This window comes from Biomphalaria glabrata, chromosome 2, assembly GCF_947242115.1.
Source record: "Biomphalaria glabrata chromosome 2, xgBioGlab47.1, whole genome shotgun sequence".
NCBI classification, from domain to species: Eukaryota; Metazoa; Mollusca; class Gastropoda; family Planorbidae; genus Biomphalaria; species Biomphalaria glabrata.
In genome coordinates this window covers 18,284,759-18,428,937 of record NC_074712.1, presented here as the reverse complement: position 1 = coordinate 18,428,937, position 144,179 = coordinate 18,284,759, and the positions used below count along the sequence as shown (strand labels likewise).

The 144,179-nt window shown below is 34.5% G+C and overlaps 4 protein-coding genes and 1 long non-coding RNA gene across 17 annotated transcripts in view; 2 read left to right on the top strand and 3 right to left on the bottom strand.

The window, feature by feature from the left end:
- LOC106063106 (glutamate receptor ionotropic, NMDA 2B-like) overlaps positions 1-55,230 on the bottom strand; it is a 123,028-nt gene extending 67,798 nt beyond the window's left edge. Inside the window, exons 1-4 of one of the 3 annotated variants that reach the window (XM_056019549.1) lie at positions 54,837-55,230; positions 15,780-17,179; positions 12,910-13,086; positions 2,641-2,811 (exon numbers count right to left, since the gene is read on the bottom strand). In XM_056019549.1, coding sequence (XP_055875524.1) covers positions 2,641-2,811; positions 12,910-13,086; positions 15,780-16,958 — 1,527 coding nt within the window. In that variant the 5' untranslated portion in view covers positions 16,959-17,179; positions 54,837-55,230. Of the gene's footprint in view, positions 1-2,640; positions 2,812-12,909; positions 13,087-15,779; positions 17,180-54,243; positions 54,598-54,836 lie in introns of those variants that run through there. The other 2 variants (XM_056019552.1, XM_056019550.1) reach the window with 2 other exon arrangements.
- A 2,114-nt stretch (positions 55,231-57,344) lies between these two features.
- Positions 57,345-71,359, top strand: LOC129924513 (uncharacterized). The gene is made up of 2 exons (XR_008776462.1): positions 57,345-57,443; positions 69,189-71,359. It is a non-coding gene; the product is annotated as an uncharacterized LOC129924513 (long non-coding RNA).
- LOC106056244 (nephrocystin-4-like) lies at positions 63,124-110,650 on the bottom strand. 6 transcript variants are annotated; one of them, XM_056019543.1, is made up of 28 exons: positions 102,184-102,510; positions 99,754-100,214; positions 98,420-98,548; positions 97,130-97,314; positions 96,952-97,010; positions 96,029-96,175; positions 95,175-95,353; positions 94,191-94,351; positions 93,268-93,406; positions 92,529-92,759; positions 91,885-92,036; positions 90,343-90,444; positions 89,485-89,692; positions 88,849-88,931; positions 88,436-88,624; positions 87,475-87,576; positions 86,515-86,629; positions 86,040-86,183; positions 85,238-85,445; positions 84,222-84,323; positions 83,344-83,573; positions 78,152-78,378; positions 77,261-77,453; positions 75,051-75,125; positions 72,379-72,535; positions 71,457-71,572; positions 69,326-69,492; positions 63,124-67,573 (listed from the first exon to the last, which is right to left on the bottom strand). In XM_056019543.1, exons 2-28 carry the CDS (start codon positions 99,928-99,930, stop codon positions 67,045-67,047), a joined length of 4,506 nt encoding a protein of 1,501 aa, XP_055875518.1. In that variant the 5' UTR covers positions 99,931-100,214; positions 102,184-102,510; the 3' UTR covers positions 63,124-67,044. The 6 variants fall into 6 exon arrangements, with proteins under 6 accessions (XP_055875518.1, XP_055875520.1, XP_055875519.1 ...); XM_056019545.1 differs by having other exon boundaries at positions 102,271-102,510; XM_056019544.1 differs by having other exon boundaries at positions 102,311-102,510.
- A 1,781-nt stretch (positions 110,651-112,431) lies between these two features.
- LOC106056245 (intraflagellar transport protein 140 homolog) lies at positions 112,432-133,064 on the top strand. 2 transcript variants are annotated; one of them, XM_013212875.2, is made up of 31 exons: positions 112,432-112,540; positions 113,580-113,801; positions 114,202-114,423; positions 115,022-115,149; positions 115,577-115,722; positions 118,121-118,296; positions 118,488-118,576; positions 118,913-119,162; positions 119,773-119,865; positions 120,317-120,427; positions 120,599-120,677; positions 120,928-121,019; positions 121,247-121,374; positions 121,515-121,632; positions 122,404-122,558; positions 123,086-123,254; positions 123,489-123,620; positions 124,815-125,035; positions 125,138-125,318; positions 125,453-125,536; positions 125,631-125,737; positions 125,867-125,962; positions 126,137-126,269; positions 126,457-126,600; positions 126,884-127,012; positions 127,661-127,843; positions 128,470-128,667; positions 128,839-129,051; positions 129,569-129,735; positions 130,133-130,274; positions 131,654-133,064. In XM_013212875.2, the coding sequence occupies exons 2-31, from the start codon at positions 113,655-113,657 to the stop codon at positions 131,891-131,893; spliced, it is 4,473 nt and encodes a 1,490-aa protein (XP_013068329.2). In that variant the 5' UTR covers positions 112,432-112,540; positions 113,580-113,654; the 3' UTR covers positions 131,894-133,064. The 2 variants fall into 2 exon arrangements, with proteins under 2 accessions (XP_013068329.2, XP_055875516.1); XM_056019541.1 differs by lacking the exon at positions 112,432-112,540 and adding an exon at positions 112,624-112,769.
- A 103-nt stretch (positions 133,065-133,167) lies between these two features.
- LOC106056246 (progestin and adipoQ receptor family member 3-like) lies at positions 133,168-143,972 on the bottom strand. Of its 5 annotated transcripts, none has more exons than XM_056019536.1 (9): positions 143,720-143,972; positions 143,346-143,524; positions 141,160-141,196; positions 140,530-140,820; positions 139,998-140,160; positions 139,227-139,379; positions 138,278-138,475; positions 136,358-136,448; positions 133,168-135,256 (listed from the first exon to the last, which is right to left on the bottom strand). In XM_056019536.1, exons 4-9 carry the CDS (start codon positions 140,799-140,801, stop codon positions 135,129-135,131), a joined length of 1,005 nt encoding a protein of 334 aa, XP_055875511.1. In that variant the 5' UTR covers positions 140,802-140,820; positions 141,160-141,196; positions 143,346-143,524; positions 143,720-143,972; the 3' UTR covers positions 133,168-135,128. The 5 variants fall into 5 exon arrangements, with proteins under 5 accessions (XP_055875511.1, XP_055875513.1, XP_055875514.1 ...); XM_056019538.1 differs by lacking the exon at positions 143,346-143,524 and adding an exon at positions 142,871-142,968 and having other exon boundaries at positions 143,843-143,968; XM_056019539.1 differs by lacking the exon at positions 143,346-143,524.
- Positions 143,973-144,179: the final 207 nt, after the last annotated feature.

Sequence of the window (144,179 nt, the reverse complement as noted above, 5' to 3'; positions counted from 1 at the left end):
TATATACATGTCTTATGCATTTTAATGTTCCAATGTATACATTATTGTTTGAAAATGTTTGCACTTTATGTTAGATGAAATTATGTTGCATTTAGTATTATTGACATTAATTTGTTGATTATGCATTTTAAATTTGATCGGTTGGTAGATGTGATTTTGTGAATGGTTCATAGTGTAATGTGGATACTTTGGTAAAAAGTATAATTGGTAATTTTTCTTCTAAGTTGTTATGTTTGGAAGAGTGATGTTAATGCGGATGAATGTTCCCTAGCTGGATGTGCTTACCTTGTAGCTGCAATGATATCTTCTTACTTTTCTTTCAGTTTGAGGTACGGAAACTGGTCCATACTTTGTAAGAACCAGTTTGGGGGGAGAGGGGGAATGTCGGTGCGTAGATCATGGCATTCTAGCACCAATGTGTATTAAGTGCACTATTTGTGAACGCACTTTCTTTTTGTTGCCTTGCTTGTAAGTTGATGGAGTGTTTTTGTTCTGCTGGTGTAACGTTTGTTGAGATTCTTCTGTGTTCCCCTGTTTAGGGTGAGTATCTAAGGCATAACTGCGTTTCGCAGTTGTTTCGATGCCATAGTGATAGTCTACTAGACCTTTTTAGTTTGTCTTTACTTTGTCTTTACAGGGAGTTAGTTTGGGATTGGAAGTCTACGCTGGTGACTAAAGACAGCAGTGTGTTGTGTTGTGGTTTCGAACATTAATGTGTACGTTCTGGGACAGCAAGGGGTATAATTATTATTTAATTAATAAATTCACAGTATTTTAAAATGTTCCAAATTCAATGTCATTACTCCATTAGTTTGTCATCATACTTATATTTATATCATTAAATATTTACATTGTTACCAGTGAGTCATTTATTTATTGTAAGCACGAAGGTGCCTGGTTGAATGTCAGGGGCCCGGGCAAACGAGCTAAGGCCTTAACATAACCCTGACATACAGCACTTTTGGTGTGGTTGCTTACAAATGAATGGATGAGTACAGCACTTTGGTGTGGTGACTTACAACTGAATGGATGAGTACAGCACTTTGGTGTGGTTGCTTACAACTGAATGGATGAGTACAGCACTTTTATGTGGTTGCTTACAACTGAATGGATGAGTACAGCACTTTGGTGTGGTTGCTTACAACTGAATGGATGAGTACAGCACTTTGGTGTGGTTGCTTACAACTGAATGGATGAGTACAGCACTTTGGTGTGGTTACTTACAACTGACTGGATGAGTACAGCACTTTGGTGTGATTGCTTACAACTGAATGGATGAGTACAGCACTTTGGAGTGGTTACTTACAACTGAATGGATGAGTACGGCACTTTAGGTGTGGTTGCTTACAACTGAATGGATGAGTACAGCACTTTGGTGTGGTACTTACAACTGAATGGATGAGTACAGCACTTTGGTGTGGTTGCTTACAACTGAATGGATGAGTACAGCACTTTGGTGTGATTGCTTACAACTGAATGGATGAGTACAGCACTTTGGTGTGGTGACTTACAACTGAATGGATGAGTACAGCACTTTGGTGTGGTTGCTTACAACTGAATGGATGAGTACAGCACTTTGGTGTGATTGCTTACAACTGAATGGATGAGTACAGCACTTTGGTTTGGTGACTTACAACTGAATGGATGAGTACAGCACTTTGGTTTGGTGACTTACAACTGAATGGATGAGTACAGCACTTTTGGTGTGGTTGCTTACAACTGAATGGATGAGTACAGCACTTTGGTGTGGTTACTTACAACTGAATGGATGAGTACAGCACTTTGGTGTGGTTACTTACAACTGAATGGATGAGTAAAGCACTTTTGGTGTGGTTGCTTACAACTGAATGGATGAGTACAGCACTTTGGTGTGGTTACTTACAACTGAATGGATGAGTACAGCACTTTGGTGTGGTTACTTACAACTGAATGGATGAGTACAGCACTTTGGTGTGGTTACTTACAACTGAATGGATGTATGAGTAAAGGAAAATGAATGAGAGAGAGAGAGAGAGAGACAGAGAGAGAGAGAGAGAGAGAGAGAGAGAGAGAGAGAGAAAGAATTAGGGTCCATGTCTAATTAGCTTAAGCGGACATCCTTTTATTTAACGCCTGTCCGTTTACTTTGTTAATTCAGACTTTTACTGACCCTTCTTACTGACCTAGCTGATTGACTATGTTACTAGACCATAATGATTGTTCCAGCTAATGGGCCACACTGATTGACCCTGCTGATTGATCTAGATGACTGACCCTTCTTACTGACCTAACTGATTGACTATGTTACTAGACCATAATGATTGTTTCAGCTAATGGGCCACACTGATTGAACCTGCTGATTGATCTAGATGACTGACCCTTCTTACTGACCTAGCTGATTGACTATGTTACTAGACCATAATGATTGTTCCAGCTAATGGGCCACACTGATTGACCCTGCTGATTGATCTAGATGACTGACCCTTCTCATTGACCTTGCTGATTGACCACACTGAATGACCCTTCTGATCAACCACATATTGATCCTGCTGAGTGAGCTCCATGATTGACTCTCCTTATTCACCATTGACCTTGCTTATCAACATCACTAATTGACTAACTGAATGACCCCCGCGGATACACCTTGTTAATGGATCATACCTTATCAGTGGTTCCAATATACTCGGGTCCCCAGCTGATGACAGGCATGTCAAGAGTGGATAGCAGATTAGACACGTACTGTGCACTGGACCAGCTCCTGGAGTGGTAGAAGGGGTTGACCAGATGAAACACGGCCGTGGTATTAGACACAAGGATGTCGTTGCAGAAAGCCTGGGGATATTTTTGTTTAAAGTTGATACATTCCCATATACATTCACATATTCACAAGATATTAGTAGGAAATGATCTTTATTTATTTATATATATTTCGAGAACAAATAAGTCTCCTATTATTCATCTTAAAAAGAAACACACAAAATGTCATTGACAGGGTCAACATTTAGGATCTATTTTAAAAAGTGAACACATGTTTCTTTCGGCTTTAGAGATTCAGTATTCATCCACTTATTATGTTAGGACAGGGGTCGGCAACCTGCGGCTAGCGAGCCACATGCGGCTCTTTCGATGCTAAGCCGCGGCTCTTTAGTTCCATACTCAGATATTATTTGTTTTGTCGAAAAAAAATTGAATCGATTTACTAAAATTAGACACCGATTCAATCTCTCAGCCACTTGTTCAGCCACTTGTTCAGCCACTTGTGCTCTTTCACCGCACACCCCTCCTCATGTCTTCAAATCTAACATATTTGCAGGTGGAAGAACTCAACTTTCTTCTGCGACATAAAAGACACGGCACAAGTTGGCTTTCTGTCAGGTATATGTTTTTCCAAGGATTGCTAGCGCTCTCGTGACAAACTAGAGAAGAAGATTTAGCGAATGCCTTGCAAATATGCCTTAAAGACAATAAGACCGATTTAATAAACTCGTTTTAATAGCACCTGTTGGAGCCAGAAGTATGACAGGAAAAAATAAAAGAGAATCTGCGAGTCTCCACGTATTTCAAGAAGTGCTGGTCGATAGCACTCTACCATCGTCAGTTTAAAGAATTCTTAAACGAAATGGAGACTCAGTATTCCGACCTTCTTCTTCCCAATAAAGTGCGATGGCTATCTACATGTATGGTGTTGAAACTTTCAGCTTTGTGCTTGAATGAAATAAATACATTCCTAAATGAGGATGGTATTATTAACCCTGAATTAGAGAACGACAAATGGTTGCTAAAATGTTACTTTATGATGAATATATCAGGAAAAGTAAATGAGATCAATCTAAAACTACAAGAAAATGAAAACCCAGCCGATGTTTTGGTAGAAGATAAGAGCGGTGGCTGAGCAGAAAAGAGCTTTGCTTCCGAACCGGAGTCCCGAGTTAGAATCGTGATGAAGACTGGGATTTTTAATCTCTGGATATTTTTAGCGCTTCTAAATCCACCCAGCTTTAAAAATAATTACCTGACATTAGTTGGGGAAAGTAAATGTGGTTGGTCGTTGTGCTGACACCCTCGTTAACCATGGGCCACAGAAAGAGATGACCTTTACATCATCTGCCCTATAGATCGCAAGGTCTGAAAGGGGAACTTTACTTATTCAGAGCGGTAAATGACTTCATTTTCACTTTCTAAAGCAATATCGCGATAAAACCAGTGCAACTGTTGACAGAAATAAATTTATCACAGTTATTTAAAAAAAATTACAGATGAATTCGCTGAGAGATTTGAGCATTTCAAAACCATCAAAACCATTCTAGCATTCATAGTAAATATACTCAACACAAATAGTAACGAAATCCATATTGAGCCATTTGGAATTGATACTGGACTTTAAAAAGTAAAGCTTTCTGGAGTAAATAATTTACAGATTTGAAAAGCAAGTTGGAAGAGTTGGAGGTCCAGAAATGTATGTACGTAACGCAACAAAAGTGGACAGCTTTCAAAGAATTGCCGCGAGATGAGGCACTTATTTTCGACGCATGGAATTGTCTTCCAGATTACTACAGTGAAGTGAAAGGGTTGGCATTTGGAGTACTAACTATATTCGGATCGACATATTCATGCGAGCAAGCGTTCTCTTGCAAGAATAGCCAACTAACAATTAAAAATCTACAGTCGTGTTTGAAACTAAAAACAACAAGTGTTGAGACAAATGTAATCCAACCTTTCTACAACCAAAGCAATCGCTCCCATTAAATTTGTTTGCTCAATTGTTTTGCTATTGAAGTACAAGTTAGGGTTGTATGTAAATGTTTAATTCTTTTAATTTATTTACACTCTTAATAAGTAATTATGTAATAATCCCATACATATATTGTCTAATTTAGTGTGAACAAATACTAGTCATATAGAAATAAGTAGATTTTTTTCTCTTGTGAATAAATAAATTCGTTTTAATTCATCAAAGAACTTTATTTATGCGAGTACTATTTATAGTTGGCAAGAAAAATTTTGTGGCTCTTTAAAAACTTTGAAATTTAGTAAATTGTAATTTTTGGCTCTTCCGACTCAAAAGGTAGCCGACCCTGTGTTAGAATAAGGTCGGTTTTCTATTTTTTTTTTTTTTTTTTTCTTTTTTTTTTTTTCGGTCGGTTTTCTATGGCGATGTATAGAATGTTTGTATGTTGATAGCGGTGGGGAGTAACTAGATTCACCCAATTACACGGAGTTTAATTGTTCTAAATATAGTTGCTATTTATTTTGGGATGGGGGGGGGTGTTTTTTTTTAAAAATTATCTATTTATCTAGATGAATAGAATAAATTAGTAAAAAAAATGCATAAAACCTAAAGTTTGAGCTATAGCAAAAATAATCGAATAAAACCTCAGAGGAAAAATAAAAACATATAGCACAGTCCCCATTTGTAATTCGATACTTCAGGGCTAAATGAAAATTACAAAAGTACTCTCCCTTTTAAGAGCCATTTCAGCAGGAAATAACATTCCTGAAGTAGACAGGAATGACATTTAAAAACAAAAAACTCTTTGAATAAAATCTTGTTAAATAAAATCTACAAATGTGTTGGACCAAAAAAAAAAATACTCGAATGTCTGTCAATGTGAGAAATCGCTTTAAAAAATTGCTTTTAAAAATTGCTTTTAAATATATGTACACATATTTTATTGACAGATATTTTATGAAATAACCCAACTTTAAGTTTCGAAAGAATTAGATCTATTTTATCACCGATCGTATGTCCTAAATGAGTCTTTCACATTTATATTTGTTATCAAATCTTTCATTGGTCTAAATTAAACATTTATATTTGTTATCAAATCTTTCATTGGTCTAAATGAAACGACAACAACGACTGAATGTGTAATAATATTTTTTTTTAATAATGAAAGGTAAACACAGTAATGTCAGGCCGTCTGCTTCTCACCGGAGTGGTGCCACCAATTCGTTGTAACAAGGACATCAAAGAAACTAGATCATTAAGTCTAGAGTGTTTTGAAAAATTTAAAACAAACATTATTTTTATTAAACTTTTAGTTGTTGTAAATATTGACATTAACCAGATACGTGCACTGCGCAAAACAGCAGGGTTTCTGTCCAGGGCTTTTGCTAGAGAGGATTTGAACCTCTCCAACCCTCGTTCAACTGGAGTTTCATGATGATGATGGTGATGATGATGATGATGATAAAATAGATAGATGAATAGACCAGCTGGCTGAAGTGGAGCACAGGAGTGTCGTCATTCTACGTTACAAAGTGCTTTCTTTTCAGCTGGAAAATGTTCAATTTCCGGATCAACTTAACCTAATGACACGATTATAGGGAAGCTTTGACGTGCACATTAATTGTGTACATTTTCGATTTTTCTTTTCTTTCTTGGAGATGTTCAAACTAAAGGCTATCCACAGTAATCTGTTAGATGTTTACACATTCGATTTTCAACTTGAATCTATAGGTCTAAATAGTTTGACAAAAATGTTTGTGTGATTTTAAAACTTCATAGTCTATTTCCAGATGCTGTATACCTGTTACACCAACAAGCTTGTTCTTTATGGATTGGCCTAAATGAAATTCTCTAATAGAATCTTTTATATTAAAAAAAAAGTTTGATTTGGGTTTGATACTGACTTTCTTACCTAATTTGCATTGCGGAAGGAACGGCTCGAGGAAGTTGAGTATTTATTATAATAATATTTTAGAGCTATAGAAAGTAATTCTAATTCATCAGAAAGTATCTGAAGTAGGTTGCGGTCTCTTCTTGTGATGCAGACCCTATTCTTTTGTGTAGTGTGAGTTGTGTACGAATAGAGACCTTTAGCACTCTTATGTGTTCTTAGGCTGTGGTGCTTCTTAGGCTGTGGTGCTTCTTAGGCTGTGGTCCTTCTTAGGCTGTGGTGCTTAGTCTACTCTGCTCACTAGCGGATTTAGAACTTTGGAGTGGGGGGGGGGGGCGATTTTTTTCCAAACCCTAACCCTAACGCCTAGTAAACCCTAACCCTATGCATAAACGTGAGTACAGCATATATCTATATAAATAAATAAAATAATTTTCTCAACTTTCTGCGAAGAAAAAGAACAGTCATGTTGAGCCCTTTTTTATTGATAACTTGGGGGTCTGTGGGAGCACTGTAAGCCTCCTCAGTGGGGTTCGGAGCGAAACCCCGACGCCAAAATCGTTTTCTTACATTCTTCCCTGCAGAAACGCATTTTCTTGACATTTATAGCTCATTATTCATCAGTGAGTTTCGAGACGAAGCCCCGACGCTAAAAGCGTTTTCTTGCATTCTTTACTGGAGAAAGGCATTCTCTTGACTTCTACAGTTCATTATTCATCCTATTAGAAAATGACCTTTTCAATCATGTTTTACTTAAAATAAATATTCTAATATGAATTAGAAAGGCCCTTACTACATTGCAAATACAACGATTTGAAGATAGCCTCATATTTAGATTAAGGACTTGAAGATCGCCGCCGAAAAAAAAAAGAAAAATAGGATTTTTTTAAAAAAAGCTCATTTGTAAGTGATACATTTTGTTCAATAGGCATTTTTGTAACTTTGTTTAGTAACAGAACTAAAATTCAAAGCTCTAACTAAACATTTCGGAAGTGGGAGGAGAAGTTAAGTGGACCAATTAGATTCTACTCTAAATTTGTTAGCATTTTTAGGATTGAAGCATAAATTATGAGCTATAGTCCGAAATTTATTTAACTAGAAAAATAGCAGATTGAGTAAAGGTTAGAAAAAAGCGACTAGGAAAAGAATATTTGGGTTCAGAACTCATCTCAATCGTTACTCTTATACTGAAAATTTTCGTCTGAATTCTAAATTTTCCCAAGCAAAGTCTTTCTTTTAAAAATTACGATAAATTCATTTGAAATTACATAAACATCATGTTTTCGTCTGGAAAGGGGAGGAGCGGTAGAGTGAAAACGGTTAATCCTCGCTCCTTTTTATAATTTCTGCTTATGGTTGCATTTGGCATTAAAGAATAGGGGGTGGTGCGACTCGATATAAGAATATTTAATTTGTAGCATATATAAATTATATTAGTTCCTTTTTTTTTATTATGTAATTTCTTAACTAAAATACAAAATTAAACAAGATTACAAAGAGAGTTTGTGTTACACAAACTCAGAGGCGGCCCCCGTCGAAGTCGGATCCCTGTCGGATCTGCATATTCGCAAATAATATTCAAGAGGTGATTTAATTTTGATGTAAAATGTTTTACACGTTTCGGATGTTCCTTCAGAGTTGAAGATAATTACTTCCTAGTCCAAACCTCCCGCAGGACGACGGGGGATGGGAGCGGGCAGGGTTTGAACCCTGGGCCATCCATAAATCTGAACGACAGACAGTGCGCAAACCGCACGACCAGGCAGCCATCCGATGGTCAAAAGTAATAATGTTTCAAAGATTCATTTGCCGTAAATTTAAATTTAAATTTAATAAAAAAATAGTAGATTAGTTTTAGTATATTAAAACATTACAATATTGATCAAAACCTTTGGAAATGAAAATCTACACTTTTTTTTTACACTTTAAGTTTAGAAATTGTTTTTGCGTTTTGTCTGTCAGTCGGTCTGTCCGTTATCTTGATATAAAAAAAAACAACTAAAAGTTATTAAAAATTGATTAACCTTTATTTTACGTTTCAAAACATCGCAATAATTTTTAGGTATGAACACAATTGAAAAAGTTATATAATAGATTGTTCCGGATGTTTGTATAAATAGTAAAAGAAAAAGAGAATTTCAGATAAATGTTATACCGTTAATTAAATTTTTTGGATGGTCTCGTATAAAAATTAGATGTACTACAGCCACGTGGAGAGATTTTCATACCTTACTTTGGTGTTTGGATTCTGTTTTCCTTAAAAATCGGAACATAATATTAACGATAATTAGATTTTTTAATGTTTTAGGTAGAAAGTTAAATGTACTGTAACAGAGTAGTGAGTTAAAATATTTTTCATAAAAATCCGTAAAAACATTATTTCGTAAATGAGAAGATTATTTGTTTATTAATTAGAAGAGGGAGTTCAAACAATTATTTGGCGTTAGTAGATTTTTAAATAAATTCGGAAATTTCTGGCGACGATTTGTAAGAAACAAAATCCGGAACTTTCTTTATCGATTACAAAACTTCTATGTTATGTTTTACAAGAAAATTAAATGTCTAAAAAGTAATTTTCAGTAATCAATTCTAGTAAATTGCTTTTTTTAAAAGCCTTATGCGATTTCAAACAATCATTAGGCATAATTCATGTTTTATAAAACAATATCCGGAACATTTTTACACTTAATGAAATATAAGTCAGTATAGAGATTTTGATTTAGCATTAATATGCTATTTACATAAAAAACGGAACAACATATTATTGATAATGTGTTTTTGCAACGTTTAAGCATGGAAATTGAATGTAATATAAGTTAGAAGAGCAAACAAACATTTGTTGGCGTTGATTAGTTTTGCACAAAAAAATCCGGAACAATCAATTTTAGATACTTAAAACTATTGAGATGTTATGGGAGGAACATTAAAGGGTAAATCAGATTTTCAATAGCTTTTAGAGTTCTAGTTTTTTAAATCTAATCGTGACGGACAGACCGACCAACAGACAAAACGCACAAAAATAAGCTTCTTTTATTCGGATGGGGGCACTAAACAAAAAATAAATAAAATCTGATTTTTAAAAAAAGTTTAAGGAATTGGTTTAGCACCTGATCATGTTGCGACGTTACGCTACTGCACGAAAATCGCTGCATAAAAAGTCCATTTAAAAAAATGTGCGTGATATTTACATACAAAGTGCATTATTAGCCTTTATAAACAAACAGAAATGTTTTCTTTTAATTTTAGCAGCTAGTTGACCAGAAAAAACGTCTTTAACTATTATTTGTATTTGTTGTAAACATTTCCTGTACATTTTAAAAATATATTTGACTTAGTGATACTGAAAATACACAAAAATTGTCCATCTTTGTTAGCATATTGTAACATTGCCTCCCTTACATTTACGTAATTGTTTTAGAATTGGTGTATTTTTATGAAAAAAACGCTTGCATAATTAATTTTATAAATTAAACGGTTTGCTTTTAGAAAACCAAAAGTAGCCGTTGCACCTAAACTTTTCAAGCCGGATTTAATGATGAAATAATGTTTTTCATATCTCTTCTAGTTTTCGAGATCTGAGTGTGACAGACGGACAGACGGACAGACGGACAGACGGACATTTTGCACAAACCTAATAGCGGCTTTTTCCCCTTACGGGGGCCGCTAAAAAGTACTAGTTTGTCCGATGGGCGGAAGGAGATTGCATGTATCGCCCCTCCCACCTGGTACAACCCTTTTTCATTTTATATTTAAATGATAAACTTTGAGATTAGAGTGTTGTACGACATAATATACAAATGGTTTCACATATCAATACGTAGTTTATATTATATAGATATTCAACTAATTTTGTTCACAAACTATGATTTCTCCATAAAAATAGGACCGCCCCCCCCCCACTCAAAAACAAGAAGAGATTATATTTTAATTCAACTAATTTTGTTCACAAACTATGATTTCGCCATAAAAGTAAGACAGCCCCCCCCCACACTCAAAGGGTTTAGGTGGGAAGGGCAGTAGAGGTATTCGCCCCCCCCCCCCTCCCACTTAATCGGCCAACAGGGGAAGGACATAATATAAAGATCGGTTAAAACACCAATAACACGTTTTAATCTTATAGATATTCAATTGATTCTGTTAACAAGCTGTGATTTCTACAAATTAATTGGACCGCCCCCCCCCCGGTCAAAAGTTTGGGGGGGGGGGGCGGGGACTGATGCCATCGCTCCCTCCCGACCCCCCCTAATCGGCCAACATACTAGAGGGGGGGGGCGAATAAATGTAAAAATAGGTTGAAATATAAATAATTAGCATATATTATTAACATAAGTAATAAATTCGTATACAAATTATGTGAATTCTATACCCCCTGGATCCGCCAGTGACTCTGCTAGTCATGTGTGTGGTACTTAGTCCACTCTGCTAGTCATGTGTGTGGTACTTAGTCCACTCTGCTAGTCATGTGTGTGGTAATTAGTCTACTCTGCTAGTCATGTGTGTGGTACTTAGTCTACTCTGCTAGTCATGTGTGTGGTACTTAGTCCACTCTGCTAGTCATGTGTGTGGTACTTAGTCTACTCTGCTAGTCATGTGTGTGGTACTTAGTCCACTCTGCTAGTCATGTGTGTGGTACTTAGTCTACTCTGCTAGTCATGTGTGTTGTACTTAGTCTACTCTGCTAGTCATGTGTGTTGTACTTAGTCTACTCTGCTAGTCATGTGTGTGGTACTTAGTCTACTCTGCTAGTCATGTGTGTGGTACTTAGTCTACTCTGCTAGTCATGTGTGTGGTACTTAGTCCACTCTGCTAGTCATGTGTGTGGTACTTAGTCTACTCTGCTAGTCATGTGTGTGGTACTTAGTCTACTCTGCTAGTCATGTGTGTGGTACTTAGTCCACTCTGCTAGTCATGTGTGTGGTACTTAGTCTACTCTGCTAGTCATGTGGTATCTGTTCTGACTGTCGTTACGATGGGCCCTAGATTAAATTCATTCAGCTGCCATGCCCTGGGGTCCTGCAAGACTAAATCAACGTCCGCAATGTATCAAACAAACAAAACCAATTCCTGGTTACCTCCCCTACCTACACATAGACACAGAGAAATAAGTGTACCCAATATTTAACTTTTGCTCTACCAATTAGGCAGCCCATTCATGGCAGCCTTTCTTTGAAATGTATTTAAATAAATTAACCCTGTTGTGTAACCATGAATAAAATTACTAATCTGTGCTGTACACTTATCGCATCGATTGGAATGGAAATAGACATATATGAAAGAAAATAAAAGCTTTTAGATATTTAAGTGGAGACCCCTACACTATTTCAAGATCTGTAATTGGAGATCCCTACACTATTTCAAGATCTGTAAGTGGAGATCCCTACACTATTTCAAGATCTGTAATTGGAGATCCCTACACTATTTCAAGATCTGTAAGTGGAGACCCCTACACTATTTCAAGATCTGTAATTGGAGATCCCTACACTATTTCAAGATCTGTAAGTGGAGATCCCTACACTATTTCAAGATCTGTAAGTGGAGACCCCTACACTATTTCAAGATCTGTAAGTGGAGATCCCTACACTATTTCAAGATCTGTAAGTGGAGACCCCTACACTATTTCAAGATCTGTAAGTGGAGATCCCTACACTATTTCAAAAGCGTGTCAAAGTTACGAAGAAAAAAATGCAGTACTTGTAAATTAAATCTCATTTTTTTTCTTTTAAATAGAATGATTGTTTTGTCAAACAAAACTTCTTGTTTTTAGTTTTCGGAGACTAACTTAAGGATGATGTACAGTCTGCACTGCCATGATTACGTCCCCTGACTTTAGTATGGAAAAAATTGATCAAAATTCAAACTTATTTTACCCCTTTTTTTAAAAAACATTTCTATGTTTTGAGGGAGGAGGGTAAATGTCATGCATATGGTTATATGAGGCCCATAGAATCTAAGAAAACATCACCAAAAGTATGTATGATCACATCACATTTACAGTGTAATAGAGCATCATCTGTAGAATGTAATATAACATCACCTATAGAATGTAATATAACATCACCTGTGGAATGTAATATAACATCACCTGTGGAATGTAATATAACATCACCTGTGGAATGTAATATAACATCACCTATAGAATGTAATATAACATCACCTATAGAATGTAATATAACATCACCTGTGGAATGTAATATAACATCACCTATAGAATGTAATATAACATCACCTGTGGAATGTAATATAACATCACCTGTAACATCACGTTTTGAGTGCAAAATATCATCCACTATAGAATAGGATATAGCATCACCTGTAGAATGTCCCTTGGACTGCCATCTTTGAGCTTGACAAAATTTCCCGAGGGCTTGACGTAGGTTCGCAAGAGTTTGAACTCTAAGGTGCCTAGCGCCTTGGCCAGGGCAGATTGCAATTCTTTTTCGTAGCCTCTGTCTGTGCTAACATGAACCACAAAACTGAGAGAGACACGCTGTAAACAGAACAGAACATTAGTCAGTGACAAAATAAATAGACACGGGGGTAGACAAGCAAATATATACGGGACTAGACTGTATAATTTATGCGATATTAGTACAATAGGAGAGTATGGAATATAGCGTTGGGCAGTTGGACAACACTTTTGAGAGAGATAATGTTAATATAGTGAATATATCGCATACATATTTAACTTTTTCAACCAGCGGTACTATATTAGCTATTATAGAAGTTCTTCAACCAGCGTACTATATTAGCTATTATAGAAGTTCTTCAACCAGCGTACTATATTAGCTATTATAGAAGTACTTTAAGGAATAAATATTTGAACACGAAAGTTATCTGTCACAAATAGTATTCATAGTATGACAATACAATATTACATTTACTCTTACTTAATCATTATTGTCTCAGGTGAGGGAGCGAAACCTGAACTACTGGCCGAATTGCACAGTCCACAGCAGCCCTTTCAAAACTTAAAATAATATGGAAAGACAAAGGCATAGGCTTCGGCACTAAAATCAGACTGATGCGCTCCCTGGTCATGTCCACATTTTTATATGCTTGTGAGTTTTGGGTGCTGACTGCAGAGCTAGAGAGGAGGATCCTAGCGATGGAATTGATTAGCCTGATCGCATTTGAATGCATTTAATATTTTTTTTAATGCACGACTTGAATTCGAATTCGATGGTTCAAGTCTCCTCAAGCCAGTGCTTATGAAAATAGAAGTTTGTATAGTTATTTTATTGGTAGTTTTAGCTATTTTATTGTTAGTTTCAAATTATCTAATTGTTAGTTTCAAATTATCTAATTGTTAGTCTCAAATTATCTAATTTTTAGTTTCCAATTATCTAATTGTTAGTTTTAAATTATCTAATTTTTAGTTTCAAATTATCTAATTGTTAGTTTTCAATTATCTAATTGTTAGTTTCCAATTATCTAATTGTTAGTTTCCTATTATCTAATAGTTAGTTTCCAATTATCTAATTATTAGTTTCAAATTATCTAAACGTTAGTTTCCAATTATCTAATCGTTAGTTTCAAAATAAAGAAAAGGACTTGTACAAATACAATACAACTTATAGAACTTAAGAAAAGGACTTATACAATAGAATTTAAAGAAAAGGACTTCTACAACTGAACTTAAAGAAAAGGACTTATATTGAATAGAGATAATCGAAAGGGATCTTTAGGAGTGCAAAAGTCAGAAAAATACTTTATTTTAAAAAATATTCGTGAAAGTGGAATACAAGCGAAATATTTTTTTAAAATTATTAAAAAAAAAAAAAAAACTTTATCTAAGGGGGAGAAACACTTAAAACTGTATCACTCAGTCATGGAGGAATAATTTCCTTTATTCGATATCAAGCAAAACAATATATTGACAAAATTTGATTGAATGATTTGTTGATTTTTAATAGATTCGTGTTTTGTTAGTTACAATGAAATAATTGTTCAACATTTCAACATCTTATCTTATCTTATATAATACACACGTTACTTCAAAAAAGAAGATGATGATCCGAGATTTGTTTGTGGATGATGTTATGCTATGAACACACACACATTTGAGATTTGAATACAAAGCTGTACAGTCATTAAACGCACAAGAACTACTGTTCTTCCTTGAACGCGTGACTTGAAAGTGATTTGAAATGAAATTTGAATTTCTTATTGATCGAATTAGCAAAATAATTAATTCCAACTTTAATTTAAAATAAATACAAAAACTTTTTATTTGGAAAATGAACATTTAAAAAAAATATGTATCTTTTTTTAATTCATGTGAAATCAATTACAATCTTGTTTCATTGTTTTGTTTTGTTTTAAAGTTTAGACTCAAAAGATAGGACAGACAGAGAGACAAACAAAGAATGAGTGAAAAAGAGAAAGAGGGAATGATAAAGAAAGATAGAAAACATAGAGAACAAAGAGAAAAAAGACAGCGAGACAGAGACATACAAAAAGACAGCATAGTGAAAAAAAAGACAGCGAGACAGAGACATAAAAAAGACAGCATAGAGAAAAAAAAAACAGCGAAACAGAGACATAAAAAAGACAGCATAGAGAAAAAAAAAACAGCGAAACAGAGACATAAAAAAGACAGCATAGAGAAAAAAGACAGTGAGACAGAGACATACAAAAGACAGCATAGAGAAAAAAGACAGCGAGACAGAGACATACAAAAGACAGCATAGAGAAAAAAGACAGTGAGACAGAGACATAAAAAAGAAAGAAAGAGACACAAGGAAAGAGATTTTTACAAAATGCTTACATGAGTGGGACAAAATAAGAAAAAAAGAGTAAGAGATAAAAAGCGAAATAAAGAAAGTGAGAGAAAGGGAGGCCAAAAAGAGAGAGAGAGAGGAACTGAGAGAGAGAGGAACTGAGAGAGAGAAAAAAAGTGAAGGCGAGAAAGAAAGAAAATTTGGAAAAGAGAAAGAGAGAGAGGAAAAAAAGAGCCTAAAAGAGAAAGAAATTCAGGCAGGTCGGTTGGAGGAGAGGACATTTTTTTTACTTTATCGTTTTTATACTTTATTATTATTATCGATAGTATTATCTTACTATGGCGACTGTTTATGAGGAAGTTTTGTTTGTGTTTTAATAGGTTTTACCAAGGTTTCAAACACGGGACGCTAATCTCTACATAACGCCCCACACTGGCCTACATACTTTCAAAATATTTACCTGCGGTTCCAAGTAGTCTCGATACAGATCATCATCGTAGTACGCATACCTATCACGTGGTACTGGGACGTCGTTGTCCGATTTCTTATTAGCTTTGACATGCCTCCTGACCTGTGACCTCTTGGTTTCATGTTTGCTTAACCGTAAACTCCGCCGTGCCCTCTTTCTTGCTGATGTATCGCCTGACGGAGCAGAGAGGAGAGGATACGGACTGACATTTATAGAGTCATGTCTGAGAGTTTCAGGGCCGGACACTGGTATCCGTTTTGACCGTAAATCTTGTTTGTGTGAGAGGCGTCTATTTTTAGTTTTAATAGTCTTTCTGAGAGGCATGGGGACGCCATGATTAACGAGGCTGTGATTTGATATAGGAGAAAGCTTGTTGACTTGACTGAACCTATATCGGAGATTATCCATCAAGTATTTGGTATACAATTGTGAACTTATGACCTCGGAAGTACTCGCAGTCTGGACGACTCTTAGTGGAAGATGTACACGAGTTTTGCCCCTTGGTAAGGTCACCCGGCGAAGTGATTTTTCAACTTCCGACAATGATGACCAATGATGGTGGTAGCGTCGAATGAGGTTGATGGGATGGTATTGGGTTGTAGTCGAGTTGAACGGAATGGAACCTACATTCATAGATCCAAGTAGCTGCCCCATGAAGAAAGTCCAAGCCGAATCGTTGCTTGCTTGCTTAGCCGAAGACAGTATATCCATTAAGCTTATCTTCCTTGACTCATTTGCATTTCTACCGTGCGCGCTGACGTCCTGAATCGTCCGGGGCAATAATTTAAATAGAGTCCTGATGAGCTCCCCATAAATCGTGGTATCGGGATTGGAGAGATGTTGATGGGGCTGCTGAGTATTGTTTTGATGCGTTGCGACGTGTAATCTATCCAATCGAGATGTCTCGCGGATGTTAGGTTTATGCGGGTGGCCTAGATGCTGAAGGCCGCGATGTGATTTTACAATGTGTTCACTTAAGCCGCTGGTGTCAGAAGTGAAATAATCGAACAGAAGAAAGTCCAGACGTCGTAGAAGATAGAGATACGAGCTTTGTGTCCGGTAAGTCGAAGGCGTGGATTTGACAGGGAGCCATTGGAGCAGCGCAAGTAGCACCCAACCCAACGTAAGTGCGTGACACGGTATTATCATGACCTTGAACGCTGGTGACATGCTGATGAGCCGTGGAATACATTTAGAGAGACATTACATGTGAATTATAAAGTTAAAAGTTAATGATAAAGTGGCCGCTTAGATCTATATGCATACACAACGAATTTTAAAGTAGGTTCGCTGTTGTTTGGTTCACAACTGTAGACATTGTGACACATAGCAGTGGTTCTTAAGTTGAGTAGGCGGACACCTTGGAGTACTTGATGCACTGGTTGAGGATGCTGGAAAGAAAAAGAATAGGAATGGTAGACCAATGCTTCCAAAGAAAAAAAAACTTGTAGGAAATATAGTTTGTTTTAATGTTTAGGTGGGGAAGAGGGGGAGAAGAAATTAACCTTTCACCTTTAGAAAAACCTGGAAGAAAAATATTCAGTAACTCTTACAGAAGCTTTTAATGACATAGACAAGTAGTGCGACATAAGGGTCATATGAATTTCTAAAAAAAATATGTCACGGACCACATCAACAGTCACGGACTGCATCATACGTCACGGGCCACATCACCGCACAGGTCTTAGAGTCCCACAAACTGATCATTAGCGGCTTTTCAAGGAGCCTGATAGTACCAGATATGGTCCGCTGGCCGTAGTTTGACTATCATTGCCATGGAAATAGAACAAGACCCGACAGTTTTCTAATACATATTGAACCCCCCCCCCCCCACCACCACCACCACCACCACCACTCCCCACCTAAACAAAAAAAAAAGGCTCGGGCCAACATAGGAAAACAAACAAAATAGAAAAAAAAACTTTTTTCAAAAAGTAAAGCTTATATTAATGTGTATCAAATAGTTCAGTTTAGTCATGAAATTGAATTTGTAATAGATCTACACTAACAATAATTAATCTGTGCGATTAGATATATTTTTTTTTCACCAATTGTTTTTGTTTAGAGCAATTTCATTCTTTTAGCGTTCTCAATACGCTATGACCCTATCACTTTCTCAATACGCTATGACCCTATCACTTTCTCAATACGCTATGACCCTATCACTTTCTCAATACGCTATGACCCTATCATTTGTCTGGACCAGTTGGATAGAGGGAGAAAAAACAAGGAATCTGGATGATCCCTTTTACATTTTTTTTAAAGAGAACCGCCTGAATTCCTTCTCTGGCTTCTCAAGCCAACGCGGTAACCACTCTGCTAGCGAAGAGTCTAGGAACATAGACGATTGTCTAGTTATTTATTGTTTCTATTTCATGTTTGTCTTAAATAAGACTGAGACGGAGCCGTATATAAAGGGAACTAATTCAGCTTAAACTACCACTTCAGTCAAGTACTATTTCTCTTGTTTGAGATACCAAAGTAATTTATTACCAATAGTTAATTAACTAATTGTTTAATTTTTTTTGTATTGATTCTTGTAAAAGAATTAACTTTGCAAAATTTCAGCTAGATCCGAGATTGGGTGTCGGAAAAATAACGTGTACAAACTTTTGGCCAGACTCACAGACAGACAGACAGAGTGAGTTGATATGAGCTTTGTAAAAATGGCCGTATAGAGCTTCCAGTACTGTAAAATCTTCAAAAAATTGTCCCCAGCTTTTAAACAAAAAATTTACTGATATTGACTTTTTTTCTTTCTTTTGTTATTACTAACTATTTACTATTTTCACTAGTCTAGGGTTAGGTGAAGGTTACAGGAAGTAGACCTATCAGTTTCAAGCAGCCCCTTGGTTTTAAACGAAGTCAAATCTAGGTTTCCATATCGTCTCTGGTAGTTCAGTCGTAGTAAGCAAACCTAGAGAACTGCTTAATGAGATGGCCTGTTAAAGATGTATGTCTGCTCCAGTAACCTAATATCTTCCTGTAGTAGTAAGCAAAACTAGAGAACTGCTTAATGAGATGGCCTGTTAAAGATGTATGTCTGCTCCAGTAACCTAATATCTTCCTGTAGTAGTAAGCAAAACTAGAGAACTGCTTAATGAGATGGCCTGTTAAAGATGTATGTCTGCTCCAGTAACCTAATATCTTCCTGTAGTAGTAAGCAAAACTAGAGAACTGCTTAATGAGATGGCCTGTTAAAGATGTATGTCTGCTCCAGTAACCTAATATCTTCCTGTAGTAGTAAGCAAAACTAGAGAACTGGTTAATGAGATGGCCTGTTAAAGATGTATGTCTGCTCCAGTAACCTAATATCTTCCTGTAGTAGTAAGCAAAACTAGAGAACTGCTTAATGAGATGGCCTGTTAAAGATGTATGTCTGCTCCAGTAACCTAATATCTTCCTGTAGTAGTAAGCAAATCTAGAGAACTGCTTAATGAGATGGCCTGTTAAAGATGTATGTCTGCTCCAGTAACCTAATATCTTCCTGTAGTAGTAAGCAAATCTAGAGAACTGGTTAATGAGATGGTTAATGAGATGGCCTGTTATTTGTCTTTGTGTCTAAGTCTTCAGTAAGTAAGTCAAGGCTATGGGCAAGATTTGTTTTAAAAAGGTGGAGAACTATTGACAGACGGAGTCATGGTCAGTGTCCACTAAGTAAGAGTAAATTCAGGTCAGTACTGGAGGGGGGGGAGAAGATTTGACGGCCAGGAAATGACCCACTCTGTGTATAGCTGGAAAGACCAGACGAAGAAAAGAAAATTGCTCGTTATCTGGGCGGAAGCTGAACTAGCCACGCCTCTGAAGCAATTAGTTTGCTAGATCGGTCAGTGGATATCTCGTTCCATGACATTGGAAGGCTGACATGCTCAAATGAAAACACAAACTTTCACGTAGCTTTTTATTTTGTTTAGAAAGTGGCCGAAAGTAAGTAAACGGTACAAGTACACAAGTGTTCAATGTGTGTTACTGGATAGGAAAGTCGCTAGGAAATAGGAAAATAAATAAATAAGTTACACAAAGAATATAGTCGTAAAAGAAAGCAAGAAACCCCCCCCCCCTCAACTGTGTCACGTACGTTGCAGAGGCGTCATTCAGGGAGGGAATTTAAAGTTGGCGTACTTTTAGCATTGCGAAAATGAGAACGAGATTGCAGGTCAAATGAACTCTTGAAAACTACAACAGAAATATTACAAGTGAACTAAACAAGATTGAATGTTTACCTTTAGTAAATCACTAAATTTAGAAAGCCTTCAGTTGAGAAGACTGAAAAGTAAAGTAGCAAATATACATAAAACACTGTACCATAATCTTCAAATACAAAAACAAAATCTAATAAAAATACTCTGAAAGACTCAAAGATAAAGATACATTACTCTTTCCATATGCTAGGACAAATGTGTACCTATGCCCCTTCTTCCCTAGTGCTATTAGAGCATGGAATGGGTTGCCTGAGCTAGCCAGGAAAACCAGTGACTTGGCAGAATTTAAGTCATTGGTTAACATGCATGACTAGATGCATGACGCGTAGGATGTAATCATCTTCTTTTTTGAAGTACGACTGTATTTTATAAGATAAGATAAATAATTGCACAAGTATGACTAGTCCGCTGGCCGAATCAGACAAATTGTACGTTCAAGCATCTGACGGTGTTGCGGTTCGATACCCGAATTGAATCAAATATTTTTTAATAAAATTACTTTATTATATTTTAAGTTTAATATATCACACATTTTCTTTATAAAAAAATATAGTTTTTTTTATCTTTTTTCTTTTAACAATACCTCAAGTCAGAACTTCATAGAAAAGGAACACGGAACCAGGAACCTGGAATCTGAGACGCTGATCTCAAAAAGAACTCTAAAGATGTTCCTATAAATGAAAAAAAACAACATATCGCTACTAGCACATGGGAAAAACTCTAGTTTGGCCGCTATAATTTTTCAAAGTATAAAAGAAATTGATTTAAATGTGGCTACAAAATGGAGAAAAAAAAACATGGCGTAGTCAGCCGTAGTGTATCGATAACTAAGTTGTGTATTAAATTTAAAGTAGCTTAAAGTTTATTGACAGATTATCTTAGCTTTGCTTCTATATTTAAGTACATGTAATACAAATTACGTTAAGAGTTTAGGTCTTAAATAGTCGAACTCTTTGCAGTCAAAGATCTAAGATCACATAAAAACATTTTCTCACTAGAATTGAAGATCTATAATTAAAACAAAAACGTCTGCACTACATAAGATAAGAACTAATGATGTTCAGTCTTGAGCCAAGACCCAAGACGTTAAAAGATTAGAAGTTTCCTCAAATCAAAAGACATTTTAAACGAAGTGCCAGACAGGTGAAACGAAATCAAAAAGACCAAAAAAGAAATGTCTTTATAAGAGCTGGACCTGACTATCCTTCTCAGGCTCAAGAATAGCAGTGGACCATGATACATGTCATGAAATGTGTATGGTGTTAACATTAAAATCTTATACACATGAAAGAGAAAGAAAATGCGTCTGATCACATTACAGTGAAAAGTAACTATTATTTGTTATTTTTGTTTACAAAGATTCTATCAAGTCACTCTGTCGGTCTGTCTGTCTGTCTGTCTGGTACAAATCTTGTACACGTTATTTCTTCCACGTCCCAGTCTCGGACCAAGTTGAAACTTTGCATAATTATTCATTTGTTTATGACAGCACATAAATCCATCTAGAAATTAACCAATCAGTAAAGTAATTGGTGGTAAGTAATAATTTTGTTTTGTAAAGAAAAAAGAATATAAATATTACAGATATTAAAAGATATATAACAGTAATTGTGCAGCTCTTTCCCTCATATAAAGCAATATATATTAATTTAAATTATTTTTATAAGTAAACAAGAATCCTTATCTTTTGCTAAATTACATATTACTCTTGTAGGCTACCAAAATACAAAAAAAAGTACATATGTACTACTATCATCAAGATAAATCAGATCTCTGAAAGCTATCTATCTAGCAGAGACTGTAACAGCAAGGACCTAAGCTACATCTACAACTAATAGCTCTTGCTGAGGTATAGCAATAAAAAAAATAGAAGTTATGGGTTTTCACAATCCATAAATAAACCCAGCTGACTACAGAACAGAATCTTAAGCTGATGAGGGAATTGAGTGTTTTCTGAGACCTCAAGCTGACAAGTAAGATTAAAAAAAAAAGTGGTCGCTACTCTCTCTGACAGCTGTTGGTACTTATTGGTGTAATTGTCAAGACCCAGGTCATAAAACGTCCGCAAAGTTATTGATTGTGGAGGTATAAGAATTGTAGTTGTATGGATATATTGTAAACAGACCGGGTAACACTCATTACAGTGACCCCGGGGGGGAGGCTAGACTAGAACCTAACTCGTACTTAGATCTACCGATACCTCAGCGTATGCAAGATATTAATAAGATATGCTTCATGGACTTGTGAAGCTTGCAGGGTTGTTTTTATTTCATTAAAGATTAGGATTAGTTTGAGTATATATCACATTGTTATCATATGCATTATAACATCGCTAAAAAAATCTTTGTAAGTTTGTAATAAAAAGAATGGACGGGCTCTGCCATTAGAAAAGATTATATCCAAAGATTATATCCAAATCCAACAGACTAAGGTATAGGTGAAGGTACATTTTGTAATGATATAAAGAAGAAAAAAAAAAGCTGAACACTGATAATCTGAATAAATTCACAGCACTATTTTTATAGCACTAGTGCAATATACCCAAGCACTTTAAAAGTAATTTGAAGAAAGCAAATGAATCATTCAAGCACTATCATTAGTATGTGGGCGAAACAAAAAAAGAAACTATTATCTTTACATTGTAACAGGATTGAATAAACTAAGACTAAAATAAGTTGTGACTTGACCATGAAGGCCACTTAACTGTTTGACACCAAGTAGCCAACGTTGACCTGTTACAAACAAGGTCAAGGTGACGTCCAATTTTTAATAACGCTTTTAGTTTTTGAGATTTAAACGTGACAGACTGAGTGCACCAACTTGTGCGTTATGCCCTACAGGAGCTACTTTCAAAAGACTCCAAACAACTTACAGACGGCCCTACAGGAGCTACTTTCAAAAGACTCCAAACAACTTACAGACGGCCCTACAGGAGCTACTTTCAAAAGACTCCAAACAACTTACAGACGGCCCTACAGGAGCTACTTTCAAAAGACTCCAAACAACTTACAGACGGCCCTACAGACAAACTATTTTTAGAATGACGACTCAAATTGTAAGATCGCATGCACCCACTCAACTCTGTTGCCTAGACTCCAGGGGGCGACCATTGTCTATCATTGTAAAGAACTTGGTTAGTTTCTCAGACTGAATCAACAGACCAGAAGATCTAATAAGATGTCATGTACATTATAAGAGACCTTTTTTTTTATTTGTGTGTGTGTGTATGTGTGTTGTGTCGGTTCTGGTTGTTGTGCAACGTATGCAAGTGCGTAAACTTTTTTTTTTAGTTTCACTTGATGGTCTTTGTATAAACCAGTCACCAAATGGCATTTCCAATTTGGTTAAGTACATACTTGTCTTATTTTCCTGGAATGTCTGTACACACAATAGTCAATGAGTTCGTTATTCTTTACTTTGTATCATACTAGCTTATTTCTTTTTACTAAGCTGTCTGTCTATCTATCCATCAGTCTGTCTGGCAAAAAGCTTGTACGCGTTATTTCTCCCACTCATTCTCAGATCAAGTTGAAACTTAGCACGATTATTCAATGGCTTAGACAAGACATAAAACAATTAGTAAATTTACTACTGGTAATTAACTATTTTGTTTGATACCAAAAAGGGAAACTAATCCTTCAGTATTCACAGATACGGTTAGATATGTAGGGTTCCGTCCCTTCAGATAATTTAACACTTTATTTCTCCCACACCCATTCTCGAATCAAGTTGAAACTTTAAACACTTATATACTGTACCTAACAAAACATGAATCAACTTAAAAAATTAACCTATTAGTCAATTTATTATTGGTAAATAATAGTAATAATATTAATAATTTAATTTATATATATAGCGCTGTTAACAAACAAAATGCGCTGTGATAATATCACAAACACAAACACTAGAGTTAAAATGGCCAAGAAAAAAAAAGTCTAAAACAAATGGGTGTAAATGTTTTCCTTCGGTTTAGTGTTGTCAGTCTGATTATTGATCCTCATTTCAATCATTTTGTCTGATATAAAATAAGTGATATGACTCATACATTATTGAGAGATATAGTTGTAGGCTTTTTTCATTTTTTTTAAAGGATTTATAATTTGATTATTTGTTCTCTCTTTGCTTCCTCTCTCTCTCTCTCTCTCTCTCTCTCTCTCTCTCTCTCTCATAAAATGGTGGCAAATCCATAAATAGAAAGCTTTTTCTGGTGTATCCGGAGTAGAGAAAACGGAAGTATTGATAGACTTACACTAAAGTAAAGTTCCCCTTTCAGATCTTGCGATCTCTAAGACAGATGATGTTTAGGTTATCTGTTTCTTTGGCCAACGGTTAACGAGCAGGGTGTCATGTGGCAAGCATAACGACCAACTGCCTTTACGTTCCCCAGCTAAAGTCAGGTACCCATTAGAGTTGGGTGGACTCGAAATCCCGAAATTCAAAATCCCAGTCTTCACCGTGATTCGAACCCAAGACCTCACTCAGACACTGTGCCCCATTGATAGAGCACACATGTTTAAAACCAATAAATAATTTTGTGTTCACTTTTTTTAAGCTCTGTGGAATCAAATTAAGATGTACATTTGTCAGCAAAGAGCAGACTACTGTAAATAACTTTTATTGTAAAACTCTCCAATGTAAATATCGTCATAAGCTCTAGATTGTATATTCATGCAATGGGCCTCATTCAACAAAACGAACGGTCCTGTGATAATATTGATAAAAAAAGTATAAAATCTGTCACGTGATAATATTGATAAAACAAGGAAAAAAAATCTGTCACTTGATAATATTGCTAAAACAAGGGAAAAATCTGTCACGTGATAATATTGCTAAAACAAGGGAAAAATCTGTCACGTGATAATATTGCTAAAACAAGGAAAAAATCTGTCACGTGATAATATTGCTAAAACAACGAAAAAAATCTGTCAAGTGATAACCATTGTTGATTAAAATTAGATCGTTAATTTGTATAGAAGAGATAGGGAATCACGTGACTCAATGTTTTTAATTTACGATTGATGAATGAGATCCATTAAGTAAGGTCTTTACTAACAAAATGTAAATTCAAACTCAATATTGTCCAACTCCACAGTTTGCTTCTTTTCCTAGTTTTGCAAATTTTCTTTTTAATGAACAAACAAGAGAGTTGAGCTGAAATGTTCCGAGCCTAGAGCTGGGATGTTGGAGGCAGTTGTATATCGCATCACTTGCAGAGAGGTTAACCGAAAGAGGAAGCTTGCAACAAGATTCAGACTGTCACTTGGAGCTCAAGGAATCCACCTGTCTCTAAATGGATCAAACAAGGTGAAGCTCAGGCTCAGACCTTTACAATTTTTTGGAATGCATCTTTTTTACAAAGCTTCTCTCAGCTCACTCTTTCTGTGTGTCTGGTTCAAATCTTGTACACGTTATTTCTCCCATGTCTCAGATCAAGTTGAACCTTTGCACAAATATTCATTGTCGATGATAACAAAGGAATCAATCAAAATATTAACCAATGAGTTAATTATTTGGTGGTGATTAACTTACTTTGATTTATATAGAAAAGGGGAGCTAAATCTTGCAGTATTGAAACCATATGACAGTAATTGTTTGGTTCTTTCACTTATATATGTTTTTCTTTTTTTCTAGTATTTGTTTTTTAAATGTTGCTTGTTATGTCTCAAATCCTAAGACTTACAGACTACTGAGAAACAGTTTTAGACCTACCGAGTTAGGAGAGACCAAAGAAACAAAGAAAAAGTTGTTTGGAAAACTGAAACAAATAATATTAACATCGTCAAGGACACTCTACTAGGAGATACACATCATAGTTCACCTTTCATAATACGACGGTTAGTGACCGGGAAGTGTTGGATTTCCGAAAACGTCGGATTGCCAAAGTATGGCTGTACTTATCTTACTTATTACAGACGTTATTTCAAAAAAAAAAGATAATTACGTCTAACGCATTTAATGTTTCAATCTAGTCATGCATGTTAAAATCAATTACTTAAATACTGCTAGGTCGTTGGTTTTCCTGGCTGATTCAGGCAACCAATCCATTCTCTAATGGCAGTAGGGAAGAAGAAGCACTTATACGAATTTGTTCTAGCGTATGGAATAAGAAGTTAACATGTAATAGGATATTCTCTCTGACTTTTAAGGGTATAGAATTAACAATGAACGACACAGAAAAATGTTTTGATCTAAAAAAAAAAAAAGTACAAATCATTATTTCAGCCTAAATATACTGTACTAAATTATAATGTAAACCTAAATACATTCTAAACAATATACGTACTGCAGAATACATTAATTAGATGAACTCTGTTAGACACTTAGTTTAGAGACGTACCATAGTTGACGGACTTTGAATGCGACATTTAGTGACGTCACGGTTAAGTGGATTCTAGTTTATCTATGGTATTATTAGTCAGTTGGTGTTAGGACATCAAGATGATAACATCTTATTACGGACAGAGACTGTGGCCTTTGTGCATTAAACTTTATTCAAAGACCTAAAGGTTTGAACTTAGTCCTTACATCGTGTTCATGTGTAGGTCCTGTGCCCTAGTAGTTTAAACACATCTAATACACCCTTACATGAAACCCAGACATCTCCAGAGTAATCAGTCCAAGTCAGACAACCAACAACAACAACAAGATCAAGGCCAATCACAGGTTAACTTCTCGGACACACCGGATACAGTGATTCGCCCTAAACAAGGGTCAATTGTTTCTATAACAAGAGTCAATTGTTTCTATAACAAGAGTCAATTGTTTCTATAACAAGAGTCAATAGTTTCTATAACAAGAGTCAATTGTTTCTATAACAAGAGTCAATTGTTTCTATAACAAGAGTCAATTGTTTCTATAACAAGAGTCAATTGTTTCTATAACAAGAGTCAATTGTTTCTATAACAAGAGTCAATTGTTTCTATAACAAGAGTCAATTATTTCTATAACAAGAGTCAATTGTTTCTATGTTTTCTTCCATTTGTTTGAAATATTACTTTGGCTTCAGAAAGTTTGTTTACAGGTTTGTGAGGCAAGTTGGTCGAATGCTTTAAATGCTCGGCTGCAGATCCGAGGCACCTGTGAGGTATTTTATTCTTGATTTGTGGTAGTGTGTGAAAGTTCCACTAACAGTAAATGTGGACTTCATGTGGAATTTTAGGCAGTGATCTTTTGATAGACATGTAAAAGCATGGTTAACCGTTGCCCAAATAAACTTGTCGATATAACGTTCGCCGGTAAACTGGTCCAGATAACATTTACCCGATAAACTGGTCCAGATAACGTTTGACAAATAAACTGGTCCAGATAACGTTTACCCGACAAACTGGTCCAGATAACGTTTGACCGATAAACTGGTCCAGCTAAAGTTTGACAAATAAACTGGTCCAGATAACGTTTACCCGATAAACTGGTCCAGATAACATTTGACCGATAAACTGGTCCAGATAACGTTTGACCGATAAACTGGTCCAGATAACGTTTACCCGATAAACTGGTCCAGATAACATTTGACCGATAAACTGGTCCAGATAACGTTTACCCGATAAACTGGTCCAGATAACATTTGACCGATAAACTGGTCCAGATAACGTTTGACCGATAAACTGGTCCAGATAACGGTTACCCGATAAACTGGTCCAGATAACATTTGACCGATAAACTGGTCCAGATAACGTTTGACCGATAAACTGGTCCAGATAACGTTTACTCGATAAACTGGTCCACATAACGTTTGACCGATAAACTGGTCCAGATAACATTTGACCGATAAACTGGTCCAGATAACATTTGACCGATAAACTGGTCCAGATAACGTTTGACCGATAAACTGGTCCAGATAACGTTTGACCGATAAACTGGTCCAGATAACATTTGACCGATAAACTGGTCCAGATAACGTTTGACCGATAAACTGGTCCAGATAACGTTTGACCGATAAACTGGTCCAGATAACATTTGACCGATAAACTGGTCCACATAACGTTTGACCAATAAACTGGTCCAGATAACATTTGACCAATAAACTGGTCCACATAACGTTTGACCGATAAACTGGTCCAGATAACATTTGACCGATAAACTGGTCCAGATAACATTTGACAAATAAACTGGTCCAGATAACATTTGACAAATAAACTGGTCCAGATAACATTTGACAAATAAACTGGTCCAGATAACATTTGACAAATAAACTGGTCCAGATAACGTTTGACAAATAAACTGGTCCAGATAACGTTTGACAAATAAACTGGTCCAGATAACGTTTGACAAATAAACTGGTCCAGATAACATTTGACAAATAAACTGGTCCAGATAACATTTGACCGATAAACTGGTCCAGATAACATTTGACAAATAAACTGGTCCAGATAACATTTGACAAATAAACTGGTCCAGATAACATTTGACCGATAAACTGGTCCAGATAACATTTGACCGATAAACTGGTCCAGATAACATTTGACCGATAAACTGGTCCAGATAACATTTGACAAATAAACTGGTCCAGATAACATTTGACAAATAAACTGGTCCAGATAACATTTGACCGATAAACTGGTCCAGATAACATTTGACAAATAAACTGGTCCAGATAACGTTTGACAAATAAACTGGTCCAGATAACGTTTGACAAATAAACTGGTCCAGATAACGTTTGACAAATAAACTGGTCCAGATAAAATTTGACAAATAAACTGGTCCAGATAACATTTGACAAATAAACTGGTCCAGATAACGTTTGACCGATAAACTGGTCCAGATAACGTTTGACCGATAAACTGGTCCAGATAACATTTGACCGATAAACTGGTCCAGATAACGTTTGACCGGTAAACTGGTCCAGATAACGTTTGACCGATAAACTGGTCCACATAACGTTTGACCGATAAACTGGTCCAGATAACATTTGACCGATAAACTGGTCCACATAACGTTTGACCGATAAACTGGTCCAGATAACATTTGACCAATAAACATGTCCACATAACGTTTGACCGATAAACTGGTCCAGATAACATTTGACCGATAAACTGGTCCAGATAACGTTTGACCGATAAACTGGTCCAGATAACATTTGACAAAAAAACTGGTCCAGATAACATTTGACCGATAAACTGGTCCAGATAACATTTGACAAATAAACTGGTCCAGATAACATTTCACAACTAAACTGGTCCAGATAACGTTTGACTGATAAACTGGTCCAGAGAACATTTGACAAATAAACTGGTCCAGATAACATTTGACAAATAAACTGGTCCAGATAACATTTGACCGATAAACTGGTCCAGATAACGTTTGACCGATAAACTGGTCCAGATAACATTTGCCGATAAACTGGTCAAGATAACATTTGACAAATAAACTGGTCAAGATAACATTTGACAAATAAACTGGTCCAGATAACATTTGACCGATAAACTGGTCCAGATAACGTTTGACCGATAAACTGGTCCAGATAACATTTGACCGATAAACTGGTCCAGATAACATTTGACCGATAAACTGGTCCAGATAACATTTGACAAATAAACTGGTCCAGATAACATTTGACAAATAAACTGGTCCAGATAACATTTGACCGATAAACTGGTCCAGATAACATTTGACAAATAAACTGGTCCAGATAACATTTGACCGATAAACTGGTCCAGATAACATTTGACAAATAAACTGGTCCAGATAACATTTGACAAATAAACTGGTCCAGATAACAATTGACCGATAAACTGGTCCAGATAACATTTGACAAATAAACTGGTCCAGATAACGTTTGACAAATAAACTGGTCCAGATAACGTTTGACAAATAAACTGGTCCAGATAACGTTTGACAAATAAACTGGTCCAGATAACATTTGACAAATAAACTGGTCCAGATAACGTTTGACAAATAAAGTGGTCCAGATAACGTTTGACAAATAAACTGGTCCAGATAACATTTGACAAATAAACTGGCTGGTCCAGATAACATTTGACAAATAAACTGGTTCAGATAACGTTTGACCGATAAACTGGTCCAGATAACGTTTGACCGATAAACTGGTCCAGATAACATTTGACCGATAAATTGGTCCAGATAACGTTTGACCGATAAACTGGTCCAGATAACGTTTGACCGATAAACTGGTCCACATAACGTTTGACCGATAAACTGGTCCAGATAACATTTGACCGATAAACTGGTCCACATAACGTTTGACCGATAAACTGGTCCAGATAACATTTGACCAATAAACTGGTCCACATAACGTTTGACCGATAAACTGGTCCAGATAACATTTGACCGATAAACTGATCCAGATAACGTTTGACCGATAAACTGGTCCAGATAACATTTGACAAAAAAACTGGTCCAAATAACATTTGACCGATAAACTGGTCCAGATAACATTTGACAAATAAACTGGTCTAGATAACGTTTGACTGATAAACTGGTCCAGATAACATTTGACAAATAAACTGGTCCAGATAACATTTGACAAATAAACTGGTCCAGATAACATTTGACAAATAAACTGGCCGGATAACATTTGACCGATAAACTGGTCCAGATAACGTTTGACCGATAAACTGGTCCAGATAACATTTGACCGATAAACTGGTCCAGATGACATTTGACAAATAAACTGGTCCAGATAACATTTGACAAATAAACTGGTCCAGATAACATTTGACCGATAAACTGGTCCAGATAACGTTTGACTGATAAACTGGTCCAGATAACATTTGACCGATAAACTGGTCCAGATAACATTTGACCGATAAACTGGTCCAGATAACATTTGACAAATAAACTGGTCCAGATAACATTTGACCGATAAACTGGTCCAGATAACATTTGACAAATAAACTGGTCCAGATAACATTTGACAAATAAACTGGTCCAGATAACATTTGACAAATAAATAGTCCAGATAACATTTGACCGATAAACTGGTCCAGATAACATTTGACAAATAAACTGGTCCAGATAACGTTTGACAAATAAACTGGTCCAGATAACGTTTGACCGATAAACTGGTCCAGATAACGTTTGACAAATAAACTGGTCCAGATAACATTTGACAAATAAACTGGTCCAGATTATATTTGACCGATAATTTGGTCCAGATAACATTTGACAAATAAACTGGTCCAGATAACATTTGACAAATAAACTGGTCCAGATAACGTTTGACCGATAAACTGGTCCAGATAACGTTTCCTCGATAAACTGGTCCACATAACGTTTGACCGATAAACTGGTCCAGATAACATTTGACCGATAAACTGGTCCAGATAACATTTGACCGATAAACTGGTCCAGATAACGTTTGACCGATAAACTGGTCCAGATAACGTTTGACCGATAAACTGGTCCAGATAACATTTGACCGATAAACTGGTCCAGATAACGTTTGACCGATAAACTGGTCCAAATAACCTTTGACCGATAATCTGGTCCAGATAACATTTGACCGATAAACTGGTCCACATAACGTTTGACCGATAAACTGGTCCAGATAACATTTGACCAATAAACTGGTCCACATAACGTTTGACCGATAAACTGGTCCAGATAACATTTGACCTATAAACTGGTCCAGATAACGTTTGACAAATAAACTGGTCCAGATAACATTTGACAAATAAACTGGTCCACATAACATTTGACCGATAAACTGGTCCAGATAACATTTGACCGATAAACTGGTCCAGATAACATTTGACAAATAAACTGGTCCAGATAACATTTGACAAATAAACTGGTCAAGATAACATTTGACAAATAAACTGGTCCAGATAACATTTGACAAATAAACTGGTCCAGATAACATTAGACAAATAAATTGGTCCAGATAACGTTTGACAAATAAACTGGTCCAGATAACGTTTGACAAATAAACTGGTCCAGATAACGTTTGACAAATAAACTGGTCCAGATAACATTTGACAAATAAACTGGTCCAGATAACATTTGACCGATAAACTGGTCCAGATAACATTTGACAAATAAACTGGTCCAGATAACATTTGACAAATAAACTGGTCCAGATAACATTTGACCGATAAACTGGTCCAGATAACATTTGACAAATAAACTGGTCCATATAACATTTGACCGATAAACTGGTCCAGATAACATTTGACAAATAAACTGGTCCAGAAAACATTTGACAAATAAACTGGTCCAGATAACATTTGACCGATAAACTGGTCCAGGTAACATTTGACAAATAAACTGGTCCAGATAACGTTTGACAAATAAACTGGTCCAGATAACGTTTGACAAATAAACTGGTCCAGATAACGTTTGACAAATAAACTGGTCCAGATAACATTTGACAAATAAACTGGTCCAGATAACATTTGACAAATAAACTGGTCCAGATAAAGTTTGACCGATAAACTGGTCCAGATAACGTTTGACCGATAAACTGGTCCAGATAACATTTGACCGATAAACTGGTCCAGATAACGTTTGACCGGTAAACTGGTCCAGATAACGTTTGACCGATAAACTGGTCCACATAACGTTTGACCGATAAACTGGTCCAGATAACATTTGACCGATAAACTGGTCCACATAACGTTTGACCGATAAACTGGTCCAGATAACATTTGACCAATAAACATGTCCACATAACGTTTGACCGATAAACTGGTCCAGATAACATTTGACCGATAAACTGGTCCAGATAACGTTTCACCGATAAACTGGTCCAGATAACATTTGACAAAAAAACTGGTCCAGATAACATTTGACGGATAAACTGGTCCAGATAACATTTGACAAATAAACTGGTCCAGATAACATTTCACAAATAAACTGGTCCAGATAACGTTTGACTGATAAACTGGTCCAGAGAACATTTGACAAATAAACTGGTCCAGATAACATTTGACAAATAAACTGGTCCAGATAACATTTGACCGATAAACTGGTCCAGATAACGTTTGACCGATAAACTGGTCCAGATAACATTTGACCGATAAACTGGTCCAGATAACATTTGACAAATAAACTGGTCCAGATAACATTTGACAAGTAAACTGGTCCAGATAACATTTGACCGATAAACTGGTCCAGATAACGTTTGACCGATAAACTGGTCCAGATAACATTTGACCGATAAACTGGTCCAGATAACATTTGACCGATAAACTGGTCCAGATAACATTTGACCGATAAACTGGTCCAGATAACATTTGACAAATAAACTGGTCCAGATAACATTTGACCGATAAACTGGTCCAGATAACATTTGACAAATAAACTGGTCCAGATAACGTTTGACAAATAAACTGGTCCAGATAACGTTTGACAAATAAACTGGTCCAGATAACGTTTGACAAATAAACTGGTCCAGATAACATTTGACAAATAAACTGGTCCAGATAACATTTGACAAATAAACTGGTCCAGATAACGTTTGACCGATAAACTGGTCCAGATAACATTTGACCGATAAACTGGTCCAGATAACATTTGACCGATAAACTGGTCCAGATAACGTTTGACCGGTAAACTGGTCCAGATAACGTTTGACCGATAAACTGGTCCACATAACGTTTGACCGATAAACTGGTCCAGATAACATTTGACCGATAAACTGGTCCACATAACGTTTGGCCGATAAACTGGTCCAGATAACATTTGACCAATAAACATGTCCACATAACGTTTGACCGATAAACTGGTCCAGATAACATTTGACCGATAAACTGGTCCAGATAACGTTTGACCGATAAACTGGTCCAGATAACATTTGACAAATAAACTGGTCCAGATAACGTTTGACCGGTAAACTGGTCCAGATAACGTTTGACCGATAAACTGGTCCACATAACGTTTGACCGATAAACTGGTCCAGATAACATTTGACCGATAAACTGGTCCACATAACGTTTGACCGATAAACTGGTCCAGATAACATTTGACCAATAAACATGTCCACATAACGTTTGACCGATAAACTGGTCCAGATAACATTTGACCGATAAACTGGTCCAGATAACGTTTCACCGATAAACTGGTCCAGATAACATTTGACAAAAAAACTGGTCCAGATAACATTTGACGGATAAACTGGTCCAGATAACATTTGACAAATAAACTGGTCCAGATAACATTTCACAAATAAACTGGTCCAGATAACGTTTGACTGATAAACTGGTCCAGAGAACATTTGACAAATAAACTGGTCCAGATAACATTTGACAAATAAACTGGTCCAGATAACATTTGACCGATAAACTGGTCCAGATAACGTTTGACCGATAAACTGGTCCAGATAACATTTGACCGATAAACTGGTCCAGATAACATTTGACAAATAAACTGGTCCAGATAACATTTGACAAGTAAACTGGTCCAGATAACATTTGACCGATAAACTGGTCCAGATAACGTTTGACCGATAAACTGGTCCAGATAACATTTGACCGATAAACTGGTCCAGATAACATTTGACCGATAAACTGGTCCAGATAACATTTGACCGATAAACTGGTCCAGATAACATTTGACAAATAAACTGGTCCAGATAACATTTGACCGATAAACTGGTCCAGATAACATTTGACAAATAAACTGGTCCAGATAACGTTTGACAAATAAACTGGTCCAGATAACGTTTGACAAATAAACTGGTCCAGATAACGTTTGACAAATAAACTGGTCCAGATAACATTTGACAAATAAACTGGTCCAGATAACATTTGACAAATAAACTGGTCCAGATAACGTTTGACCGATAAACTGGTCCAGATAACATTTGACCGATAAACTGGTCCAGATAACATTTGACCGATAAACTGGTCCAGATAACGTTTGACCGGTAAACTGGTCCAGATAACGTTTGACCGATAAACTGGTCCACATAACGTTTGACCGATAAACTGGTCCAGATAACATTTGACCGATAAACTGGTCCACATAACGTTTGGCCGATAAACTGGTCCAGATAACATTTGACCAATAAACATGTCCACATAACGTTTGACCGATAAACTGGTCCAGATAACATTTGACCGATAAACTGGTCCAGATAACGTTTGACCGATAAACTGGTCCAGATAACATTTGACAAATAAACTGGTCCAGATAACATTTGACCGATAAACTGGTCCAGATAACATTTGACAAATAAACTGGTCCAGATAACATTTGACCGATAAACTGGTCCAGATAACATTTGACAAATAAACTGGTCCAGATAACGTTTGACAAATAAACTGGTCCAGATAACGTTTGACAAATAAACTGGTCCAGATAACGTTTAACAAATAAACTGGTCCAGATAACATTTGACAAATAAACTGGTCCAGATAACGTTTGACAAATAAACTGGTCCAGATAACATTTGACCGATAAACTGGTCCAGATAACATTTGACAAATAAACTGGTCCAGATAACATTTGACAAATAAACTGGTCCAGATAACATTTGACCGATAAACTGGTCCAGATAACATTTGACAAATAAACTGGTCCAGATAACATTTGACAAATAAACTGGTCCAGATAACATTTGACAAATAAACTGGTCCGGATAACATTTGACCGATAAACTGGTCCAGATAACGTTTGACCGATAAACTGGTCCAGATAACATTTGACCGATAAACTGGTCCAGATAACATTTGACAAATAAACTGGTCCAGATAACATTTGACAAATAAACTGGTCCAGATAACATTTCACCGATAAACTGGTCCAGATAACATTTGACTGATAAACTGGTCCAGATAACATTTGACCGATAAACTGGTCTAGATAACATTTGACCGATAAACTGGTCCAGATAACATTTGACAAATAAACTGGTCCAGATAACATTTGACCGATAAACTGGTCCAGATAACATTTGACAAATAAACTGGTCCAGATAACATTTGACCGATAAACTGGTCCAGATAACATTTGACAAAAAAACTGGTCCAGATAACGTTTAACAAATAAACTGGTCCAGATAACATTTGACAAATAAACTGGTCCAGATAACGTTTGACAAATAAACTGGTCCAGATAACATTTGACCGATAAACTGGTCCAGATAACATTTGACAAATAAAATGGTCCAGATAACATTTGACAAATAAACTGGTCCAGATAACATTTGACCGATAAACTGGTCCAGATAACATTTGACAAATAAACTGGTCCAGATAACGTTTGACAAATAAACTGGTCCAGATAACGTTTGACAAATAAACTGGTCCAGATAACATTTGACAAATAAACTGGTCCAGATAACATTTGACAAATAAACTGGTCCAGATAACGTTTGACCGATAAACTGGTCCAGATAACGTTTGACCGATAAACTGGTCCAGATAACATTTGACCGATAAACTGGTCCAGATAACGTTTGACCGGTAAACTGGTCCAGATAACGTTTGACCGATAAACTGGTCCACATAACGTTTGACCGATAAACTGGTCCAGATAACATTTGACCGATAAACTGGTCCACATAACGTTTGACCGATAAACTGGTCCAGATAACATTTGACCAATAAACATGTCCACATAACGTTTGACCGATAAACTGGTCCAGATAACATTTGACCGATAAACTGGTCCAGATAACGTTTCACCGATAAACTGGTCCAGATAACATTTGACAAAAAAACTGGTCCAGATAACATTTGACGGATAAACTGGTCCAGATAACATTTGACAAATAAACTGGTCCAGATAACATTTCACAAATAAACTGGTCCAGATAACGTTTGACTGATAAACTGGTCCAGAGAACATTTGACAAATAAACTGGTCCAGATAACATTTGACAAATAAACTGGTCCAGATAACATATGACCGATAAACTGGTCCAGATAACGTTTGACCGATAAACTGGTCCAGATAACATTTGACCGATAAACTGGTCCAGATAACATTTGACAAATAAACTGGTCCAGATAACATTTGACAAGTAAACTGGTCCAGATAACATTTGACCGATAAACTGGTCCAGATAACGTTTGACCGATAAACTGGTCCAGATAACATTTGACCGATAAACTGGTCCAGATAACATTTGACAAATAAACTGGTCCAGATAACATTTGACCGATAAACTGGTCCAGATAACATTTGACAAATAAACTGGTCCAGATAACATTTGACCGATAAACTGGTCTAGATAACATTTGACAAATAAACTGGTCCAGATAACGTTTGACAAATAAACTGGTCCAGATAACGTTTGACAAATAAACTGGTCCAGATAACGTTTGACAAATAAACTGGTCCAGATAACATTTGACAAATAAACTGGTCCAGATAACATTTGACAAATAAACTGGTCCAGATAACGTTTGACCGATAAACTGGTCCAGATAACATTTGACCGATAAACTGGTACAGATAACATTTGACCGATAAACTGGTCCACATAACGTTTGACCGGTAAACTGGTCCAGATAACGTTTGACCGATAAACTGGTCCACATAACGTTTGACCGATAAACTGGTCCAGATAACATTTGACCGATAAACTGGTCCAGATAACATTTGACCGATAAACTGGTCCAGATAACATTTGACCAATAAACATGTCCACATAACGTTTGACCGATAAACTGGTCCAGATAACATTTGACCGATAAACTGGTCCAGATAACGTTTGACCGATAAACTGGTCCAGATAACATTTGACAAATAAACTGGTCCAGATAACATTTGACCGATAAACTGGTCCAGATAACATTTGACAAAAAAACTGGTCCAGATAACATTTGACCGATAAACTGGTCCAGATAACATTTGACAAATAAACTGGTCCAGATAACGTTTGACAAATAAACTGGTCCAGATAACGTTTGACAAATAAACTGGTCCAGATAACGTTTAACAAATAAACTGGTCCAGATAACATTTGACAAATAAACTGGTCCAGATAACGTTTGACAAATAAACTGGTCCAGATAACATTTGACCGATAAACTGGTCCAGATAACATTTGACAAATAAACTGGTCCAGATAACATTTGACAAATAAACTGGTCCAGATAACATTTGACCGATAAACTGGTCCAGATAACATTTGACAAATAAACTGGTCCAGATAACATTTGACAAATAAACTGGTCCAGATAACATTTGACAAATAAACTGGTCCGGATAACATTTGACCGATAAACTGGTCCAGATAACGTTTGACCGATAAACTGGTCCAGATAACATTTGACCGATAAACTGGTCCAGATAACATTTGACAAATAAACTGGTCCAGATAACATTTGACAAATAAACTGGTCCAGATAACATTTGACCGATAAACTGGTCCAGATAACATTTGACTGATAAACTGGTCCAGATAACATTTGACCGATAAACTGGTCCAGATAACATTTGACTGATAAACTGGTCCAGATAACATTTGACCGATAAACTGGTCCAGATAACATTTGACCGATAAACTGGTCTAGATAACATTTGACAAATAAACTGGTCCAGATAACATTTGACCGATAAACTGGTCCAGATAACATTTGACAAATAAACTGGTCCAGATAACATTTGACCGATAAACTGGTCCAGATAACATTTGACAAAAAAACTGGTCCAGATAACGTTTAACAAATAAACTGGTCCAGATAACATTTGACAAATCAACTGGTCCAGATAACGTTTGACAAATAAACTGGTCCAGATAACATTTGACCGATAAACTGGTCCAGATAACATTTGACAAATAAAATGGTCCAGATAACATTTGACAAATAAACTGGTCCAGATAACATTTGACCGATAAACTGGTCCAGATAACATTTGACAAATAAACTGGTCCAGATAACGTTTGACAAATAAACTGGTCCAGATAACGTTTGACAAATAAACTGGTCCAGATAACGTTTGACCGATAAACTGGTCCAGATAACATTTGACCGATAAACTGGTCCAGATAACATTTGACAAATAAACTGGTTCAGATAACATTTGACAAATAAACTGGTCCAGATAACATTTGACCGATAAACTGGTCCAGATAACGTTTGACCGATAAACTGGTCCAGATAACATTTGACCGATAAACTGGTCCAGATAACATTTGACAAATAAACTGGTCCAGATAACATTTGACAAATAAACTGGTCCAGATAACATTTGACAAATAAACTGGTCCGGATAACATTTGACCGATAAACTGGTCCAGATAACGTTTGACCGATAAACTGGTCCAGATAACATTTGACCGATAAACTGGTCCAGATAACATTTGACAAATAAACTGGTCCAGATAACATTTGACAAATAAACTGGTCCACATAACGTTTGACCGATAAACTGGTCCAGATAACGTTTGACTGATAAACTGGTCCAGATAACATTTGACCGATAAACTGGTCCAGATAACATTTGACCGATAAACTGGTCCAGATAACATTTGACAAATAAACTGGTCCAGATAACATTTGACCGATAAACTTGTCCAGATAACATTTGACAAATAAACTGGTCCAGATAACATTTGACCGATAAACTGGTCCAGATAACATTTGACAAATAAACTGGTCCAGATAACATTTGACCGATAAACTGGTCCAGATAACATTTGACAAATAAACTGGTCCAGATAACGTTTGACAAATAAACTGGTCCAGATAACGTTTGACAAATAAACTGGTCCAGATAACGTTTGACAAATAAACTGGTCCAGATAACATTTGACAAATAAACTGGTCCAGATTATATTTGACCGATAAACTGGTCCAGATAACATTTGACAAATAAACTGGTCCAGATAACATTTGACAAATAAACTGGTCCAGATAACATTTGACCGATAAACTGGTCCAGATAACGTTTACTCGATAAACTGGTCCACATAACGTTTGACCGATAAACTGGTCCAGATAATATTTGACCGATAAACTGGTCCAGATAACATTTGACCGATAAACTGGTCCAGATAACGTTTGACCGATAAACTGGTCCAGATAACGTTTGACCGATAAACTGGTCCAGATAACATTTGACCGATAAACTGGTCCAGATAACGTTTGACCGATAAACTGGTCCAGATAACGTTTGACCGATAAACTGGTCCAGATAACATTTGACCGATAAACTGGTCCACATAACGTTTGACCGATAAACTGGTCCAGATAACATTTGACCAATAAACTGGTCCACATAACGTTTGACCGATAAACTGGTCCAGATAACATTTGACCGATAAACTGGTCCAGATAACGTTTGACCGATAAACTGTTCCAGATAACATTTGACAAATAAACTGGTCCAGATAACGTTTGACCGATAAACTGGTCCAGATAACGTTTGACCGATAAACTGGTCCAGATAACATTTGACCGATAAACTGGTTCAGATAACGTTTGACCGGTAAACTGGTCCAGATAACGTTTGACCGATAAACTGGTCCACATAACGTTTGACCGATAAACTGGTCCAGATAACATTTGACCGATAAACTGGTCCACATAACGTTTGACCGATAAACTGGTCCAGATAACATTTGACCAATAAACATGTCCACATAACGTTTGACCGATAAACTGGTCCAGATAACATTTGACCGATAAACTGGTCCAGATAACGTTTGACCGATAAACTGGTCCAGATAACATTTGACAAAAAAACTGGTCCAGATAACATTTGACCGATAAACTGGTCAAGATAACATTTGACAAATAAACTGGTCCAGATAACATTTCACAAATAAACTGGTCCAGATAACGTTTGACTGATAAACTGGTCCAGAGAACATTTGACAAATAAACTGGTCCAGATAACATTTGACAAATAAACTGGTCCAGATAACATTTGACCGATAAACTGGTCCAGATAACGTTTGACCGATAAACTGGTCCAGATAACATTTGACCGATAAACTGGTCCAGATAACATTTGACAAATAAACTGGTTCAGATAACATTTGACAAATAAACTGGTCCAGATAACATTTGACCGATAAACTGGTCCAGATAACGTTTGACCGATAAACTGGTCCAGATAACATTTGACCGATAAACTGGTCCAGATAACATTTGACAAATAAACTGGTCCAGATAACATTTGACCGATAAACTGGTCCAGATAACATTTGACAAATAAACTGGTCCAGATAACATTTGACCGATAAACTGGTCCAGATAACATTTGACAAATAAACTGGTCCAGATAACGTTTGACAAATAAACTGGTCCAGATAACGTTTTACAAATAAACTGGTCCAGATAACGTTTAACAAATAAACTGGTCCAGATAACATTTGACAAATAAACTGGTCCAGATAACGTTTGACAAATAAACTGGTCCAGATAACATTTGACAAATAAACTGGTCCAGATAACATTTGACCGATAAACTGGTCCAGATAACATTTGACAAATAAACTGGTCCAGATAACGTTTGACAAATAAACTGGTCCAGATAACGTTTGACAAATAAACTGGTCCAGATAACGTTTTACAAATAAACTGGTCCAGATAACGTTTAACAAATAAACTGGTCCAGATAACATTTGACCGATAAACTGGTCCAGATAACATTTGACAAATAAACTGGTCCAGATAACATTTGACAAATAAACTGGTCCAGATAACATTTGACCGATAAACTGGTCCAGATAACATTTGACAAATAAACTGGTCCAGATAACATTTGACCGATAAACTGGTCCAGATAACATTTGAAAATAAACTGGTCCAGATAACATTTGACAAATAAACTGGTCCAGATAACGTTTGACTGATAAACTGGTCCAGATAACATTTGACAAATAAACTGGTCCAGATAACATTTGACAAATAAACTGGTCCAGATAACGTTTGACAAATAAACTGGTCCGGATAACATTTGACCGATAAACTGGTCCAGATAACGTTTGACCGATAAACTGGTCCAGATAACATTTGACCGATAAACTGGTCCAGATAACATTTGACAAATAAACTGGTCCAGATAACATTTGACAAATAAACTGGTCCAGATAACATTTGACCGATAAACTGGTCCAGATAACGTTTGACTGATAAACTGGTCCAGATAACATTTGACCGATAAACTGGTCCAGATAACATTTGACCGATAAACTGGTCCACATAACATTTGACAAATAAACTGGTCCAGATAACATTTGACCGATAAACTGTTCCAGATAACATTTGACAAATAAACTGGTCCAGATAACATTTGACAAATAAACTGGTCCAGATAACATTTGACAAATAAACTGGTCCAGATAACATTTGACCGATAAACTGGTCCAGATAACATTTGACAAGAAAACTGGTCCAGATAACGTTTGACAAATAAACTGGTCCAGATAACGTTTGACAAATAAACTGGTCCAGATAACGTTTGACAAATAAACTGGTCCAGATAACATTTGACAAATAAACTGGTCCAGATTATATTTGACCGATAAACTGGTCCAGATAACATTTGACAAATAAACTGGTCCAGATAACATTTGACAAATAAACTGGTCCAGATAACATTTGACCGATAAACTGGTCCAGATAACGTTTACTCGATAAACTGGTCCACATAACGTTTGACCGATAAACTGGTCCAGATAACATTTGACCGATAAACTGGTCCAGATAACATTTGACCGATAAACTGGTCCAGATAACGTTTGACCGATAAACTGGTCCAGATAACGTTTGACCGATAAACTGGTCCAGATAACATTTGACCGATAAACTGGTCCAGATAACGTTTGACCGATAAACTGGTCCAGATAACGTTTGACCGATAAACTGGTCCAGATAACATTTGACCGTTAAACTGGTCCACATAACGTTTGACCGATAAACTGGTCCAGATAACGTTTGACCAATAAACTGGTCCACATAACGTTTGACCGATAAACTGGTCCAGATAACATTTGACCGATAAACTGGTCCAGATAACGTTTGACCGATAAACTGGTCCAGATAACATTTCACAAATAAACTGGTCCAGATAACATTTGACCGATAAACTGGTCCAGATAACATTTGACCGATAAACTGGTCCAGATAACATTTGACAAATAAACTGGTCCAGATAACATTTGACAAATAAACTGGTCAAAATAACATTTGACAAATAAACTGGTCCAGATAACATTTGACAAATAAACTGGTCCAGATAACATTTGACAAATAAACTGGTCCAGATAACGTTTGACAAATAAACTGGTCCAGATAACGTTTGACAAATAAACTGGTCCAGATAACGTTTGACAAATAAACTGGTCCAGATAACATTTGACAAATAAACTGGTCCAGATAACATTAGACCGATAAACTGGTCCAGATAACATTTGACAAATAAACTGGTCCAGATAACATTTGACAAATAAACTGGTCCAGATAACATTTGACCGATAAACTGGTCCAGATAACATTTGACAAATAAACTGGTCCATATAACATTTGACCGATAAACTGGTCCAGATAACATTTGACAAATAAACTGGTCCAGAAAACATTTGACAAATAAACTGGTCCAGATAACATTTGACCGATAAACTGGTCCAGATAACATTTGACAAATAAACTGGTCCAGATAACGTTTGACAAATAAACTGGTCCAGATAACGTTTGACAAATAAACTGGTCCAGATAACATTTCACCGATAAACTGGTCCAGATAACGTTTGACCGATAAACTGGTCCAGATAACATTTGACCGATAAACTGGTCCAGATAACGTTTGACCGGTAAACTGGTCCAGATAACGTTTGACCGATAAACTGGTCCACATAACGTTAAACCGATAAACTGGTCCAGATAACATTTGACCGATAAACTGGTCCACATAACGTTTGACCGATAAACTGGTCCAGATAACATTTGACCAATAAACATGTCCACATAACGTTTGACCGATAAACTGGTCCAGATAACATTTGACCGATAAACTGGTCCAGATAACGTTTGACCGATAAACTGGTCCAGATAACATTTGACAAAAAAACTGGTCCAGATAACATTTGACCGATAAACTGGTCCAGATAACATTTGACAAATAAACTGGTCCAGATAACATTTCACAAATAAACTGGTCCAGATAACGTTTGACTGATAAACTGGTCCAGAGAACATTTGACAAATAAACTGGTCCAGATAACATTTGACAAATAAACTGGTCCAGATAACATTTGACCGATAAACTGGTCCAGATAACGTTTGACCGATAAACTGGTCCAGATAACATTTGACCGATAAACTGGTCCACATAACGTTTGACCGATAAACTGGTCCAGATAACATTTGACCAATAAACTGGTCCACATAACGTTTGACCGATAAACTGGTCCAGATAACATTTGACCGATAAACTGGTCCAGATAATGTTTGACCGATAAACTGGTCCAGATAACATTTCACAAATAAACTGGTCCAGATAACATTTGACCGATAAACTGGTCCAGATAACATTTGACCGATAAACTGGTCCAGATAACATTTGACAAATAAACTGGTCCAGATAACATTTGACAAATAAACTGGTCAAAATAACATTTGACAAATAAACTGGTCCAGATAACATTTGACAAATAAACTGGTCCAGATAACATTTGACAAATAAACTGGTCCAGATAACGTTTGACAAATAAACTGGTCCAGATAACGTTTGACCGATAAACTGGTCCAGATAACGTTTGACCGATAAACTGGTCCAGATAACGTTTGACAAATAAACTGGTCCAGATAACATTTGACAAATAAACTGGTCCAGATAACATTTGACAAATAAACTGGTCCAGATAACATTTGACAAATAAACTGGTCCAGATAACATTTCACCGATAAACTGGTCCAGATAACGTTTGACCGATAAACTGGTCCAGATAACATTTGACCGATAAACTGGTCCAGATAAAGTTTGACCGGTAAACTGGTCCAGATAACGTTTGACCGATAAACTGGTCCACATAACATTTAACCGATAAACTGGTCCAGATAACATTTGACCGATAAACTGGTCCACATAACGTTTGAACGATAAACTGGTCCAGATAACATTTGACCAATAAACATGTCCACATAACGTTTGACCGATAAACTGGTCCAGATAACATTTGACCGATAAACTGGTCCAGATAACGTTTGACCGATAAACTGGTCCAGATAACATTTGACAAAAAAACTGGTCCAGATAACATTTGACCGATAAACTGGTCCAGATAACATTTCACAAATAAACTGGTCCAGATAACATTTCACAAATAAACTGGTCCAGATAACGTTTGACTGATAAACTGGTCCAGAGAACATTTGACAAATAAACTGGTCCAGATAACATTTGACAAATAAACTGGTCCAGATAACATTTGACCGATAAACTGGTCCAGATAACGTTTGACCGATAAACTGGTCCAGATAACATTTGACCGATAAACTGGTCCAGATAACATTTGACAATAAAACTGGTCCAGATAACATTTGACAAATAAACTGGTCCAGATAACATTTGACCGATAAACTGGTCCAGATAACGTTTGACCGATAAACTGGTCCAGATAACATTTGACCGATAAACTGGTCCAGATAACATTTGACAAATAAACTGGTCCAGATAACATTTGACCGATAAACTGGTCCAGATAACATTTGACAAATAAACTGGTCCAGATAACATTTGACCGATAAACTGGTCCAGATAACATTTGACAAATAAACTGGTCCAGATAACGTTTGACAAATAAACTGGTCCAGATAACGTTTGACAAATAAACTGGTCCAGATAACGTTTAACAAATAAACTGGTCCAGATAACATTTGACAAATAAACTGGTCCAGATAACGTTTGACAAATAAACTGGTCCAGATAACATTTGACCGATAAACTGGTCCAGATAACATTTGACAAATAAACTGGTCCAGATAACATTTGACAAATAAACTGGTCCAGATAACATTTGACCGATAAACTGGTCCAGATAACATTTGACAAATAAACTGGTCCAGATAACATTTGACAAATAAACTGGTCCGGATAACATTTGACCGATAAACTTGTCCAGATAACGTTTGACCGATAAACTGGTCCAGATAACATTTGACAAATAAACTGGTCCAGATAACATTTGACAAATAAACTGGTCCAGATAACATTTGACAAATAAACTGGTCCAGATAACATTTGACCGATAAACTGGTCCAGATAACGTTTGACTGATAAACTGGTCCAGATAACATTTGACTGATAAACTGGTCCAGATAACATTTGACCGATAAACTGGTCCAGATAACATTTGACAAATAAACTGGTCCAGATAACATTTGACCGATAAACTGGTCCAGATAACATTTGACAAATAAACTGTCCAGATAACATTTGACAAATAAACTGGTCCAGATAACATTTGACAAATAAACTGGTCCAGATAACATTTGACCGATAAACTGGTCCAGATAACATTTGACAAATAAACTGGTCCAGATAACGTTTGACAAATAAACTGGTCCAGATAACGTTTGACAAATAAACTGGTCCAGATAACGTTTGACAAATAAACTGGTCCAGATAACATTTGACAAATAAACTGGTCCAGATTATATTTGACCGATAAACTGGTCCAGATAACATTTGACAAATAAACTGGTCCAGATAACATTTGACAAATAAACTGGTCCAGATAACATTTGACCGATAAACTGGTCCAGATAACGTTTACCCGATAAACTGGTCCAGATAACATTTGACCGATAAACTGGTCCAGATAACGTTTGACCGATAAACTGGTCCAGATAACGTTTACTCGATAAACTGGTCCACATAACGTTTGACCGATAAACTGGTCCAGATAACATTTGACTGATAAACTGGTCCAGATAACATTTGACAAATAAACTGGTCCAGATAACATTTGACCAATAAACTGGTCCAGATAACATTTGACAAATAAACTGGTCCAGATAACATTTCACAAATAAACTGGTCCAGATAACGTTTGACTTATAAACTGGTCCAGAGAACATTTGACAAATAAACTGGTCCAGATAACATTTGACAAATAAACTGGTCCAGATAACATTTGACCGATAAACTGGTCCAGATAACGTTTGACCGATAAACTGGTCCAGATAACATTTGACCGATAAACTGGTCCAGATAACATTTGACAAATAAACTGGTCCAGATAACATTTGACAAATAAACTGGTCCAGATAACATTTGACCGATAAACTGGTCCAGATAACGTTTGACCGATAAACTGGTCCAGATAACATTTGACCGATAAACTGGTCCAGATAACATTTGACAAATAAACTGGTCCAGATAACATTTGACCGATAAACTGGTCCAGATAACATTTGACAAATAAACTGGTCCAGATAACATTTGACCGATAAACTGGTCCAGATAACATTTGACAAATAAACTGGTCCAGATAACGTTTGACAAATAAACTGGTCCAGATAACATTTGACCGATAAACTGGTCCAGATAACATTTGACAAATAAACTGGTCCAGATAACGTTTGACAAATAAACTGGTCCAGATAACATTTGACCGATAAACTGGTCCAGATAACATTTGACAAATAAACTGGTCCAGATAACGTTTGACAAATAAACTGGTCCAGATAACGTTTGACAAATAAACTGGTCCAGATAACGTTTGACAAATAAACTGGTCCAGATAACATTTGACAAATAAACTGGTCCAGATTATATTTGACCGATAAACTGGTCCAGATAACATTTGACAAATAAACTGGTCCAGATAACATTTGACAAATAAACTGGTCCAGATAACATTTGACCGATAAACTGGTCCAGATAACGTTTACCCGATAAACTGGTCCAGATAACATTTGACCGATAAACTGGTCCAGATAACGTTTGACCGATAAACTGGTCCAGATAACGTTTACTCGATAAACTGGTCCACATAACGTTTAACCGATAAACTGGTCTAGATAACATTTGACTGATAAACTGGTCCAGATAACATTTGACAAATAAACTGGTCCAGATAACATTTGACCGATAAACTGGTCCAGATAACATTTGACAAATAAACTGGTCCAGATAACATTTCACAAATAAACTGGTCCAGATAACGTTTGACTTATAAACTGGTCCAGAGAACATTTGACAAATAAACTGGTCCAGATAACATTTGACAAATAAACTGGTCCAGATAACATTTGACCGATAAACTGGTCCAGATAACGTTTGACCGATAAACTGGTCCAGATAACATTTGACCGATAAACTGGTCCAGATAACATTTGACAAATAAACTGGTCCAGATAACATTTGACAAATAAACTGGTCCAGATAACATTTGACCGATAAACTGGTCCAGATAACGTTTGACCGATAAACTGGTCCAGATAACATTTGACCGATAAACTGGTCCAGATAACATTTGACAAATAAACTGGTCCAGATAACATTTGACCGATAAACTGGTCCAGATAACATTTGACAAAAAAACTGGTCCAGATAACATTTGACCGATAAACTGGTCCAGATAACATTTGACAAATAAACTGGTCCAGATAACGTTTGACAAATAAACTGGTCCAGATAACGTTTGACAAATAAACTGGTCCAGATAACGTTTTACAAATAAACTGGTCCAGATAACATTTGACAAATAAACTGGTCCAGATAACGTTTGACAAATAAACTGGTCCAGATAACATTTGACCGATAAACTGGTCCAGATAACATTTGACAAATAAACTGGTCCAGATAACATTTGACAAATAAACTGGTCCAGATAACATTTGACCGATAAACTGGTCCAGATAACATTTGACAAATAAACTGGTCCAGATAACATTTGACCGATAAACTGGTCCAGATAACATTTGACCGATAAACTGGTCCACATAACGTTTGACCGATAAACTGGTCCAGATAACATTTGACTAATAAACTGGTCCACATAACGTTTGACCGATAAACTGGTCCAGATAACATTTGACCGATAAACTGGTCCAGATAACGTTTGACCGATAAACTGGTCCAGATAACATTTGACAAATAAACTGGTCCAGATAACATTTGACCGATAAACTTGTCCAGATAACATTTGACCGATAAACTGGTCCAGATAACATTTGACAAATAAACTGGTCCAGATAACATTTGACAAATAAACTGGTCCAGATAACATTTGACAAATAAACTGGTCCAGATAACATTTGACAAATAAACTGGTCCAGATAACATTTGACAAATAAACTGGTCCAGATAACGTTTGACAAATAAACTGGTCCAGATAACGTTTGACAAATAAACTGGTCCAGATAACGTTTGACAAATAAACTGGTCCAGATAACATTTGACAAATAAACTGGTCCAGATAACATTTGACCGATAAACTGGTCCAGATAACATTTGACAAATAAACTGGTCCAGATAACATTTGACAAATAAACTGGTCCAGATAACATTTGACCGATAAACTGGTCCAGATAACATTTGACAAATAAACTGGTCCATATAACATTTGATCGATAAACTGGTCCAGATAACATTTGACAAATAAACTGGTCCAGATAACATTTGACAAATAAACTGGTCCAGATAACATTTGACCGATAAACTGGTCCAGGTATCATTTGACAAATAAACTGGTCCAGATAACGTTTGACAAATAAACTGGTCCAGATAACGTTTGACAAATAAACTGGTCCAGATAACGTTTGACAAATAAACTGGTCCAGATAACATTTGACAAATAAACTTGTCCAGATAACATTTGACGAATAAACTAGTCCAGATAACGTTTGACCGATAAACTGGTCCAGATAACGTTTGATCGATAAACTGGTCCAGATAACATTTGACCGATAAACTGGTCCAGATAACGTTTGACCGGTAAACTGGTCCAGATAACGTTTGACCGATAAACTGGTCCACATAACGTTTGACCGATAAACTGGTCCAGATAACATTTGACCGATAAACTGGTCCACATAACGTTTGACCGATGAACTGGTTCAGATAACATTTGACCAATAAACATGTCCACATAACGTTTGACCGATAAACTGGTCCAGATAACATTTGACCGATAAACTGGTCCAGATAACGTTTGACCGATAAACTGGTCCAGATAACATTTGACAAAAAAACTGGTCCAGATAACATTTGACCGATAAACTGGTCCAGATAACATTTGACAAATAAACTGGTCCAGATAACATTTCACAAATAAACTGGTCCAGATAACGTTTGACTGATAAACTGGTCCAGAGAACATTTGAGAAATAAACTGGTCCAGATAACATTTGACAAATAAACTGGTCCAGATAACATTTGACCGATAAACTGGTCCAGATAACGTTTGACCGATAAACTGGTCCAGATAACATTTGACCGATAAACTGGTCCAGATAACATTTGACAAATAAACTGGTCCAGATAACATTTGACCGATAAACTGGTCCAGATAACATTTGACAAATAAACTGGTCCAGATAACATTTGACCGATAAACTGGTCCAGATAACATTTGACAAATAAACTGGTCCAGATAACATTTGACAAATAAACTGGTCCAGATTATATTTGACCGATAAACTGGTCCAGATAACATTTGACAAATAAACTGGTCCAGATAACATTTGACAAATAAACTGGTCCAGATAACATTTGACCGATAAACTGGTCCAGATAACATTTGACAAATAAACTGGTCCAGATAACATTTGACCGATAAACTGGTCCAGATAACATTTGACAAATAAACTGGTCCAGATAACATTTGACAAATAAACTGGTCCAGATAACATTTGACCGATAAACTGGTCCAGATAACATTTGACAAATAAACTTGTCCAGATAACGTTTGACATAGAAATTGGTCCAGATAATGTTTGACCGATGAAAGATTTGTAAAGAAAATTGTACTTACTAAATCGAAGTTGTCCTAAGAAATATAGTTTACTACTTCATTTTCATTTCAGAGATGGAGACAAAGAGACAGAGTTGGAGAGAGGCGGAGACAGAGGGAGACAGACAGAGATAGACAGAGACAGACAGAGATAGAGAAAGTGGCAGAGATGGAGACAAAGAGACAGAGTTGGAGAGAGGCGGAGACAGAGGGAGACAGAGAGACTGGGTAGGAAAGAGAGGCACGACATGGCCTAAATTGTGCCGGTGTGCCAAAAACCCAAAAATATCAAACATAAAAATATCTGGGTAGAAAAGAGACAGAAGGAGACAGAGAGAGAGAGAGAGAGAGAGAGAGAGGCAGAGATTGAGAGACACAAACATTATTGAAAGAGAGGAAACAGAGACAGAGAGAGAGGCAGAGACAGAGGAGAGAGAGAGGAGAGACATAGAGCAAACTAACTTTCTTTTATATACATTAAAATGGCTCAATCATGTTCACTCATACTCATATACATTTTTTAATAATCGCAATTTATCATTTAGCGTTATTGGCATCAGTGTAGGTTGTTTAGACTAAAAAGAAAATATTTTAGTTTAATATAATCAGATAAATTAATATAACATCAGGTTTCAATAGAGTACATAAAAAGCTTTTGTAGGTTGTGACTTTTCAAAATATTGTGATTTTTTAAAAAAGAATTTGCATTTTCAGTGTAATATGAATACTTATGATCTTAAGTTTAATATTTCCCCTTTATATATATAGATATTAACTTCTTAATTGTAGCATTTATCAGTTTAATGTTCAATGTATCTGAAAATCCTAATAACAACTGACAAGAAATGGACAGATAAAAGGCTCCAATTCTCAAATAGATTGGGTTTAGATCATGTCTAGCTCCGGCCCTGAAAGAGTGACACTCACTAACCATGAATGCCACTTTCTAACCATAAATCGTTTCTACAACAATCTGATCTCTCTTAAATTATATTATCTCTGAACTTGGCCATGTTTCTTTAACAAAGTTATTTAATTTCTCTCCAAAGCTATCTGATACAAACGCCTCAAAATGTATTTTTAAAGCATACATTTTTTGAGTCATTTATTTGATTTACATTTGTATCCTTAGAGTGTAAACAATAGGCTTGTCGGCTATAAATCCATTAATGTTAGTTTGGATATAGTTGAGGAAGTATGGATTAGCGAGGGGGGTTTGGTTTTCATCTATTGTTTTGTTGTTGTTGTATTGATTTTTAGTTTTTCAATACTAGTTGCAACCCGTCAAAACAATGAAAAGAAATTCAATTATATTTAATCATGTGCCCATACTTTTACAGACATCAAGGAAGGGGGATAGCTAACATCTCTGAAAAAAAAAATTCTATCTTTGGGGTTGACAATATTGTTTTTCATTTATTATACACCTACTAACACTAAGAGTACACGCCCCTTTTGGAGGAAACCTCGAAAATAGAATGCAAAAGTTTAATAGAAAATTGTGTTTTTGTTTTTGTCTTTTTTGGGGCGAATTGCTGTGGTCAGGTTCAGAAGCTGTCATAAACGGTTCTTAGTAAGGCCTAGAAGGTAAAAGGAACGTGTACGCGAAGCAGGACGTTTTGGCGCCGCCGTTTTGGCCCCGCCGTTTTGGCGCGAAGGACGTTTTGGCGAGAGCCGTTTTGGCGACGGGACGTTTTGGCGCGAAATACATTATGTACGTTTATTGCATTATTTCTTTTAAAAGAATTATTCATATCTATGTTATGCATGAGTGTTTGTGTTAAGACATATTTTTCACGAACTAAATGTAAATGTGTGTTTGTTTTTCACATCATTTTCTTTAATAAACATTTTGGCTTGTGTATGTGTGTTGTGATGTTGCTTGTTCAGGCTGTCTTGAGGTCAACTATGGATGACTGTTGAATTTCAACCAATTACTCTGCAAGCGTTTGGGTGTTATTGTTCGGGTGTATTCCGTGTAGTTGATCAACAATCCAGACAAAACAAACACATCGGTTTTAACTAGTAAAGAGATGTAGTCAACGCTGAAGAACAATGTAACATGTATTTATTCTAAGAAAATGCCACAGTGAAAGTCTCTGTCACTAAACACGTCGTTACCCTAGAGGATTATATCGCTAACTGATTTTCCGGTCTCTAACCCAATATATCCCAAACGTCACTAGTCCCGTTCAATATGCGTCTTCTATGGTGCGTCGCTAAATAACTAATCTATATAAATAAGGTGTCTAACAGTGTTTATTAAGAGGCACACTTTTATTTTCAAAAAAGTTTTTTAAGATATTACTTTAAAATTAAAAACAAAATGAAACGATGATAGACTAAAAATTGATGCAATTATTTGTTTACATTAACATTGGTTTATTTAATGACTGTATGGTATCTCCAGATATACATACCAAACACTTGCTAATAATAAGTAAAAATATAATACATGTACCATGTTTCTCAGAATACTTCAAGTTAAGTATACATAGACACCATGGTTATTTGCCTAAGTCGATGGAATTCAAGGGTTCATTAAAAAAAAAAGCTACGTGCTTATTAAATTATCGTCAAATGATATCTCGCGCAAAACGTCCCGTCGCCAAAACGGCGGGGCCAAAACGGCGGCGCCAAAACGGCGGCGCCAAAACGTCACGTACCGACGTGTACGAAATTCCATTAGAATCCGTACGACGGTTGGTGAGATCAATCAGTCAGTCAGTCAGTCAGTGGTATTTTGCGCTTATAATATAGATTACTGAAAAACAAAACGGAATATTCGGATGAAGTTTCAAATGATGGCTAAATCTAAGATTATCGAGTTGTATAATATGTTTGCCTAGGCCAAATTTGTACAAATGCTTCTTCTTCCTTAGTGCTATAAGAGCATGGAATGGGTTGCCTGAGCTAGCCGGGAAAACCAGTGACTTAGCAGAATTTAGGTCATTAGTTAACAAGCATGACTAAATGCATTACGCGTAGGACATAATCATCTTCTCTTTGAAGTAACGTCTGTATTATATAAGATAAGAGAAACACAACAAAGCCTAACTTTGTAAGAAATTGACAGCTTTGTAAAATATATCTTGTACCTAATGGTAATGTAATATGTGACATTTTTTTACAATTTATAAAAGTCAATTTCTATTTTATGTTCCGTATATCATTGTCAATAGATTAGCTTAAAATAAAAGATAAAATGTAGCCTAAATAAATAAATGCTACAGCAAAAACAAAACTATCTCTGTTGTTTTTTTCTGGTGTATTAGCAATTATGTCAGCATTTTTTGTTTCAATTTGCCAAACGAAAATGAATTGGGTTAGGTTCGTGATATTTGATAGATGTAGAAATGCTGGTATCACCAAGCATAGCCTTCATTTGTCCATCTGTTAGTCATCTTGTAAATAAAAATAATTCAATATTCACCTTGAACAGCATGTGATTGTGTGAGTGATCGCAGGCAGTCTTGTTTGAAATGAACATTTTGTAAGGAGACAATTAGTCCAAAGATTGTGGTTATTGATAATTCACATTTCAAAGTTTCTGATATCCATACAGAAAAAAAGTTTCCCATGACACTTTTTTTTGTGAACTCAAAAAGTCTGCTTAGCTCTTTGTTTCTATGAATACAATTACTAATAGAGTGGGTCACTACTAGTATTGTCATCGTTTTTCAAAAATCAACGAAAAAAATTATATTGCAATAGAGCTTTTAGATAAATACACATTTAAATTAGATCGCAATAGAGCAAATGTCTATTTTTTTTCAGAAGTCATAAAGCTATAGGCCTACATATTTTGAGGTAGTAGAAGGTTGAACATATTTTCATAAATCATTCTTTTAAAGAAGAAGAAATTAGAAGAAAAACAAGAAGGAAGAAGAAAGAAAAAGAAAAACAAGAGATCTGAAAAATAAATGGCATATTGTGATGGGTTTATTTGTTACGAAGCAAGTATTATAGTGGCTTGGATAGTATTTTTATCTCATCTACTATAAGGACAGTCCCACCAATACTTACTACGAATCAAAAGTGGGTGATCCTTCAAGTTTATAATTTCAAATTCTGTCCCATATAATTCTCAAACACAAATCTTTGAAGAACTTTTGTTAGTAAAAGGCAAAGACATGAGGAAAAGATTCAACTCGAGTTGCAGATTTTTCAACTTACACTAATATAAATCAAATCAACGAATGATGCCAGGCTTCTTGTTTCTTCTAAAGGAGCACAAACACAGCTACTATCGAGACAAACCGAGAATTCAACCCAACTAACTGATCGGTGTCTCGAAAATAATTAACATAAATAAACACTATGTTGATGACACACGAGCCACCAAACACACAGGCAGCTCTGGAAGACACACAGCCTTGATGAAAAGTGTAAGGTAACACAGAGTCACAACATCCGCAGAGAGGCGAGATACAAAGGGAGATCAATACTGAAGCTATACAAGTATCTTCTCTCCCTTAGCTAACAGCGCGCGCCTTTCCCAACAGCGCAAAGTTTTTAGCTTCGTGTCGGCTTTAGATGTCGGAAACTAGATCTACATTCTGATCTATTTCAAAACAAAAAGTATGGGCCTCTTATTTTATATTTATCTATCAAATTACAAAGATGTATCAATTTACATTCTCTGTCACGTGATTAGCTGAGAGATGTGTTCGCAGATTTCAGGTTTTCATTTCATATAATTATTTCGCATAAGGAAAAGATAAATCTAAGGCACTGTGCTGGCATAGGACTGATAGACTCCGATAGTGGTCAAACAATTTTCTTCCCTAAAAACTTTTTGCCGCTATTTTGTGGCATGGCCATTGTGTATCGATATCGGATAATCCTTCAGGGAACAGCACCAGGAAAAAGAAGAAGAGGCAGACAGGGAAAGCGATGGGAGGACAACATAAAAAAATGAACGGACCTGCATTGAAAGAGGCTCTAACTAAGGCAAAAGATAGAGAGGAATGAAGAAAGACGGTCGACGAATTTTGCATGGTGCCCCAACGGTCCAACAGGCTAAGGAATATATAAAAAGGTAAAGGTAAATCGGATAATTATAAATAGCTAAAGATTTTTTGCTGACTAACAATGCTAAAGCCTTAGTCTACCGGACCTGTGTGATGAGCACTTTGCTATACGGAAGTGAAACATGGTCAACCTACTCATGGCAGGAAAAAAAGCTGAATGTCTTCCACCTCCTATGCCTCAGGCGGATCTTTAAAATAAGCAGGCAAGATAAAAATGGCCAATGAGGAAGTACTACGAAGAGCAGGGTGTAAGGACGTCCGCTCTGTTATCAGCTTGGTCACGTTTATAGAAAGCCAGAAGGTCGACTTCCACAAGACATTCTGTATGGTGATCTAACAGAAGGCAGGAAAGACGCTGGTCGTCCACATTTAAGGTATGCAAACGCGACATGAAGCTCTTCAAAATCGACACTAGCAGCTGGGAAAAAGTTGCACTGGATAGATCCACATGGAGAGCGAACATAAAGGAAGGGTTCCGGATTGCAGATACCATAGGGTTAGCGTTAGGGTATGACTAGGGTTAGGGTTAGGGTATGACTAGGGTTAGGGTTACAGTAGTAGAAAGAAGGGTGAAAATACCACGGCACTTGGTGATTACATATGCTCAACCTGTGACCGCAGCTGTGTATCAAGGATTGGCCTCTTTAGTCACACAAGAAGTTGCAAAGGGAAAAGATTATCTCTCGAGACGTAAAATGCCACAGTAGAGATTGTGTGTAGCCGGTGTACAGAATACAGAATGTATACAGAATACAGAAGTGTCGATAATTCATTTTAAAAACCATGTCCTTTTTTTTTTCACTTTTCGTAACTTTAGAATCAAATTTCTAGTCGCTTTTGCGCAGTTCAAGTAAAACAATCTACTCTTGGCATCAGGGGAAAAAAACTAAAATAAGAATAATGACGTCATGTATACATGAGTTCTAGAATAAAAATGTGGCGAACGTTTCTCGTCTGGTTTTCTCTCGTAGATGCTAGAAGACATAAACCACAGACCTAAATATATATGTATATAGGTCTGTGATGTAAACATTATAAAAGGGATGCAATCTAGTAGCCTGGGGGCAGTCGAGACATTTGGTCCAATGAATTGGTAGGACTTGTTGGACATTATACATCTCTATAATTTCAGTCTTGTTACTCTTCCTGACGTGTTCTTCTCTTTGGATGTATTCATTAAAGTGTTTGAACTTTTTGTTCAGTGCTTTGTTCATTTATGAGTTTCTGTGTGTTTATTTCAGAAAAAAAGATCCGTATGATCTAGATTCTCGCGACTGAAGAAATGGACAGCCTTAATTTATTGATCTTAACTTTGTATAACAAACCTATTTTCAATGTAGACCTGGTTAGGATAAGGTTTACAGTTGCTCGTAATACTTTTTGCTAAACTAAATCTTCTTCTTACAGAGATTGAAAACTGGATGTGATGATTAGAAAAAAAAAAACGAATCAGGAGGCTCTCAATCTGGACACTTCCGGAGCTCATCTTTATTAGAATCATGTCGGTTCACGAGGACAAGGAAGTAGATCTAGGTGTCGAGATAAAAAAAAACTGGCTTTAACTCAGCCTGGCACAATTTCAGTGCTCGTTTGTTCTATGGTAAGCACGAAGAGCGCGTCTTTTTCTGAGCAGAACTAGATCTAGTTCCGGTTGTTTCACAATATCGTTCGGATTTCAATCGCTAACCCAGGGGAGATAACCAGGCGGAAGTTGATAGTCCCCAACAATAACCTTTTTTTTTTCTGTCGGGCGTCTTTTTGACGGCTTTGTGCCACGTGATAGTGTTATGTTTATGAACATCAATCTATAGTGCTTTTATGTCTTTTTTTTTTTTTGGTCAGTAATGTTTGTGCGCGTGTGCGTGTGTGTTTGGATGAAATACAGCTACATATTTCAAGTAGTAGTTTTAATTGTACAAATTACAAATTACTCCAATCGTAGACAAACACCATTGCATTGAGTCATGTGCTTCCCTATCTATTATATACACATTATGACCTAATTCGAATAAAAAATGGTTATCACGTGACCTGTTTTCCGTTGTTTTACCAATGGTCTTCATGTGACCATTTGCTTTGGTGAATGATGTCCATTTATGTGCTCTACTCATGAAAAGACAATAATTACCAGAGAAAATGAGTTGAAAGTTAATTATCCTTTTTCATGTAAAATAATTTTTAAAAAAGGGACACTGCACTATTGCAGTGGACAGCATCACTACCAGCATGGCGTTAAAAACACCTACATTTTATATATTTTACTAATGGTCTACAGGCAAAATGCAGCAGATATTTCTTATACAGATACAGAGTTCACTGTATGCATGTGTTAAGTTATCGATACATTATCAAACTTAACATAATGATTTTGAGGACAGGTAGACCTAGGATTGGATTCTCGATCATATGAAACACAAATTATGGGTACAGAAATGCCCTGGCCGATTTTGACACCCATAGTGTAGTGTGTATGAACATAATTTGTTGTTTGTTTGTTTTTTTAAATGACATTATATAAGATACAATTTCGGTTAAAGAGATTATGTTTAATTCAATTACTAATTATAACAATGTATCTCACACTGGGATAAAACTCAAAGAATTCTTATTTGTTGTCCTAGAAGCGCTGTTCGTACATGCCTCACAAAGTGTCTTCTCAGTTACAGCTTGTTCATAAAGGTCTTTACATCTATACTTTATATAATTTAATGCAATACAAATAACCTGCCCAGTGTGCAGCCCCGAACATTCCAAGCCATGAGGAGGCACAAAGTCCTCAGCCACATGACGAACGTTGTCATTAGCAAAGGGGAAGAACCCTGGATATAGAATTAGTGACGACGTGGACAAGGAGAAAGAGATTTATTGAATTTAAAAACTTTGTTGTTTTTTTTTTAATTTATTTATTTGTATAGCTCCGTGTTGTAGCTCTAATGGCTGTATAAATGCTAATTTGATTTATATTTTAAAATGACATTAGTCACTTCGATGATCAAACCACCTACTTCCTACTTTCTATCATTCCCCCCCCCTTTTCAGAGTGAAGCGCCGCTCTGGTCGCCTCCCCCTCTACATCTTCGTAATTCCAGCTAAGTCCACTCTGCATGTCCACTCTGCATGTCCACAGGAACCTTCCTGGTTATTATGTCAATACTGTACTGTCGAGGCAGATGTTCTCTGGTGAAGCCAAAGTAAAGTGACTTCCTCAAATGGAATGGCCAACTTTTGTTTAAGCCGACCAGCGATTGTGATGAATTTTTTAAAAGTTGGTTTTGTTTCGTTTACTAGAACCGAATTTTGAAACACTAAATCTGTTTATAATTTAAAATTGTGCTCAACACCAAGGACATCAGTCGAGGCATCAATAGATAAAAAGAAAATAGCTTGATATAAGTTTTAATATGTTCTATCAGGTTTGGAGATACATAATTTTATTAGAGAACTGCAAGGAGAAAAAGAGAGAGAGAAAGAGAAATATAAAAATATTTTGAAAAAAAACACACTTATTTACAGCTATATCCCTCAATACTGTATAATTTATTTTCCTTTTTCGATATCAAACTAAATTATTAATTACCAATAATGTATGGACTTATTGGTTATTACTTTTATTGATTCATGTTTTGTTAGGTACAATTAATAATTATGTAAAGTTTCAACTTAATCCAAGAATGGGTGTGGGAGAAAAAAAACTTCTATAATTATCTAAATGAAGAAAACCCCACATATTTAGCAATATCTCCAAATACATTAAGATTAATTTACCTTTTGGGTATCAAACAAAATAATTAATTACCAGCAATTGATGGACTAATTTGTTTGTTTTTTTATTTGATTCATATTTTTTTAGGTACAATAAATAATTGTTTATAAAGTTTCAACTTGATTCGAGAAAGGGTGGGGGGAAACTAACGTGTTCCAAATAGGTATCAGACAGACAGACAGACAGACAGAGTTAATATAAGAGATAGGGAGCGAGAAAGACAGAAAGAAGTGGAGTTAGAAAAAAAGATAAGAGAAAGAGAGCTGTGAGATAGAAGAAAGAGGGAAAGAGAAGGGTAGACAGTCTTTTAAGAAGAAACAAAAAAAGAAAGAAAACAAGGAATTTAAGATGACCATGTACAAAGCAAGGCACACACTAGCAAATCTAAAATGCATTTTTTTCTATCCACTATGACTTGACATGATGGTCTAGTAAATAGACAATGAAGTTCGCCCCCCTACAGGGAATTAGCATTACTAATCGTTATTGACATTCACCCTTACTGAGCCTTCAGACAAGTCACATCTGATTTCCTGGACTCGCGTCCAAGACAAGACAGGTTATGAATATAATTGAGCATAGATCTCGAAGTTATGTCTAGCTGTCTCATCGGTCTTCTCAGTAAAGTACATCCAAGAAGATATGACCTTTATAGTGTACAAGTTGTTATTTATTTCTGAAGGTCTTTAGACAAATCGTAACTCTTAACAATATCGCTGGTTTTTTTTTTATTAATTAGTGTATTTATACAACAGACATATATATATATATATATATATATATATGGCTCCTTATGTCTCGAAAGACAATGGATGCGCCCAGGTTAATCAATGGCTTTGGTTTCGTCTTGAGACAGGGCAGAATCTTATGAGACTAATCAAGCCGATTCTGGAGCGGCAGAGTTTGCAACTGTTCGTACATGTATATGCATCTGACTTAGGACTAGTTGACAGATCAACTTTCTTTTTCTTTCTCTTGACTGGTGCAGCTTCGTTTCTTTTGCACTCAGTCATCTGCCGAAATTGAAAAACACTAAATGTGGCTCAACAAAGATGGCTAAGACAGATTTTAGGAGTCAGTTATAGAGATCGGGTCTAAATCAAGGAAATTCAATGCCGAACTGGGAGTCGACCCCTTAGTAAGATTATGACATAGCGTCGCATGAGGTTTGCGGGGACATGTTCTCCGACAAAATGAATTACGCATAAGAGTTGCCATGACATCCTAGTACAACTTGGCGCCACACATTCATGGAGGTCCTCAGAGCAGGTGGGAAGAGGCTTCAGACATTAACAGTGACATATTTTTGTGGAAACAGCTTGACGGCAAATACGCTGAACGGCGCGAGAGGGTATAAGTCAGTAAGAATAGCACATTAAGTTTTTGCAATAAAACTTTCTAATAAATGCACTGTAGATACCTCAGAATATGCATTTTGTTGGCATTCAATACCAGAAATAGTGCCCCCACAACCCCACCCCCGAAAAAAAATCCTGGCTACGCCCATGATATATATATATGTATGTATGTGTGTGTGTGATTTACACTTTCTCTTCTACTCTATGTGTGCCCCCCCCCCCTTTTCCCTTGCAAAGTTGCAGACAATTAATCTGTATAACTTATGTTGCAATCAATGGCAGATAAAATATTATGATGGTATTCTGATGGTCTTCAATACCCACAGTTCAGTGTCTATGGTAAGCTAGAATGTTTAGGCAGTAGGGTCTGTCTGAGAAAAGATGATTTGATCTATTTAACAGGGAAATGCGTAGTCTACCAGCCGCACGTGGTTGGGACAGTGTATTTAGAACTATCATACCAAAATATCAACACAGTAACATATTCACTCTCGCCATTCCTCCCCCTGACAGAATGGGCATTTTTTCTGACATTCAACCAGACTCTTCCACTTTTCTTCGAAGTTTTAGATTCAGAGTCTACTTTTTGTTTTCTCAAGATCTTCCATTAACGCACACGCGTTGATAACAAAACACGATCCGTAAGGATGCCACGTACAAGGCTAGCTCAAGACAGTAGCGGATAGTTCAAAGAATTAAAAATAAGAGAAGATTCATGTGGGCTAAAAATTAAAACATAAACGCTGTTGTTGTTGTTTTTTTTCATACAAGAACCAAAAAATAATAATATGAATGTGAAAATAGCAAGGAATGAAATCCAGGATACAAAGAGTGAGAACCCTAAAATTGTGTGATTTTCTACATTTTGATCCGATGTTTGGGCGGGCCGGATAACACTATGTCGCGCGGTGTATTTTGGCATCACTGATATATTCGACTTAAATAACTTCACTACAATTGGCATACTGAAGTTTTTCAATTCCTGCTTAAACTAATGGGGCAGACAGAGGAAACAGTGGTGCATGTCTTACAAGAGTGTCCAAGAGCTGCGGGGAGACAACTGAAGGGTCAGTGAACTCCATGGGAGCTATGAGGCACTGCGTTCAACAACAGTTTCTTACCAGAGCACTACGGGAGGCCCATGCTTTCCTGTTCTGCTACCATTAGTTCATCCAAGGTTCATGTTGTCCAATGCGTTATGTATTTCTATTTTCTATACAAAGTTTACAAATTTATGAATGCGCTGTTCAACCTTTTTCAAAACGTACACATTTTGGTTCACATATTACAGATATAACACGATTTTTTAGTCTACTATAAATTTGTCTACGTGTTATAAGTGGCGAACCATAAACCTCACTTATATTTAAACATATCACTAACGATTAATGCAGACTCTTAACCTTACATACGACAGTTCAGAGCTTTACGCCACCACCAGGCGTAACGATACGTTATGTACTAAGCGCATTTACTTTGTCTGTTAAAACTATTTCTGCCGCGACAATCCAAATGTTTGAACTCCATTCTGATCCAGCTGTCTGCAAAATCTCTCTTCGAATGTTTGAACTCCATTCTGATCCAGTTGTCTGCAAAATCTCTCTTCGAATGTTTGAACTCCATTCTGATCCAGTTGTCTGCAACATTCTCTTCGAATCTCTGAACTCCATTCTGATCCAGTTGTCTGCAACATCTCTCTTCGAATGTTTGAACTCCATTCTGATCCAGTTGTCTGCAACATCTCTCTTCGAATGTTTGAACTCCATTCTGATCCAGTTGTCTGCAACATTCTCTTCGAATGTTTGAACTCCATTCTGATCCAGTTGTCTGCAACATCTCTCTTCGAATCTCTGAATGATAAATTCCATTGAAAACAGAAACACGTTGTATATGTTGGACATGTTCGAAGACGTCGCCAAAAATCAATATTTTCGATGGTCTTAAGCGACATCTCACAAATTGTCAATCGACCCCCAAGGGGAACCCGACCAACATGCTGAGAACCCCTGCTGTAGAAAAGGTTATACACTTAAGCCTAGGACCTTTCTTTCCCACCTACCTACTGAGTCTTCGGTTTATATGTTACACGCCATCCTATTGGTCCTGCTTTGTTACAAGACGAGACTGTACAATTGAATGAACATTAAAACTGCCTTAAGTAAAGATCGAGTGTGTTTATTCAACTTTACAAAATGAAGAGTGAACAATAGAGTTCTTGTGTGTTCTCTTCAAAACACATCTACAGGGATCTAGAACAGAAATGAAGTATAATTCTAATAACAACATGAAATGATGAGTTTAGGCAGGAATCAGAACAATTTATAAATACAATTTAAAACAAGTTCATCACAGCTCAACAATTATTTCAGGTGAAAAAAAAAAAAAAAATTAAGTGTGGAAAAAAAAAAGTGTAAGGGAAATAATTAAAAAAAAAAAAAAAAAACATTGTCCAGACTTACAAGGGTGTATATCGGATAATGAAACTGAGCTTAGTACCTCAGACAACAATTTATTTTTATTATGAGGAATTAAAATGAAACGTAGATGACACATTTTTATTATTTCTTTCATTATTTTCCATATCTTAATTTACATAAATATACCTATTTTATCACATACCTATTGTTTAAAAAGAGATAATTATTCCAAATCATAAGGAATACACACGATAGTCATTCTTTGCTATAGGGCGGTGTATCAATGGTATGAAAGTAAAAATAAAATAATCGCACCTTCCTTCCCAGCCATTCAGAGATACGGAAAGGTCCTCAAGCGCCCTGCATTCTGAGATTCATAAACGCATTTTCCTTGCATTGGTGAAAAAGCATTAAATAAATATAGAAAACAGAACAGGGGTGGGACTGGTCAGGTGCTTGACAAATGCAGCGCCCGTACGTTTGGTTCGGATTCATTAGGTGATTGACCGTTGTAAAATCTTACTCGTCCTCAAAACACTTCATGTAGCGAGTTCTCTTTGATTACACATAGGACATCAACAAAATGTTTACAATGAGAGATATGTGTACTAGAAAGAAATTTGACTGTTCTGCTATGAGAAAGATGGGTAGAATCACGTTGGATAAGTGGTATTGAAACCTGGTCTGTAATGAGCTCTTTCAGTAAATCTTGATGCAGACGTCTCCACTGAAAATGATACCTTATTACTTATTTAACATTTTTATACTGTCACCTCATAAAAAGAAAACCCTAGAATCACTTTCACTCGTACTCTTATAATCACAAATCACCAACGTTGACAGTGATTCTGAATCTTCTAACTATGGCACAACTAGGAGATGGCATTAGATATTAAATTTATTTTATTTGATCAATATTCAAATATAGATTTTTGTCTGTAAAAAAATAAATTGACCACATTCGAGGCCCGCTACCTTATCAGCAGTAGCCCTCCCCCCCCCCCATCCCTCTGGAGAGGCACACCCCACAGAATGAGAAATGTAGCCCTATGGGATTTTCAAAGTTAACCTCATCATAGTAATTTTTTTTTTAGTTTTACATTTTGATTTTTTAAATCCAGTTTACATTACTGACATTCCTTTAAGCTATAACATACAGACAGAGAAAAAGAAGAGAAAGCAATTTGGAGAACAGTGTTGGTTGTAAAATGTTTTACATGTTTCGGATGTTCCTTCAGAGTTGAAGATAGTTTACTTCCTAGTCCAAACCTCCCGCAGGACGACAGGGGATGGGAGCGGGCAGAGTTTGAACCCTTGACAAATCCGAACGACAGTCCAGTGCGCAAACCTCACGACCAGGCAGCCATCCTGATATGAAGTGATAACGGAACGTAAAAAAAAACTTATAAAAAATTGTAAAATAGAGACACAATAAAAAAATGTCTAGGACGCTATATTAAATATTACTCTTGTTAACTAACTAATAACAATTATGCAATAAAAATTATAAATTGTTACTAAGGAAAGAGCCTAGAAATTTGATTCTGTGGTGCAAATAAAAAGCACAAAAATAACTATATACTTTTTTCAAACTAAATAGCTTATCAATACTTTCTAGTCTGTAACCAGATGCTCTGGGGTAGTACAAAACATAAACTTAACAAATCCTTTAAAAAAAAAAATTTAAGCTTATTTAAGGGTAAGAACTCTGAACTTACAACCATATTACTCAATAATGTAGAAGTTATTTACCTCATTCTAAGCCAAACAAAATAATTAATTACCAATAATTAATTGATAATTTTTTTTTATTGATTCAAGTTTTGTCAGGTACAATAAATGAATGTTTAAGGTTTTAACTTAATCTGATAATGGGTTTGGCAGAAATAATGTTCAATTATCTATTGAAGGGGACAAAACCCTACAAATTTACTCACATCTGTGAATATTGAAGTTTAATTTCCCAGTTGGTATGAAACAAAATAATTAATTACCAACAATGATTATTTGACTAACTGGTTATTTTTTTTACAAAGCTCAGATCAACTCACTCTGTCTGTCTGACTTATCTGTCTTGTTTGAACATGTTATTTCTCATGTACTAAATCCCAGATCAAGCTGAAAATTTGCACAATTGTTTCTTTACCTGACAACACAAGAATCAATTTTAAAAAATAACAAATTTGCTAATTAATTATTGGTAAATTACTTTGTTTGGTATCTCAAACAAGGGAAAGAAATAGTAGTGGTGGTGGTATAAGCTGAATTAGTCCCTTTCCAACGGAAAGAAATAGTACTTGACTGAAGTTGTGCTATAAGCTGAATTAGTCCCCTTTATAGATTGTCATTTGAGTCTTATTACAAATTTATATACATGACTGATCCAAACTAATTGATACACTTAATTTAAGCTTTGCTTTTTTAAAAAAAAAATATTTTACTTGTTATTGATTCATGCCTTATGTATGCAAATGAATAATTGTGCAAAGGTTCAATTTGATCAGAGAATGGGTGTGACAGAATTAATATGTATAAAGTTTTTTACCTTACAGACAAACAGATTCAGTTGATATTAGCTTTGTAAAAATTTTTAAAAAGCTAGAATCAGACAAAATAAGCTCTACTTATGAAAATCATCTTAGTGTAAAAAGAACTATCAACAATATGCAAAGGTAGCAGGGCATCCCAACAAGGCAGATCATGTCCTAGAAATGCTAGAACAAAGAGCACTTACAAATTAACTTGATAGAACCTGAGATTAACACATGACTATCATGTAAAACTACTTAGCACTTTTTAGAGCAGCTCTGAGGCACCAATACATTAGCAAAACTAACTTTTCATACAAAGATTTTAAATTCTATAATATACATAATTCTAATTTTATTTATAAATAGTCTTCAATATCAATAATAATCACGTATAATACACACAAATACTATTTTGTGTACAAAATTTTCAGAGATTAGTAATGATATGTACAAAACTCAATACTACATATATCAAGAAATGTTTTGACAAAAAAATTCATATTATGTTAATTATTACCAACATAAATTAAATATTTCACTTTGATATAAATTGCTATGAAAAGTTTTATATATATTTTTTGTTTAAAAAAAACAACTCATTATTAATTTAATATAAAAGTTTCTTGTCACCTGAAAGTACTTCTAAACAGTCTCAGCCAAGCTCTACAACCTCCAAGACTGAGACTGAGATGATGCTTTGAGTAAAGCCATTGTTTAGTCAAGACTGAATGTCATTACAAGAAATGAAATGAAAAGGGAAAAAATCTATCAGAAAGGATTTGATTGGATTGGTCAGCGTAAGTGTTGAAGTTTGGAGATTCAACCAGATTTGGATTGAAATTATTTGTTCTTAAATTAGTCAACAGAGTCTGCATACTAAAAGAGATGAAAGAATTTCATCATTTTGCTTTGTTAAACAACTCAACAGTTATTACATTGAATGGGCTATTCACTCAGTTAATATGGCAATGTCTTCCATTCCGAAGATTAAGGACAAAGCTGTAAAGTTTTATTTAATGACATCTACCTGCTTTTTTTTTATTATTTGTAAAAAAGAAAAAAAAAAAAAGACAGGTGTGGTTGAATAACACAAACTTGTAAGCTGCACACGTGAAAGATGGTGGATGTTTAATCACATAAACTTGTATGTTACAGATACCCTGAATGTTTCTTCATTTTTATCTTCCTCATCGTTGATGAAGACCATAATTTCTGCTGCACCCGGCTGCATGACAGGCAAAAACTTGAGACCAATAGGATGGGTGCCTCCACCTTCTATCTCCAGCAGGGACTCTTTAAACTGGAGGAGGTCATTCCTGTCACACAGCAACCTGAATCTCTTCATCACAGGGTAAGGGTTGGTGTAGGTGATGCGCTTGCTGCTGTTCTTACCACCTCCCACAGGAAGAACCAGCTCAAAGGCCCTGGAGACTATGGGAGAACGGCAGTTGGCACAGACCAGCCAGGACCTGACCAGCTGGTGGTACTCAATGTCCACAACGTTGACGTAAAAAAACTTGCTGCCTGTCCGCATGGGCCTGACCCCTATGGCCAGCTCATGGACTGTTCCTGCTGCCAAGATAAAGGGATCTTGTGGAGAAACAACAAGCTCTTGAGGATGTGATGTAAAACATTTCACAACTCTTGATGCTTGGGTACCCCTACAAAATACAAAGGAAATATACAACGTAAGGTCACTCCCAAGCAAATGCTTATATAGTTAGTATTAATTGCAAACTTCCTTGAAATTTATAAACAAAACAAGTGGTTGCAAAGAAAGATTTCTTTTTGTTCACATAATTCCTAGATATTTTCAAATACCATCTCTTTTTGTAAATACATTTTTCAAGAAATACTTTTGATAAAGCACCAATAATTTTTCCAAAGCAAAACTAAAAAATATTTTGTTCAGAATGCATTGAACATTTCATAATAAGCTGATTTCTTTCAAACTAATGTTTAACCACCAAGAAAGTTGTCATATAATAACTACATTATAAAATGTTAAATGAATTGCGTTCATGGGATAAAATTAAAATATTGTGAATTACAATTACTAGGTTTTTACAAATAAATATTACCTTGTCCAGAAGGTGGCTAATTGGCTTCACTAGAAAGACTAACTTAGAATTAAAAAAAAAAAGAGATGTAAAAACAAAGTTGTTATGTGGTCAGCACAAAGACCAACTGGTTGTACTTTCCCCAACTATTGTAAGGTACCCATCACAAGAGGGTAGTTTCAGGGGCATCCAAAAAAAGCCAGGAATTCAAAATCCCGGTCTTCTCCAAAATTTGAATCCAAGACCCATCAGTTTGAAAGCCAATTACTTTACCACTTAAACCACACACTCTATTAAAATAGTCTTATGCCTTTGGATAAGAAACAAAAATCATTATAATATAGGTTTAGTCACACTTCAAAAGTAAATTCCTCAATGTGTACAGAGGCCTTTATCTGACTAGGTTGTTAACATTGGTCAGACTCCCAGCCAATTTACTTTTGGGACAGGGTGGGATGTGGGTGGAAATGCTAGTTGTTTTTTTTCTGCTAGAGTTGATTAACCTAATGATCTGAGCAGATCTATATAGGTGTAGATCTAAGCATAGATCTCAGTATTACAGACTACTATCTATTATACCACATTATATGTCTATGCAACATGTGTCTTACAAGCAATTAAAAACTTAAGAAAAGAGGGCTATCTTCATTTTTCTAAAATTCTATTGACTTGTTGTATAACTGATTATAGTAAAGATTGAAATCTCGTAAAGATCTACAAGCTTGACCACTCAACATACAAACACTATTGTGTAATAAAACAAGGAAAAAATATTGGTGGTCTTTTCATGACCTAATACACACAGTCTACTAAAGTTCTAGCTGCAAGCCTACACTGACCAGTTTGTGAAAATCAGTCATCATGGAGGCAGGGAGGGGTGTGGATGAAAATCTTACTTTTTTTTCTAAATTTTTTTTTTCCCAATGCTTTTTGTAAAATGTTTAGATGTTTCTAATGTTTTTTTATCAATGACTATCATAGCTTATGGACTAGGATATAACTAGGCTCATCAGCAATTATAGGAATGAAGCAATGTGATAGGTTAGCTCCAGATCCGCTTTAAGTATTGTTGAGGGGAGTGAAGTAGACAATCCCTAAAAACAAAATCTCATATTATCACGTTTTTATTGAGCTGTGAAGAATTTACTAATTTACTAAATATAAATGTTTCTATATGCATTTAAATAAAAAAATGGTATAATGTTTACTATTACAGCTTTTCATGCAGAATTCAAATATGTCAAAAACTCAAATCTAAAAAGCCATCGGAGTTTCTCTTTAAAAAATGACTGAACTCAAAACAGGATATACAAAAAAAAAGTTGCCAACTAAATGCTTCAAAGTTTGACCTACTTCAATAGAAGTGCTATGCGTGAAGTCTGCCCTTCAACACAAGTCACATCAACTCTCTGCAGCGCATGAACATAGCACTGCCAAATCTGGGCTGGACGGGACAGGAATGGATCAATATAGGCACATAAAAAGAAACGTTTGATTTGAGGTGAGGCACCCACAGCAACCTGGGCAAAGAAACAGATGAATGTTTAGCAATACAACATAAATATATGTTTTAAAACATGAGATTCATGTCATTGAATGTACTAAAAAGAAATTGTAAAATATTTTCCCATAAATTAAAAAAAGACATCTTAATTAACTGAGCATCTAGCAATAGAAATTACATTTGAGTAGAGAACAAGCATTATTTTTAAAAAATACATTTTCAAAAACAAAGCTTATATATCAGTGTCATATCTCTCAATAGTGCAAAGTTCATCTCTAGAAAGCAAAGTTAATTAATTACCACTAAATATTTAACTAATTGGTTAATATTTTTATTGATTCTTGTATTGTCTTTGACTATGAATAATTTTGCACAAATTCAACTTGATCTGAGAACAGGAAATGGGAGAAAAAACTTGTAAAGATTCATTCTAGACAAACAGACAGACGGAGTGAATTAATATCAGCTTTGTAAAAACATTGCACAATTTAAATAGAAAATGAAATCTAAATCTATCTATGCATTCATCTTTGTTCTCACGTCCTATTACAAACTCATCCCTTTCATTTTGAAGATAAATTATAAACATTTATTAACCGATCTTACACATTAACCCAACTATCTAGCACTCTGAAAACAAAAATATAAATTTTATTTAGACAATCTTGTAGTAACACCATCATCCTTTTCTATGATAAACAACACTTTGTGACATACTGCATTACCCTCCTCCTGTGTAACACTGTTTTTAAAGATTGGTAACTAGCATAATAATTTTCTCATATTTTTTTACCTTTTATTGTAAAAAGCAGACATGCAAATACCAGCAAGATGTCTAACAATAACTTTGAAATTAAACAATTTTAGTTTATTAAGCCATTATTTTCAAGGGGAAAAAACAGAAGAAAGATCCAAATATATTATCACTATTTTTTTTTTTTTGGCTTTTGTTGAAACATGCATTGGAATTCACTTGGATTCATAATTAAAGACCAACAATAAATCAAGATCAAGTATCTTGTGAAATGAGTGTTGTTTTTTTTTCACTTTTAACTCTTCAAGACCGCAATGACGCTGACAGCGACCAGTCTCCCGGCCGTGCTAACATAATGACGCTTCCAGTGTCCAATCACTATTTCCCTATTTACTTCTTTTTCTTTTCTAATCCACGTTTTTAATCCCTTAAATGGTTTAAGGAAACGCTAGAGCTGCCATTTTGAAAGTTTTTTCATTCTGATACTTTGTTGATCTAAGCTGTTTTTATTGTTCTAAATATTTTTTTTTGTAAGTGACTAGTGAATTTTTTGTTTTTTTGCATCAGACATCATGGCTGACAGGCCTTCTTGCCATTTTACTGCTGATCAGGCTCTAAATATCTTTTTAGATACGAATGATAGTGACATGAGTGACTTAGACTTAGATAGAGATTCTAGAGCTAGAAAGTTATAATGAAAGCGATTTTCAGACTCAAGCGAGTCTGAGAGTGAATTATTCATCCCTAGATCTAGTAAAAGTAGTAAACGAAAGGGGGCATCGCCCCAGCCAGGCCCTAGTAGATCTAGAAAGAAACCTCACTAAAAGTGTAAATATTGATCAAGTTTGACAAAGTTATGTTTTTTAAATAGATAATTGGATAGAGTTTAATATTTCATACAATAATTATGATTGAGGACTGTTGGAATATTCTTTTTTACTTGGGAAAGTCCATTTTTAAAGATCAAATTAAAAAAAAAAAATTTTTTCATCTCTGAAATTACCTAATTTTTTTTCCAGTGACTATCTATAACATTGAAAGATAAATTATCCTGTAGTACATTCAATTTCCAACAAAATTTTATATAACATGTCTATGTTTTAACAAACAGAAAAAACAGTATGACGTTTATAAAAAGGCTTATGTGATAAAAATTGTGGGGGAAAAAAAAAATTCCGGTAGAATGAGAAAAAAATTACGGTTTTTAAGAGTTAATGAAAACAAACCTTCAAGAAAATGTCATGAGGTTCACCAGGTTGTGTAGGTTTGCAATCTATTATAACATTAGGATCACTACATCGAACGTAAACTTGATTGATGCCAACACCACCAATAGGAACACCTGAGAGAAACCAAAACAAAATGTAACGAGATCTCAAACTCCTTTAACTATTTCATATCTTTACATATAAAAAAAAGTAAATAAAAAATTAAACTATATCGAGGAAAGAAAAACGAATATTATAAATGAAAATCTTTTCATGTTTAACTATTTATGGGAAACTGCTGAAAAGAAAAAAAAAAGAAAGAAAAGAATAAATAAATCTTTTTTTTAAAAAACAAAGATTATCTAAAGGCAAGAACCTCAAAATCATTGTCATATATCTCAATAGTGACGAATAAACTCCTTTTTTTCTTATAAAAAAAAATAATTAATAACCACTAATTGATTAACCTATTAGTTGATTAATTCATGTACCATCATCAACTATGAATAATTGTGCAAAATGTCAACTTGATCTAAGAATGGAAAGTGGGAGAAAAAACTTGTACAAAACAGAATAAGCTGAATAACTCCATATATACAGCCACATCTCTCAATAAAAAAGCAGTTATTTCCCATATTCAATACCAAAATAAATAATTAAATACCAATATTTAATTAAATAATTGTTTAATTTTTTTATTGATTCATGTTTTGTTGTGTAAAATAAATAATTGTGTTAAGTTCTTCTTGATCGAGAATGGGTGTGGGAGAATTAACATGTACAAAAATAGTATGATATAGACAGACAGATATAGTGAGTTGATATAAACTATTAAATTTCTAAAATGAATAAATTGATCTCTTCGTCATAATCCACCTGTTATACAAACAGCATCACACAATAATACAACAATCTAATAATGTTTATATTGGTGTCTGACCTGGAAGTGTTTGATATGGAGGAAGCCTGATAGATTTTTTCAGAAAAGAGTTTTCAGGATGATGGAATCTGAAAGTCTGGTCAACCACATGTGGCTGTGGCTCAATGCGTACAATCAGAATGGCCACAGCTTTACCTTCTTCTGACCTGAATGTCACCTGAAAACAAAGTTAAGTTTCCTTCAACCATTATAATCAGGAAATCTGTTTTACTGTTGACAATGTTCTTCCTATGATGTCACAGCATTTTTATTTATTTCTTAACTACTAATGTTTAGTGTAGGCTGGGTGTTTCCTCAGGCTTTTTTAAAATATATAAATATATAGTCCCCGCATTTTAAGGGAGTTTTTGGTCTTGGCAATTTTCTCCAATACTGACATAAAAGGAAACATCTAGGTCTGAAGACTGTAACCGGAATATCCATGGGACAAGGTGGGGTTGGCCAATGGTCCGCCATCCATAGAGCTCTCCAAATGGAACTTTTCTGCAGTAGAAAGCTTAAAGTGGACTGTGCCCTGAGTATGCCCTGTGGAATCGTCACATCCTGGATCCAGGCCCCTTCACGATATCACATTCACCAGATCCAGAAAAAAAACACTTCATGATGGATTTATATCTAGTATTAGAATGTAGTGAGACAAGGACCTCCGTCTGGTGTAGTGCAATCCAGACCTCTGTCAAAAAGCACCTAGAGGGGGGGAAGGTCCACTATTATTCACTAAGTGAAATGCAAGTGGAAAGGCAGTGGGGTTATTTATTTCTCTTGGTCATTTCCAAGCCCCAATACCCAAATGGGGGAGTATTGCCACAGAGTGGAGGTTTGGAGTCAGAGTTTTCCTTCTCCTAGATGGGTTGCGTTATTTAGGCTGACGAGCACCATCAACACGAAGCTAAACTGGTTTTGAGGCGCCAGTGTTCAGCCTTTCATCCTTCTCCTATCAGTTTGTAAGAACAGGTTCCGCCGGATTTTTGGGAAAATCACACGTGAAGGCCAGGAGCTGGATTTGACTGTCAGAGGCATTTAGAGACGCAAGCCATGGGAGCATTTTCACCCCCGGCATTGACAGTCCTTTGGAACCCAACTAGACCAAAGACTGTCTCTAAAACACTTTATGGCAGATTTAAAAGAAAAGGCATCACAAAGATTACACATAATAAAACACCTAGCAGGAACATCCTGGGGAGCTGAAAAGAGAACCTTAAGACAGTTATACACTGGATACTTCAGATCTGTAATGGATAACTGTCTCTCCATACAAGTAGCTGCCAACAAAACCTATCAATCATCATTAGATACAATCCAAAACCAAGCCTTGCGGCTAATTAGTGGAGGTATGAGTATACTCCCACAGCAGCCTGTGAAATAGACTCCAATATTGAACCTCTTAAGTTAAGGCACAACAGAGCAGCATTAGAAGCTATTGAGAGATACAGAAGGTTGGAGGACGATCATCCAAATAAATTACTAAATAAATTACTAACACAGAGAAATAGGAAAAACAACCAAAAAAAGCAAAGGACTCTGATCCAACTTACTGACGAACTAGCCCTAAAACACCTCCTACCCAATAACAGAGAAAAAATTACCAGGTTTTCAAACATTACACCTGGACTAAACTACAAACAACCAACCATCAAAACACATTTACTAAATAACACCTTAACAAAAGAATCAAATCCACTCAAAAGTAGGCACGCTTGAAACAATTGAAAGCTATCAAAAAACAGCTATCCATATTTATACAGACAGATTGGCTTTCAAAGCCACCATCAATGCTGGTCTTGGTGCCTTCCTGGTCTTCCCTAAAAATAAACACTTTGAGATACGCACACCCTGTAGCGATTACTGCTCAAACTTCCAAGCCGAAATTGAGGCAATTACCATAGCACTACAGACAGTGGAAAACAAATTATATGAAGGAGTGCAACCACCATCAGATATTGTTGTCTTTACAGACTCCCAATCTACTCTGCAAGCACCTCAAATAGCAGCACCTTAAACAGCCCAAGAGAGTTGACAACACTCATTGTGATAATCCATCAGATGATATCAAAATTAAATATCAATATCACACTACAGTGGATCCCTGGACACATTGGCATCATGGGAAATGAAAAGGCAGATAAGCTATAAAAGGCAGGTTCATCGAACAACCAGATAGACCTGTTAACTACCTCACCCTAAGGTCAATGTTAGTCAACAATCACAAAGAGGAGTGGCTCAACCAATGGGCATCAGGAAACACAGGCAGAGCCATGTACAAAGAAATGACTACGCCTAACAAACTGGACAGTATTAACTTCTTCCGCCGCAAAGAACAATCTACAATCTTCCAACTAAGAACAGGACACACACCACTATTAAATTACCACCTGAACAAAATAAACTCCACACAACTCCCCCTTTGCAGACACTGCGCCCACCCCTTTGAAACCGTAAACCATATCCTCTTTGAATGCCCCTCCCTAATCCACCTTAGGCAGACCCTACTTCCACTACAGCCCAACATAACCAACACCCTGTACGGCAGTGCTGAACAACTGAAGAAAACAGCACACTTTTTTTTCCTTGGCACAGTCTGCAAAAGAGCTCACAGCTCAGCAGCAATAAAGCTGGCTAGAAAAAAAGAAGAAGAACTACTAATGTAAAAGTTTTTTTACAAAGAATCTTACTTTGGTCATTCTAGACTCCAGAGATTTTTCCATTTCAGTTTGTCGTGTAGTTTTATTGAATGGATTTGAAGGACCCTGAAATTAACAAAAACAAACAAGGTAGGCTTATTATTTCTGTTAATAATTGGTTTTTTTTTTCTTTTGAAAATGAAAAACAGTATATCAATGTTTAAATGTCTTGCAGGAAGGCAGAAGTTTTGGCTGACCAAACCAGACCATTGTCATCAGGATGTGAAAGAAATGCTCTATGGTCAGGAAGCCATCCATACAATTATGCACAAAATTATAGTACTCAATTTACTGCTTGTAATGTTTCCACATAATATACAGAGTAGAAAATCAGTACCATGTAAAAGATCAGGAAAAAATAGCTTTCTTTATATACGCTTTTAGACTTGTAGATATTGTTATAGCTGTAGTGGCGACATGAGTAGGGTTAAATGTGTGTGGGATCAGCTGATAAATGCCACAGGCCAGCGTGATGCTAGCGGTTAACTTTGTCAAGGGAAATAGCAGCGGATCTATGGGAAAGTGTTGGTATTAATACTACAAATGAATATCACCCGTGATATGGTCATGGAATAGTGTAGAAAAAAAATGGAGCTATTGTGATTTTTTTTCAAGGTCTTGATAGACCTGATATAAAGTATGGCTGTGTCAGAGTCAGGCAATTCAGTCTGGCACTGTCCACATGGAAGTCAGTCTGAGACAGATGAGTTCAGCTGAGTTCAAGACAAAATAGAGAGCGCAGCACATGTTGAGTACAACAGTTACAGTTAGATGTTTAGTGATGCCATTTGTAGAGTATTTGGCTGTTATTTATTACATTTATTAAAGTTATTTGGAGCCTGAGTTATCAAGTTCTAGAGTTGGTTGTGTCATGTTGAGCAGTCTTTGCAGAGAGCCTGATTAGAGAGAGTTGTAGCAATATGTTAATTGTAAATAGTTTAAGAAGGTTATGAATATTATAATATTTTAGGAAAACACAAAAACATCAGTTACCAATAGTACTGTCAATGTTATGATGAAAGGTTAAAACCCTGTTGATAACATTTCTAAACCTTTTAAACATAACAATTATAAGAACTGTCATTTTGGGGAGAGCTTTGTATTGTCTCCACAATCATCTGACATATAATTCAGATGTGCCTATAAATCTATTCAACACACTATTAGAACACAATGAAGCAACTCAGCACTGAATACATTTTCTTGAGTTTAATGCTTTCAAATTTCATTCAATAATCTGTGGCATTTTACGTCTTGAGAGACAATCTTTTCCCTTTAGGACAATCCTTGATACACAGCTGCGGTCACAGGTTAGGCATATGTAATCACCAGGTGCCATTGCACTTTCACCCTTCTTTCTACCACTGTTGTGTATGGCATCTGCAATCCTGGACCCTTCCTTTATGCTCGCTCTCCATGTGGATCTATCCAGTGCCACCTTTTACCAGTTGCCAGTGTCGATTTTGAAGAGCTTCATGTCGTGTTTGCATACATCAGTATAACTTAGAAGTGGGCGACCAGCGGCTCTCAATAATAATAATAATATTCCAAAATGTGACTATACAATGATGATGAGAATAGAATATTATAGTTGAATTAAATCATGATGAAGATGCAGATGAACAATAGTAATCCAGTTAAGAAATCCCACACTTGAAATAATGACTAACAACTGTGAACAATGACTAAAGACTAACCCAGATAGCCAACTTCACATTCCTTATATAGTCTCTTATATTGATCTCTCTAGATAGTTTTTGACTCTGATAGCGCTTACTATCACCTTCCCATAATGCCATTTTTTTACAAAGTAGTTTACTAGTTTATGCAAATCAATTGTTCTCTAAAAGGGTCTGCATAATTTTCCCCTGCACACTCAATGTGACCTAATAATACTGACTACTACTGATCCGAAGTTATTGTGTGTTGTCAAGAAAGACACTATACACACGTGAATAGCCTGCTCTTTCTCTTTTGGGTTACACACTGGAGTGTGACAAGTACAACCCATGAACTGATAACAATTCTAAACTCTTTAAACAACAAAATGTAAAACATTTTGGAAATAGAATTTCTTATTCAACAAAAAAGGAAACAAAAAATATGAAATTTCCTTTCATTTAATTATAATAATAAGGCCTTTTGCTGATGGAACATTATAGATATAGGGCTCATACCATATTTATTTGTCATCAACTCACCTGAGCCTGAATGGACATGTCAGCCTTCAAAGTCAAAAACTTGAGAGGAATGTACACTTGCTCTTTAGGTCTGAGAAAAATCTGGGGCTTGCTCTGGTCACTGCTGGCAGACGTGAACATGTTCTCTTCAATGGGTGTGGTCAACTGGAACAGCTGTTTGTAGTGCCTCCACTCTCTCGCATCTGTTACAAGGCTGGACAAGGACATTAAAAACATTATACACCGCATAGCAACAAGTTGAATGGATTCAATGGGTTAAGCTCTACTCAGTGAAATAGCAAAGAGTGGTGGGGGAGTGGGTGACAGGGCAGCCAAGGGCAACACATACTTATTTCTTTTCAGAAATGCCTGAACATTAATTTTCTAACAAAAATGTACAAACATTTATCAGGGGATGGCAATAATACTCTCATGTTTGTAAAAAATATTTATATTTGAGCTATTTTCAGTTTTTTTGTGTTATTTTTTTAGGAGGGATGAACAGACAATAATATAGATGCATGCAAACAAAGAGCAGTTTCCAGAATTTGTGTGTGTTAATAATTCATGTTATCTTACTATTCCTAGAAGAATTCATATGTTAATGTAATTGCCCTTGTTAATTAGAGACTAATTCTTGTAATTCATTGGTTTTCTAATAGTATAATTAGGACTCATGGAAACAAAATGCTGCCATAGACTAAAACTTGCTAAATGCATGATCCACCTATTACCTATAATGAATATTTTAACTTGTTGATATGCTTATTGTTTGTTTCAACTATTCATAAAGTACAAACATTCATCTGGAGTTCTCTTTTCAGCATTAGTAGCATGCATTTGTCTCTATGCTTACATGTGTCTATGTCTAGCACTCACCAATAAAGAAACCTCTAAATTGGCCACACTTACAAAAGATCTGGGTCATTGATCTCAATGGTCAGCGTCTGCTCATTATTAAATGGATTCCTCAGGACAAATTCAAAGAACTCTGTGGTGCCAAATGAAGGGAAGAGAATGTGTTCTGTAGTGATAGAGGTGCTTAGCATGCTTATAATGCCATCGTGTTTGGTCTGATTTCTGTATATGTCCATAGTTTTGTAGTCTCTGGCACGTTCAGTTTTTTCTTGTCTGTAACCCTTTCAATAAGGATGAGGAAAAAAAGATTAAAATTACAACTAATTGGAACTATCCAACCAATAAGTTAAAACAAATAAAAAACAGTAAAATGTACTGTAAGTAAGACTCTGGAGAAGACCTAGAATCAATAGGAAGGATTTTATGTAGTATTCAGATGTTTCATTCGTCAAAAATTAAACAAAGTGTTAAAAGGAAAACTCTTGTGGAGTTTTTGATCTCCCATCGAGCGCCTCCCCAGGTGGCGGATAGGGGAATGCCCTCCAGATATGGTGGGTACCGGGGAAATAAAATACCCGGGGTGGACCAAAATCAAACCTGCTGCCTTGCAGGAAGTGGAGGGATCCACAAAGGCTAGGGCACCTTACCCGAAAATAAAGGCAGCTATCCAGAGAGCTGAAAGGGGCAGCCCCCCAGATGGTTATGCACAGGGCTAACAGCTCTGTCATATAAAAAAAAAATACTGTTATGAAAGCTAATACACACAAGAAAACCCGGACAGATCTCAACGGAAAACGACCTAGGCCTGGAAAAGGACATGATTTTTGTTTTGCGACATGGAACGTGCTAAGCCTTTATAGAGTAGGTGCGCTAGCCCAACTTACTGAAGTGTTAAAGAAATATAGGATACCCCTTGTAGCCCTACAGGAAATCAGGTGGAAAGACTCGGACATTCTCAGAACCAAGGAGTATACTATATTTTATAGTGATGGAAGCACTAACAACTTAGGTACAGGTTTTGCTGTTAAAAAGGAAATGGTAGGTAATGTCATTGGATTTAAACCTGTAAGTGATACTACACTACGTTTGAAAGGAAAATTCTTCAACATATCATTTATCAATGTTCATGCCCCTACTGAAGATGCAGATGATAACACAAAAGAAGCCTTCTATGATGGACTGGAAAGAATTTATGATGAAGCACCAAAGCATGACATCAAAATAGTCCTAGGAGATTTCAATGCAAAAATTGGAAAGGAACCAGCATTCAGACCAACAATTGGCAAAGAAAGCTTACATGAAGAGACCAACAATAATGGCATAAGATTAGTGGATTTTGCATCAGGAAAAGGAATGTCTATCAGCAGCACAAAATTCCAACATAAGAATATTCACAAGGTTACCTGGATCTCACCTGATGGCAACACCCAGAATCAAATAGATCATCTACTCATAGATAAGAGACATGGATCAGACATACTAGATGTAAGAAGTTTCAGAGGAGCTAATGCTGACTCAGACCACCTACTAGTAAAAGCTAAACTTAGACAAAGAATAAGTACCAATCACAATTACCAAAGAAAGAGAGCACAGCAATATGATAGTCAAAAACTCACAAAGGATCCACTTGTTGCAGAAACTTAAACGCAACTGACAACATTAGAAAAGGACTGCGAAAATAACATAAATGAGCATTGAAGAGGTAGTTGGATTTAAACAAAAGAACGAGAAAATAGGGGTGGTATGATGATGAATGCAATCAAACTATAGAAGAGAAGAACAATGCCCGAATGATAATGCTACAGAGAGAAACCAGGAGCACTAGACAGCAATACAATGAAGCAAGAAGAAGGGCCACAAAAGTTGTAAGAAAGAAAAAACAGGAATGGGAAAAGTCCAAGATTACTCAAATTGAGGAATGTATATGAAAATTAAAGATGAAAAGAACGGATTTCAAGCTAGATCACACATGTGTGAGAACAAAGATGGTCAGCTTATTACAGAAAACAGCAGGGTCATTGAGAGATGGGCTGAATACTTTGAGGAGATCCTAAATACCACTGAAGATGGAGACAATGGAGAATATGAACTGCCACATGGGGGACCAGATCCCTTAGTGAACCCTCCAACACTCATTGAAACATCAGAAATAATTAGGACCATGAAGAATCACAAAGCACCAGGAGAGGACCAAATCACAGCAGAACTAATTAAATATGGAGGGAAAGACTTACATTCCCAAATATACAGACTAATATCAAGAATTTGGGAAGAAGAAGTAATACCAACAGAATGGGAAACGCTCTTATAACCCCAATACACAAAAAAGGATCCAAGTTAAAGTGCTGTAATTACAGAGGAATCTCTCTACTAAATGTGACTTATAAGATACTATCTAGGCTTATAACTGAGAGACTTGGAAAATATTCAGAAGAAATCTTAGGTGACTACCAATGTGGTTTCAGACCCAACAAATCAACAACCGTCCACATCTTCACACTAAGATGTATACTCGAAAAATGCCATGAATACAACATACCAATCCACCAACTCTTTATAGACTATAAAATGGCTTATGACAGTATCAGAAGGAAATACCTATATGACACTCTACAGGATTTTGGAATACCCAACAAGCTGACAAGACTTATACATATGACATTAAACAACTCAAAAAGCAAAGTCATAATACAAGGAGAACACTCACGGGAATTTAGGATTAAACGAGGAATAAGACAAGGAGACGCACTTTCCTGCATGCTTTTCAATTTAACACTGGAGAGAGTTATAAGAAATATACACATAAACACAAGGGGAACTATTACTAACTACTTCAGGAGAGAAAACACGGGTTCACAACCAACAGGGACGATATACAGCCAACCTCTACAATACCTTGCTTATGCCGATGACATTGCCTTATTGGGTAAAGAAACCTCTGACATCGCTAGAGCCTTCATACAACTAGAAGAAGCATCTCGACCAGCAGGACTTGAGGTCAATGACAGTAAAACCAAGTACATCACAATGACAAGAGACAGTCAAACAGAGGAACAAAATATCAAAATCAAAGACCACGAATTTGAAAACGTCCAAACTTTCAAATATCTAGGAAGTACTATTAATTTCAAAAATGACCTACTAACAGAAATAAAGGAAAGAATAGCAGGAGGCAACAGAGCATTTTATAGCACCCACCATTTACTTAAGAGCAAAACGATTTCAAGGAAAACCAAGAAAATAATATACAAAACCATAATAAGACCAGCAGTAATGTATGGAAGTGAGACCTGGACACTGACTAAGACATCTGAAAATCTACTTAACACTTGGGAAAGAAAAATTCTTAGGAAAATCTATGGTGCCATACAGGATGAAACAGGGTGGAGGACACGTACTAACCATGAGATATATCAATTGTATGAAGACCCACCAATAGTGAACGAAATAAAAAAGAACAGACTACGTTGGGCAGGTCAACTTGAAAGAATGTCAGACAACAGAGGAGCGAAAATCATATACAGGCAAAAACCAAAAGGCAGGCGACCCAAAGGCAGACCCCGAATGCGATGGATAGATGACATGGAAGCAGACCTGAAGCAGCTTGGGGTTAGGGCGTGGAGACGAAAGGCCCAGGAGAGATCTGAATGGAAGGATGTGTTAAAGCAGGCCAGAGCCCTCCATGGGCTGTAGCGCCACTGGGATGGATGGATGGATGTTAAAAGGAAAAAAAAAATCAAGCAAAATATAAAAAATCCTAATTTAAAAAAAACAAAGCTTATCAAAAAGGGAAGAACACAAATGTACAAGTTATTTCCCTTATTTGATATCAAAATAAATAATAAATTACCAATAATTAATTGACATTGTTTGTTGTTTTTTTATATGTTCATGTTTTGTTTGGTACAATAAATACTTGTTTAAAGTATTAACTTGACAGGAGAATGCATAAGGGAGAAACAGCATTAACAATTATTTAAGAGGACTAAACCCAACAAATTTAGCCATAACTGTGAATACTGAAGGAATAGTTTCCTTTGTTAATATCAAACAAAAAAATTAATTATCAGTAATTATTTAACTATTTGATTACTTCTTTTAATTGATTTATGTCTACCAAGGAATACTTGTGCAAAGTTTCAACTTAATCTGAGAATGGATGTGGAAGAAATAACGTGTTCACACTTTTTACTTTTTGTTATTTGTCGTAAGTTTTTAAAAGAGCCTTTTCCCACATCTTCCACTAGTTTTGTAATTGTTATCAAAGCTTCAGCAGCATTTTTATATTTGCTCCATCACTGCTAGCAAGTACTTTATTTATGAATTCATTGTAAGGAAATGGCTTTGATTTCCTTAAAATGTTAGCTATTCTGTAGTTTGCCAGTGGCATGGCAACAAAGGCCCAAAGGGGCTAAATGACCAATAGGGACCCATAAGGGTCATTGAAAGAAAAAAGCTGGATATTTTTAAAGTTTAAATGTATTGAATTATTAGATAATTATGCTAAACATCCATCGTTCTTAATTTATATTTCTGATTTTTTTTTAAATTTAATAACTGCATTAGAATGCCTCTTTGAAATGCACTGATACATAATGAATTAACTGATTGGGTTTTTGGAACACTACCTCATGAGGGTCACCCAAAATCAAATTCTTGAGACCAGGCCCCTGTGTACCTTACTACGCTAATGTTACAACCGACTCCTATCCATGTTTCTTTTTAGCCTAGCAGAAATTTCCAAGAACTAAAAATATAATTTAATTATTACTCCTAGAAATATAAATGTTTAGTTTCCTTTATGCAAGAAAATGTAAATTATTAGTAATCTATGGCATAATGAATAAAAGACATCCAAGAAATATTTGGATTGAAAGATATAGAAAGACATTGTTTCTTTTTTTTTAAACATGCCAATGTTAGACACTTAGCGCCAACCTTTTGGCAGGCTATAGAGCAACACATTGTGGGAGGGATGTAGTCCGGGAGCCATATTTTGGGCATCTTTTGTCTAAATCATCAATATTGTGAGGTAATGGTACCCCTTTCAGATATAGTGATTTATTGAACAGATGATGTAAATGTCATCTCTCTTTTTATGGCCAATGGTTAACAAGGGTGTCATGAGGCCAGCACAACAACCTTTACTTCCCCAATGTACCCATTAGTGTTGGGTGGTTTCAGGAGCATTCTAAATACCCTAATCAATATTGAGTTTCTTGATAATCTTCTCTGCATTCCCTTACAATAATTGTTGTGATGCCGTTATTGCTCTCCTCTTTAGCAGTTTTATTCTTAACGGCCTGAAGACGTGCCAACTTTCTCAGCCTCTCTGCATCCCCTTCTCTGGCCATGATTTCATCATCATCATTGATTGTTGTACCATCTAGTCTCTTCTGTTCAGAAAACAACAATGAGGCAACTTCTCTGTTCTCAGACAAATGTTTAGCTTTGGCCACTCGAACTTTCTTAGTACCTGGCACAGAAGATACATGAATAAATGCTAAGTCTAAGATTTATAAAATGTATTGTTAAGTCCCTAATATTCTTATATTTAGGGGAAATATAAAATTAAAAAAAATTAAATACAAATTGAAAGAGATAACAGATGAATTTAGTTTTTTAAGTTTTGAAGTAAACCACTGGTGGTAGAAGACTTGTTTACAAAGACAGCATTTCTTGCTAAAGAGTTCTGGCTTAACAAAACTGTTTTCAATAGTGGTAAAATAACAAATTTACAATTATTTTTATTAACAACTACTTTTGACAAAAATATGTTCCAGGCTTTGTGATGCACTGAAACTAATTGTAACAAGTGACAGATTTGAACATGATATGACAGATAGGATAGTAAAAAAAAGGATAGAAAATATTTTATTTTTCATTTTAGGGTTTCAAAAAACCATATCTGTCTAGCCATATTAATTAATGAGCTATTAAATTCAAGTAAAGATTTTTTAAATCTTAAATTGACCACAGTTAGAAGTAAACAGAGGAAGGATTTTTTTTTTTGTAGATACAGGCCAACAAATGTATTTTAATGCTAATTTCACTTAGTATCAATTAGTGAGAGACAATTTACTAGACATAACAATTCTTCAAACACTATGAACAAGAAGCCAACCTGCACTGGGTATAACTGTTGTCAGACTACCGCCTTTGTATGCTGAGTTGCCTGCCGTCTGTGAAACTACTACTTGGGTCTTGCTTGGAACAGCCAAAAGCTCTAAATATAATCAAAGTCACAGGTTCAAAAAGAAGAGAATGCAGTGATTAGCTTTGATAAGTGCTATAGGGAATTTTGAAACTCTAGGGCAAGTGGTTTTAAGTAATGTTGTGTTGGCCTTACAGGATCAGTGAATAGTAAGACACTAATAACACACACACACACAATTTATAGACCATTTATAGACCATTTCTACACTTTTGAAACTTGATGAAACAATTGAATGTGAGAAGCATGATTACTCTGCAATACATTGATTATATTTATTATTATAGAAATCATGTATCTCTATGGTGTGTACTGTGTATGTTTAAATCATGCATTTAACCATATTTATATATGGTTTATGCGCATGAGCATAAAATATGCACGCATAATTTTAAAAAAAGAGTATGCCTCTTCATATCAGTATAAATTCTATCATAAAAATAACCCAATGGGTGATGATAGTAAAATTGGCATTTTTTGTCTATTTTGGACCTGTAAAGCTCAAGACTACAAAAGACAAACTATCATTTTAAACTTCTTTTAAAAATGGTTGATGTATGTACATGTATGGAATAAGATCAAAGTTAGCTATTGAACTATTTTCTAGCATGATGTACATGATAAGTTAAAATTTTAATTGTACTTTTTAAAATTCAAACATGGCAAACCATAATACTGCATTTTCCCTACGAAAGACTAAAAATATTGGAATTAGAGGACATTATTAAGTCAAGCAAGTGATTTTAATTATCTAAAATATTTTAGGAGAATTTCAAGGCAGCTGTCTGTTTTCATAACTAAATAACAAGATTGTAATCTGTAAGAACTAGAAACAATAGAACTCAAATTCATCTGTACCTAAAACTTCTTGATATAAGGAGCTAATATTTTTTTTAAGCTTAAATGAACAAAAAATTTTTACTCACCAGTTTTCTTTTTATCCACATTATATCCAATATTGGCCATCCTGAAATGTAAACGGCCTCGGTTCAAACAGTTGACCCCAACAGGTCGAATGCTTCCTCCTCTAACCATTTCTCCTGTCAAGGCTCCAGAATCCTCTTGGTACTCAGTGGCTAAGACATCCAGTTCAAAAGTTGTCTGCACCGCCTCATTACCTCCACGAAACAAATACTGCCAGTGAGAAGTCCAAAAGGAAATAAATATTTTTCATTGAATCAAGCCTTTTTACAACTCTGTCTGTCTGGCCCATATTTTGTACACTTTAGTTCTCCCACTTTCCAGTTGAAACTTTGCACAATTATTCAAACTCCCTAACAAAACATGAATCAATTTTTTTAAAAATAATCAATCAATTAATTAATAATGGTAACTAATTTATTTTGTATGATATAGAAAAAGGGACAAAATCCTACAGAACTGAGAGATGTTGATGTAGATATGAGGTTCTTTCCTTTAAATCAGCTTTGTTTTTTTTTTATTTGCTTGTTTTTTTCAGAAACGGTACTCCAATATAAAAGGTGCAAAGGTCAGCACGATTGAAGTTTATAAATCAATGAGTACATTTCATAGAGAAAAATAGGAAAACTTTGTTATAAATGATTTTTTAACTTGTGGGCTGTTTGTGTTTATGAAACATGAACCACTAGAGAAGGGATGACTGAATATGATAAATGTAAAACATTCAATCCCAAAACAGTTGTGAAAATATGAACACTGAAAGTTTCTAAATACTTTGACTCTTAAGAACAAAGTTAAGATACCCACCTTAAGCTCCACAGCAGCTGAACCAATCAGAAGCAAGGAATCACCATCCCATATGTCAATGTGCATGGTCTGGCGTGATAGATGCTGCCAAAATAGGCTTACCTCCCCTGGTTTTAAGTAAGTGGGATCTATTGGGTATTTCACCTAAGGAAAAATGAATGCTTTATAGACCAAAAATGTATCAACTTATAAAGAAAATATGGCAGCAAAAGTAATTAATACAATAATATTAATTCAATCCTTTTTTGTATCATTTATAAATGCTAATTAGCAAAAGGAAAAAATTTTATATATAATTATTCAAATATAATTTCAAAAATAAAGTTATAAATATTTAAAATATTATGTGCAGCTGTTAGATTAGATGAATTTTACACTGACACTAAAGACGTTAGAATTTATTTGTTTAATTCATACACAATTTAGAACAAAATTTCTATGATTAGAATTGTTTTCTTCTAATTTTATAATTTACCTCTAGACCAGGTGGGCCTTCCATTATTGAACCATCAGGATTTAACCTTTGCAGGACAAAAGGAACAGCTGATGGGTGCGAGGACAAATCATTTTGGGCTTTTGACAACAGCATTCTGAAATAACATTTGTATTAAGAAAAACATTAGAATGGAACATAGGTTCAAAATGTATAAAAACCAGAATCTGTCTTATTATTATGTTAATTTAAGTTCATCAATATCATACTAATCAAGGTGGTATTTAAAATGTTCAAAAAAAAAATATTTAAAATAAAATATTTGGGATTTTAAAGATGCCCCACACAACTCTAATAGGTTCCCAACTTTAGCAGGAGAAAGTAAAGACGGTCGGTTGCCGTGCTCATTATAGAAGCAGACAAGCTTTACATCATCTGCTCCATGGATCGGAGGGTCTGAGAGAGGACTTACTTTACTTTAGTTACTAATATCCAGAAAGTCCTGTTTATCAACTGTAGATGTACATTTTTTTTTTTTGTGGATTTTTTTTTGGCCAATGATTAACATAAAGCCATGAGATCAGAACTATAACAATGTTCACATTCCCTAATAAATGTCACATACTCGAATAGGAACCTGACATGTAAGTAAGTAAATGCAGTTGGACATGTTGCTGGCCACATGACACCCTCAATAACCATGAACCATAGAAACAGACAAGGTTTACATTATCTGCCCCTTTAGATCACATGGTCTTAAAAAGGTAACTTTACTAATTACTTTACTACTCATTAAAGCTAGATAGACTTGGATATATTAAAATTTGGCTTAAAAATTCCAGCATCCACAAGGATTTAAACTAGTTCAGCAGCACAATACTTTACCTCTTGGTCAACTAGCATGCCAGATCATAGACTAAATGGGTTTTATATATCTAGTTTTGGATACACTAGAGTATTATTGATTTAGAAAAAAAAATATGAATAAAAAAGTTATAATACCTCTCTGTGGTGACTTGTGGGAAACGGTAAAACTGAAATGTGAAGTAAACAGTAGCTGGTTGGACAGAGCTGTCTGCCGTGGAATGGTCAGTCAGTGGCTCCCTAGGGTAATGAAATGGTCAAGAATTTTATTTACACAATAATTTCTAAAATCTTGTAAATATTTTAGATTATGCCAGTAAGAATGGTTCTTAATCATTTTGATCACATTGTTATCATCATAAGACCATGAAGGCAACCACATGCCACTTGTAAAATTAGTTTGAAATATTTTTTATAGAAGCCACTTACATTTAAAGAATTATACAAGGAATTACTTTTCATTTGGTGAAAATATTTCCAAATAACTACTTAAAATTAACCACAAATATTGCTTAAACAAGTTTTTAACTAATCTTGACAACAATGAAAAGAGATTTACATAAACAATGAAAAGAGATTTACACAAACAATGAAAAGAGATTAACACAAACAATGAAAAGAGATTTACACAAACAATAAAAAGAGATTTACACAATCTAAAATGTGGATAGAATCTGATCCATGGAAGTGAAATGAGGAGAGAGAAAATAGTCAATACAATTTCTGAAATCATTTTTTGTGGATGCCTTTAGATAAAGAATGTAGAAGAAAGTTTCCATTAGAATCTAATATCTCTAATAAATCTCTTAAAAGGTCTCAAAACTAAGAAACAAATCAAATTGTTAATAGAAATGTGAGCCTGACAGCAAACTTAGGACGACAAAGTTAGTGCAAAAAGGTCAGAGCAATGTCTTATAATGCTAAACATACTTTAGTTCTCACAGAGGAATAAAACATGCGACCATTTATTATTAACAATAAAGATGTAAATACAATTCAAATTTTTTTAAAACATTCATATCATTGTGAGTTGTAACAAATGTAAAATTTCAAATATTGCAGGATTATAAGAGTCTTCTGTTGACAAAATAGCAATTACCTGGTGTAGGCCAAGAACTGAAATATAATTTCATTGGCCTGCAGCGGGTCCATTAGCTCCTTTGACAAGTTCACAATGTACTGTCCATGCGGGTCAATCACCTCAGGTGCTTCACCATTACGGTCAAGTAATTGAGGAAATCCAGCAGCATATAATCGTGCATAAGCAGCTCTTGAGAGTCCTCTTCCCCTTAAATTAAATTTTTTTATCCATTAATATAACAAGATTAGGAAAAACAAAGATATGAATGTTCTAATTCAAAATATTTCAAAGAGGATATAATATAAGAAGATATAGTATAAGCTGATAATAATTTTGTTTTTAAAACGATTACGTTTGTCTTATTTTTTTTTTGAGTTTATTCTAAGGTTAATTAAGAATCTCAAATGGACATGCTGGACTTTTAAATTTACCCTTTTGGCTGTGGAGTTTGAGCAAGCACTAAAGCATGGACAGGAGTGAAAGGGAGGTCTCTTAGCTCAGTTGATGCTGATGTCTGGGAAATAAAAATGAAATGCTTCCTAATAAGAATATATGACAAAAAATTTGTAAAATGTATTTTAAAAGGCATTTCCTTTTATATTTTATTGATTATTAATTATTGTGTAATAATTATATAATAGAAGTCTACAAAAAAAAAAAAACAGAATTACTGTGAACATACATTTAAAAAAAAAAGAAAACGCTGGATTTTCAACATCTTTATATTAAAACAATGTTGATAGTCTCAAATTATAGGCCTAAAATGATAAATAAATAAAATCTGAGTTCAATCACAATGTAATTAGCATTTTTCTATACTTCTAGTCTAAGTCAAAGCACAATGTATTTTGTATATTTCTTAACACTGAGTTCAATCACAATGTAATTAGCATTTTTCTATACTTCTAGTCTAAGTCAAAGCACAATGTATTTTGTATATTTCTTAACACTTCTAGTCTAAGTCAAAGCACAATGTATTTTGTATATTTCTTAACACTTCTAGTCTAAGTTATAGCATTACATATTCTTTTTATTAATAATTTTGTCAAAGTGCTTCTTAACAATACCTCTTGTCTGTGCATAATGTCAATAGGTTGAAGGCCACTGGGTGGTGTATACATATATGGGTAAGCATTAGCCATGGACATCATTTGCTGTTGAGCAGCTGTTATGGGTGGAGCTTGATATGTGTACTGAGGGAGGACATAGACAGATCCAGGGGCAGCATTCAAGGCACTGGTGGGAGCAGCCATTTGAGTGGCAACATTTGGTTGTCTGTTGAGAACAAAACAGTGTATTAAAGAGTTATAGATTATTTTTTTTTATTTTCATATTTTAAATATTTCCCTACTAAAAATTACATAAATATTAGAAATGTATAATTCAAATGATAACATCTATCAAGGAATATAAGAAATAAAATATGAAACTTATAAGGGAAAAGTAACTTCAAAACTTTATATAAAAAGTAGAAAGATAAAACTTTAATGTTGGTGTCATTTAACTTTCTTACAGCCAAACTAAAAATAACTGTAGAATCTTTGACACAAAGACCATATTTCATTCTTCATTTAAATATGAATTTTGAATTCTTTTATGTACTTTAATTTATTGAGGTGTTCAAATGTTAATGAAAGCAAATTAGTTTTTAAAATTAATTGTTTGAAATGAATACGTTACTGCTGATAATTAGTTTTTATCAATTCACACAATAATGATTCCTTATTCTACATTTTAAATGAGGATTACTGATATATGTTTAAAGGTAACAATAATTATAATATTAGGATAGTATTAGTGTGTTTGCTTTTTTTAACAATCCATGAGAACAAAATCTACTTATGCACAAAACTCAAAACAAGTAAAAAAAAAACAAGAAATAAATGCAAGATGTGAAAAACTAAACAAAACAATAATGATCACACTTGGAATGTAACAGTTCAGTTGATGAGCTTGGAAAAGAGAGGCTGCTGGAGCTGGCAAATAGCACGTGGTGATGGCAATGGTCACAGTAGCCAGGTACACAGCTGATAAGTTCAATGAAATCACCAAAATAATGTAGATCTAATTGGTAACAAAACATCAATTTATATGGTTCAATAATGAAAGTACATATTAATGAGTGGTATTATACTCTTTTCAGCCAGTAAGGCAGCTAACAACTTCAAGTTTCTTTTCACAAGGATTGTAAACCTCATATGTGAATTTCTTTTATATACAGCAAAAGTCAATTGCTTGCCAGACAAACAAAATTTCAAATTTGAGAACTCACAAGGTGTCCAAATATTTTAAATATATTCTCTTGTTGATGTTTTATCACATAGCACTGCTATTTTCTGAATGGGTTCATGGTTTGTTCTTTATAAATGATCATAAACAAGCAATAGTTAAACTGTTTATTAAATTTTTTTTTAATCTTTAACTCTTTAAACTTAATGAAATCTTTAACTCTACCAACTCTTAATTTCTCTTTACCCATTAGATCTAAAATATTGTACACAATTTTGCAAATTAAAAAAGACCATTCTTTTGTTTTCTTTTCTACATTATATTTCAGTGTATTTTTTTTTTCAATATTTAATGTTCAAAAATATGTAGGGTTTTAACATAAGAATAAATAAAACAGGCTCAAGGGTTCAAATGGTCAAGAAATTTTGTCAAAAAAATTTTGTGTGGTGGAAGCTATTTATACAAGTGAGAGTCAAATTGAGCACACACTAAAAATGTTTACTTTAAGTGACAGTTTTTAAAAGCAGCAACAAAATAAAAATATGGATTGCCTCTAAAATAACTGGAAGTGTCAGAAACAAAACACATATTTTCAAATCAATCAAGTAGAGTTAGTTATTTAGTGGGTGAAAGTTGTGCAAATCAATGTGCAAGCAAACTGTAGTGGTTAATAGACACAGCAAGAACTCTGAGGTAAAACAATTACAAGAGTGTGGCAGAAGGTAAATTGACCGCCCCACCAGAACTGGGTGGAATCATATAACCTTGATTTCTGGTAGATAAAATACTTGCACGGTGTTGGCTGAAATAGGATTCCAAAAAATATTGTATTTTAAAGCATCATGGTGCAGACTGCAATGGTTGTGATTAAAATATGACAAGAGTTAAAAGATTTATACTGACATGTCACATTTATACTGACATGTCACATTTATACTGAAATGTCACATTCATCTGATTCTATGTTAATGAAAAAACATCTAAAGACTCAAATGAATCATTTCAAAAATTAAACCTGAGGAAGTTAATTTTCTAAACTTATTTACTTTCCATTGCTCTAAAACTTTAGGAGTGTTCTCCTGTAATAATACTAAATTAGTTTTATAATAAAGAATGGCTGACTTTTAAAAAATGCTATGCAACGCAAAGGGGATGTTAAAAAAAAAAACTACTGAAACTTTCTCTTTCTCTGTTTAAAAAACAAGAATTTGCAGCTTAAATCAATGACAGAACCTAACCTGTGTTTCCAGGCTGGAGGTTTTCTATGAAGATCTCCTGAACCATGACTTTCATACATCATATCACTAGCCTCAGTGCGGAGTGATAGTGAGGAACCAATGGCTGGGTAATTTGGTACAGCAAGAGTCAATGGACCTGGGCTGATAGTCTCCTGCAATCACAGACAGATTTTATATCAGAATGTAATTTATTATTTAGCTATGGAAATAGTTCATAACTCCCAAAGCAGTCTTTCACACTCTCATAGGATTTTCAAACTATTATTTAAAATCTTCATTTCTTAAGTTTTCCTTTAAAAGAACCAAAGATGCATAGGGCAAGTGAAGTAAAGTTATATGTACCAAGAGACATCCTAAGAATAGCCCAGCCTAAGCCAGGATTCAAATAAAAATCCTTGTTTTGAAAGAGAAAGGCTGCATCACATAGACATTATATTTTATAACGGTTTAATTTTATAATTTTCTAATAAAATAAATGCTCAATGAATTTACCATTCATATAGCAAGCAAATAATCTTTCCACATTGCAAAGTCTCTGACAAAGTATTATCTATTTTATTTCATAAAGGGTTATTAATTTTTAGTTTAAGGTTCAATTATATTATGAAAACATTTTTGATAAAAGTGTCTACATGAAACCATACCCCATCTTTAGCCCATCTGAAGGCCAGGAGACCACCGGATGCAACAGCTGTCATCTCATCTTGCATGCTAGTGGCAGGGACCTTATACACAAAGGCATCATCAGGGGAGCGAACTGGTCCTCCTACCAGAGCTAAGGTGACATCCTGTGAGTTGGACTGCTGCAGTGGTGTCCAGGCTGCCCAGCGGACATTGACAGAGCGGGTAAAGGCACGGGTCAGACTGTGTGTTTGCTGAAAAAGTAAAAAAGAAATGCTTTAAAAGTTGTTAAATATTTTGCATTCATAAATAATTATGCTTTTTTTTTTTTCATTTTTTGAGAAAACAATGAACTAATTCACACAAAAATTCTAGATGCTAAAAGGTTAATTTTATTCTGAGCATAGAAAAGTGACCTACACAAAACAATTTCAAAACACAGCCCTTACAGTAAATGATATTACATTGAAAAAAAAATTATGATGACATAAAGGAAGTAAACACAAAGCAAGATGTAGATCATTATAATTGTCAATCAAATCTTTCACTTTACATAAGTGTTTTAAAAAGCTAACAGTATCAAGAAATAATTTAATGTTGTTTCATTCATTTTTTTAATTTAATAATCAAATATATTTTTTTTTTACTTAAAAAGCAAATCTAATATGAAACCTCTAACAACTACTTAATGAAGATGGTGGTGGTGGCCATCAGTAAAGAAACTCAACACAGTTTTAAGCACATTCAAAAAAGGATGCTCACCTTCCTGTCTTGAGCTGACAACGGTTCTCCAATAACATACTCTATTGTAAAGACAACAGCACAACTTGGGTCCTCTATAAGCTCATGGATTTCAATTTTATTCTTCAAGACCAGGAAAGAGTTTCCAGTGGAACCAAGGCTGTAGAAAAGAAATATTAAAAAAACAGTATTAGTGAAACTAAAAACACATTCTAGCAAAATATTGTCAATATGTCTGTCTTACAGGTTTTCAAGAAACCTGTGTGGTCCATAAGACTAATCAGGGAAAAAAAGCCATAACTATTTTTAACAATGAAAGACAGTTTTCATTAGCAAAACTGAACTACCCAGGCAAACACAAAACTTTAAAATAAAAATCTTAAACCTTAAAAAGCTACAAGTTTTACAGAGTAAGACTATTAAAAAAAATGCTGGAATGTTCCCATTTTCTATGAAGTGTTATTCACCATTTCACTATACACAAACAGGGGTGGACTGGGTATCAAAATCGGCCAGGGCATTACCATATAAACCGGCCCACAAATAGCATGTTGTAGTCAAGATTTTTTCGGTGTGTGTGTGGGCAGAATCTAGAATCGGTAACCGTTACAACAGAAGTCGCAATGGTTTCCTTTTTTACGGAGTTTTCCCCCTATATGGCGTAATGCTGTTATAACCGCCGTACTTCAGCGAGGCCGCATGCGCCTGACAGCCTGGGTCGAGGTCCAGGTAACATATAAAGGCCCCATACCCGGCTCTCGACCAGACCGGCCCATTTGGTGCCGGCCCACCGGCATTTGCCCATTTGCCCTTAAAGCCAGTCCGCCCCTGTACACAAATGATAAAATATTATTTAAAAATTTAACTGAAAAAAAAAACAACAAGCCATCATTAAGATAAGCCTTGCAAAAATAGTTGAAAACAAAAAAAAAATTTTGCCAAACCTTGATGAGCCTGCACTGTTTCGCCTGACTTGAAAGTGACTACTTCGCCTGGCTGTAGGACTTTGAGAAGGCTTCCTGTTGTCGTTTCCTAAACCTGTTGATTTCTCTAAATGGAACACGCTAGGCTTATCAATGTAACACCAACCATTGTGTACACCCACCTGTTGATTGATGCAGAATTTTAGTTTTAAAATTGTTTTCTAAAAGTAGTTTGACTTTGATAAAATATGAAAATCTACAAGAAATTTCAGTAGGGTTGTAACAGGAACAAGGAAAAAAACTTTCAGAATATTTGGAAAAGGTAAGTCTTTACTTTTCAACCCAATCCCCATCCCAACTGTGACTTATGCATGTAAGACATGTAAATCATTTGCGAAAATCAAGAGGAGGCTAAATGTGTCTTAGCAGCAATGGCTAAGTCAGATTTCTTCAGTGACTTGAAGAGATTTGATCACAAACACAGAAATCCTATGCTGAATGAGCATTTTACCACTTAGTGAGGTTGTGATCAAGCATTGGGGCATGTTCTCTAACTGAATGAATCAAGTTCCAAGGATAGCGATAATATGGAGGCCAAAATGAGGAAAACACAAACAGGAACATCCTTATATAACATGGTGCTGCACCTTCAAGGACAATCTCAGGGAAGTGGACAACTGCTGACAAGAGGCTGCAAACACTGCTGGAGTCAGCTTGCCGTGAAATGTGCTAAATGGTGCAGGAGGATCTGAGTCTCAGTAAGTGAAATTATAACAACTGCCATATTTTAAAATGATGCTGATAAATTTTATTTCCATTTTACTTCAAATAAAAGACTGTATTAAGACTTCAAATAAAAGACTGTATTAAGACTTCAAATAAAAGACTGTATTAAGACTTCAAATAAAAGACTGTATTAAGACTTAAAATGAAATTTTCCAAGTAAAACAGAAAACTCACTTTTCACTGATTTCAGAAAACTTGCTATTATATATTTATGCTTACGTGGAGCCTTCTCTCCATGATAGTGATCTGAGTTGCTTCTTTTTGTAACTTATCTTCCTGCAACAGTTCACACAATTCTGTTTCAAACTTCTCAACATTTGGGTGCAGACGAATATGAAGACCATCAACGACAATGGAGATTTGATTCGCTAAAGTTGGGGTCTTAAATTTGTCAGAATCTGAAAAGATATTACATTGACTTAAAACAAAGCTTATCAATGCTTGAAATTAGGTCAATTTTAGAATCCACAATTGGGATGGAGTTAGTCCCCATTTTTACAGAAAATTAGCAGACAATTTTAATTCCTACTATTAATTCACATTTTTCGCATTCATTTTTTTTAACTTTTAATTATCCTACCATGCTAAAACACAGCAAATAAACTTAATATCTCTGAGAGATTCTTCAATAATTACTAGTAACAGTAATACTTTTTTATTTACAAATACTGTCTCCTGATCTATCTTTGAGAGTCAGGGGAATTAACAATTATATAGTCTTTATTATTGATTAGTATCATTAATATCTTTTTTTTGCAATTGGCTGCCACCATGCATAGGTAATACTTGGGGTGTACTATAGTTTTTAACATAAAGTAGGAAATTATTTTTCAAATTTGAAATTCTAGATTTTAAACCTTTTTTTGTTTTGTATGAAATGATATTCCATTTTTAAATACTACTTTGTGCAATAGTGTTCAGTTTTCAAAATGATAAATGATTTAATGTAACTATGAAATATTTGTTATATAAAGTGATGTGTAATGGATAATGTGAATATTTTTTTTTGAAACTCATTTATATATTTTTAAAATATTTGAAAACAAAAACTAAATAAAAGTAATTTTTCTTACTTGAGACATCTATTAAGCCTGGTATGATATCTTTAGAGTCCACTAAAGTGTTCTGAGGTAACAGATGCATAATGCCTAACAAAGATTTTTGTTGCTGAACTGAACAGCTTAATTGGCTTGCTTCCATGGTCTTCAGAAATGTATTATCTGGTCAAAAGGAAGGCAGTAACTATTAAATAACGGAAATAAAGTACATTAAAACATATGGTAAATATAAGAATATGTAAAGTGTAAATGCATGAAGTATATGAGCATAACATATAGGTGCATAAGATGTAAGTGCAAGAGATATATGTGCATGAATTTATATATGCATAAAGTATATGTGCATGAAGCATTCTACCTGAGATATATGTGCATGAAATATATCTGCTTAAATTATATGAAAGAAAGAAAGAACAGCCTTCAAAATGTTTCTTTAATGTTGGCCCGTCAAGTCACTAAAAATGTCAACCTTTGCATTTAAGTAAAATCAAGATATGAACAAGTTGCAATTAATTACAAAGTGCATTAACCTTCTGCAAGGCCCCATGATCCAAACATTAACCTTCTGCAAGGCCCCATGATCCAAACATTAACCTTCTGCAAGGCCCCATGATCCACAAACATTAACATTGGGGGCATACATTACAAAATTTTGATTATTCAAAACCAGTGCCTAAAAACAACTCATATTTGGCAAGTGGACATCCAGTTAATTTATATCTCCTTAATTGAATTTTTATTAATCAGTTTGGATACTGCCAAGCAACTGGTTACCAAGGGTCATCATCATTTGTTTATTACTGGGAGGAAGAAAACCTGCACAAATTATGGGGACAACAGATAATAGTTACCTGCCCTGAGAGAATTAAATTGAAGCCTTAAATTTTTTTCCTATTTTTTTATGATTTAAAATAATTGCATATAAACTGTTTACTTACTCTCAATCGGATCCTCCATAAAGAACAAAGCTCGAGGAGTTCCATGGTACAGAGAGAGTCTGAAGAATAAAAACACTGAATAAACATTATCATAAGAAAATAAAGTTTTCACAGTCCACCCCCATGCTTGTATAGACTTGTACATAAAAAACTACAAGCACTTGAAACAATTTGTCACCTCTGTGTTTGAGGCTGGACTCCACGAGAGGAATCTGGCATGTCACCCTCCATGCTGAAAAGGCGGACAAATGTCCACCCACAAGAAACAGCCTGTGAATGTCCATTCTGGTCCACTTCATGAGCCACAACTTCAAAAACAGCCAATATGTTGGGATTGTTGATGCAAGTGTGAAAGAACACACTCTAGAATTTAAAAAAAAGACAAAGATAATTTTTTAAAGATATTAGCAAGATTAAATTGCTTTTGTTTTTTTAAATAATGGTTTGAATTAATTGGCACATATACATTACTAGTGGTAATTATTTTCTTATATTAACCATTAATATCTAAATGTTGTCTTTACAAAAAGAAAAATAATGGTTTGCATATTATTGTAAAAAGAAATTATGATTTTTATTTTTATTTCAATGTTCATACTATTGAAAGTTTAATAAAAATTATTATATTACTTGTTAAAGTAATATCAATTAAGATCACTTAAAATTGTTTATAAGCTACAAGTATTTATTTGGTCGTGGATTGTCAAATTTAAAATGTAACAAATCTCATTAGACACAATACAAAGTTTTATTATATAAGAGCTATTCAACAATGCTAAGCTGTTGAAATTGTAGCATGCTTACCAAGTAGGTCATAGATTTGTCATTTTGAATGTCTATAAATATTTTTTTCTGATAACTTTTGAAGACTCCACCAAAAAAATCTATGTATGCTTAGCAACCCTATCTCCAAAATCTTATAAAAACTCTGGAACCAAGAATAAAATAAGTGTACGACTCCAAAACAAAATCATTTCTGCCAATGCATTTGTTTTGATAAGCAGATTGTGTACTTTTCATTATATATACTAACAATGCAGTTTGATTTTCATTTTTGATTTCACAAATGTTTATAAGACAATGTAGGTGAAAAGGGACTCATTAGCCATGGCTAGTAAAACCCTTGTAGCTAAACTCAAAGATGGTAAAGGTTTAAGAGTCAACCCTGAGGAAAAATTATGACCCATAAATATTCTTGAAAAAAAAAAAAAAAGCCACATTCAGGTAGATTTCTTTTAACACAACAGCCATGCTAAGAAATGTGAAGTGTTGTTTGTACCTCAATGTTCTGCCCATAGCCAATGCCCAAGCACATACTAAAAGATAAGCCATAGTCATTCTATGACTAAAGCTGGCTAATACACACACACACACACACTGACATTTTCAGACATGTTTATAATCACAATTGTTCAATGAGGCATTTCTCATTGAAAGGTCCAAATGATGACACCATAGTTTTTCTTACTTTATTGTATTGTACTTTGGTTCCTTTGGCTGCAACAATTGGTCCCTTCCATTGCCGGCCATAAAACTGTTTGTATGTCACATCAAACAAACTCACTAAGAGCTGATACTGCACTTCTGAATCTTCCACCTGTAGATCATAGTCCAATATCATGTTATGTTTTTTGTTGTTTTTTGTTTTTTTTATTAAAGATAGAGTTATATTCCTCTGTTAGATGTTAGAAAGATTGATCATTGCCTCTAGGTATGGTTTCAAAGCCATTAATCTAGTCTTTTTGTTAATTTTTTCAGGGGAAGGGGGGACAATTGTTCTCTTAACTTTAAAATTAAATTCACAACATAAAAAAAAGTCTGTAAATAAATGAGAGAGAGAGAGAGAGAGAGAGAGAGAGAGAGAGAGAGAGAGAGAGAGAGAGACTTTTAGCCTAAAACAGTTCATCTAGTCACTTGTGATTATTTAAATAAAAAATTGTGTTTAAATAATTGTTTCATAATTTAAAACCAGCCATTGAAAAGCAAAAAAAAACAAAAAAGTTTGTTCTAGCATAAGAAATAGAAATTGTAGTTAATATTTGGATTAGCTTTGCATAATGTGTTATTAATTGGCCAATGGAATGTACAGTTGAACAAAGGAAAGTGAAAATGTATAGACACAATAAACAATATCTTAGTCTTATCTTACGTTATAAACGTTGCTTCAAAACAAGAAGATTATTAAGTCCTAGACCTATTAAGTTGCAGAGAAATACAATACAACCTTAGAAAAAAAACTTGCTTAAATCCTTTTATGGCCAGGCGTATGGACACTTGCATCTTAGTTGCAGTTAGTTTTGCTTATTAATGTTTTCCTTGAAGCTCAAATTCTATTTTTATTCAACTTAATTTCGATTTTTTGTTTTCTTTTTAAAAGAGATTTTAAAATGCATTGTCTTTGATTCCGAAGTTTAAGAATGAGTGCAGTATTTCATACCCACTCATATAAACTCAGTTGCAGTTGCAACTTACATATTTTATCACATCTAAAGCAGACAAATCTGTGCATGTAGATGTATAGTAATAGTTTCTCCTTTTTTATTAAATGCTTATGCTTACCACCATGTTGTATTGTAAGCTAACAGAAGCCCACACCACTGGCTAGCATTGTAGGGGCAAAAGAAAAAGTATTAAAAAAAATAAAATAAATGAGACTCTGCAGACTTGAGCTACGAGCTACAAAATGTATTGAGTACTACCCCACAGCTGCCAGCTATACTGTATTGAGTATCCCATAGCTACAGAATGTATTGAGTACTACCCCACAGCTACCAGCTGTCAACCAAAGAGTTTTAAGTTCACCTGGCCTAACAGGGCTGAACGATCTCTCACATGCTGCTCCAGACCGGACAACGTCATAAAGGACAAACTGATTCCTTCGTACTTGGGCTTCCTGTCTGCTATGTGCAGGTCAGTGTGGGGCACCTGGAGATGGCGCTCCAATTGTTTGGAGAAAGATAAGCCCTTTACTTTTCTCATCTTCGACTAGATCTAGCGTTAGACCAATGTTACACTGTCATTGCCTTCGATCCCTGCGCCGTGACCTTTGAACTTCTGGACTATTATATGAATGCCCATTTTGAATTTGAAGTGCATAAAGTCTCAAGGAGGAACTTGGTTTCCAATAATGTTCTTTTATCAAAGAAACTTATAATAGGTTTGTAAATCCATTTCTTTTAAAATATTGACAAGGTTCAGAAAAATATACTCTCAACTGTTCCAGCGGGGGTCTGATATATAAGCGGTATAGACCTACTAGTAGGCTATGAAACAAGAAAAACAAAGACAATGACTTGTAGGCCTACACAAAACAATAGATCTTTTCATGGAAATCACCTTTAAAAAAAAATTAATGACAAACTGAAATGGGTGAATTATCCAGTACCAAATGATTGAGCCAAAAGAACTTTCGGAAGATATTACTTATTTATTCAAAAACATCAAACTGATGGAGAGGCTAGACACTTTTAAATTAATAGTAACACTGAAGTGAGTATCAGAATAGCACACACTTAAGGAGAACAAGAATGTACTATTATTACATTAATAAGAAATCACTAAAGAGCTGAATCAATGTTAAGAAGCATGTTTGTGAGGTAATAACAATCCCGAACGTACTAACAATCGAGTACACACACTCATGGAATAGCTCACTGAGGCAGTTATTTTTAACGTGTCCCTTTAAAAGCTTTCATGTCATGAACTAAAACTGCCTTAGTGCTAACTATAACTAACACTATAACTAACTATAACTAACTATAACTATGTGACTCCAATAGTTCAGAATTTACATTAATTTTTTTTTAAGTGCTTAAAGTCCTCAGGCTTAAACGTCGCGAATGTACATTAGAAGGAGATTGGAGAAATTCATATACATCAACCCTTGTACAATGGCAAAATATTTGATCCCCTTTGATTATCCCTAATAGACTCCTTGACACACATCAAACGATGCACAACTCCAATAGTGACGTGACTAGAAGTTGTTTCAAAGTAAACATTCACAAGTTGATCAAAAACAATAGGACAGTGGTGTCAACCTTTTTTAGCCCGTGGGCCGGCAATGAATTCAACATTGCGTGTCACGGACCATAAGCCGAAAAAAAAAAACTCGTCCAAAGAAAACGTCCACAGCTTCATTTTGCACTTTACGAATATGTTTCCAGAGACGTATGTGGCCCGCCAGCCGTAGTTTAGGTATCACTGTAATAGAGTATAAGTACAACAAATATTTTACTTGGCCCAGGCCATATGCACTATTGCAACATCCTCGCCACTGCCGCCCCGCCACCGTGTTGAAGTTTTCCCCATCATCTGACTTAACGTATTCCACGCTCAAGTGGGTTCATTGATTCTTTAAATCGATATATTGATTGTTGATCTGTGGATGTACTTTGGTGATCGCCGAAAATAACATGTCGACAATATAAAATGATTCGAAATGTTAGTCAAGTGTTACAATTATTGAGTGGTGAGTTAGTGCATAAAAGACATTTCAGTAGACACACATATTACGATAGGTGGAGGGGGCGAGAGAGGGGGGGGGATCGCCTTTTATCTAAAAGAATGATGCGGTCATTCTGATGGAGAGAAAAAAACAAGACCAGTGTGACGCCATTCAGCAAGTAAATATGTCATTCTGATGTAAAATATGACGATGTCTCACCGGTGTAAAACATACCACTGATGACGTCATTCTGTGCCCAAACAAAAAAATACAAAGATGACATCACTCTGATCATAACACAATTATATCACAAAACCTTCTGCCCCTCAGATATTGCAATCGGAAAGTAAACAAAAAGAGAATACATATTCAGAATTCAAGTAGACTTGATGTCTAAACGAGCTATTGTCGATTTTAAAACGTCCAGTACCGCTAACTAGCAATGAAAAGTCTTCACATAACTGACGACATAAAAGGTAAAAAAAAATGTACTTTAAGTTTCCCTTTAGAATGAGGCGTCAACATGTCCTACCCTGGACAAACTGTTTCAATCCTATTGCAATAGTGATGTTAGCACTGGTGTTGTTGCCGTTTCCACTAAAAGTAGATTATAGAGAAACAGAAAGAAAAAAAAAACGGACAAAGCCACTTAAGGCAGTGGCTACTCATGCTGATTTGCCCAGAAGAACTAGACGCAACCAAATGACTAAATAAAGTGAACCCCATGAAACACTTTGGCCTGTAGTCACCATCACACAAAACTAAATCCACAAATCAAGAGATACCAATATGCTCAACTATAACAGCTTGAACTCCGACACACACACACACAGTAGTACACTGTGTAGCTAAATACAAACGGTAGCACAAACACATATAGAGTTGTAAGCCCAACAAAATAACGGAAATCACTTGATTCTATGTAACTGTCTTCCTTGAACTGAGATCTGACAAGTTCACTCTCCAACGCCAGGAGACACTCTGAGTATCCAGAAGTGTAGAGCGCTAACGGTGGGCATTTTGACCTATTAGCATATCCATGTAACACTTAAGTCCCCAAACTAAATTGGTAATCGATCCAGCCCGTTGTTATTTCTTTCCATATCGAACGCATTCATTTAAGGGGAGGGCAGTAACAGGGATTAGCGCAACACTTTTAAACAGGGGAAAAAAACACACTCCCACAACTAATCATACCACCGATCACATTTGAATCACCTTACGAGGAAATAAACAAAAAAAAAAAACAATAAGGTTTTTCGTTTCATGTTTTTCAGGTGAAAAAAAAAGTAAGGTGGGGGATAGAGAGAGAGGGGGGGGGGATTACAAAATAGTGTTAAAACTAAAAGAAAGATGTTGAGACAGAACAAGTATTCACAAGGTGGGTCTGGACTGGTGCCAAAAGGTGAGAGACTACTTCCACATAGAAACAAGTGTTAACTAAAACAATGTATTGGAAGACAGGAGGAAAGACGGAACAACAACTTGACACTATTAAAACTCGCACCTTGATCTTAATAATGGGAGCTAACACACTATTCTATTTGTCTTACAATACGTGTGTGTAACTCGGGTTGCCTCGTGTAGACCGTTTTCGCACTGGGGCCAAAGATATGTTCACCACAAATGTGTCACGGACCCGATTCGCAGCTTTATTATACACGCTAGTCAGGGGCCGACTAGACCTCGTCACGGCCTGGAGATAACCCGCGGGCCATAGTTTGTGCATAGCTGCTTTAGTGTAGAATGAGAATTGTAAGCTCTTGCATGATTAAAAACAACAACACACACACTCACTAATCATAGTTATTGTAATGAAAGGATACTTGAAAACAAAAAAGATTGGGTGGGGGGGGGGGACTAGTAATGGGAAATACATTAAATCAGCCTCGGTCATATTGATTACTTGTAACAGACAAACTAGGCGCCTTCCCCCTAGCATTGGACGTCGCGGCTTTTTTTTTTGATTACCTCTAAACTCTAAGCCAAAAGCATTCATCACGTTCAGCGTTCTTAATATCAACCTGTCAAGAAGCCAAATGGTTTGACCACTGCCACGCTAATGTTAAGATGGTCGTAGTTTGAGAGCAGAGAAGTTCAGTCGACTGAATGTGACAGAGTGTCAGTCGTGGTCTGACAAGGCTCTTCCTTCTTCCTGCGTCCATGTGTCAGTACACACATAGAAACACATACTTCTCACATAGACAAACTGTTTGTTTCCAATGTATGATCAGTATACTCTTAACACCTGCAGTGCTGCCCAACCAGAGGCGGTCTTAGCAGTCTGCGGGGCTCCGGGCGAGTGTCATACGCAGGCCCGGGGGCCGTAAGCGTAGACTATATCACGCTAACAGGCTCGTCCGCCTCTAATGCTGTAAGCCTTATTTAGTATTGTTACAAAACAATACTGGCAATACGGTATAACGAAACCAAAACAAAAATAAAACAAGCGAAATAAAAATAAAATACTTATAAAAAAGTTTCTATGCGTTAAAGAACTGCACATTTACATCTATCTCTTATTGTAAGATTAATTTCCCTTTTATATCTATTAAAATTATTTTTTTTTATTTAAACATGTTTTGTTAGAGACAATAATTGTGCAAAGTTTGAACTTGATCCGAGATGAAGAAGTGGGAGAAATAACGTGTACCAAATTGTTACCAGACAGACAGACTGAGTTGATATAACCTTTGTATTACAGCTCTCATTGTAATTGGTATCATAGAGATGCGGGGAAAGGATTCCAAAATATCCTCGTTTATGGTCTGGTCTGGTTTTCGAAGCTGACGGTGACAAGGTAATACACTAGCGCAGAGGCCCACTTGTGCGAGAGGCCTGGGCCAGTTAATACACTAGCGCAGAGGCCCACTTGGGCGAGAGGCCTGGGCCAGTTAATACACTAGCACAGAGGCCCATTTGTGCGAGAGGCCTGGGCCAGTTAATACACTAGCACAGAGGCCCACTTGTGCGAGAGGCCTGGGCCAGTTAATACACTATCGCAGAGGCCCACTTGGACGAGAGACCTGGGCCAGTTAATACACTAGCGCAGAGGCCCAGTTGGGCGAGAGGCCTGGGCCAGTTAATACACTAGCGCAGATGCCCACTTGGACGAGAGGCCTGGGCCAGTTAATACACTGGCGCAGATGCCCACTTAGACGAGAGGCCTGGGCCAGTTAATACACTAGCGCAGAGGCCCAGTTGGGCGAGAGGCCTGGGCCAGTCAATACACTAGCACAGAGGCCCACTTGTGCGAGAGGCCTGGGCCAGTTAATACACTAGCACAGAGGCCCACTTGTGCGAGAGGCCTGGACCAGTTAATACACTTGCGCAGAGGCCCAGTTGGGCGAGAGGCCTGGGCCAGTAAATACACTAGCGCAGAGGCCCACTTGGACGAGGGGCCTGGGCCAGTTAATACACTAGCGCAGAGGCCCAGTTGGGCGAGAGGCCTGGGCCAGTTAATACACTAGCGCAGAGGCCCGCTTGGGCGAGAGGCCTGGGCCAGTTAATACACTAGCGCAGAGGCCCGCTTGGGCGAGAGGCCTGGGCCAGTTATAAGCTTAGTATTACACTAAAGAACACTGAACTCAGTAAGCGACGCCAACACTAGACGCTAGGTACATCAGACTCTTCAATGGCACACTCTCTCATAACAAAGGTTACTGTCACTACAGCTACTAAAACTCTGTCAATGTCATTACCGGTATTAACTTTTTTTTGTGCCGGTTAATGTATTATAAGTTTGGCAAGGCTGTGCGTGTGTGTGATATATAATTTTTGCAATAAAATATTAGGGCCAGTGCCTTTCATTAAACACTTTACAATTAACGTATGGCAGTTCTTATCCAACCTACATGATCCCCCCCCCTCGCCTCTAGAATGTTGTAAATCATTTTCATTGATTTCTCCCTTCTCCAGAAACGTTTGAAGCTTTCCTAGAATTGGTGGGTCAATGGAGCTATTCGTATTTATTGGGGGGATAATGCATTTAACTAAGGCAGCCAAAAAGGAAAATAAATACACCAAATGTCCTGTATAAAACTTCTACCGGTATAGCTAGAAGTGATATGTACATACAGAAGACAGGCGAAGAAGACGAAAAGAAAACTTGAATAGACCCCCCCCCCCAGTGGACAACGGCTTTGCCTGCATCAGGTGTGGATATGCAGGTCGCAAATGGGTTTGGGTGGTCATGTGAAACACTGCTCTCATCCTTAATCTTTGGAATCGAAGTTTGTCCTTCTGCCCGGTTTGCTAACATTTAAAATTGTGAAGCTTGGCCAACCACAAACAACCATACCCCGACATAATTGATTGATATAGTTGATGTATAGCTGAGTATAGTTGATGTATAGCTGAGTATAGTTGATGTATAGTTGAGTATAGTTAATGTATAGCTGAGTATAGTTGATGTATAGCTGAGTATAGTTGATGTATAGTTGATGTATAGTTGAGGTATAGCTGAGTATAGTTGATGTAAAGCTGAGTATAGTTGAGTATAGTTGATGTATAGTTGAGTATAGTTAATGTATAGCTGAGTATAGTTGATGTATAGTTGATGTATAGTTGATGAATAGCTGAGTATAGTTGAGTATAGTTGATGTATAGCTGAGTATAGTTGATGTATAGTTGATGTATAGTTGAGAGCCCTGCGCTCAATGAACTCAGCGCTTCTAGTGGTGCCACGTTTCTCCCACAAAAGCAACGGCCTGCGGACTTTTTCAGTGCATGGACCAAAGGTTTGGAACTCACTCCCCATTGATCTCAGACAGACAACATGCTTCACTACATTCAAGAAGAACATTAAAACCTACCTGTTTAAAAAAATTTTTTAGATTAGTTTGTCATTTTAGCTCTCTTGTTTGTGTTTGTAATGTTATCACAGCACCTGGAGGCTACATTTTGTTTGTTAACAGGGCTTTATAACAAAAGTGTTATTATTATATTGCTGGGAAAAGAATTAGCTAATTGACCACACTGTGAAACTCCTAGTTTGACCTTTATAATTTTTTTGAATACATGAAAAGACATACATTTAAATTTTGCTAGAGAACAAGATAATATTTATCTTGAATGGACTGTATGTCTTTGTAAATTTCTGTATTGATTCAAGAGTTTAATTTAGCAGTGTTCACAGATATTGTGTGCATCATCTAAATCTAGATCTAAGGGTCTATGATTGGAATAATATAAAGTCTAGTAAATCTATACATTTGTTTAACTAGGATTCTTACTCAGAGAAGATGGAATTGAGGCTGGGTACAAAAATGTTCCATATTTTTAAATCTAACATTCATTAGTTATTAAGAGAAAAATAATCTCTGTATAAATTGTATATAGGAGGTATTGTCTTTTTTTTTTAAAGTATTTTTTAATGTCTCTCTTGATAGGTTTTGTATTTGTATTTGTAAATTATGATTTTATGTATTATAAATACTTTAGTTTTTATTCTTCTGTCCTGAAGTGTCTCTACATTTAGTGATTTTACCAATGGTGTGACTCTAATCAAATGTGAATATTCTTAAGGCTCTATCTGTTCTAGTTTCTTTGATTTCTTGAGTTGAGGGGTCCCAAACAGAGGATGCATATTCTAATAACTAAAGTTAAATAGCATTATAGTTTTATATTCCAGTTTGATTTGCAAAAAAATTCTTTTAATAAACCCTAATGCTTTGTTTAATTTTTAAAGCAATTTCAGTAACATTTCATGATAACTTTTAATTTATTAATACATATTTTAAGTTTTTAGTTAGTGTAACTGGTTTGTCATGAATAAAATAAGTAGTTTTCATTTAGTATTTATTACTGTTAATAACTGGCATTTTTCTGGGTGGATAGACATGCTCCAATTCGACTTCCATTTCTGTAAATCATCTCATTCTCTTGAAAAATTTCAGTATCTTGTGTAGTTTTTTTTTATTCTATATATTGTGCAATGATCTGCAAATAATCTGACTTTTGTTCCTAAACTAATACAAGGTTGATAAGTTTAGATTCTAGGCAATATTGCTCAGGCAAAAACACAAATCCAAAGAGATATCCAGACCCCAACAACTAAACCCACTCTAATAACTAAGAAAAAAATAACTAGCAGCAAGTGTATTGAAATGGATTCATCTGCACATTAAGAAGCTACTCAAGCAATAGATTTATTTTTTTAAATAAGATGCCAATTTAAAAAGATAGTGGTCATGAGAAAAATTTAAAAATTTAAGAAAAAATTGAAGTGGCCTGTTGAGAAAACTTTGATCAGTCTGTTTGTTATTGTTTCTATAGCTGGAGAGAACATTGAAATAGTGCAAACCTTTAAATACCTTGGTACTATCTTAGACAATAAATTAAATTTTACTGCAAATACTGATGATATCAGCAAAAAGAGGGCAGAAAAAATTAAGATTACTCAGAAAAATTTCCTCAGTTAATGTTAGCAAAAAGGCCTAGGCGATGTTTTATCACACTCACGTCTGCAATATTTTTAGTTTTATTATCACTGTCTGGTATGGCAATCTGAACATTAATAATAAAAATTCAATTTCATAAAATCCTAGATGCTCCTGGTAAGGTCATTGGCAAAAAAACAAACCCCATTTGGGCAGCTGTTTGAGAAAAACATTAATAAGAAAGCTAAAAAGATTTTACAAATGAAAAATCACCCTTTGGGTCAGGATTTTGTTATTTTCCATCATAATAAAAATAAAAGACACTGATAGCAAAGACAAACAGACACAAAAAAACTCTTTATGTTCCCCTGGCAATCAAATCATAAAGTGCAATGGAACCAACTGGTATAAACATTTCACATGCAAATTATATGTATACATAAATATTTTGAAACTTTATGTTTTGGTTTTCTATAGTTATAACATTTTGTTTGGTGTAATGCACAAATGGTAAGACAAATTTCCTTATGGATAATAAATATCATTATTATTATTATTTACTAAAATCTTTTATTTAACTTTAAAAGATATATAGGCTACTAGGGTATTGGGATAAAATATAAATGCTTATGGTTAAAGGCTAGTTATTCTCCTTGGTATTAAAATAAGGTAGGAAATATAGCAAGGGCAATAACTATTTTAATTGTACTAAAGAGAATTACTTTTTTAAAACAATTTTGTCAAAATAAAACAAACCAACAGCTAAGACTCTGAGCATGGAGATGTAAAGCCCAAGATTAATCTGAATAGAAGATATGCTAGAGAAAGCCAGGGAAAGTCCTTGGGCGGCAGTGCCACTGGGATGGATGATGTCAAATTAAAAAATAAAAACTAGCATCCAAATAGTGATAATAAATTTTGTGCATAGCATGGATTTCTAGACATAAATATAATAAAAATTTTAAAAAGCTGACTAGCCCTCATTCAAAGTATTGTTAACTCATTGACTCTAGAGAAGTGGAATTCATATTTTTCACTCTTAAACGCAAATTAATATTTATAAGGCAAAAAAATTATTTTCATATTATTAATGAAAATATACTCAGCGCATGGACTTAAGCATACTGTAATAACTGAAGGGAGGCAACTCAACAAGACATAGATTTTATGTACATAGAGACATGACTAACACATAGGACATCTGCCATGAGCAATTGTTCTCTCTTCTCTAATGTCAACATCCTTCCTAGTCTAATCACTAATAGTGAGCACCTTCTGCACTTTCTTGGATGGTGGTGTGCATGGCTAGGTTATAACAATACTATATTCATGATAAAGTTTCAAGCAAATAAAAATATATATGGGAGAAATATTTTTTTCAAATTAAAAAGCACTGACTAAGGCCTGGTCAAATCAAGGCTGAGAAAAGCGTTATGGAGACAAAGAATTAACTTTGAAAAATTTAATTATGGTTTCAAGCTAATAATGATAAGAAAATATGATTAATATTTCTTCAGAGTTTAAATATGAATGGCTGCCTTGCAGTGTGATAAATGCTTCATACTATTGTCATGGTTGTTCCAGGTTAAAAGATTAATCCTGATTACTATCATCTTGACCATACTCTGGAGATTTGAGCTGGCATGTAATAATTAATTAAATGCCAGCCCAAAATGTATATATTTTGTCTTAAATGTTCAACAATAGTTGTCTAGCAAATACAAAAATGATTATTTTCTACTTTATACAAAAAAAGCTTATGTTAAAGCATTTTAATAATTTTTATTTTATTTCAAAGGAAACTAAACTAAAACATGCACATGTTAAAATAATGCCTCCAGTGACCTGGTGATACTTTCAGTCATGCCAGTAACATTTGACTCATTGAATTGTTGTTTTTTATTACAAAGTGTGTGGTCCACAAAAGATTAAATGAATCATTTAGAGGGAATAGATAACAAAATAAGAGAGGAAATGTTTTCTTTTTTTTTAAATTCTGTATTTCTCTTTCTAAATTTCCATTATTATTACTATAGGATATTTTTTACTTAATTAGTCTAATTAATAAGTGTGTGTGTACAAGTGTGTGCATGTTTATGGATTATGTCACTATTTGTTAATACTGGCTGGTTGGTCATGTGGTATGTGCTTGCTGTCCTGCAGCAGGGCCATGTAGGTTTTTTATTTTAAAATATTTTTTTCTAGTTAATTTAAAACGAAATCCTTACTGCAGGATAGCACATACCACATGACTAACCAGCCAGGACATACTATTCTTTCATGTGAAGAAATATCCAGAAACTTACAAGTTAAATCATATTTATGCCAAGAGTTATCAATCATAAATTTGTTCTAATCTGTGTTTACATTTTTTTTTTATAAATAATGTAAACTGCTAAAAGTAATAATTAAAAATATAAAACCAGTAATAAAAATATTAAATTTATAGAAACAGCAAGAAACAAAAAATCAACGACCATGTATATATATTATATTTTCTCAAGTAATATAATCTAATAAATAAAATTACTTATAAAATCCACTGTTTAGTGTCAATTTAGACATAAAAAATATAGATCTAGGTCTAGATATATTATAATATAATTCTTTATTCTTGTTAACATTTAACATTTAATTTTGATACAAGTTGAGACACGACAGTTAATGAAAAACTAAAACAAATTTTAATTTCGTTTAATAATGAAACTTACATGCTTTACGAGTCCATCTAAAGACTTAACAGAGATGCAAACTGGTATGCTTAAGTCGTGTGCTGCTTGCTCTCTATCAAAAGCTGGAGGTAAATGAGTATTTCTTTCAAAAAAATCTCGCCACTTCTTACCAATTAGAACACCCGCCATGTTGTTTACAATAGGAACTTCCGGGAGTAACTATGATTAGCATTATTATAATCGAGATTATATTATATTTTCTTAATTTGATTAAAATACTTTACATTCTACCACTTTGTCGCAGATTGATTTATGTATCTCAATAGCGGTAATAATTTAAGCGTATGAGATTTTTTAAAAACTTTTAGATCTAGATTCCAAATTAGTATAATATTGCTATGAATCATACTTTATCATACTGAAAAAAAAAAAAACCTATCTAGATCGACGTATTTTCTTTTTCAAGATTGAAATTTAAATTCTACCATGCGGTATAATTATTTTGTACTAGTCGACCGGTGGCGTAGCATACACCGCTATTTTGCTGGGCCGGCCTTAGGCCACTGCAACCTATGCGACCGCAGTGGGCCCCGCACTTTCATAGAAGCCGCACTTTCATAGGACCCGCACATTCATAGGATCCGCGCTAATTCAAGGTGTATAAATTATTAAATTAAACCATTTTATAACTTAAAACAGATTTCCCGCGCCCTCCTGTGGATTTACCAGGAGCTCCTGGAAATCTCTCCCGAAATTGCAAAATATACGAAATAGTCCTTAAAATATACGGAAATAGGCTATATATAGACAACAATTGTCATTTTGAGGTGTCATTCAATATGGAAAACGCCAATCGTACGCGCGATAAATAAAAACGGCATTATGCATTAGACTTAAATTAATTGTGTAGTCTGGTAAAAGAAGCTTCTCGCGCCTCAAACTAATGATGAATTACTTGAGTCTAAATTCTCAAAGATGGATTGAAACATATGGTAATTCTTGCTATGGAGCGTGATCTATGTAGGAAACAGAATTATTATGATATACTGTATGACTTTGCCACACGCAAGGCTCGTAAAGTAATTCTGTACGTGGTAAAGAAAGAATAAAATGCATAGACGAATTTATTTTCTAATACAAACTCTTAAATTTCAATTATTATCCGCTTCCCTACCCAAACTTGGCCCCGCGAAATCCGTTTCGCATTAGGCCCCACAATTGTTAAGTCCGACCCTGCTATTTAATGATGGGTGAATATACATAGCAGATTACTTGTTCTCTTTCCAAGACTTGTTGGTCACAATGGTTAGGTAAGTCCGGCGCTGCTATTTAGTGTTTGCAAAATGTTTGTTTATAAAATGTTTTACATGTTTCGGATGTTCCTTTAGAGTTAAAGATAGTTTACTTCTTAGTCCAAACCTCCCACAGGACGAAGGGGGATGGGAGCGGGCAGGGTTTGACAGTCAAGCGCGCAGCCATCCGTAGCGACGTGTGAATACCACTTGTTCTTCCCCATTCTTGTTTTTTCGTGAGGGTGACTATCCGCACAAATAAGAGAATGATCTTTCCTTTATATCTTGCTCGTCCAATTAAATGTTGAGCGAAGAAGAGAATTATATATAGATTCTTTGTCTTTGCCTCTTTCACTTGACCCAAACTTAACACTTTTTTTTTAACAAGTTTATAGAGTCTAAGAATCTAATCATAGTGGTCATAGTGAAATAGTGTATTATCTATAATCTATAGATTTAGAATTTAGATATCGATATTTTCATTTAGGCTTAGGCAGTTCAGTTTTTTTATTTCTTTTTTTTAATTTGAAAACGTAAAGTAATTAAATTTTATGCTCTTTTATGTTAAAAGAAATATATTATAAGATTTACATCATTATAAATGCATATTAATGTTCATTTTTGTTAATTTTCAAAAAGATTTTTTTTGTAGCGTATATTTCTACAATTGTTACGTTAATTTGTGTTGATAAATTTTAAACAAGAAATAGCAAGTACTTCCGGGGTTACACATATTTTATCAGATATTTTTGAAATTCATAATAACAAAATCGGCATCATAGTTACCAAGGCAACATGGTGAGATATCTATTTTCAATCGTTAAATTACATTCAGTTTACTTAATTTCAGTTAGATCTAATTTCTATTTCTTTGAAATTTAAATCTATTCATATATATTTAAAATAGAATCTCATTAACTCGCGTTAAGCTAACAAAAAAAAAAATCTCAAAACGAATGGTTAGGTGTCATGAGTGTCACCAGACACTAGAATAATATCTAATAGACTTAGACTGCTAGTTAGGAAGGTAGGAGTATTCTAATACTAGATTATAAATCATTATACATTATAGTTTATAATATAGATCTAGATCTATTTAGCTATAATTTATTAGAACAATACTAATACATTAATAGACACATGACACACACTGTAGTCACTGTAGTCATTTACTCCAGTCCTAGTCATCTCTTATCTAAAACTCAATCTAGAAAATCTAAGAAAAAAATATAAAATTTGATTTTTTTTTGTAGGTATTGCTCAGTCAACTTACTGTATTATTGTCAGAAAAGAAATATTTTGTTGTTTATGCAGAATGGCATTATATATGGTCTTGTTTATGTATGTATGTTCTATTTCCTAGTCAAGTTGCTTTCATTTCACATTTAAAAACATTTTAATTGAGTCAAATCATGTTTAGAATTCAAATCATCGCAGATTGGTTGACTTCTGTCCATTAAGGCAATAGCTGAATAATACAAAACGTGTTTGTTTCTAACTCTGTCAGACTATCAGCGCTACTGTTTCACTGTGTGTTATGTCTTATCTTTTGTGGAATGTTTTGTTTTCAAGGATCCATAAACCTTAGTTAGTCTTAGTCTTAAATAATTTAAATATCAGGAAAACCAGACTATTGATCTCCTCAGACCACAGGTTGCCACATCACATGTCAGTGTTCAGGCTACTATGATGATTGGTCTCGGTACACACATATCTGTTTAGGGTTATGGATTGTTAATATTAATATTATACATCTAGGTGTCTTGTAATAAATTTCTAAATAAGTTTAGTGAGAAATGATTGATTTATTTATTTATATAAATATACTTTTCTCCAGGGATTAAGAGTGTAAAACATTGACTCAACCCAAATGCTTAGAAATAAATAGTGTTTATAAACTTAGTGAACGCAAATGGCCGTCTACTTTGATCATTGCTTAGACACATATGGAGCAAGTATCAACACAGATATAGGATGGTTGAAGAACAATTCTTCTCTGCTGGCTGTGCTATCCTATGGTGAAGATAGTGGTGGGAGTGTTCTGCTTTTTAATGAAGAGGTAATGTTTTAAAAATACATTTTCAAGTTCCTGCTAAAGAAATAAGAATCCTTTTAGCTTTCCCTATATTCTCAAGTACATTTTTTAAATTGTTTTCATGTCTTAAGCTAAACATGTTTAGAATTCAACACATTTCTAATTATTCGACATTTGAATTAAAAAAAAAAAACTTTAATTAACTCAAAATATCAATGTGATTTCATAAAGATCAATATTTTAAGTTGTTACATTTTTTTCTTTACTTTTTTCGTTGTTAATATTTTTTTCCTCTTTACAACCAATTTGCTATTTTATAAAGCAATACCACAGTTTTTAACATTTTTTTTTCTATTAAAGGAAGAGTTGGATCTTTAGGAAGAATTAGTGAACATTCACATTAATTTGTTTGTATTTTAAACAGGGTGAAAGAGTTCCACATAAGTCAATAAACAGCCAAGGCCATGCTAAATGTCATGCCTGGCATCCTTCACGTAAAATTCTAGCAGTGGGTTGGGAAACAGGGGAGATCTCAGTATGGAATGATCAAGACAAAGAACTCATTGAAGCTCCACATCTTCATCATGCCGAAGTTGCTTGTATCGCTTGGAGCTCTAATGGAACAAGACTAATCTCAGCTGACAGTGTAAGTAGGAATGACAGTAGCTGACAGTAGGAATGCAAGCTGTGAGGGTCAAGTGCTGTAGCTCCATTAATTTTGATTCTGTCATGTACACCCTAGTATTTTTTTCATCAGTTTTATATCAAGCACAGTAAAGCTTACCAAGGAGCACATTAGCCTAAATACTTTTTGGTTTGTTATTTAAAATTTTCACCATGTTTATGAGAATGGTTGTTGTTGGGCACTAGTGTCAATCAGTTTAAGTCATTCATTTGAAACCTAAGGGCTCAGAAGTGAAACACTTAATACTGTTTTCCCAAGAGTTTTTATTGCATTGATTGGCATACATCATAAATCTCTGTCAATCCACCTCACTTAGTCTGCATATTCTTTTTCTACAGTTGTAATTCTTAGGTCATAAGCATACACATTTTCTTCAAAGTCATCTAAAAAAATCTTCCATTGCACCATTTCAACATTGATTAATCAGGAACAGCAATAACTTTAATATTCACATACCAATACTTTTTCTTATTATATTGTCTAATAATATTAGTAGCTAAGTGAGTGTTGCTTAATGCTGTTTATCAAATCATTTTTTTAAAATTGTATTTCAATTTAGTCTGGTGCATTGATTGGCTGGAAATGTGACAGTAAAGGTCATTTGGGTCAAGATCCATTTCAACATCATCTTCAAGAACCCATCACTGAAATCATTTTGAAGCCACCTCCTCCTGGTGATCCATCAATGTATGTCTTAATCTATGTATATCTTTTAGGATAAAATGGTATCTTCAAGATTATTTGCTTTTGTTGTGTGATTAAGCTTATTCAACAATTAAATAGGCAAATAATATAAATATTATTAAATTTATTTTAAAAATCATCAGTGTTATTTAGAAATTAATTAAGCTAGAAAAAGGAGCACCAGCACACACACACAAAAACAACAACATGGTACCAGTATTGAATTTTTTATTTCTTTACTAAAGATGTGCATTTCTCAGTAAATTGTGACAGAAAACTTTTTTAAAAATTTTTTATTACATCTAAGTTCAACAAGCATTACAATTTTTTTAATTATATTATAATACTATTTTTATACTTTTTATTTCTAAAAAAAAAGTGGTTAATATGTAACGCTTCTTGATGTTCTTTTGTCTTTGCTTCTATCCAGGGACATAAACAGTTTAGCCAGGGCAGCAGTAAGTGGAGACGAGTCCGCCTTGGATATGTTCAATTGGAAAAGGGGAGGTAAAAACAAAGCACCAACACCATTTGGACCACAGGAATCTTTATCTTTCTTCATAGGAGGAGCCAGTGGTAGGTCGTTAGTAAACTTTGTTTTTCAGAAGCAAATTAAAATGAGTACATTCTTCAGTTATTTGATGGTTTATTTGTAAATAGTTATTGTGTTACGTTATCTTTACAGCCAAACTTTACTAGCTGCCGTTTAGCTTTGCTTATTCCTTAGCTATTCTATGTAAATGATAAGAATGCTTTGTTTTAACAGAATGTGTTTTGAATTTTTAAAATTGTGTTTGTTAATAAGTAAATTGTGAAAATATATCTGGTGTCAGAGTTTCCACATTTATTTTTTTTGTTAGTCGGTACAAGAATTGCTAAACCTTTGAATGTCTAAATTTAAATCATTTAATAATAGAATATAGATTTTTAAGTATAAAACAGTGTTATAAGAAAAAAGCTAATGGGCAAGAAATAACCTAATAAGTATTGATGTGCTTTACAATTTTAAAAAACTCTAAAAATATCTCAAGTATCTTATCTTATATAATACAGACGTTACTTCAAAAAAGAAGATGATTACGTCCTACGCGTCATGCATTTAGTCATGCATATTAACCAATGACTTAAATTCTGCCAAGTCACTGGTTTTCCTGGCTAGCTCAGGCAACCCATTCCATGCTCTAATAGCACTAGGGAAGAAGGAGTATTTGTACAAATTTGTCCTAGCATATGGGACGAGGAATGTGCCTTTATCTTTGTGTCTTTCAGATTATTTTATTAAATTTTGTTTTTGTATTTGAAGATTATGGTTCAGTGTTTTATGTATTATTGCTACTTTACTTTTGAGCCTTCTGTCCTGAAGGCTTTCTAAATTTAGTGATTTTACTAAAGGTGTTACTCTAGTCAAATGTGAATATTCGTTTGTTATGAATCGCACTGCTCTATTTTGTGTCTGTTCTAGTTTCTTAATGTTTTCTTGAGTTGAGGGGTCCCAAACAGAGGATGCATATTCTATTATTGGCCTAACCAAGGTTAAATAACATTTTAGTTTTATTTTCTTATTTGATTTATAGAAATTTCTTTTAATAAATCCTAATGCTTTGTTTGATTTTTTTGTAGTTTCATCAATATGTGGATTCCATGACAGTTTTTCATTTATTATAACACCTAGGTATTTTGCGTTTTTAGTCTGTGTTACTGGTTTGCCATGAATAAGATAAGTGGAATTAATTTGTTTTAGTTTTTTTGTTACTCTTAACAACTGACATTTTTCTGGGTGGAAAGACATGCTCCAATTTGATTCCCATTTCTGTAATTCATCTAATTCTCTTTGTAAAATATCTGTGTCTTGTGTTGTTTTTATTGTTCTATATATTATGCAATCGTCTGCAAATAATCTGACTTTTGTTCCTGAAGTAATGCAATTTGGTAAATCATTTATGTAAATTAAAAATAGTAGTGGACCCAAGACTGTTCCTTGAGGTACACCTGAGTTTACTGTTATCGGTGTTGATTTAGAACCATTTATTATTACAATTTGTTCTCTCCCTATCAGAAAGTCTTTAATCCACTGATGCAGTGGACCATTAATGCCGAAATATTTTAATTTTTTAAGCAAACTATGGTGGTGAACTTTGTCAAAAGCCTTAGAAAAATCTAGTAAGATAGCATCTATTTGTTCACTATTATCTAAACCTTTTGAAAAATCATCAATTAGTCCTATTAGTTGTGTTTCACATGATCTATATTTCCTAAAGCCATGTTGGTATGGTGTGAGGACATTATGTTTGTCTAAGTGGTTTATGATGTTGCTACATATTATGTGTTCTAGGATTTTACATGTGATGCTGGTGATACTGGTCTGTAGTTTCCTGGGTCAGATTTTTCTCCTTTTTTAAATAGGGGGGTGACATTAGCTTCTTTCCAGTCCTTTGGTACTCTGCCCTGGTTAAGTGAAGCCTGAAAGAGTATTTTGAACACTGGGGCTAGCTCATTACTTAGTTCTTTGAGTAATCTAGCTGGAATACCATCAGGTCCAGAAGCTTTATTTGGTTTGGTGTTGGCTAATAGTTTTTGTATTGAGAGAAAACCGTGTCTTTCTATTTCAGCTAATCATCATTTTCTTGTTGAGGTTTTCATCTTCATTCTTTGTCTTGAGCCTGAAAGAAACATATGCTTTGGACACTTTTCCCTTCTTAGCATCCCAGAATATTATTGTACAAGTTCCATTACCCATCACTCTTTAATTAATACAAATAATACAATTCAGAAATATTTCAACATGGAAGATGAACATGTTTTTTTTTTGAGTCAGCATGTCCTGTACTATAATCTTGGCCACCATTTTAGTTTAGCGTTTGTTAGGTTCCCATCACAATTATTGTTTTTTAAACACTAAAAATAATATATATTTTATGTAAATTCAGAATATGTAATAATACTCTATTTAATTTTTTTTTTTTTTTTTGGATAGGTGGCCTCTATTTCCTGAATGATCAGGGCAAGTGCATTCAATGTTTCTCAGTGGACACTCCTGTCAGGAAGCTCTTGTACTATGAGGAAAAAAACATGCTTTTGACAATAACAAATAACTTAATACTAACACAACACATTGTGTTTGCTGAGGGGGAGACCAAGGAGATCATGAAGGTAACATGGAATTGCATTTCAGTATTTGTTGTCTATGTGTATTGACCTTAGAATAACAATTATAATTGTGTTTACATGTGCCTCTTTTATAAAGTACTCATGGAAACATGGATCAAATCAACCTTTTTAAGATGATTTTTATTATCTTGCAAACATTCTCTTGAATGTGAAAATGTTTGTTTATTCCCAAGGTTAAGCTGAGTGGAAGAACAGAAAATCCTTTGTTTATCTGGGCAGGAAAGGGAGTTTTGGCTACAGTCACAGGGGAAACAGTTATAAGGTATATCTTAAGACCTCTGTATGAAATATTTTTACTCAAAAGCCAATAATTTTCTAATTATAAAAAGTAATAGTTGTTGACGTCAATATACTTTTCAACCAATTTCAATTATGCATTAATTGGTGAAATTAGATTTTAAAAAGTTATGAAAAGCTATTAAACATTGCATTGGGTTATAACTGATGTTGGGAAACAAATGGTAAAAATTCCCCATTTATTACAATGTTCTTATCTTTTTCATTTCTAGTTACCAGTTTAATGTGTAGATTTTAGAAAATTTAACTTAAAAAAGAAAGAGGTCTTGTTGCTGTAAGAAGTTGATTCTTGCCCAAATAGGATGTGGGATATGGAACAAGATGACAATTACATTCTAAGTCTTGAAGGAAACTCCAGCTTTGATGTGAATGAGATCATCGTTTGCTTGGCCTACAACAAAGAAACTGGCATACTAGCGGGGGGCACCAATCTGGGCAGTATAGCCTTTTGGAAGTTTTCTCAACACCTCCAAAATTCTAAAGTGGATGGCAGTGAAAAATGGACCTTGCAGTCTCCTGCAACTGTGGAAGGGGCCATCAGAAAAATTGAAGTAAGACATGTTTAGAATTTTATCAGTTTTTTTTTTTAGTATTTAGCTTTTTGACTGAAGGATAGTAGAGTGTAGACTTATTTCATGATATTTTAAACAGACACATAAAATTTGGGACAATTCTTTTAATGTAGAACTATCACAGTTTATTTAAAATTTAACTTAAAATATGTTTATAATTCTTTGAAATTACAAACAAAATTTTCACTATTGATCCATTGTCATCCGAGCTGGGGACTCAATCCTATTATATAAGTCATATTGTCCCAGAACAAATATTGAGGTATATTTTGGCAAAACATTTTTGGTTGTCATATTTCTGATTTTTTAAAAAGTGTTTTGTGTGTTGAGCTGCTTTGAGATTATGACCTTACCTTTCATAATGCCAAACAAAGAGTGTGGAAATTGTCATAGCTATTAATAAACCATTAGCTCTAAAGCCCTGAAGAGCTGGTCCTTCTAGCATATGCAATGTTAGTAGGATTTGATGAAAAATTCAAATTTGAATAAATATTAAACATTAAATAAACTTTTGACCATTTTTGATTACTTTATCCTGGTACCAATCCATTTTGTGTTTACTAAATGAATCATTATTATTTGTTTCTAGTGGAGCAGCACTAAAGGTTTGCTTGCAGTCAACACAATAGCAAACGTTTACATTATGAGTGAGAAAGTCATGAGCTTCAGCTACAGAGATCAGGTAGAAGCTTTTCTTGTTTTAACCAGACTTGTAAAATTTAGAAATACTTTTGACCAAATCTAACATACAGAGAAAATTGTAAGGTGTATTTTATATATAGAAATAAACACTGTTTGAAAAATCTTATTGTAATATAGCATGAATATTTCTTAGATTGATGCAGAGGGCTAATTTTTTTAATTTTTTTTTTAGTGTTTACTTATTTATGTTGTATTGGATAAGAATGTATACAAATGTAGGCCAAATAAGTATGATGCCTTAGGAAATGTTAGGACCCTCACATGAGGTCCTAAATTTACATAAAGAATTTTTTCTTATTCTCACAATGTTTAAAAGCTCTTTATTCAACCTTTGTTTCTTTTAGAATAAATTTGCACAATATCTTGATTTCTTTTCTTTTATCACTTAAAACAAAAAAAAATAAACTTTGGACTTATGCTCTTTTTTGCAGAATGCAGTAGTACAGTTTGGACCCAACTCTATAAGTATTGAGATATTCAGTTCAAGTTTACACCATGAAATAAAAACTGAGATTCAAGTCAAAGGCATTTATTCTACAAAGGTTTGTGGAATAGCTTAGTTATGTCTGAACTTTCATTTCATGCTCTATGACAAATTTGTTTTCTAATTTTTATTTCTAATTGCTAGTCTTCATTTAAATGTCTTTGAAATTATATTTGCTTTTATTTTTTGATTTACTACTTGAGAACTGTTGAATTTTTTAAAAATAAAGGATACATTGGCAGTTTGGAATGGGAAGAAAGTGATTATCTATGAGTTTACTTCTGATAAATCATCTTTGAAAACTGCAGGTAAGTTTATTCATATTTTATACATTTTGCTTTTTTTTTTTACAAGCTGCTGACATCTTTTCTTGACTAAAACATTCAAAGTCTTGATGGTTAAAATTTTTACCAGTAGACCAATTAACAGTATGAAACAAAAAGCAATTAAAAGTTGTTGTTTTTTTTTTTTTGTTACAATTGCTGATTTATTCACTTTTATTTTTAAATCCAAAATATTGATTTTTAATTTTTTACTTATAACTGATTTCTACAACAGGCTCCTTTGCAACAGAATCCATGATCATAGTTCTTTATGAACAAAATGTTTATAGTATTGAACAAAATAAAGTTCAAGTCAGGACGTTTCAGGTGAGCATTTTACATTTTCATTAAGAATCTCAAGCTAAGCCTACTTCAACAAATGAGTTGATGCTGGGCTAGACCATTTATTTAAGTTGTGATGTTTAATTATGTTCATGTTTTTTCTTTGATTCTTTTCTTCTGGTTAAGAATTTTTTTAAATGTGTTTGAAATTATGCTACAGTAGGTAAAAATTTTTCTATTTTCTGATTTTAAAATTTGAATGTTGATTTCAGGGAACTGTGAAACAACTTCTAACATTTGCAGAACCTGAAGGACATCCTGTAAGCTTAGATGTCTGTGGCAGTTTCCTGTTGGTAGCAACGGATGTTGGTGTTCTGCGAGTCTATGATCTCTCAAGGAGGTACAGCGTCATATAAAACTAATTTTTAATGTAGCAGACTTGTTGTTCTCATCATAAGCACTGGTAATGATCTTGATTTTTTGTAAGTATATTTAAAATGATCTATTCAATTAAAAAAAGGCAACTCTGTATATTTACAGGGAGGCTAAATCTCACAGTAACCCCAAGAATCTTCAGGACATCATTCCAGGTTTCGGTTCAATCATAAATGCTAAAATCAACTGTGCTGGGAATCGTGTCAGCATTCAAGTTATGCAAGTAAATATTCATCTTAAAATAACAAAGATTCTTTAGATCAAACTACTTTTAAAGAATTCAACTTTAAGTATTATATCACATACCAGTATTAGAATGTTACTTTTACATACATGATTATTGCAATATTTGTGATACAACATTTTTTAGTTGAACGTATAATAGTTTATATTTAAAGTCTCATCTCACAACCCTTAGTTGATTTTCATTTTTTTATCAGAGATTTTCATACATGGCACAGAAACTAAAAACAGCTTGCATATTGGTGTATCAGGTGTACAAAATATACAAAATAAAGAAAATGTTGATAAACTATGTTTTTTAAAAAGTCTCTGTATATGGTTGGGGGGGGGGGGGGGGGGGGGTTGCACTATTTTAGCACTTCATAGTCAAATTTTCTAAGAAAATTCCCTTGTTTAGCACACAATAATTTGAATATGAAAGAAGCATTAGAATTCCACTTTGTGACAATGGCGCAACTTATTTAAAAACAAATGGGCAACAGCCGCATATAATTGTGCCTCTTAAAATTTTATTCAATGGCAAAATTACACTTCTGATTTTGGCTCAATTTTTTTTTTTTTATTTATTTGGCAATATTGAGGTTCAATTTAGCATCCTTGACATAGTTTAGTTTATTGGGAAAATCTCCAATATTATCTATCTAACCAATGAATGATGTACTTATAATACCAGATAAAGTTTTATTATGTAGTATTCATTTTGGGTTTTGGTGCATAATTAGCTAATAAGTTTATTCTTCTTAACTGCCAGTCCAATGGTAGCCTGGATCACAAACTGTACTTTTGGGATGTAGAGTTGGATACTGTGCAGTACTTTAACTTTGAGACAGGTCGTGGAGAACAAGATGACTACCCATCTTCTGTGACTACACAAGAGAATGAGAATGACTCCAATGATGCAGAGAGGTAGCTGCCTACACTGGACTATATTATTATACATTTTTTAGTCATTAATGATATTTTAAAGGTTTTATTATATATTAATTTGTGGTTTGAATGTTTTTTACAAGGGTGTATTTTTATTATACCAAACTCAAAGACCAATCACCTAAGAAAGACACCTTTTAGAGTTGATGAATCCTGAAAAATCCACCACAATTGAAGTTCAATATTTTCCTCTTGTACTTAAATGCTTTGTATGACTTTTGGTACAATGTCACTATTGTCAATGATGATATACCTACAGCCATTGTAGCTCAAGAGTTTCAAAGGAATAGCATTTATTTTTTAGACATTTTTAAAACAATCAAAAAAATATTTATTTCTTCAAGTCACAAATAGAAATATCATTAAAACATTTAAATACTGTACCTCTGAAAATTACCTTTTTTTTTCCTCTATTAAAAATTACAAGTTGGTAATGAACTTTGTTTCACATCTTTCTCCTAATTATTTTTACTTTGAATCAATATTAAGTTTCCTGCATTTTTCAGGGGCAAGAACCAGGCAGCCAAAGACATAGCAGGCCGTTATCCCAACTCCATGTATTGGGACATAACAGAGCCTAAGCTATTTGTCTGTGAGGCTTTGATCTTGTCTAATACAGTCGATAGCAGTGACATGAAGAAACCTTCACTGACTAAAATTGTTGAACAAGGACCCGTAAGTGTGAAGACTTGATTCTGTTTGTTGTGGGGGGTTTTTTCTTTGGGATAATTTTTTCTCTTGTCTACAACTTGGCCTTGACGCCTGCGTTTTTTGTTTGTTTTTTTAAATAATAATTTATACATTTATTTGTAAGGCACAAAAGATTTTCCATTTCGAAAGCGCTTATTGTAATACAATATCTTTTAGTTAGATCATCTCTGTATATGTTGTTGTTTTTCTTTTTTAAAGGCAGAGGTCATGGTGATTTCTTTATTCTGTACTTCTGAAAATGGTATTTTGATCCAAGACAATTTTCCAATGCCTTCTTACTTCCAGCGTATGATGGGAGTTGAGGTTCCTTATTACTACTTCACCCTAAAGGTAAAAACCAATGACACCAGTAACATGTTTGTGGACAAATTATTAGTAAAACATACAAATGAAGAAGAGTAAACTGTTGATTAAAGCTGCCTATTTACACATTTCACAATCAAACTGTTTTTATCTGCAGCAGCAGCAAAGAACATATTTATGTAGTTTAGTTGTCTTTAGTTATATTTTTACAAATAACTTTTGGGCCTATCAGCCAGGAAGTTGAAAATGTGAAGAAGATTAGCGTTAGTTGTCTCATACTTAATAATGGTATTTTAGATGCGTCAAGTCAATTTATCCCCAGACACTTTAGACACTTCACTTAATACAGTAGTTATTAATCCAAGAAATTTCAACTATAAAAATGAGTAATTCAGCAGAAATTTAATGCTTATTCAAATAATTATTTTTCTATAAATAAACATAGAAATAGAACTGTCAGTGGATTGGTAATCAGCAGTAAGATTCATTGTCCCTCATTGTTAAGCCTAATTTTAAATTCATAACCAACACCACCATCCCCAAACCAAAACTATTAGATTTCTTAACTGTTATCAACTTGATTTGACCTGCATTTAATTTTAGATTGAGGATTAGGTAACAATAAGTTTAAAATATCAATAAATAGCATATTTTATTTTACTTATTTACCGGTAATTATTTACACTTATTTTATTTATAACAGTGCATTCTCCATCACCATGTAATCAAAGTACTCTTTTAGTTAATGGCAGTAAGAGGACAACTGAGTTGAAATGCTTAATTTGGACACCTCTCTTTCTATTTTATATTTATTTAGCCTAATGTTTCCTAGAGTCCTTCCAATTGTACAAGTGCTGAAGTTTAAATTCAAGAAAGGGAATGGCATCACATTGTAAAGAAAGTCAAAAACATCAAGTCACATATATTTGTTAAATTATTAGGTTAATGACCAGGAGTGATGAACTTAAAGTCAATACTTTGACAGCAGCATTACACAGTACTTTTTAAAGGATTAAATTATGAGTCTGGGGATTCCAGGACTAGAAATTAAAGGACAATGGGATTATGCAGCTGGTATTCATTAGAGCTAGGAAATAAAAGAACTGTTTATTCTGACACAGTTATCAATCAGTCAGATGTAATTTACTATGTATATTATAATAGTAAAAACATTTTTTTTAGTTACATTCAACAATAATGGCTACAATTGAACATTTTCAGGGGGAGGCAAAACATAATGACCTCAGTTCTTATGGTGGTCAAGTGAACCCAGAGACAGGGGCAGTAACCTATCCCAGGAGAGTAGCCAGAAAAATAATGCATGACTTTGTAGGTCTTGAAAACAGCGACAAGGCAACCAGAGATGCCATGATGAACTTCAGCTTCTACTTATGTATTGGCAACATGGATGAAGCATTTAAGGCTATCAAACTAATTAAAAGGTTCGTCATCACTTTTTTTTGTAGAACTATTGGTTGATTGGGTTTCTCCCCTTTCATTTATAAAAGTATTGTTTAATCACTGTGTAATCTTATTTACTTTAGTGAATCTGTCTGGGAGAACATGGCTAAAATGTGTGTGAAAAGTCGACGGCTGGATGTGGCCAGTGTGTGCCTGGGAAATATGGGCCATGCTAGAGGGGCCAAGGCTCTAAGAGAAGCCATTGCTAGAGAACCTGAACTTGATGCCAAAGTAGCAGTTTTAGCCATTCAATTAGGACTATATGTGAGTTATTCTTTTTTTCATAGAGATGTCATGAAAAATAGTTTGTATTTTTTATTGACTTTTTTTTTTGTTTTTGTTTTTTTTAGAGTTGCCATCATTGTAATAGTTGTGTTGTTTTTTTTTATTCTTTATAGGAAGATGCAGAAAGATTGCTTAAAAACTGCAAACGTTATGATCTGTTAAATGAGTTTTATCAAAATAGAGGCGAATGGCAAAAGGTAAACTTTTTTTTTTTAAATCTTTTACATTTGAGTTTGTTTGGGGTTTTTTTTTTTTTTGTTGTTTTTGTCTAATACTTGACATTTATTCCAGGCTCTAGAAACTGCAGAAATGTATGATCGCATACATTTGAGAACAACATTTTACAACTATGCCAGATATTTAGAGGAGCAAGGAGATTTCCAAGCAGCTATTCCAAAGTAGGGAACACAAATTTGTCTTTATGGTCATTGAGAGTTTTCTTATGTTTACTTCTGTCCTCATTTGTTTTTGTAGCTGTCCAAATGTAAAGAAGTATATGTTAACCAACAACTTTTTTTCTACTCTAGCTATGAAAAGTCTGAAACATACAAGTTTGAAATTCCTCGAATGTTGCTGGATGATACTGACCAATTAGAGTTGTACATAAGCAAAAGTCAGGATAAGTGAGTAGTTTCCCTTTTGATAACATTGAGAACATACCTATATATCATCTAGTTTACTAGGATATCAACATGAGCATCTATAAAATAGGGCACTTTGTATCTCAATTAGTTTAAAAGCAATGAAAATAGTTTAAAATATATATAGGCTTTATTTCTATTTCTCATGTTACACAGAACATTGAATCGTTGGTGGGCCCAGTATATGGAAAGTGTGGGGGACATGGAGACAGCTATACAGTACTATGAGAAGGCTGAAGACAATTTCTCATTGGTCAGAGTGTACAGTTTTTGTGATAAAATTGACAAGGTACCGGTATTGTTTAGTAGCACTAAAAAAGTATTGTAGGCCTATAGTTTCCTTTTCAAATTGTTTTAATCGCAAAAGGATAAATATACATTTCTTTTGAAGAAGTTGAATAAAAATCCAAAATTCTGTCCATCAATATACATATAGTAATTAATTTTATATATCTGCCTTATATATAATCCTTTAGGCAGCAGAAATCTGTGATACAACCAAAGACTTGGCTGCATGTTATTATTTAGCCAGGCAATATGAAAATCAGGGTCAAATCAAGGAAGCCATTGCCTTTTTTCAAAAGGCCAAAGCATATGGCAGTGCAATACGGTTATGTAAGGTATGTGGCATTTAGTATTAATTATAATGTATTGAATGGTTGTTTTCATTATTATATTCTAAATAACCTATTCAAGAAAGAAGATGGAAATGTTTTTTTATTATTAGAAATTGTGTGTCCTTATGCAGTCACTATATTTATATAGGATACTATTTACATTTATATAGCACTGTTAATGAATAAACTCTGTAAGCTCAAGGCCCTTTTAGAAAGCATAAAAGACATTTTAAAGTACAGAACTAATATTGTTTTGCATAGACTAAGTAGAAAATGTGTATTTTAGGAACATGGCTATGAAGATCAATTGCTGAATTCAGCACTTGTTGGTAGGCCTGAAGATATCATGGAAGCAGCCAGATACTATGAAACTAAGCCAGGTCAAGAGAGTAAAGCAGTCATGCTGTATCATAAGGTGACTTAGGTTTATTTACATTCTTTTCCAGTTATGAGCAATTTATATATAATCAAGGAATATAAATTGCTTATAATTTAAATTTATGAGGATAAAAACTGAGTTAATATTTTCAAATAGTAGGTAAGTAGGCCTCAGTAACCGTGGAGGGAAAAGAAGGGGGAATTATTTAACTGTAAAGTTTTTACTTTGTTGCAAAGTGGCTCATGTTAACATTGTAAAATTTATTAGAAGAAACTCTTTCAAAACCAAATTATGTTTTGAAAATAGGAACTGAAATAAGGATTTAAAGCCTTAAGAAGTAATCCACCAGATGAACCATAGTTGATTTACAATTAAGGGCAACTAACACAGTAATAGGATCTGTTTTTGTAATAATTGGTTAACAAGGGCCAAACATTTTTACTTTTCCTAATAAACGTTATGCACCCATTTTAACATTGTGAGCTAAATATTTTACTTTAATGCTTGTTATATAACTGTAAGCCAAACATTCATGATGTAAAAATAGATTTTTTTTTTTTGGTAGTACTGCCTTCCATCATAACAATTCTATTTTTATTTCTAAGGTAACTAACAAGCTAACATTGTTAGGACTGAAGCCAAGTCACATTTAATCACATGCCTTAAATCTCTGTTTGTGTCCAGGCTGGCAATTACTCTAAAGCTCTTGAGTTGGCATTCACTACTAGACAGTTTGACTCACTCCAACAGATGTCCAGTGAATTGGATGACAGAGCTGACCCAGAAATATTACAAAAATGTGCAGAATTCTTCTTGGAAAATGGCCAGTTTGATAAAGCTGTAGACATGTTAGCCATTGGGAAAAAAGTAATTAAATATTATCTTATTTCTTTTTAGTATGTATATTTAACTTAAAGTAAAACAATTAAAACTAGGTTAGTTTGCTAAGGACAAAGAAATGCAAAGGCTTGAAAATTAGCTCATTTGTCTGAAATTACACTTATAAGCATAGATGCTTGCCAAATCTGGACATATTTATTTTTTCGAAAGCTCATCAACAGAGAACACACTTTTACTCATTTTATACCGAAGGTTAGAAAACAATACAGTTTGATAACATCAGTAAATCTAATAGCAAGAAGTTAACTTTGAGCATACATATAAACAGACAAAAATACGTAATAAATGTTTTGAAAAATTGCCTACATTGCTTGCATTAAAAAATTAAAAGTGTCTTCCAGTTTGATGGGGTAGATTAAAATGAGTGATGCTATTGTCTAAAGTCAAAGTTTATTAGATTATTAAATCAGTCTTTTCCCCTCTCTTCCTCATCAACCAAATCCAGTAGGCTGTTATATAACTAATTTAAATATTAAAAAGTTTTGAAAGTGACTTTTCTATGTTATGTTTTTTCCTGAATTTCTTTTGAAATTTTTATATATATAAACAATTTTATGTAAAAAAAAAAAAAATGAATATAATTTTTTTCTCAGTACTGGGAGGCCATTAAAATCTGCATGGATCAAACTGTAGAAATAACTGAAGATTTGGCTGAAAAGCTGACTCCCGACAAAGATTTTGATAATGCAGCACGCCTGAAGTTGTTGGAGGCCATTGCTGAAGTGTGTATGCATCAAGGGGCTTATCACCTTGCTACTAAAAAATTTACTCAAGCTGGAAACAAAATCAAGGTAGAGACAATTTCTATCATATATTAGGATTACCAATTTCGTTAGCCAATATTTAAAGATGGTGTTATGTGGCTAGCACAATGGCCACCTGTTTAAATAGATCCCACAAGGGTCTCCACTCAATAAATGATGTTAACCTGTTAACCAAATGAAAAACTCTAATATTTCCAGGCTATGAAAGCACTTCTAAAGTCTGGTGACACAGAGAAGATAGTGTTCTTTGCTGGAGTCTCTAGGCAAAAAGAAATCTATGTCATGGCAGCAAACTACCTCCAGTCATTGGACTGGAGAAAAGAACCAGAAATTATGAAAAATATTATTGCCTTTTATAACAAAGGAAGAGCCCTGGATGCCTTGGCTTCTTTCTATGATGCTTGTGCTCAGGTATGTCCTAAGTCCATTAATGTATCAAAACCTTGCTATCATATTATTAATATTATATGAATGATTTTTAACTATTACTTAATTGTTATCCATGTGTGTTGAATTGTGTATGTCAAGTGTGTATACATGTTTGAAAAATCATTTACATACAATAAACATTACAACTGAGCTCATCAACATCATCCAACTCCATTTGAGTGAGGGCTTGAGAGGCTCAAATTCTCTCTTACAAAAGCCCTGGACAGAAACCTTGCTGTTTTGCATAGAGCATGTATTTCACCATTCAGCTAGAGAATTTGTAGTTTCCCAGAAACTGTCGAAACAGAGATCAGCAAGTCTGGGGCAGTCAAACAGAATATGAGACATGCAACGGAACAAAATATTGGGCTAATGCTGAAACCAGTACATTTTTGTATCCCCACTGACTAAACCAATAGTCACACTTTTTAGACATGTCTAAACCTCCAATCCTGAAGTCTGTGTGTGACAATCAAGTTTCATCCCATTGCTATCCTAGGTGGAGATTGACGAGTACCAGAACTATGACAAAGCTTTAGGAGCTCTGGGCGAGGCCTACAAGTGTTTGACAAAAGCTAAAATGGATGATAGCATGCAGCAGGAGGAAAAATTGGAGACCCTTAAACACAAAATGACTCTCATTAAAAGATTCTCAACTGCAAGGAGGTAAGAAAATGCAATTTATTTTACATGTGTTCTTATTATAACAAATCATTGTGTCTCCTACCCAGGCATCTGTTTTTCATTGTCTTAGAAAGTAGAGAAAGTTTTGCTAATTAACCATGAAGGTAATGGATACGTTTAGTTTTTTGAAAGAACATTTTTAACTTATATTAAGATAATTTTGTAAAAGTTTGATTCTATTTCTACAATCTTGTATTTCCTTGTATTTCTATGAAAAGAAAACTTTATTGACTCATATGTAAGAAAAATGTATCCCCCCCCCGCCACACACACACATCCCAGATTACAGGTGAGCAACTTAAATATTTTAAGTTTCATAAGAGTTTTAGGCTCTTGAATCATCTTAGCTACATCTAGATTAGGTTTTCTTTGTATTTAGGTCATATCAAGAGAACCCAGAAGAAGCAATCAAACAGTGCCAGGTGTTGCTTGAAGAAAAAGATTTAGACTCTGCTGTCAGGATTGGGGACATTTATGGCTTCATCATTGAACATTTTGCTTCTAAGGAAAGATGGAAAGCAGTAAGTGCTTACATTATTGCAGATAAGCATTCAAATTTATTTACCTTAATATGTTATTGTTTTGATAGCCCATGAAATGACTTGAAACTCTACAATGTGATATGAAGTGTGTATATTGTCATAAAACTAGTTCATTTTGCTGATAAATACAAAAATCTTTAAATCTGGTCTTGATGTCTTTAAATTATGTAACAGGCTACTTATGCTACATTGTAGAACATTGTAAAAAAGAATAAGTGAAAATTTGCTGATTCATTTATTATCAGAACAATGGCTGTATCTCAACAGGCTACTTATGCTACATTTTTATTTGTCTCTTTAAGTGTAGTAATCTGATTACATAGTTTCTGCATGTATTCTAAACTAGAATTTGTTGGTCTGTAAATGCTGCCTATTATTAGGGATGTTGAGGTGGTATTAATTTTACAAAATGTTGATTCTATATTTTTTGAGTTAGGTAAGGTAATTTCTTCTGCTATAAGAGTGTTTTTTATTGCTAAAAGAACTCCTCCATGATTATCAGCCCTATCTTTTCTAAAAATTTCATAATTACTATTGAAAATTTCTGCATTATAAATTTCAGGATGTAGCCAAGTTTCTGTTCCTGCAATTATGTCTGGTTTCTCACATTCTAATAAAATTTCTAAGTCTGCTGTTTTGTTCCTAATGCTTTGAAAATTTATTACTAAGGTTTTAAGGTATTTTGGTATTACTTCTTTAGTAGGTTTGTTTAGTGAGGCTGTTGTATTAATTTTAGTAGATATAGGTTTAACAGGAGTGGATCTGGCTAGTGGTTGGTGAGTTTGGTTTGGGATGGTGTTTAGGATGTTGTATGGGTTAGAAGTGTCTGCATCAAAGGAATCAAACAGTCCTGATGTAAACTGAGGTAACCCACACGGTACACAGTGCCATGATGCGTCTTTGTTCTTTATAATCACTTGGGTCTATGAAATAAGCCATTGTCTTTGAGGTTGATGATTAAAGGAGAATGCAGTATTTTACTGAATATGAAGACCCAACCATTAACAACAACAAAACATATTATGACACATCTGATGCAGAGGTCAGCATCTCTTCTTCTCAACACCTTTCTTCAATAAAAGCTTTTCTTTGGACATTTGTTTTTGGACAGATTTTCCCTTTCATAATCTAGATTCTGTGTGTTCTACTCTAAGCCAGTAAGAGTAGGCTGATATCTAGTTGCTCCTCAAAGCATTACTGGGGAGCAGCTCTGTTACAGAATCATTAATGAAGTTATGTCTTTGGCTGGAGGTGTACCAATTATCAAAATGCATTATAATTTTTTAAAACATTGAATAATAGATTCATTATACAAGTTGACACATTATTGCTTATACAAGTTTCATTTAATGTTTCAGGCGCACACATACCTGGAAGAACTTCAACGTCGTCTGCCTGGGATTCACTTGGGTTTTTATGTCAGTATGAAAACAATTGAAGCCATTCACAGTGCTTTAGCTTTACCCATGGACCGCAGTTTAAAATCAGATCGCTTAAATGGTTTCCGAGTGGGAGGGGGAGACCATGATGAAGATCTTTCTGAGTTTGTAGAAGAAGAAATAATAGATGACTCATACAGTGCAGGAGACAAAATATGATCAGTAAGGATTTGTTTCTGTCTAATCATTGCAGATGTTTGTTTTTTTATATTTCATTGAGTGTACATAAACTCAAACAGACAATATGTTTTAGATTTTAACAAGAAATATTGAATCATCACAATACTAAATAAATTCCAAAGTCCTCTACATTTGAAGTCTTTCCTGTTCATGTCAATTTTTGTTAGTTTTGTTGTTTTTTTTTTCGTTTGAACTGTATTCTTAGTTTCTTTTTATAAGATACTTTCATACAGATGCACACTCACACAGATACATGGTAATGTCACGAATTGAAGTGTTCAATGAAGTCAACAAAACGCACTTTTTTCTCTAAACCTTTGTTGTATACATTTTTTTGTTTCTCCTAGTTCAGAATAAGAGAAAACTTTTTTTTTTGTTTACTTCAGACAAAAGATAACTCTATTTATATAATATGACATCATAATCTAACATAAAATAATGCTTATGAAATTGTTTTAAATGTCAAATATAACCATTTTTTATGTAAATGAAACATATTTCATATAAACTTCTCAAATAGTAAGCATCTATAAATTCTTATTTTATTTAAGACATACTTACATTTAGCAATAGGATGCTGATTCTGTTTGGTTGTCTAAGTATTTGATGTTCATTATTTTCTTTAGTCACATTCAACTCATATGTCATAAATTACATTTTTAAAAAAAAAGACAATAATCTTTTATAAATGTTTGTTGTATGTTGTAAATTCAAATTGTGTTTATTATTTTTTTAAGAGAGGAAAAAGAGGGCTTATTTTAAGTCTACATTTCAAATTATTATAATTCATTGTGCTGTCATGTACACAGTTCAGTGGTTGGTAACATTAAAACAATAGTATTAATTGATATGTTTATAGAAATGCAGAAGATGTGACACTTTCTTCTTCACAGAAAATGTCAGTAAAAATGATTCAATTCTTGCATAATTCTTCAGAAGACTTCTGTTTATCTTCATATAAAAATCTTCAGGAGACTTGTTTATCTTCATACAAAACACTTCAAAAGACTTCTGTTTAACTGTTTCTACAATGTTATTACTATTTTACAGATAGATACAAAAACTTAATGACTTTGTATACATCTGTAGTTAACATCATAAAACTTTATTAGTGCAAACTAAAATAAAAGAATGAACAAAAGAAGCAAAATCATTGTTCAAGAGTTTTATTTGTCATATATATATATATATATATATATATATATATATATATATATATATATAATTGTGCATATGTCTATAAGAAAGTAGTGAACTTCTATAAAACACATAAATAATGGGGGGGGGGGTTAAAATGATCATCACTCATTAGAAAAAAATATTCATTGAAAAATAATTTAATGATTGTTGTATGGGATTAAGCAGTATAATCTCAAAAATAGATTTATTATGGAAATGCTCAACTTAAAAAAAAGTTAAGTTAAGCAAAATTTCAACATGTAATAACTTAGGCCTGAGTGTTTAATAATAACAATACTTTTGATCCCAAAAAGAAGACAAAAATTGTTCCTACTAATTTGTTCATGGTCATACAAACAATTCATTCAATCTACAAAACTTTCACAGCATAAAGTGTTCAACATTTATGAAGTTTTCAAATATATACAGAAAAATGCCCCAAAAGAAATAAAATGTAGAATAATGGTCTACTCTTCTGGACTAGACATTTCCAACCAATCGTTCACAACTCTATTGGGTTGGAAGGGATTGTGTGGACCAAGGAACAAATCTTTTAAAGACACTGGGTGTCATTACTTAATAATGAACACTTAAAATCAAATACAACAATCTACTTTCTTCAAGCATTGGAGCCAAAAGAAGTGTAGTGGGGGGGGGGGTATTTTTGACGGGAAATTCACCTATTAAGTTTTTGTACACATTAAAAGGTAGCAGCAACTAACAAAAAAGGAGAATACTATCCCCAAATGCAAAGAGTTATGAAATAGGAATGTGCTATTAGACAGAAACTACTTAAAATTTAGACTGACAAGCCCAAAATTTTTTTGACCAGGGTAAAGAAAGTGTGCATGTTCATCCATTTTAGACAAAAAGAACAACTTGTTTGTTTTTTTCACTTTACTATACCGGTACTATGATATATATAATATACAAACACACACACTGGAAAAAAAAGTTTAAATAAGTTAAAACATTTCATGAACACATATTGCAAACTATGGATGGCTGCCCGGTTGTGTAGTATGTGTTGGGCTAAAATGTAATATTCTTTAACTCTGAGGGAACATGAAAAGTCAGATTCCTACCTAACACTGTGATAATGACATGCTTAGCAGAACTGAGTGATAATGACATGAAGAGATTGGTCAACTAGTTCTACTCAAAGGCTATAACCATAATCTCTATAGCTAAAAAGGTATTCAAAAATATGAAGCTATTTTTCTCATATCTATTCATTCAAGTGTCTGATACCTACTTGTACACAAAAAAAAGATTTTTTTTAATAGAAGTTTTGTAAATTAAAATAGTTGCTCTATATTACCGTATTTTTGCGCATATACCCTGCATTCAAGTATAACCCGCACACCTGTATACCCTGCACAAATTACAAAATAAGTAAAAAAAAATAATTGTATAATCCGCCATGGCTGGCTTCCCACCTAGGAGAAGGAAAACTCTGAATTCAAACCTCTGCTGCCTTGCAGCTATATCCAAACATGGGAAGGCTTTGAGAGTCAACCTGGGGGAAAAATCAACTTTAGTAGTACTATTTAATCAGATGTCTAAGTCTGTCAATCAATTTGATTCACATCAAGGTGACACCTAGGAAGTTTGTGCTATCACAGGAGTGCTGCAAGGTGTGAATCAGGAGTGACAATGAATATGTAGCTTTTTTAAAATCTAACTACAGTAACATCACATGTCACTATGTAAATAATACTTTTTCAATAGTATCTTACAAGCAGTGTTAATCTAATAATAAAGTACTCTGTGTTTATTATAATAAAAAAAAGCAACAACAAGAACAGACTCAGAAGAGCTCTTGGATAACTCAATAAATAGCTGCACCTATTACCCTATATCTTGTTATCATAGGAGGCATTAGAGAGCCAATATAACACAGACTAAATGTCAATAAAAAAAGGTAATTAACAAAAACTGGTTGCATTAAAAACAAAGCTAAACCAAAGAAAAACAAAATAGATACAAAAATGTATAACATAATGAATTGTAAGTAAAATCAATACTTGAAAGACTAGGCTGGACACTCATGGGCTATCCTGTACATGAGAATTTCTTTACCAGCTTTATGCCAATAGCAGAAGGCAATCACAATAAGTATATGCCATAACTGATGACTGGATCCAATAAAATCAAATTTACCTGGAGATAAAATTGTTAAAATTCAAATATATATCACATAAGGGTAGTATATTATCCAATGACGCCTTATTTTTTCAAGGGAAGTTGATAACCGTCTGGCCAGGGCCAGTAGCGCTTTTGGACGCCTTCAGGTGAGAGTCTAGTGGAATAAATCGCTCCGCCTGCCTACAAAAATCAATGTCTACCAGGCGGAGGTTCTCTCAACCTTTTTATATGAATCTAAGAAATGGACACTATACAGAAAACAACTAAGACTACTTGAGCGCTTTCACCAAAGATGCTTGCGCTCCATTCAAGGACATACGGTGGCAAGACCGCACTACAAACAATGATGTCCTTGCAAACGCCAGTATGGACAGTATAGAAGGACTTCTTATGGTCAGACGGTTATGCTGGGCAGGGCACGTATCCTGTATGATAGATAAATGTATGCCAAAGGCAGTCTTTTTAGGTGAGCTAAAAGGTGGTTGATGTAACAGAGGCGCTCCACGGAAATGCTTCAAAGACCAGCTTAGGCGCCAACTTGCCTTAGCTGACATAGAAGAGAGCACCTGGTTGCATGTGGTCTCAGAACAAGACAGCTGAAAGTCACTCACAAAGGTCGCGGGATACACATTTGAGACCAAATGACAATCTGCTGCCGAGGACAGACGCAGATGGCGAAAAGAAAATTTTAATCGACCACCTGCACACAATGGTTATGCTTGCCCTATGTGTGGCAAAATATGTAGGTCACAGCTGGGGCTGCGGTGCCATGGGAAATACTGCATTCCTCACTGATCTGATTTATAGATATTTCCTTAAAAAATAAGAAAAAGAAGACAATCTTGTAACTTTCAAATAATTTAACCAATATGACAAACTTTTCATAGCTTGGGATAAACATCACTAGAATATATGAAAGTTTGTTTCTTTTCTAAATATAAAAATCTCTCTCTCTCTCTCTCTAAATGGAAAAATATCTTTAAGTTTTTGAAAGTAAAATAGTTTATTCACTGTATTTAACAAAAACAAAAAAACAGTGGAAGTAACATAAATCTCCATTTTTGTCAATATGGTCAATGCTAACAACCAAATGTATAGCTAGTTATAGATACAAACCTGGAAAGATTCTCTCTGGAAATTTTGTTATGTAAAATGAAAAGGCCAGACTGCCAAGCATGTACATCATGGTCACCTTGGGTATAAACATCTGTAAATGATTCAATAAATATTAAGATCATAATACTCCTTATATATATATATAATATATATATATATATATATATATACTAGACATATATTACCCATTGCCCACAGGTCTTAATTTGCGTATCACCGTCAATATAGTCACTGAAAGTGTTTTGGAAACAATTAAACGAAATAATATAATATTCGCTATAAGAAAGCGAATGCGTGAATTTAAAAAATAGTATGAATGGAGCTATCAAAATAGCTAATCAACCTAAATCCATTTTTTTAAATAAAACATTTGCTTGTAGGTCTAAATATATTTAGATCTAGATCTAGAGTCTAGATACTATTATAATAGATGTAGACTTACTATTATAAGAGTGAATTCAATGGCTCAAGAAGCTTATTAATTATTATAATATATGTTAGTATATTTAATATCCCCTCATGTAGCCTGTCCAACCATAGTCTGTTTAGATAGCGGTGTGCACAACACATGAATGGGACTATTAAAATGCATATCAACATGGAAGCAATTGCAAACAAATGTATGAAAAATGATTTAGAAACACAAAATTTGAGGGTTAATTTGATTAAAATATGAAATGAATGGACTTTATTTTGTATGTTAATGTGTTGTATAAAGTAGATCTCTTTGAATTAGATCTAGAACTAGAGTAAGATCTAGACAGTCTAGAGTCTAGACTTAGATAGATGAATGGGATTATAAAGTACGTCAGGACTTCTAACTTCGCAGATATAAGGAACGAATTTATGTAAAAATGCTTTTGAAAGACAAATTTGAAGCTTAATTTTATTAAATAATGAAATCAAAAGACTATATTTTGTAATTTTCATGTGTCAAAGTAAAAAACTATCTGCGCAAAGTGTAGTTCTTAAAATTAGATCTAGATCTAGATTCTTTCGATCTTTTCTCATGTAAACATAGTAAACATGGCCTAGATCCATAAAATACTAATATTTAAATAGAGTTGTGCAACTTTTTTTTTTAGGGTCTTAAGTTTGTTTCAGGGCTACTATACAAACGTTATGGTTCCAGTTAGTACCCAAATTTTATCAAGATTGGTCAAACGGTTTTGATTTCTATGAGGGACATACATACATATGTGTATGTCCCACTATATTCCGTTTTAAAATCTAACATTCATTAATTTTTAAGATAAAAACAATTGCTCAATAAGTTGCATAAAGGAGGTATTGTCTTTTTAAAAAAGTATTTAATGTTTTTCTTGTATATATATATACAAGGTGCGTCAAAAATATGTATACACACTTTGAACTGTCATATATACAATTTATTTCCCATTCTACAATGCTAAATTTCTGGACAAGGAAAGCTTAATGTCACCACATTTTGTATTTTGAATGTTACTTTACAGAATTACACCAAAATAGCAACTGGATTATAAAATTACCAGAATTACACCAAAATAGCAACTAGTTTATAAAATTACCATCTCATCTAACTTACTATTAAAAATATAAGTTGTATATTAATAATACAAAGCAAAAAAAACTTAATTGAAAATATAATATGTATTATATATATAACATAATTATTTATATAAAATTACTAGTAGCCATTTAGGCGTTTTTTTCTGTCTTACAGTTGTGTCATAGTTGGATTTGAAAGCATGTTCTTTTTTTTTATAAATTAAGCATGCTTCAACTGTGTAAATCTGTAACTTTAAACGGTTTTGTCGATTTTCAAACATTCAAAAACAAAAAAAGAAGCAATTTGAGTTACACTACAAACTTTTTGAAGACAAATAACTCAAAAAAAAAAAAGGTCAAGTTATAAGTTATAATCATGAATAAGCCACAAACCTGTACAATATGTGAAGAAATTCCACCATTAAGATAAATCCAATGTACAGTTGGAATAATGCCATAAGCTGTGAGTCCAACGTAAAGTGCCATTCTGGTGTAGAACCACTTGTGTGAGAAAAAATGTGGATGGAGATTGAATATCAGAATGCATGCAGAGAGCACAGTGATAGATATCATATAGAGATCTCTCCAGATCTGAAAAGTGATTAGACAATAAAGCATAGTTAAAAAACAAATATTTTTTTTCTTACTAAATCTCATACTTTTTAAACATTTTTTTTTTAATGCTTATATCAAGCCACTCTGTCTGGTAAAAAGTTTGAACACCGTATTTCTTCCACACCCATTCTTGGATCAAGTTGAAACTTTTCACAATTATTCATTGGTGAAGACAATATATGTAACAATTTAAAAATACAACCAATCAGTCAATTCATTACTGGTAATAAAATATTTTGTTTCATACTGACAATGGAAATTAATTCTTCAGTATTCAGAAATAAGGCTTTATAATTGTACATGTTTTATTCTCACACACCCATTCTAGAATCAAGTTGAAACTTTAAACAATTATTTATTGTACCTAACAAAACATGAGGTTATCAAAACATTAACCAATTAATTATAAGTAATTAATTATTTTGTTTGGTATTGAAAAAGGGAGATAACTTCTACATTAATGACAGGTATGACTGTAAATGTGGACTTCTTCCCTAAGTATATTTTATATTTTTCTTGTTTATGAGTTATGTGACTGGAAACAATAATGTCATCTCTATTTTATCTTTTTTTTTTATTTCTATTTTTACCAAACAACTAGTAAGACAACCTCATATTATTGTTTAGGGAATTAATGTATATATGTTAACTACAGGTGTTTGTGTGTGGATAGACATTAATTAGTCAGAAAAGGAACGACATGCAACAGTGATTACAACACACTTACAGAAAGACAATAAAAAGCATAATGTACAGCAGGGAGGTAACATCCAATAATACCAAAGGTCACTCCTGTCATGTCAAATGCCAACCATCTCCTACTAGCTCTTTCAGAGTGACAGCAGAATATGTGGAAGCCAGTCGAGCACAGCATGCAGAACTGAAATAGAACAAGTAAAATATTTATATTTTATTTTAAAACAAAGCTTATAGGAGGCATAATTGTATCAATTATTTTGACTCAATCATGTAATAAATTGTAATAAATATAAAACCAGAATAATAAATGTGTGTGATTGCAAACATTTTACGGGTGGGGGGGATCTCCAGTAGAAGGTTTCAGTGCTGGCTTTTCAAAAGCATTTCTTTAAAATGTTCCTTGACTTGAATTTAAAAATAATGTCAAAAAAAAATAAAAAATTCTATTGGTTAGTTTTTTTGGCCAGAATTTTCTTAGATTTTGAATCTGCAGACAAAATTTTTAAATATGTTATAAACAGAATGAATCTCAAAATTTTGTTTTTGTTAATCATTGAAAGCTGCCCTAATCTTAACCAGCCAATATGTGGACTTACCTGTAAATGATAATAACCTGGTTTTAATAGAAATGCAATGTAACCGTAAAATTCACAAACAGAAAATCAACATATCTCTTATAATAAATAGTACATCAGTAATCATCCCATGATATGTTAATGGGATGATTGATTTTCTAATTTGTCAAATACTACTCTCATTTCTCTGAGTTTAAATATAAACTTATAGTAATAACACTTACCATGAAACAACTTAATCCAATAGTTAAAATAATATGGTCTGACAAGGAGCCATTCATACTTGGCAATGCAATGATATTGTCGTAAAGGACTAGAAGTAAGAACACAAAGAAACCCATAAAATGAGTCCAAATATTCATTGTCTCATTGGTCCAAAACAACAAACTGAAAGAGAGTGTAAAATCAGAGATGAAAAAAAAAAGGTTTACATTTAATGAGCGGACAATTAGTGCCACCAAAAATTATGTCCCATGATTTTATTGAATGAAAATTAGTTGGTTTAAGTTTTCATATCAAAGCCCTGTTTATCTCAAAGTCTAAGAGAAGGATACTACTTCCCAGCCTAGCATAAGTTGGTAACTCTTCCTTTCCATATTCCCACACAACTTTCAACAACCATTGGCTTAATATATTCAATTCCAATGTAGATAAAGAGAGAATAGTACTTGCATAAAATGTATAGCTGGTAGAATGGTTTCCAGAAAAAATAATTTAAAGTATAGCAAAATAATATAAATGTGCTGCAGCACTAACCTTTTCATACACATATTGAAGGGCAGTAAAGATCTGTAGCCATGAACAACGTAAGGGTTTCCCCTAAGGAACTCTGGAACCTCATGGTACTTAAGTAAAACTAGTTCTTGTCCATCCAGATTGCAAAGCCCTGTCTGGCATGTTTCAAGCCCTTTTTTGTCAATCTCAATGTCCATAATGTGGTAGGAGTCATCTTCAAATTGAGTGGATGCCAGTAATGACCTGTTCTGGCGATTTTTGACTGAATCATAGCTACCAAAGGGTAATGCCATCGTTGTTTACAGAGTCAGTCTAAATCAATAAGAGAAAGCATCTGATAAATCTCTTCAACGCAAAATGATAACTGATATAAAAACATTATTATAGATAAGCTCAATGGGTAATAGTTTCATTTATAAGAATAAAAATTGTATATCAAGATTATTATTGTCAATCCTTTCCCCCCTTCCAACGAAAAGCAAAGGAAATAATATAACAGGCAATAAAATTGATTAGAAAATTTAAGCTGAAGTTAAAATACAATAAATATTTTTAAAAAATAAACAAATTTAGCTCTATGATATCATCTCAGCCTAACTCCATGATATAGTGACGTAAAATATTGAGGCAATCTTTTTCATGTTTACTTACCACTGCTATTAACAGGTCTAAGTTAAACAAACAATGCCTATGAAAAAAAAAATAAAAATGAGAATCAAATGTTTTGTATAATGATTATTCTTCATTTAAAAATTATTCTAAATAATATATTTATGAAATAGACAGTTGCAAGTTGCAATTAAATAAATCACTGAAAAAAATATATAATATAACATTTATAAAAATATTTAAATTTAAAATATATAATATAACATTTATAAAAATATTTAAATTTAAAATAGGCCTATGCACTGTGAAAGCGTAAAACACAAGTAATGTATATCAGTCAAATGACTTCAGCACTTAGGATGCTTTAAAATATAGATCTAGTATTTATCTAGTAACTATTGATCCAAAATAGCTGTAGATAGTTTGGTGTAAAGATCTAAAGGACTTGAACTAATATGGTCTTCAGCTCTGGTCATCATATTATCCATAATACTTTTTGTAAAGTGTTTTGTAGATATAAATTGAAAGTGTGCATGCATGCTCAATTTTTTCTTTTAAATATTACTGACAATTTTTGGTTTGGTCTCTATATAAAAAAAATTAGATCTAGATCTATGTATGTTTAATTTAAGTTCAAAGTCATAATAGACGTATGTGGAAATTTTTTGATTTTTCAACTCCAAAGAAGACATGAAGACATGTAATGATGTATGTCCAATGTATGTCAGAACTTTTTTTATTTTTAAGCCTGATAATACAACGATTAAAAGTGAATGGCATATAGACTAGAATCTATCTCTAGCTTATAAACAGATGGTCTGATTGGGAAACATGTATTTCACTGCCTGCAAATACTCAAAACACTGTGACTGTCCAATGATGAATTAAAATAAAATAAATGGTTACCTAAATCACAGACACTGATTTTTGTAGGCAGGCAGAGTGATTTATTCTGCCAAACTCTCACCTGGGGGTGGCCAAAAGCACTACTGGCCCTGGCCAGATGGTTATCAACTTCCCTAGAAGTGGTTCTCTCAACCCTTCTATATGGATATGAGACATGGGTACTATACAGAAAGCAACTATGACTACTGGAACGCTTTCATCAAAGATGCTTGTACTCCATCATGGACATATGGTGGCAAGACCCATTACAAACAGCAATGTCCTTGTAAACACCAGTATGGACAGTATAGAGGGACTTCTTATGATCTGTTAGTTACGCTGGGCAGGGCATGTATCTTGAATGGGGGACAAACGTATGGCAAAAGCCGTCTTTTTTGGTAAGCTGAAAGGAGGTCAACATAACAGAGGAGCCCCACAGAAACACTTTAAAGACAAGCTTAGGCGCCAACTAGCTTTAACTAAAAAAGAAGAGAGCACCTGGTTGCAGATAGAGGTCACTTACAAAAGCTTCAGGATAGACAATTGAGACCAAAGAAAATCTGCTGCTGAGGACAGACGTAGATGGCAAAAAGAAAATCTAAATCAACCACCAGCAAACAAAGGATATGCCTGCGCTGGATGTGGCAAAATATGTAGGTCGCAGCTGGGGTTGTGTAGCCATGGGAAATACTGCATTTCTCATTTATCTTCGACTTAAGACAAGCCTTGATATCCATGCATTTTTATGTATTTCAAAAACATCAAAATGAACAGACATTTTAATAACTAAGTTAATAACCTTTAGTCTTAATTGAACTTTACATAAAAGTAGGTAAAATATCATTAAGATTTAATAAGATAGACTTACAGTAGGCTACAGTCTTATTTAATCAAGTTAGTGTACAAAGTCACAGACTTCACAACTACTAGATCTAGAACTTCTTACTGTAACTGTAGTCTACGCTACTACAGCACACACAAAAAATCCCAAAACATCATAGATAATAACTAAATAAAATATATAGATCTAAAAAATTCTAAATCTATATATTATTATTACTATGTATTATACTAGATTCTAGATCTAGTAATAAGTAAAGTCAAACTCAAAGTAACAGTAAAAAACAGTTACTTAGTTTAGTTAGATGATCTTTTTTTTTTTCTAGTTAGAATGTTAGATCTGACTTAGACTTAGTGACTACTGATCTAGAGATGATCTGACTTAATTTTTGTAATAATAGTTAATAGTAAATACTAATAATAGTACTAATACTAATTAATTTATAATTTTTACTAATACTAGTAATACAAGATTTTGAAAATTGAAGATTCGAGTGACTTACACTACACCACTACAGTGAGTGAGTGACACTGACTACACAGACACACTTCTTAGACTTAGACTCTATAATTATAACTTATATAAGTCTAGACTCTAGACAGTACTACATACTGTAGACTGTTACCACTGTAGTGTAGGCAGTGTAGGAGTAGGACCTACACGCACTGTTCACTGTACTATCTGTAGGATTAAGACAGACTCTTTATAATATAACTTTGTATAATAGTATTATTAATTTATTATAGTTTATTTACCACTTTAACTTTATTATTATAGTACTATACTCTATACTTAGTAACTATAGTATAGTCATTTAACTTATCATAACTATTGAGTACTCAGTATTGTAAATTATTATTGTATTGTATTGCCTACTATTGGACGTCAGTCGTCACCTGCCACCTGTGATCTATAAATAATTTATAATAATTAGATCTAGTATAATATAATAATAATAATTTAATGTTTTTTTAATCTACATTTAATTTAATAATTTACACGGTAATTTCCCTATATTATATAGATCTTAAATTCAGTCTAGATTAGACGTAGACTATATTATAATACTAGCTAGATCTTATTCTTATGAAGGCGTTCGTGTCTAAGCGACCAATCAATACATGAAATACTACAATGAGTGAAAATGCTGCCAACTTTAGCCTATATGGAAAGCAGACTTCAATGACAATGTGGCAACGGAGAGGACTCAGCATATCCACAAAACTGAAAGTCTACGGTGCTGTTCGTAGTTCTCCCGTCACTCTTATATGCATCAGAGTCCTTGACCCTATATTCCCGCCACATCAAAAAGTTCCATCTACGCTGTCTAAGGAGT

Coding starts and splice junctions, on each gene's coding strand:
- LOC106056244 (XM_056019543.1), bottom strand. CDS start 99,930: ATGAGAAAAGTAAAGGGCTTATCTTTCTCCAAACAATTGGAGCGCCAT. Junction 95,354..96,028: donor AGGCTTAATAGATGTCTCAA/GTAAGAAAAATT, acceptor ATATCTTTTCAG/ATTCTGACAAATTTAAGACC. Junction 92,037..92,528: donor TCAGATGGGCTAAAGATGGG/GTATGGTTTCAT, acceptor CTGTGATTGCAG/GAGACTATCAGCCCAGGTCC.
- LOC106056245 (XM_013212875.2), top strand. CDS start 113,655: ATGGCCGTCTACTTTGATCATTGCTTAGACACATATGGAGCAAGTATC. Junction 121,020..121,246: donor TTCAAGTCAGGACGTTTCAG/GTGAGCATTTTA, acceptor TGTTGATTTCAG/GGAACTGTGAAACAACTTCT. Junction 126,601..126,883: donor GTGCAATACGGTTATGTAAG/GTATGTGGCATT, acceptor TGTGTATTTTAG/GAACATGGCTATGAAGATCA.
- LOC106056246 (XM_056019536.1), bottom strand. CDS start 140,801: ATGGCATTACCCTTTGGTAGCTATGATTCAGTCAAAAATCGCCAGAAC. Junction 139,380..139,997: donor TTGGATTAAGTTGTTTCATG/GTAAGTGTTATT, acceptor GTTCTATTTCAG/TTCTGCATGCTGTGCTCGAC. Junction 135,257..136,357: donor TCCAGAGAGAATCTTTCCAG/GTTTGTATCTAT, acceptor TTTTATCTCCAG/GTAAATTTGATTTTATTGGA.